We start from the raw sequence: 144179 nt of genomic DNA on the forward strand, positions 1-144179 counted from the left end.
CTGGGTATTAGTTACCTACCAACCAATAGGATATCCTAAGTGCCTGACCACCACATGCGGATCAAGAATCTCACCAGGCCACAGAAGATGATGCCAGTCACAAACACCAAGAGGCAAGAGTTTGGATTTCCGAAAGTTAACCTTAAGGCCTGTTGCCAAGCCAAATGTATCCAATGCCTGCATAATCTCTCGCACATCATCTTGGTTATTCCCGGCATGAACAACGAATCATCAGCATAGGCCTGCCCTGTGAAGTCTTTCCCATTGGGTAGTTTCAACCCGTGAAGACGATCGAGCAAAGTCAAGTGATCCAAATACAATAACAAGGGGTGAGTGGCAATGGCATACAACAAGGCGCTGGGCGCGCAACCCTATCTGAAAGAGCATCCAAGAGGCCAAGGTTCTGTTAGCTCCAAATCAAGAAGGCTTGAAGACGTATTGTGAGCATACAAGAAGTATACGACATTGACCAACTTTGGACCAAATCCAAGGGCCCGCATTGTAGCGGCAATGAAATCCCATTGTAGCGTATAGAAAGCCTTTTCAATGTCTACCTGCATTATGAGAACACCCTGCTAGGTATACTTGGCATATTCCGTTCCAATCAATATATTAGCCAAATTATCCAAAATCTGGCGACGAGGAATGATGCCATACTGCGCGGAATGGATACCTAAGAGGTTCCTTGATACAGTTCACAATAATTTTGGCCAAGATATAATATATAACCGGCATAAGAGTAATCGGCCGCCAATACGAGAACTGCTCACAAAGTGCTTATTTAGGCAACAACTTTAACAAACCCTCTTTCCAAGACATCGGCAAATTTTGTTTCGTCCACGGAGCATTCATCATGTAAAGTAACGGTTCTTTCAAAGGCTCCCAAAAGGAGATAAAAAATTTCACAGTGAGCCCATCCCAACCCATTTTCCGAGAGAAAGCATTGAAGCAATGTTAAGTGCAATTCATTTTCTATAAAACCGCCTCTTTGGCCAAAGCATCTTGAGGCAAGACAATTGAATGCACTGTAGATAACAAAAGCTGGCGTGCCTGAACAACTTCAACAGATGTCGCAGGGGGAGCAAAAACATTACTAAAATGGAACACTATGGCATCCGCAAGATCACGTTTTGAGGTTGTACAGGCTCCTGGTCATAGCATAACCCGCTTAATAGTTTGAGAAGCCCTTGAATGATGGAAGTGCTTAAAAAACTGTTTTGAGGCACATCCCTTGTCCACAAACGCTCGATGGCCATAGGACCCAACAAAGGGCTATTGATTCACTTTCAGACGAACAAATGTGTGCCAACTAAGAGTTGGATCTGTTGATATACATGCTTGGCATCCTCAACATCACCACGTAATTGAAACATGCAATGCTTGCCATAATCCTGAATTACACTCTACACACGTCAACAAAGCGAACCCGGGCAATATCAGGATCAAGATACATTTGGGCAACCAGAGGAAGAATAACATCATAAATCATCTCACGGAATGCTTCATGCGAAAGATATGCATTGTTGATGTGAAACAGACGTTTCTTAGAAAGAGACTGATCATAGTGTAGTTGCCCAAAGCGCAACAGCATCACAATGAGCATGGTCAGATAAAAGCAAAGAATGGTCTATGCTCATTTCGCATACAAACTCATCAAATTGTTGCATGTCGAGGACATACCACCGATCTAAACTTGCACAATATGCAAAGTGAGCATTATGTTGAAATGTGTACCCTGAAACATTGGGATGCAATAGGGTCTACAAGTCCAACATCCGTGTGCATGTAATGAGATCTGTCCAGGCCTGCAATCCTATACTCAATATGTGCGAATATCCTATGGTGTTATCTGATAAAGAGGGTGCATTCTTAAAATCACCACAAAGCAACGCATTGGAAAGCCATGGATAAGAAGATATCTCACGCCACAAAACAGCTCGTTGCCCCGAGGCCATATGCGCAGACACCACCAAATTCATAAATCTGGTTATTGATCGTACATTGGACTACCATCCCAATGACCCGTTGGATCATTATACGCCAAACTGGCTACAACTCATGCCTAACCATAATCAAAACACTTGAAAAACCTGACAAACCAACATATGCTATCCAATATCCCGCAAAATACGAGCATTGCCGAGCATATCCATGTTGATTATGCTCTGGCAAAACCACAATGTCTACCTTACATGTATGTACATATTGCCAAGTTAACCTCCACTTATCAGGGTTACATAACCCACGCACATTATATGAAATGCATTTTAACACAACTATGCATTCAAGAAATATGTACAGAGGCAAAGGACGGAAGGGACTAAGTTGACGTGCCCATAAGCACATCAACATCAGCAGCCCACGACTCAACTACAGTATTCTACATGCCTATCTCAGAGGAAGCAAAGCCTGCACCAGGTGATTGAGAAGTCCCATGAACCACTGCATCTCTGTAAGAGTGCACCACCGTATTCCATGCATCCGCAATAGTTACAAGGAAGAGGTTTCTCTTCAAGAGGTACATAATTGCGAGAAGAGAGCTGCGAACGCATTTTAGCAGTCTTCTTGGGGGTCACCCAAGGAGATCCTTCCACCGAATTCACATTTTTTCCCTTGTTTTTGGTTTCATGAGCAAATACAGACTTTCCTTTAACCGGAAGATTTGGGGAAGCAAGAGGTTTGACCTTGCCTTTATCCAAAGGTAGAGCATCATGCAACACAGCGGACAGATCTAGGATTGGGAACTTCTTTCTCATTAGAAACCGCAAGTTGAGGGACAGCTGAACGAGGAGGTTGCAAAATAGGTTCAAAACATTTAGATTGCATACGTCCAAATTTCCCACAACGAAAACACTAATTTGAAAATTTTCCCAATCTGAGCTTGAAAGGGCGTTTCCCAATGAGTGGGTCCCCCGAATTGACAGTAATACCTTCAGGGGTGGGAACATCTGTATCCCAAAGCACACAAAAGCAATTTGTATTGGCATCAAGTTTGGGAGGACAAATCACTTTTCCCAAATGAGAGACAAGCATAGGAAGAAAGTGGCGCCAAGTGCGTAGAAAATCAAGGATTTCCATGCACTTATGAGGGATTAGGCTTTGATAGTTCTTGGTAAGGGCCCATGGCAATACATGTGTCATCTGAGTATTAAAAAACAAGGGAGACAACTCAAGCAACACATTATAAGCATCAGTGTCTCCCAACAAAACTTCATAGAATCCTCTGGTGCCAAAGTAAACGCCTCGAACTACTTGGCGTTTAAGAAGGAAGTATATCCACTGACCCACGTCTTGCGCAATAGGCATCTTGCCCGAGAAGAACAGAATACCTGCATTTAGAGCATATTGCGCCACTGGGTCCATCATAGCTTGAACAGGAATGAGCACTTCAGTAGTGGATTCATGTCCCTCCCAAGCGTTCCATGAAATTTCAAAATCCTCTAATAAACAGGCTCGGATTTCACCCATTTTCGAAGACTCGGGTGCCATCTGTTTTTTGCATTTGTATGAGCTGATAAAAGGCACACCGAAATCTGACATACACTGAGAACTTGGCGTTTATGTACTGCTCACTATTGTAAACCAATTCACCCTAGGAATTCAAAGAAACGAAGCTATGTAGACTGCCCACAATACTGTATCAACAAAGATCCTTTTGTACAATAGCCAGCACGCTGAGAACAAACTGTGACTAAACTGGAGACTTTAGCAAACGCTCCCTCACACACACACACCAAACCTAAACTGAAGACTTGAAGAGCTGTACAGAACCTGCGCAAGAGGCTGACTGTCGAGGCAGGGGCCAAACACGGTTTGTGCAGATTGCAAGGGAGTCAAGACACGGCGTTGGAGCAGAATCGCACGCAGCAGGTGGGACAGAGTAGACCAGAGGTGGCACGCTGAACAAAAGAGGCAACACAGCACTACAGAGCACGCGCAGGGCTGCAGGGTATTCTCTAGAGAGATCGTGCAGGTCACGTCGCACAGGGCAGAACGCGCAGGGCTGTCCTCTCTCTCACACCACACACACCTCTCTCTCACACACACACACACACACACACACACACACACACATATACACACCCCACACACACACACGCACAAAGTTCAATACAAGATGAAGCTAACTAGTCTTTTGCATATCATGGTCATACTTCCCTGCACATATAGGTTCATAACTAGTCTTTTACCCCACACACACACACACACATAGTTCAATACTAGATGAAGCTAGCTAGTCTTTTGCATATCATGGCCATACTTCCCTGCACATATAGGTTCCTAACTAGTTTTTTACTCCACTCACACACACACACACAATTTAATACTAGATGAAGCTAACTAGTCTTTTGCATATCATTCCCTGCACATATAGGTTCACATCCATTAAGAGTTAATGCTCCATCCTTGCATCCCTCATATGTGTATCCACCCTTGTCTTGGGCTATTTTATTTTGTAGCATGTTTATTTTCAGCACTTTTGTCCATGACATGTACACCATTCTGTCTCATAGACAAACTTTAGCCTCTACAAGACATTAATGAACTTTCTTCTCTTGTGCATGCAGGTTCTTTTAGTGCTTTGCCACCTAGATGCATTTTCCAATTTCTTTTCACTTTGAATCATTTCAAAGCTAAATCCCATCGCTGCTTCTTTTCCTCTTTTCCACATTGATAATTTCGGCCTAAACCAAGGTATATAAGAGTAAATAGAAGTTCTGAGATAAATCCAATCCTTTCTTATACACAATAATACAAAAAGAGCACTTGTAATCACGACTGTGTGTTGAAACAATCATTGTTTCCACAAATTTTAGGGGCATTTTGCTAGTGTTGCCTGATATATAATTAGATGCAAAAGAAGGAAAGATTCAGCCAATACTAAAGACTTGGTTATGTATCTGACCCTCTTCCTATGTAAATTTTCTGCATCATTCTCCACTTTGATGCCTTGACTCATTATTGATGCTTCCTAAAGTCTCCTCTACTACCAGCTTCTTTTGTTGCAGTTCTCTTTGCTCTCTCGTATCCGCGCCTGTAGGAAGAGGTTGCTACTATTTCAAGGTACTCTAGAGAAATATGAGAAGAACCAATGTAAGCGCACTTACTCTGTGAAAATATCCGCGCAGGTTTCACAAGCACGACATTTGCAGATATATGGCATCCGTACCTCGGAGCTTGCCAGCGATAGTGATTCTCTGGAGTCCAGAGATCCATTACCCCAAGTTTGCTTGCTTGATTGGCCTGACGATTTGTTTCAGAGGTACCTATAAACTACTAACAAGAAAAGGCATAAGCTCCATAGCAAACACCAAAGGTTGTCAATGTGAATAACCAAAAATTGAAGCAGTGATTAATAACTTACTGAATGATCCAGCATAGCCACTGTTCTCAAAATTTTCTTAACAGTAGGTGGTGCAGTGAACACATCAATCAGTCTGGCTTGTATACCTAGGCCTTGCATCTATCAAGATCATACTCATTAACATAAGTCTGTGAGCAATTGTTGATCAAACAGCCTAAAAAAAATCAGCATAAAATCTAAACCTGAGTTGTCAAAGAAGGAGAGGGGTCATCTGGAGATGGTACAAAATTCAATACAGGTACTCTGAATTTCTTCAAGTTCATATTCAAAAGATTTTGATCATGCGGACTGTCAGTCACAAAGGCCTAACAAATAAACACCAGCTCAATGTTTGATCTTCAAACAGGAAGGTAAGCACTTCAGCACAAGAAGCCTACCTTCCAGAGATAGTCAGGGACCTGACCTTCCAAGTAGGCTGCATAGTCTTGGTTTAAAAGATTAACCTGTAAATCAACTTAAAGTTCACATTATACTCCTTGCATAGTGCCTGTTTATGAACCCCCTTTTAGTCTTTCCCTGGCTTTACTTAGAAGGTGAGGCATTTGAAGCTTAGAAGTGGCATACCAGCTCTTTGTAAAGGGGGAAAGAATTACCTCCAAAAGAATAGCTCCATGAACATCCCTTTGAAACTCATGTTGGTGATCTTGCACCCACTGATAAGCTTCAAATATGCGCCGTGCTCCCAAGTCCTTCAATGCTTGGAGACGACATGTGCCAAATCTTTCAATATGTTCCAGCCTAACGCAAAAGAAACGTGTAATATCTGTTAAGGACTGAAGCCAATCTATCTGTTAATACAATTGGGACCTTTCCAGAGGAGGCCAGAGAACTCTCAAATCCGAAAATCAATCCATTTGGGCTTTTGACGTGCAAGCTAAGAATTAATATGATTTGGTCTAAAAAGGCAGAGGGAAATAAATGTTCTCCCTATATTCACTGCTATACCACTAATACACAACATTGAGGTCAGTCATAGAGTCCATTGTGTGCTCTCTTATCCTGCAATGCCTTGCTATTTACTCAGTGTTCTGCTTGTAAACTCTAAAATCCAGGAGTGCAATTTCTCCAAGGTAAAGAAAATATTACAAGAGTAGCTTGAAATTATCCACGGTTCTAGGGCAAAATATAGGGATAATGACAAATAAGTAAGACTCCAGAGAGATTGTTTTAGGCATGCCAATGTGTTTCGACCTCTAGGGTCTGTCTCATCAGGGCTTGATTATGTTTATAGGTTGAGGATGAGTTTTCAAAGTAGACCATGCTTGTGGTTTTAAAGACTTAGAAAATTCTGCATTTAAGCATATGGAGAGGTACAACAAGGATGAAAGGAGGTAAATGTGAAAGAGATGAATATGAAAGAGGGAAGTTGAGTGTAACGGGAGGGTACCACGTGCCAACTAAAACGAACAGACTTTTAGCACTTCAAACAACTAGAACAGAAAAAGAGAGAATCCACGCGAGCGGCGGAGTTCCACTGTCACAAAGTGATGAGGTGGCATGCCCAACTAGAAGAGAAATGGCCGAGTGGACAAGAGAAACAAAATCCGGAAGTTTTGAACCGCGAAAGCATCGGCCGAGAGGCCTAAAACCCTAATATGAAGTCAAAAGCTTGAACTCTAGACAAGTTTCCGTAAAACGTGCTAATTGATGACTGGCACGTTGTACGAAAATGTTGACGTGGAAGGTTGTACGGACTTCCGTAAAACGCGTTGACAATGCCACATGGTAGCTTGTACGGATTTCCGGGTTTTGCGCAGGCTAATTAGCTAGCAGTTTTTCATGGGCTTTTGCGTAAAGTGCTTTTGAGTACTGTGCTTTTGAACCTGAATGCTTTTGGGGCTCTACTTTTGGGCATCCCTTGTAAGTTTATAAGTGCCCTAGGGAAAGGGCCAACAGGCCAGTTTTAGGAGGGGTTTCTCCACTCTTGATCATATTCTGACACTCAGAGCCATCATTGAGGAGGGAAGGTCACATGGGAGACGGATTTATTGTAGCTTTGTGGATTTCCGCAAAGCATTTGACATGGTACCGAGAGCTCGATTGATGCACAGACTGCAAGAGATGGAGGTGCCCATAGTGTTGATTTGGGGGATTATGGCTCTATACAGATCACTAATGGGACATGTATGCACCCTAGAGGGGATATCTGATGTGGTTCTCTCCACCATTGGGGTGAAACAGGGTTGCCCATTGTCTCCTACTCTATTTGGTATGTATGTTGATGAGGTGTCTGATTACATTGAGAGAGAGGGTGATAGAGGTGCCCAGCTGGCAGGGATGTGGATCCCATTGCTGTTATATGCTGATGATATTGTGTTGATCTCTGACTCACCAAAGGGTATGCACAGACAATTGGATGCATTACACAGTTTTGCAAAGGATAGTGGATTGTTTGTAAACCTTGGTAAAACCAAGGTTATGGTGTTTAACACCACACCACAGTGGATCAGGAGATCAGCACCGACTTTCACATATGGTCAGGAGATTGTAGAGTATACAGATGCATACACTTACCTTGGAGTTGTCTTCACTGAGCGGAGGTTTTCTTTGGGGAGAGCAGCAGAGACTAGACTGACTAGAGCTTATGCGGCCTTGGGAGGCTTGGAGAGGATGTGTTCGCAGGTTCAGTTCCAAGAACCTCGGACAATGTTATGGCTCTTTGATACTTTAGTAGCCTCAGCTATGTTGTATGCGATGCAGATATGGGGACCTTCTATAGGCCAAGATGGTTGGAGACGTATGGAGAGGCCCTTGGTATCTATGATCTCTCGATTGATCAAAGTCAAGGCCTCCGTACCCCACGCTATCATTCGAGCAGAGCTAGATGTCTCTCCTATGGAGATTGAAGCGCTTATCAGATCAGTCTCCTTTGTGCACAGCTTGTGGGATACTACTAGAGACAGATATGCTAGACTGGCCCTTGAGTCTTCCAGACAATTAGCTCTTCAGGGGAACACTTCATGCTGGTATGCACAGATGACATCATGGTTTCAGATGCATGGCTTCACCATGGACAGGCTGCCCCCTTTTTAGTACTCTCTTCAGACATCCTCGATGTCTCATACACGAGCTGGATACCAAGAGGACATGGATAGAGCCGCCACAGGAGTTGGGCACGAAGATGGCTTTCTATAGAGAGCATCTTCTCCACCTCACAGGAGATGGGTTTGTGATTCGACCCAGCTACATGGATACACATATGTCTCATGGTTTGCAGTGTACCATTAGTCAGATACACACATCCTCACGTCAGCTGGAGATTGAGTCTGGTAGATTCAGAGGGATACCAGCAGACAGCAGGATATGCCGCTTATGCCAGCTAGAGCCAGAGACAGAGCTACATTACATGTCATTGCACAGTGTACTATGAGATTCGGGGTCATTTCCACTGCTTATTCAGAGAGGGTTTCGGTCCTTTCTCTAGGGTCATGACTTATGAGGATCAGAGATGTCTTGGGCTATATCTACTTGAGTTACACAGATATAGACACTTTATTGGGGAGAGCTAGAGAGAGACAGTCCCAGAGACGGATTACATATTCTTTCCACTAGATATGAGACAGCCAGAGGAGCAGCCATCATTGCAGAGCTTGGCCCACACTCATTCGACCACTACCGGCACTCTCATCGACCGAGCACTGGAGCTACGGATATCCAGACGGCCACGATTGAGGAGAGGGGCTACATAGCATCGACAAAGACTACAGCAGAGAAATTGAGCCATACTCTCTCGACATCCAGAGTGCAAATGAGGATGGATTCTAGTAGTAGTAGTATTTTTGTTCTAGTCTTTTTGTACCCAGATATGGTATCAAATTCACAATTTTGTAACAGTTTGGTCTCGTAGTCATTTTGGCCTTTAATATAACATTTCATTTCATTTCATCTCTCTCTCTCTCTCTCTCTCTCTCTCTCTCTCTCTCTCTCTCTCTCTCTCTCTCTCTCTCTCTCTCTCTCTCTCTCTCTCTCTCTCTCTCTCTCTTCGCTGCACATTTGATTTTTGATGGACGTAATGACTGCTTCGCCAGTATGTAAGCCCCATCCGAAGGCAACTTTTGTGCTTACAAACAAGCGGATTACACAAATGGAGAGGGAGATGAAAGACTGGAAAGCAGATATGGAGGGATGGTGGAAAGAGAAGGCAAACCTTCTTCAAATGTTTCTCAACGAAGGCGCGCAGTGGAAGAAAGAGAAAGAGGACCTGCACGCAAAGCTACAAGCACTTAAGGCGGACTCCAAAGCACTTAAAGAAGAGGTCTCAGCTCTCAAACGAGAACTTGCCGATAGAGCGAGCAGTGGACTAGAGGAGGGGGAATTCCAGCCATCGGTAGTAGAGGAAATCAAGGTCATCAAAGAGCAGGTACGGATGATCAAAGAGGAGGAGAAACAAAAGATGGTAAAGACGTCTTTGTGGATGGATGTGATCACGAAGACGCAAAAGAAGGCGGATGAGGCCGAGAAGTGGATAGAAGTCGCTAAGAAAGGCAAAGGGAAAGAAACCACATCTGTCCCCACTCCTACAATCATCAACATGACTCTAGAAGAAGAACAACGGAGGAAAACTAGAGCTTTGCATATAAGAGTAACCGGTCTAAAAGACCGAGATGATGTGGAAGAGAAAGTTGAAGAACTTCTCCGCATGATGGGTAGTGAGGCTACTCATACAAAGGCATGGAGGGTGGGGAAGAAGACACAAGGCAATGGGGAGACTTCAAAAGGGAGAGCTCTAATCATCCGTTTCCCATCCATGGAGGCAAAGAAGGACTTCTTGAAGAAGCGTCCTACACTAAAGAAAACGGGCATATTCCTTGGAGATGACCTCTCTCACACAGCTTGCGCATATGAGAGAGGTAATGCCAGAGATTCAAGCGGCAAGGGAGAAGGGAAAGACGGCCTTCTACAGAGATGGCCGGGTTGTGATTGTAGAGCGGCGCTCCACATGACGGTGCGAGACCCGTGGGACCACCCTCAAAGTTGCCACGTGGAATTGTAATGGATCTATGCGACTTGATGTGGGCGCCTTTGAGGATAGTTTCAGGGGAAGAGACATCGTCTTCTACTCTGAGACACATCAGGCCCATGGGCAGTCTATGCCTCACATCAATGGATATAGATGGGAGACTGCCTATAGACAGGAGACACGATCAGAGCGCAGAGGGCGGGGATCAGGAGGAGTCGCAGCATTATTCAGGGAGGAGTTGCAGCCATTGATACATATAGCCCGCAGAGATGAGCAAGCTAGGTACATGTGGGTGAGACTAAGAGCAGAGACAGACAGATATCTTAGCATTGCTATTTGCTACTTTCCCCCGAGCACGTCAGTGTATGCACCACCCAGAGGACAGTCCCCTTTCTCTATTTTGGATGATGACATATAGGAGTTCTCTAGAGATGGTGACATCATCATTCTAGGGGATTTCAATGCTAGGACTGCCCATCATCAGACAGTATTTTATGATACTTCATAGGAGATGCTGAGAGAGCTGGATGCTGCAGAGACAGGCCTATCCAGACTATCACAAGATGGAGAACACACTGAGTATGGACGACACTTGATAGACATGGGGACTGCACATGGATTGGCCATCTTGAATGGCCTACAGAGATTTCCCGCCTCAGGGGGTTTTACATGCTTTCCACACAGACATGGAGCCAGCACAGTGGACTATGTCATGGCACAGCCCAGCCTCATCTCTAGTATCCAGGATCTCACGATTGGACCCAAACCTGTTGGTGTGGCAGTGGATCATGCTCTTGTGTCAATGACCATCTCTTTTCAGTTTAGTGTAGCACACAGGCTACGGACAGCAGCCCCTACTCGCTACACCTTCACACGGGAGACAGACTCTATATACATAGATGGGATCTACAGACGCCTATGCACAGAGGAGCCAGGGCGACCTCTGGAGGAGCTTACTACTATATTGACACAGACACTACATGATGCAGCAGCAGAGGCATACCCACATACCCAGCTTGAGGAGAGACGCTCTGAGCAGAGACGCCGTTCGAGGAGCATGCCCCAGAACAATTGGTATGATGAGGAATTCTGGGACACTAGAGCTAGACTTCAGAGGGAGGTGCTTTTGGGGGACATCACTCACAGACAGTCACAGATTGACTTCCGACGCCTAGTGCGACGGAAGAAGAGGGCATTTTTGGCTCGGCTAGAGCAGGATCTATATTAGTTGTTCTTGAGTCATGACTCACGTGAGGCATGGCGGCTCTTTCAGGAGCACTCTCCCCCCCCCCCCCCCGCCATCACTTCTACAGAGGACTGGGGCCAGTACGCATCATCTCTGTACACAGTTCCTGAGCAGCCCCCCCTTCCCGACCCTCCCGATCCATGCCCACACACATGTGCTTTTTTCACCGCGGAGATGGTGAGGAAGGCCATTGACAGGATGAGGACTGGGAGAGCTTACAATCATGATGGTTTAGTGGCCGAGCATTTCACACATGCCAGAGATCTACTAGCAGAGCTTCTAGCAGTGATGTTTAACCGTGCCATGTGTGAGGGCTTGCCTGATACTTGGACCTATCTACTATTGTACCTATCTTCAAGTCGGGAGACCCTATGGAGCCTGGGAATTATCGCACTATCATGATTGGACACACATTGGCACGGTTGTACGCATCTATTCTTGAGCAGCAGCTGAGTAGATGGGCAGAGAGGGAGGGGATACGCGCAACCGGGCAGGCAGGGTTCAGGAGGGGTTTTTCTACTCTTGACCATATCTTGACACTCAGAGCCATCATTGAGGAGGGTAGATCGCGTGGGAGACGGATCTATTGTAGCTTTGTGGATTTCCGCAAAGCATTTGACACAGTGCCTAGAGCTAGATTGATGCGCAGATTACAGCAGATGGGAGTACCCACAGAGCTCATTTGGGGGGTCATGGCATTATACAGGTTAGTAGTGGGGCAGATACGCACCTCAGAGGGTCTATCCACACCAATTCACTCCACTATTGGGGTGAAGCAGGGCTGCCCGCTCTCTCCTAATCTATTTGGTATGTATGTGGATGAGGTTTCTGACTACATTGAGAGAGATGGTGATAGAGGTGCACAGCTGGCAGGGACATGGATTCCATTATTGTTATATGCTGATGATATTGTGTTGATCTCCGACTCTCCGGAGGGGATGCAACGTCACTTGGATGCTTTGAATAGGTTTGCTCAAGAAAGTGGTTTGTCCGTCAACCTTGGTAAAACCAAGGTCATGGTATTTAATACCACCCCACAGTGGATCAGGAGGTCAGCACCAGCATTCACATACGGCCAGGAGACTGTGGAGTATACAGATGCGTACACTTACCTCGGAGTGGTTTTTAGTGGGCCAGTATTTTCATTGAGGAGGACAGTAGAGACTAGACTGACCAGAGCCCATGCAGCATTGGGTAGATTGGAAAGGATGTGTTCACAGGTTCAGTTTCAGGAGCCTAGGACGAAGCTCTGGCTCTTTGACACTATGGTGGCTTCTGCATTACTTTATGGAGCTGAGATCTGGGGACCTTCATTAGATCATCACGGGAGGACAGGCCGTAGTGATGGATGGGGGGACATGGTGAAGCCTCTGGTCTCTATGATCTCGCGGCTCATTAGAGCCAAGGCCTCAGTACCACGTGCTATTGTTCGAGCAGAGCTAGGTGCCCCCCCACTAGTGGTTGAGGCGCTCACCAGATCAGTCTCCTTCATACACCGCATGTGGGAACTTCCCAGAGACAGATATGCCCGCCTTGCACTTGAGTCCTCTCGACAGTTAGCTATGCAGGGAGATACAGCATGCTGGTATGGGGAGATGACATCATGGTTTCAGGCGCATGGGTTTAGCATAGACAGATTGCCTCCCTTCCAGTACTCACTGGATGCACCCTCTCTGACTCTTACACAGTCCGAGATCACCAAGCTCATCTGCCAGGACTTGACTCAGCTAGACACCAGGAGGACATGGATACAGCCAGCACAGGAGCTGGGCACGAAGATATCTTTCTACAGAGAGCATCTCCTCCAGCTTACGGTTGATGGCTTTGTGACGAGGCCGAGATACATGGACACCCACTTGTCTCATGGGATACGATGTGCTATCGGCCAGATACGTACATCTTCACACCAGCTCTGTGGATCGAGACTGGGAGATACAGCGGAGTACCAGCAGAGGCCAAGACATGCCCCCTGTGTGACATCGAGCCTGAGACAGAGTTGCACTACACATGCCACTGTCCCGTCTACTACGAGATACGAGGCCGCTTCCATTGCTTGTTCAGAGAGGGTTTTGGACCATTCTCCAGAGTCATGCAGTACGAGGATCAGAGATGCTTGGGTTTGTTTTTGCTTGAGCTACGCAGACACAGAGAGAGCCTGATGAGAGGAGAGGCTAGCCAGTCCCAGAGACAGATCACAGATTTCTTTAGAGCTGCCACTGGACACCCGGAGGAGTTACTACCATAGTAGAGCTCGTCGTCTCACACCAGAGGCACACTGATCGACTGAGCGACTGAGCTTGGAAGATCCAGATGCCCACGACTGCGGAGGACTACACAGCATCGGCGGAGGCTGCATAAGAGGATTCGGATCACTTTGGCTCGACATGCACGACGCCCGGTCAAACTACTGACCATGGAGGAGATTGATGAGATCCGCCAGCGACCGATGCTGGATCTCTTGTGATCTAGCTATCCCAGCTAACTGCTGTTCACACCTAGTAGTTTAGGATTCCATAGTATTTTATTGTGACATTTGTCATTTCATTTTTGTCATTGTTGTCATCTTGTTACTCTGACTCTGACTTTGTATCAGATCCACCACATTGTAACTTTCTGGTCTCATAGGTCACTTTGGCCTTTTGAAGACGTTAATATAACATTTCATTTCATTTCTCCGACGGAGATTGCGGCAGAGGATCCACAGATCAAGATAGGCTTCATGCTATTGCTATATTGTATCATGCTGACACTTATCCCCACTTTGTACCTTTGTGGCATTATACCATTGCTCAGCTTACAAGCCACCCATAGGAGTCGGTAGCACTCCTATCTCAGTTTCTAGTTTGTAGTTTTCTTTGTTTGTACCCAGACTTGGTACTAGACTCACCATTGTAATCAGTTTGGTCTCATAGGTCATTTTGGCCTTTTGTAGACGTTAATATATCATTTCATTTCATTCTCTCTCTCTCTCTCTCTCTCTCTCTCTCTCTCTCTCTCTCTCTCTCTCTCTCTCTCTCGGTCATGGTACCCCTGAGAGTTCACCCACCATAGCCGCCATCTCCAACAATTGGTATCAGAGCGTTGGTTCAACCTCGAGGGCCTATGCTCAACCGCGGGAACCGTCGCTTGCAGAGGAGACCCGGCCTTCATCGACCTGCATGATTTCAATCATAACCACCATCAAACAGGTCGCCTTGGCATGCTGATGAAACTTCAACACATGCTCGTCTGCTAAATCTCCCTCCACAGCTCGCTGTTAGCAACTCTTGCCATCGGCGTTGTTGCCTCAGATACAGAATTCGTCATTTTTCCCTTTGCACACTATTTATATAAAGCAGCCATCTTCTTTGAGCCTTGGCTAGAGAGCCTTCACACCCAATCGATCAAGATTGCGAATCCAGCAAGGTTCACCGAGCATACAACATATCAAAAAACTCTAAGTTGCAGCTATTGGTGGTGCCGCTAGGCAATTTCAACACTCTCTGCAGACAACATCTCAAAACTCCTACTACAAAGGCATATCGTAACGTGCTACCTTCGGTAATTTTTTGCAAGGCGTTTTAACACGCTGTCTGAGAATTTGCTGGCAATAGTACAAGAAGGAATTGGCAATTTTTCTTGCATGCTATTGCTAGTATTTCAAAATGCAGAGCTTGGTACTATGCACACTTAGCATCTAAAAGGCTGCAGTAGCAAGTGAGGCATCTTCAAATTTTACATGTGCTGCATGCAAATCAACTAAAAGCTTCTCAAAGCTTTGACGTGTCAGTGGTGGACAAGGGATGCTAGCAAGGCTACCCGTACGGAAATCCCGCTTTTTGCGTTGACTTGCTGACGTGGCAAAGCATACGGATTTTTGGAAATTATGTTGGCTGAATTGGTAGCTTTTGGGGATTATTGCTCTATTTTCAAGAAGCTTTTCACTTACTGCTTTTGGGGGTCTGCTTTTGAGCATCCCTTGTACCAATAAATAAGTGGGCAGGGCCTCACTTCTCAAAGCATCTGGACGCAGAGTCTGAGAGTGAGCACCTACCCACTCTCTTGTACTTTGAACACAGATTAATACAAAAAGAAATACCGAAAGGGACGCCAATCTTTGGGGTCAATATCTCTAGGCACGGAACTACGACGTGCGGTGTTGACTTAATTGTGAATTGTGAATTGTTTTTGAAGTGAACCTCTATTGTGTCGCGGTAGGATCTTGAGTTGGGGTGTCCAAGTTTGTTACAGTGGTATCAAAGCACGGCCGATTTCTCTTCTACCGGGAAATCCAATCCTTTTCTCGCAATTATGGATTCCAACAGAGATCAGTCGACTTCTTCTGCATCTAGGAATGCGGGAGGAGATCACGATGAAGATTCTTATGAAGAGTACAACCCACCTCGGCCTACTCAGGCTGAGATTGAAGAGATGGAACGTCTGGTTGACAACGCAACAAAGATGATGATCAACATTGCAAAGGATCCAAAATTTGCAAAATTTTTTACTCAACAATCCTTTGAAGAAGTGCTCACCTAGTGGCAGAAGGCCACAGAGCCACCCATCAAATCGGCACTCAAGAAACCTCTTTCTCGGACGATGTTTACAAAGCAAGAATTAGAAGAGGTGGTTCAAACACAGATTAGCAGGCTTTTGGACACGAACAATAAAGCCAAAAAGCACGACAAAAAGCAAAAGAAAGGATCTGACTTCCCAGGTTATTTGGGTTGTCAATCTACATTTGCATCGGCAAGAAAGCAGAAGAAGCGTGTACAATTTGAAGGACTACCGAGTTCTTCTTCTTCTTCTTCTGACAGTTCTTCTGACTCGAACGAAGAAGACAGGATAGGGAAAAAGAAAAGCTTTGGAAAGGGCAAGAAAAAGGCAAAGAAGCCTAAGTTTCGCCCAGTTTTTGGCAGTTCTACAGAGGACTCATCCTTAGATAGTTTGGAGTCCGACGATCACATGATTTACGCAAAGAAGAAGCATTTCTATAAAGCCAACCAGTATGACTTCCTCGAAGATAAAAGCAAGAAAGTTAGAGAATTTAAAGAAGGTGGACAGTCAATTAAGTTTGACACTTTTTTTGGATTCCGAGATGCTTCGAAGGCGTTGGCCTTCATACAGCACTTTGACATAGCTTTCTCTGGAGGGCATTAGTCAAGGCACTCCATCTTTCTTCAAGAGAAATGCTCGAACATGGTGGTCCACCCTTCTACTGAGAAAGGAAGCTCCGGTTAAATGGTTGAAATTCAAAAGGCTTTTTATGTCTTCTTGGCTGACTCGGGAGTACGAACGAGAGATCCGAACTGCTTGGAATCATCTTCAGATGACCAAGGGAGATTCTCTGGACGCATATTGCGAGAGATTTTGAAGCTCTTTTCCACCAGCTTCTTCATTTAAGGTCTTGTTTAAAGAACAGATTGAGCAGTTTTGTTGCAGACTTCCTATAGAGATCCGAGATTACTGCTTAGAACAAAAGACAAATTCTATTCAAGAATTGATGGGTCATGCGAAACGGGGTTTTGCCATACATTCAGGCAATCTGACTTACCCCACTGATGAGATCTTGACTCAGAGAACCCAACAGACTTCTAATAATGAAAGTTGAAAGAAAAAGAGCCCCGAAGAAAAGAAAGACAAGGATTCGCAACCCTGTCTCACTCTTCGAACTACATCAAAGAGGGGAAGAGTTTTGGATGCGGGGAACATGGGCACGTGTCCGCGAAGTGCCCTAAAAAGGCAATGAAAGAACAAAACGACAAGGATGAAGACAGGTGTCACAAAGTGATGACGTGGCTACCTATCTGCAGAAACCCTAAATCCTGCAAACCCTAATTCTGGATACCCTAACCCTAAAACATGCAAACCCTTATTCTGTCTGCAAAAACCCTAAACCGCCGAAACCCTAACTGACACGTGGCAGCAATACGGACGCTCGAAAATCGCGCCGAAAATTGCGGCGGTTTTTGCGGCAGCCTGAGCTTTTGGGTGACGTGATTTTTCCTACGCAAAGGATGAGAGAGAGAATCTTTTGCTTTAATTGGATAAGCTCAAGAAAGCTTGTGAGAGAAAGAGCCTTTGCTTTTTAGGCTTTTGACTTTAAGCTTTTGGGGCTCTGCTTTTGGCAACCCTTGTAAATAAATAAGTAGCTTGGGCTCCCACTCTACAGAGCATCTGGACGCAGAGTCTGAGAGTGAGACCCAACCACTCTTGTACTTTGAACTCAGATTAATACTAAAAGAAATATCGAAAGGGGCGCCAGTCTTTGGGGCCAACATCTCTAGGCACGGAACTCCGCCGAACCAATGTAAATCAACTGTGCACTGTGAACTGTTTTGAAGTGGTTATTTGGTGCTGTCGCGGTAGATTCTTGACTTGGAGTGTCCAAGTCTGTTACAGTGGTATAAGAGCACGGCCAATTTCTCTTCTACGGGAAACCCAATCCCAAAAAAAATTTCTGCGGCACCTATGGCTTCAGGCAAGGATCAGTCGACTCCCTCTGCATCCGGAGATGCAGGAAGGGATCACAACGAAGATTCACGCGAGGAGTATGGCCCGCCTCGGCCTACTCAGGCGGAGCGTCGAGAGATGGAGCACCGACAGTTGATCGACGATGCAACAAAGATGATGCTTAATTTTGCCAAGGACCCGCAGATGGGAAAATATATAAGCAAGACCTCTTTGGAGGAGGTGCATACGGAGTGGCAGAAAACCACAACACCACCCCCGAAACCCGCTCTCAAGAAACCCTCTGCTCACAAGGAATATTCAAAGAAGGAATTAGAAGAGGTGGTTGATGCACGGATTGCTCAGCTTTTTGACGCGCAAAACAAAGCTAAAAAGCACGGCAAAAAGCAGAAGAAAGACACTGACTTCCCACGATATTTGGGTCGTTAGTCGACATTTGATAAGCCAAAGAAACAGAAGAAGCATGTTCGATTTGAAGGAGTGCCCAGTTCTTCTTCTTCTTCTGATAGTTCTTCTAGCTCTTCTGACTCGAGCGAAGAAGACATAAAAGCCAAAAGCAAAGCAAGAAACAACGCTTCGGAAAGGCAAGAAAAAGGCAAAGAAGTCTAAATCTCGCCCAATGAGTGACAGTTCTACAGAAGACTCGTCTACAGACAGTTCAGACTCTGACGACGGCAACTTCTATGCGAGCAAGAAGAATTTTTATAAAGCCAACCAGTATGACTTTCTCGAAGACAAAAGCAAGACAGTCCGCGAGTTTAAGGAAGGTGGGCAGTCAATTAAATTTGACACGTTTTCGGGATATAAAGATGCTTCGAAGGCTTTGTCTTTTATACAGCAATTGGACATCACTTTCGCGGGAGGACGCTACTCAGAGCACTCCAAGATTCGGAGAGCTGCCTCTTATTTTAAGGGGAACGAACTTGGTGGTCCACGCTTCTTTTAAACAAGACTGCACCAGTTAAATGGCTGAGGTTTAAGAAGCTTTTTATTTCTTCTTGGCTAACTCAAGAGTATGAACGCGATATACGACCTGCTTGGAACCATCTTCGAATGACCAAGAGAGATACAGTGGACGCTTATTGCGAGAGATTCTAGAACTCTTTTCTACCCGCCTCTTCATTCAAGAAGATTTCGTTCAGAGAACAGATTGAGCGGTTTACCTTGGGTCTACCTACAGAGATCCGAGATCACTGCTTGGAACAGAAGTCTGCTTCTATTCAGGAGTTGATGAGTCATGCGAAACGGGGTTTTGCCATTCACTCTGGCAGTTTGGCCTACCCCACCGATGAGGTCATGACACAACGAGCCGAACAGACTTCAGCGAATGAAAGTAGAAAGAGAAAGAGCAACCCAGAGAAGAAGGATGCACGACCCAAGCTTACTCCTCAGGAGAGAGCTCACTTTATCAGGGAAGGGAAGTGCTTTGGATGCGGGGAATTTGGACATATCTCCGTGAAGTGCCCTAAAAAGGCCCTGAAAGAACGGAACGACAAGGACGACGAAAGGCCTGAGAGTTCAAGAGCAGCTGAGGAACATGTAAGAAAAGGCAAGATGAAAACAAGACTGGTTCCAGATTGTGTGGGTACCAATCCCAACACAATGGACAAGAGTACAGAACTTTGCCGGGCTTGGGGCAAAGTGAAAGACCAAGAGGCCCTGATCTTCTTTGATGGAGGAGCCATGGCCAAACTTCATTTCACCAAAATTGGCGGCACGGCTCGAGATCACTCCCGATCGGATGGGAACACTTGCGGAGGCTGTTCTAGCGGCACCCGGCAAGGACGTAGCCATTATACAGGTCATTGGCAAACTTCGGTTGCATTATCAGGGTATTTGGGGCATGAGGACTTTTACATAATTCCTTTGGAAGGTTGTGATGTTCTCTTGGGAATTACCTGGTACCACAAGAACAACGCCGTGCTCGATTATCGGGCGAGGAAATCGACATTGACTACAGAGAAGGGTAGAACCATTGTAGTTGACATTAAACTGAAGGGCGAGTCTGGCCCTATTGTATCGGCTTCGGCCATTTCTAAATTAATGAGATCCAGTCTGTTTGTTTAGTGGATCTTTATGAAAGAGTTGAGTGATGAGAATAGGAAAAATATGTCTAAACTTGATAAAGAACGCCAAGATTTTCTACACTCTCATGCCGATTGCTTCTCAGAGGGCTTGCCAGGCGAGTTACCACCTGCTCGTCCTGAAGATCATACCATTGATCTGATACCTAGAAGCACGCCACCGAACCAGCCACCTTATCGTGTGAGCCGAGTATAGAATGAAGAGATAATGAGCCAAGTGAAAGACCTCTTGGAAAAGGGTCTTGTCCAACCTAGTACTTCACCGTATTGCTCTCCAGTGTTGTTGGTTTTGAAGAAAGACGGATCTTGGAGAATGTGCATCGATTATAGAGCTCTCAACAAAATCACCATCAAGAACAGATTTCCGATTCCTAGGATCGATGATATACTCGACAGATTACAGGGATCCTCGTGCTTTAGCAGGATTGATTTGAAGAGTGGATATCATCATATCAGAATCGCACCGGGAGACGTCTACAAGACAGGTTTTCGAACGACTTTTGGGTTATTTGAGTTTTTGGTGATGCCTTTTCGCCTAACCAATGCTCCTGCGACATTTAACCGGATGATGGACAGGATTTTTCGAGAGTATAGGCTAATTGTTGGCACTTTCTTTGACGATATCATTGTTTTCTCCAATAATGAGGCAGAGCATAGAGATCATTTGCTTCAGGTCTTTCAGGCATTACGAGATCACAAGCTAGTGATTAATGCAAACAAAAGTGAATTTTTCCTACCAGAGATACACTTTTTGGGACACATTGTCTCAGCAAACAGGAGTGCAGATGGATCCAGCCAAGATAGAGACTATCCGTGATTGGACCGATCTGAAGAATGTCCATGAAGTTAGAAGCTTCTTGGACAGTGTTCGTACTACAGGCGGTTCATTCGAAACTTTGCAGAGGTTGCTTCTCCTTTGCATATCTTGACACAGAAAGGAGTCCCTTTCTCATGGGGACCCACAGAGGTGACTACCTTTCAGACATTGAAAGAGAAACTGACTACGGGACCAGTTTTGACTTTGCCGGACTTGCAAAAGTCATTTCAAGTATATTGTGACGCTTGTGGTCGTAGTCTGGGTGCGGTCTTAATGCAAGAAGGCCATGTCATTGCTTACGAGAGCTGATTGTTCTCCAGGCAAGGCATGACAGCACAGATTTATGAGAAAGAGCTTTTGGCGGTTATCCATGCTCTTACTCAGTGGCGGCATTACCTACTCGGAGTGAATTTTACTGTCTTTACAGACCATCAGAGTCTGCGCTACTTCTTGTCACAGAAGCAGCTTTCCAAAAAGCAGATGCGGTGGGCGAACATCTTGTCAGAGTTTCACTTCCAAATTGTCCATGTTCAGGGACAGAAGAATGTGGTGGCAGATGCTTTGTCTCGGAAGCCGTTGGTTCTGGCTATTTCCGCGATGCATCATAGGAGCTTCGAGGATATGGTCGACCAGTATGCCACAGATACAGATTTTGCAGACGTCACACGGATACGGGATGGGGAGACAGTAGCGGGATACTCCATGGCTACTTGATGAGAAAAACCATGTTGTGCGTTACACAACCGTTGAGGGAAAAGGTTATGACTGAATGCCACTGTCCACCTTTTATGGGTCACCGCGGCATTGCTACCACCATGAAAGGGTGAGAGATACTTCTTTTGGCCGAGACTCAAGAAGAGGAGATACTTCTTTTGGCCGAGACTCAAGAAGAGTTTGTGCGCAGTTGCTTGGTATGCCAGAAGGTCAAGTTTGACAGGCATAAAGCACCGGGATTGTTACAGCCTTTACCCATACCCACCCGTCCCTGGGAAAGTATTGCAATGGATTTCATTTTTCAACCCCCGAGAACACAAAGTGGTCACGATGGTATCTGGACTGTTTTTGACAGATTTAGCAAGCAGGCTCATTTCACTCCAGTGAAGAAAACAGACAAGCCGCATCACTTAGCGAGACTGTTTGTGGCCTAGATCTTCAGATTACATGGCATGCCTGAGACGATTGTCTCCGACAAGGACCCTAGATTTACGAGTTTGTTTTGGAAGGCAATTTGGGAGAACATTGGCACACGGTTGCAGTTCTCGTCATCGTTCCACCCGCAGACTGACGCGCAATCTGAGATTGCCAATTCAGTGATTCTAGACTTATTGAAGTCTTATATCTCGGATCAGAAGACTCAATTAGAAAAGTATCTAGCTTTGGTGGAATTTGCCTACAATAACACGATACACTCTTCGACGGGGAAGGCGCCATTTGAGATTATTGAAGGTGCTGCGAAGGTTCCATCCTTTCTAAGCACGAAAGATAAGATTTTTGAAGCGGATAAGTATACGCGCGACTTAGACACGGCTTTTGCCAAGGTTTGTGAGGCTTTGCAAAAATCTCAAGAACGACACAAAAAGGCAGTGGATCGCCATCGTCGCGATTTGACACTGAAGGAGGATAATTGGGTGCTCTTAGGTTTCGAGAAGGCACGCCTGAGAAAGAAAAAGGGAAAGGAGAGGCTTTTTCCAAAGCTTAGTATGCGATACTATGGACCTTTCCACATCTTTGAAAAGATTAATGATGTCTCCTTTTGACTGAAACTACCTGACACTTGGAGGATTCACAATGCATTTCATGTAAGTCTCTTGAAACCTTTTAAAGGTGATGTGCCTGATGATGGGGAGCCTGATGAGCAACCCGAAGTGGAAGAAAACGAGGAGATCCTTGTTCCTGAACAGATTTTGGCACATAAGGATACGAAGAATAAAGGTAAAGTCCGAAGGCGGTTCTTGGTTAAGTTCAAGAAACTATCCTGCATTGGATGTGAAGTGGATGGAGGAGGAGGACCTAGCAGATACTCCTCAGATTGTTAAACTTTACCTCGAAGCTTTTGGTTTAGCATAGTCTACTCCAAATGGAACCCAAAATTCAGCTTGGCCGAATCTGGTGCAGTGGGATGCACAAGAGGGGAGTTACTCCGCTCCTTTGACAACAGATGCCTAGATTTTGATACTAGAGTCACTAATGTCTCTTTGAGCTTCAAAGATACTGAGAGCTGGCAGTATTCTGCTGTATGACTTTATGAAATGGAATCCCTGAATATGATACTGATTTGTTATTGACTTCTTTTTAAGTGCAGGAACTGATAGACGAAATGACTGCATCATTTTGGTCTAATTGATCTCGAAGAGACATGGTTGCAATAGGGGTTAGTCAATCGGGCATCGATAAGGTCCCGACTGGATCTAGATGCGATTGCTAGCTACATTGCCGATAAATCATGGTCTAAGATCCGAATGAATGTTGAATGTCATGTGATGTCGAGTGATGTCATGTGATGTGAATGTTGATTGGTACATGTGCTAGATGTGGATTCCTAGTACGTAGGTGCTAACAGTTAGTGTCTGCTAAGACGGTTTATGGCCTCTGTCTGTTTTGCAGGCGTAATCAAGGGCGATTACAATGCTTTCAAGAGGGGGATATGTGACAAAGTGACGACGTGGCTACCTGTCTGCAAAAACCCTAAATCCTACGAACCCTAATTCTGGAAACCCTAACCCTAAAACTTGCAAACCCTAATTCTATCTGCAAAAACCCTAAACTGCCGAAACCTTAACTGGCACGTGGCAGCAATACGGACGCCCGAAAATCGCGCCGGAAATTGCGGCGGTTTTTGCGCCAACCTAAGCTTTTAGGCGACGTGATTTTTCCTACGCAAAGGATGAGAGAGAGAATCTTTTGCTTTAATTGGATAAGCTCAAGAGAGCTTGTGAGAGAAAGAGCCTTTGCTTTTATTTTTAGGCTTTTGACTTTAAGCTTTATGGGCTCTGCTTTTGGCAACCCTTGTAAATAAATAAGTGGCGTGGGCTCCCACTCTATAGAGCATCTAGACGCAGAGTCTGAGAGTGGTACCCTGTACTTTAAACTCAGATTAATACAAAAAGAAATACCGAAAGAGGCGCCGGTCTTTGGAGCCAATATCTCTAGGCACGGAACTTCGTCGGGCCAATGTAAATCAATTGTGAACTGTGAACTATTTTGAAGTGATTATTTGGTGCTGTCGCGGTAGATTTTTGACTTGGAGTGTCCAAGTCTGTTACAACAGGCCAGAGGGTTCAAAAGCAACTGAGGAACGTGGACAAAAAGGCAAGATGAAAGCAAGACTGGTTCCAGATTTCAAGGGTACTGACCCAAGCACGATTGATGAAAGTACAGAACTTTGTCGAGCTAGGGGCAAAGTGAAAGATCAAGAAGCCCTGATTTTCTTTGGAGGAGGAGCCAAGGCCAACTTCATTTCACGTGAATTGGGGGCGCGGCTCGAGATTACACCTGATCGCATGGGACCACAAGCAGAGGCAATTCTAGTGGCACCTAGACGGGACGTGGCCATTACACCTGTCATTGGCAAACTTCCGTTGCATTATCAGGGGTATTTGGGGCACAAGGACTTCTACATAATGCCCTTGGAAGGTTGTGATGTTCTCCTGGGAGTCCCTTGGTACCATAAGAACAATGCCCTGATCTATTATCAGGCAGAGAAAGCGACATTGACTAATGAAAAGGGCCGAAAAATTGTACTTGATGTGAAATTGAAGGGCAAGTCTGTCTCTTTTGTGCCAACTTCAGCCCTTTCGAAATTAATGAAATCCAGTCTGTTTGTTTACTCGATCTTTTTGAAAGAGTTGAATGATGAACATAGGACAAATATGTCTAAGCTTGATAAAGAACGCCAAGATTTTCTCCACACTCATGCCGATTGCTTTTCAAAGGGCCTACCACGCGAGTTGCCACCAACTCGTCCTGGATCATACCATTGATCTGATACCTAGAAGCACACCACCGAACCAACCACCTTATCTTGTGAGTTGAGCCCAAAATGAAGAAATTATGAACCAACTGAAAGACCTCTTGGAAAAAGGTCTTATCCAGCCGAGTACTTCACCTTACTGCTCTCCGGTGTTGGTTTTGAAGAAAGACGGATCTTAGAGAATGTGTATTGATTATTGAGCTCTCATAAAATCACCATCAAGAACAGATTTCCGATTCCGAGGATCGATGAAATTCTTGACCGATTACAGGGATCCTCTTGTTTCAGTACGATCGATTTGAAGAGCGGATATCATCAGATCCGAATCGCGTCGGGAGATGTCTACAAGACAGCTTTTCGGATGAGCTTCGGTTTATATGAATATTTGGTGATGCCTTTTGGCCTTACCAATGCTCCAGCGACCTTTCACCGAATGATGGACAGGATTTTCGGGGAGTACAGATCTTTTGTGGCATTGTGAGATCACAAGTTGGTAATCAATGAAAAGAAGAGAGAATTTTTCTTATCCGAGATACACTTTTTGGGACACATCGTCTCAGCAAGCAGGAGTGCAGATGGACTTGGCCAAGATTGCTACTATACGTGATTGGCCCGATTTGAAGAATGTCCATGAAGTTAGAAGCTTCTTGGGCTTATGTTCTTACTACCGGCGGTTCATTAGAAAAGTTGCAGAGGTTGCTTCCCCTTTGCATATCTTGACACAGAAAGGAGTCCCTTTCTCGTGGGGACCACAGAGGTGACTGCCTTTCAGACTTTGAAAGAGAAATTGGCTACAGGACTAGTTTTGACTTTGCCGGATTTGCAAAAGTCATTTAAAGTATATTGTGATGCTTGTGGTCGTAGTCTGGGTGCGGTATTAATGCAAGAAGGCCATGTCATTCCCTATGAGAGCCGATTGTTTTCAAGGCCTAAAGGCTAAATTGACAGCACAGATATATGAGAAAGAGCTATTGGCGGTTATCGTGGACGATTTTGTACGTAGTTGCTTGGTATGCCAGAAGGTCAAGTTTTGTTAGAGTTACACCACCGTTGCTTCACCATTTTGTACGGCTAGTGATTGTCCCGGGTTGGCCACCCATTGCACATCATGTAGATTGCATGGGCGGACACTTTTCGCACGTGTCCGGCCGGTCATTTTTTGGGCCTGGCAAGGTGCACACATTTTTAGCCATTTTGGGCTTTTATGCTTTTTGCACCAATTACACATTTTTGCCCTACCTCAACCTAAGATTCTATAAATAGAATGCTTAGGGTCTTATAGTCATACAGATTGTGTATTCAGAGCACTTGTGTTTTCTCTCTCTCTCTCTCTCTCTCTCTCTCTCTCTCTCTCTCTCTCTCTCTCTCTCTCTCTCTCTCTCTCTCTCTCTCGCATTTTCGGCACTCGTGGCTCACACTCTTTCCACTGCTCACTCTCACATGGTATCAGTTGCCAAACCAGAAGAATCTGCATCAATTTCTCCTCCTGACGCTAGCGCTAGCACTTCTGCCGGTTTCCATCGCGGCGGATCTCAAAAACGCTGATCAGCGTTTTTCAGCCCTAGCGTTTTCTGCAAGAACAGCAGCGTTTTTGCACTTGCGGTTCTAATTTGCATTGATCTTCCTAGCACTTCCCTCCCGCAACAGAATTGCACCAAAACCGGCACCAACATTTGCTTGCGTTTTTGCAAACCCTAGCGTTTTCTGACAAATGTGCATTTTGCAGATCTTGCTACGTTTTTCCGTGTTTTGCTGGCGTTTTTGGTGATTTGCGGCGTTTTTCACAAAACGCTGATCTTGTACACCTGCGGGAGGGGGCCAAGGAACACCCAAAAGTCATCTACACTGCCTGGAACTTGCAGATCTACACCGTGGACAAGTATCTACACCCAATCGGCACCATTTTCAGTACTTATTACTTGCTGTTTTTTCTCTGTTTTCAGTCCCTCGACGGTTGAAAAGTGCGAGAACCCTCTCCTCTGACACTTTGTGACGCTCCTGCACCGACTAGTGGCGTACAGGCACGCTGAAATCTCTTATACAGAAGCATTTTGAGCACCCTTTGCAGCATTTTCTGGGCAAACAGCACGCTGGATTTTTACCTCTTGTGCGGTTGAACTATCCCTTGCTCGTCGGGACACCATCCGGTGGTTGTCCGTGCGGTTATCTTGGACTGCTACAGCCTTAGGAACGGTACCTTCATCGACGACTTGCGATCTTATCAATCTACCTTTGGGACTTCTCTCTAAGCACGCGACATGTCGACTCCGAAGCAGAAGGGACAACAACAACAGTCGCAGAAGGGGGCCACTACGTCTTCTGCGACTACAGCCACTTCCACTTCTGCGACTACGTCGGCATCTGCCAACGCTACATCCAACAATTATGCCCTCACCTAGTTTGCTGAGGAGAAGAAGTTGGATTTACACAACTATTCTGTGTGGAGGATGTCTGGTGAAGTGGCCCACTGTCCACACACACTTACCCCTAGGCATGGACAGTCCTGCGGAAAACGCTACTGAAATGATGACGTGGCACTACCATACGGACTGGCCGCAAAACACGATGCTATTTGTGGAAAAGCAGCCACGTGGCAGATGGTACGGACGGCAACTTTTGGGCCTGCTTTTCTCTACCAGGGGCTGGCGGAAAAATCCTACGCATCTTTTTGGACTTGCTTTATCTCACGCAATTTAGAGAGAGAGAGAGAGAGAGAGAGAGAGAGAGAGAGAGAGAGAGAGAGAGAGAGAGAGAACTTTATTTTTAAAGTGCTTTTGATGTACAACTTTTGGGGCTCTGCTTTTCGCATCCCTTGTAACTCTTTATAAGTGAAGCTGGTCTCTCACTTCTGAGAGCGTCTGGACGCAGAGTCTGAGAGTAAGATCCAACCACTCTATTGTACTTTGGCAACAAATTAATACAAAAAGAAATACCGAAAGGGGCACCAGTCTTTGGGGCCAATATCTCTAGGCACAGAACTCAGCCGGGCCGTGTCGAATCAATTGTAAACTGTGAACTGTTTTGAAGTAAATTCTTGTCGTGTCGTGGTAGAATCTTGACTTGGAGTGTCCAAGTCCGTTACAGTGGTATCAAAGCGCGGTCGATTTCTCTCCTAGTGGGAAATCCGATCCTTTTTACGCGGCACTTATGGCGTCAGACAGAGATCAGTCGACTTCCTCTGCATCCAAAGATGCACGAAGAGATCACGAAGAGGATTCACGCGAGGAGTATGGCCCGCCTCGGCCTACTCAAGCGGAGCTTGAAGAGATAGAGCATCAACGATTGATCGACGATGCAACAAAGATGATGCTAAATTTTGCGAAGGACCCGAAATTTGCAAAATTTATGAGCCAGACCTCCTTCGACGAGGTGCATTCACAGTGGCGGCATACCACAAAACCACCCCTCAAACCGGCACTCAAGAAACCTCCTATTCCAAGGATGTATGCAGAGCAAGAATTAGAAGAGGTGGTTGATGCACGGATTTCTCAGCTTTTTGACGCACAGAACAAAGTAGAAAAGCACGACAAAAAGCAGAAGAAAGGAACTGACTTCCTGGGTTATTTGAGTCGTCAGTCTACATTTGCATCGGCAAGAAAGCAAAAGAAGCGTGTTCGATTTGAAGGAGTACCCAGTTCTTCTTCTTCTTCTTCTTCTTCTTCTTCTTCTTCGAGTTCTTCTAGCTCCTTTGACTCGAGCGAAGAAGACAAAAAAAGACAAAAATCGAAGCAAAAAGCAAAGCTTCAGAAAGGGCAAGAAAAAGGCACAAAAGTCTAAATCTCGCCCAGTTGTTGACAGTTCTATAGAGGACTCATCTTCGGATGGTTCAGACTCTGACGATAGCAGCAGCTTTTTACGCTAAGAAGAAGAATTTCTATAAAGCCAACTAGTATGACTTTATGGAATTGACTTGGCTATTTGACGAGAACAGAGAGAACGCTCGCTGCTGCTGTATCCCCTGCGCTACGCCCCCCCCTTCCCCCCCCCGTCGCTGCCCACCTGCCCTCTCTCTGCCTCCCCTCGCCAGCCCTCGCTGCCCCCTTGCTGCCCTATGTGTCCACGCGCTGCCCCTCCCCAGCTGTGACAGTTCACGGCACTGCCGCTGCTGCAGCCCCACCCGCCCCTGCCGCCGCTTCCATCCACTGCCGACCCCCCCCTGTTGCGCTGCTCCCGCCATTGCCCCCGCCCGTTGCTGCTCGCGCTCTCGCAGTAGCCGTCTCCACCCGCTGCCCCCCCCCCCCCCCCCCCTCGACCCGCCTGCTTTTTTCTCCTCACTGTTACATCTTGCACATCGGTACCCTCAGCATTGACTCCGTTTTTGGGGCAGTGCCTGGCGTGTCAAGTTGCAGATTCCGCCCGCCATCCTCTTCTTACGCCACAGTAGTAGACACAGATGGAGGCTCCAGCTTCGCCACAGAGGGACTCGCCTGAAGCCCCCTCGCCCGACCCCGCTGAGTCCACCATTCGACTTGCTCTTTCGCCGACAGAGCAAGCGAGCCTTGCCGCAGAGGTAGAGCGCTTGCAGGCGACTTCGGTCATCTGCAAGGTTCTCGGCACCCGACCTAGCAAAGGAGAGCTGCGAGACCTTCTCCAGGCCCGCCTTCTCGCAGAGGTGGGCAAGATCCTGAATGTCCAGATTCTCGGACGGGGGTAATACCAGATCGAGTTCGAGACTTCCGAGATGGCCTCCAAGGTCATAGTTATGAGTCCACTGGCCATCCGAGCATCACGCACCCACTTTCGACAGTGGCGACATGGTTTTGACCCGACTTCGGATGTGCTAGTAGAGGAGGCACACATCCCCATCTCAGTCTGCTTTCCAGGTTTACGGAGGGAGTACCTTCCACTTCTCTCCAGGATTGGTTCCGCCATCGGGACAGTCCTGGAGTCACCTCGTACGGCAGCATCAGTAGCTGCCAAGGCGGCTGGCATCCCTTCAGTTCGAGTTTTGGTCAGAGATACCCACACGCTCCCGAAGCTCATCCTTCTGCCTCGGGTGAGTGGGGGTTGGTTTAGACAGAGTGTGGAGTACTCGGATCTCCCGAACCAGTGCTTCATTTGCAGACAGATGGGCCACCTAGCGAAGGCCTGTCCACGGAGGAGGCCATGACCTGCACCTCAGCCTCAGCCCCAGCCTGCCAAGGCTAGGCCGCAGCCACAGCCAGCGGCACAGCGCACAGATTCAGAGCCACCCTCCGAGCCTGGGGCTCCAGCGGAGGAGGGGTGGCAGCAGGCCCGTGGCCGTCAACGCCAGGGGCCACAACGACAGCCTGGCACTCAGAGTGGCCCTCAGGTGCCTACTCAACAGCAGTGGGTTCCCACGGGGAACCGCTTTGGTCCCCTTGAGCAGGAGGAGCCCCCTACACCAGCATCCACCTCCGCTTCACCCTCGCCAACCGCCCCCCCTTCAGAGTTCCCCTCCTCCTCCTCATCCCCCCCCCCCCCGCCTTCTGCTCCGGTCCACTCCCCACCTCGCCCCCCTGCCTCTGTCGCCCCATCCCGCTTCTCTTCTCCTCCGCCCCCCCCAACTCCTTCTCCCCCTCCTCCTGCTTCAGTACCACAGTCGACTTAGGAGACTGGTCCCTCGCCGGCGGCTAGGAGATCTCTTGGCAGCGCTTTTGCCACGAGTCGCCTAGCGAGAGAGGGTCAGCCTTTCTTGCGGCCCCCTCTGCAGATTCAGACATCTTCCCTTGCAGCTATCCCTCGGGGTCTGACGAGCATTGACCTCCGACGCCGCTGGGATTTCTTCGAGTACGGATTCACTCTCTTTCTCGGTGATTCTGCAGCAGACCACGAGGCAGCCTGCTTCAGGGTCCATGCTTTCTTCCTCGCCGCTAGGGGGACAGAGGCCTTGGACTCAGCAATTGGTTTCTCTTTCCCCCTCTGTGGTAGGACCGAGACAGAGTGGTCCCTCGACTCAGTGGTGGGATGGTTGCATACACAGGTTCTAGAGTTCTCTCACCACATGGGAGAACTTGGAGTTACAGATTTGCTGCAGACTTTGTGGCCACTTGCCAAGTTTGCGGTGACACCCCCAGATTCAGCAGGATGTAGGCACATTGTGGTGTACTTTTTTGCTGATACGCAGTGTTTGCCTTGCTATGTATACATTCATGAGGACTCCTGGACAGAGGAGGTTGCTTTACGCACGGCTCGCTCTGCTTGGGCTTGGGCCAAGCACTCACTGCAGTCTCGCCTATCTAGAGGACGCTCGGATGCGGATTACTCCCCATCCAAGCCACCCTCGAAGATAGCCCGTCTTGCTGCTGCGGCAGCATCTGTTCTCTCTCGTTCCCCATGAGGATCGTCTCGTGGAACGTGCAGGGACTAGGTGGGCCCCAGTTTCAGCGTCAAGAGCTTCAGCGTTGCCTTGTGGGAGGAGAGATTGATCTCCTTATGCTTCAGGAGCACCATTTGTCTGAGAGCCGCATTCGGCGATGTGGTCAGATTTTGCGTGGACGTTATGATACCTTTTGGTCAGCTGCTTTTGGACATGGAGGCATCCAGGGAGGGGTATGTATGACTATCGCGGACTCATTGCAGCAGGCCATTGTGGGCAGAGGGATTATTGTGCCAAGCAGGGCTCAGTGGATCACTATGCAGGTTCAGGGTGGCCTTGTGGGCTTCCTCAACATCTATGCGTCCAATGTGGCGAGTGCTCGTGCAGAGTTTTGGTCACAGATTGTTGAGTCCTTACCACAGGTTGACCATTGGTGTGTAGGAGGGGACTTCAAGATGTTGGAGGACCCTTCTGACAGGATCGAAGGCAACCATGCTACTGTGCATGGAGTCGAGTTAGCAGCTTGGGAGAGGTTGTGTATGACTTTGAGGGTCTCGGATACATGGCAGCATTTTGGCTTTGTGAGGCCTCCAGAGAGTCTTGCCTTCTCTAGATCGGACCGCAGAGTGGAAGGAGTGAATCTATCGCGGATAGATCGCTTCTACACTAGTGACCACTTCAGTGACCTTGGGGGATCCGTGGGCATCCTGGCAGGGACTTCCTTCTCGGACCATGCACCAGTGATCCTCACAGTGGCAGACAGGCAAAGGAGTGGGAGCACGATGCTTCGCATCCCAGAGCGGGTCTTGTTGGACTCAGCACTCAGAGAGAGGGTAGAGGCTCTCTAGACAGAGGGCATGGACAGCCAAGCTCTACCTGCAGACAGAGTGGCGTTAGGCCTAGCTCAGCTTAGCCACTTTTTTCTCTAGGAGTCTCTGGCTCGACGGGCTGCAACGAGAGAGGAGGAGCAGCGTCTCAGACGAGGCATTGCTTCACTACAGAGGATGCAGGAGCAGTATCCAGACAGTCCATGATTGGAGGAGCAGTTACAGCAGGCTCGACAGGAGCTTGCTTGCACAGAGGAGAGGCGTCATGAGTTTGCCTTTCACCGACAAGCATCTCAGTGGACTCAGGTGGGTGACAGAGTTACAGGTGCCTTTTTTAAGACAGTGGGACCTCGGCACTCACATGCCAAGGTCAATCAGTTGAGGAGACCCGATGGGTCAGTTGCTTGTGAGCCCGAGGATATGCGTACAGTTGATACTGACTTTTACCGTGAGTTACTGTCGGCTGAGCCCCAGTCAGAGCGACAGGATGTATGCAGGGAGCAGGTTTGGGCACAGATGCCTTGTCTGGTTACTGAGGAGATGCGCCAGAGGCTAGAGATGCCTCTTCAGCTTGAGGAGCTGCACACGGCTCTTAGGGCCCTCCCTTGTGGTAGCTGTCCCGGTGAGGATGGGCTGACTCCCAACTTCTTCTTAGAGTATTGGGACCTGCTTGGCCCAGATGTTTGTAGTGCCTTTCAGTACATTCTGCACACAGGAGTGATGCCGGATAGCATGAGTGAGGGCCTGATTTACCTTATTCCAAAGGAGGGTGGCTCCTTGGATGAGATTCGACAGTGGCGCCCCATCACCATCCTCAACTCAGCCTACAAAATTCTTGCCAAGGCTCTGAGTTTGAGGATTCAGCCACTTTTGGAGAGCCTTATACATGGGACTCAGACAGGTTTTGTCAAGGAACGCAGTATCCTTGACAACATCTTCACTTTTTGGGAGGCTTCTGCCCTTGCACGGCTCTGTGGAGAGGACCTTGTGAGTCTTCTTCTCGATTTTGAGAAGGCATACGACAGAGTTTACTGGGACTTTCTAGAGGGCACACTACGCAGGATGGGCTTCTCAGATGCTTGGATCAGAGGGGTGTCAGCTTTGTACAAACAGGCTCACAGTCAGGTGCTTTTGGCAGGAGGTAGAGGTGAGCGCTTCATGCTCACACGATCGGTCAGACAGGGTTGTCCTCTTGCCCCTTTTCTCTTTCTGTTCTATGCGGAGGCGATGAGCAGATTTTTGGTGTCACAGCAGGTTGGTCTGAGAGGCTTAGCACTCCCTACACGGGGAGATGAGCTTCTGGACGCTGAGTTTGCCGACGACTCAGCCTTGTACTTAGAGGGCCAATCTACACAGATGTGAGCAGGCTTTGGAGACCTTCTGCTGTGCATCGGGCGCATTGATCAACTGGAGAAAGACAGTGGCTTTCTCGGTTGGCAGTGCTCCTGTGCCAGATTGGATGCCAAGAGAGGGTTTCAGGTGGATTCCTCAAGGGACTGCAGTTCGGTACTTGGGTTGTCAGGTTGGTTTGGACTTGTCCCCCGAGCAGCAGATTGCCTGTCCATCAGGAGAAAGCTGTTACATTGGAGCTCAGCACGACTTTCGCTGGCTGGTAGAGTAGTAGTTGCCAACCAGGTGTTGTTGGCAACTATGTGGTACATCACTTCTTGCTGGATCTTCTCGAGTTCTTGTATCAGCCAGGTAGAGAGGCTGATCAGGAACTTCCTTTGGTCAGGTCGCGATACTCAGATTGCCCGAGCCAAGGTGGCTTGGTCGGTCATCACACTTCCTTGTTCTCAGGGAGGGCTTGGGATCATTGATCCTGTACAGTAGAGCAGAGCCCTTCTTGGGAAGTTTGTCGTCAGAGGACTTCTTCCAGGCGAGGAGCCCTGGAAGGAATTCTTGTTGCAGAGGCTTCGTACCAGGGTGCCTCAATCAGGAGGCCCTTGGCAACCTTCGACCAGATGGATCTTTACAGAGTTGCGCCGAGTTGGTTTGAGCAGGAGACTGGAGGACAGATTCGCTATGAGTTTGCTTCGATCTTGGGAGCTCTTACGGCGTGGCCTAGAGCAGAGACAGCCGACGTGCACGGAGGAGTGCCTACGGCAGCCCCTCGTCTGGAACCCCATGGTTAGCACTCAGAGAGGCCACTTGGTTGGGAGTTGGCCTCATGTTTCTTGGGGTCCCATGGCGGCAGGTCCAGCGTGTTCTCTAGGTGACTGGCTAGAGTTCACAGGTTTGTCAGAGGAGGTGCAAGCTGTCCAGCTACAGGGCATGAGAGGGGTGCAGAGCATGTGTCAGGACATCTCAAAGTCAGTTCCAGCTGAGTGGCTCACGCCTCTCGAGCCAGTAGCACCCCAGTGGATGGGAGCCTTCACACGACTGGAGGTTCTCATTTCAGTCAGGGCTTGCTCAGAGACTGTCCCAGCCCTGTTCTTCGAGCTTCAGGGTGGGGGACGATTACAGCGAGTTGCAGTAGAGGCCCCGCAGGTAGCAGAGTGCTGCTTCCAGAGGATCCAAGTTGTGGGCATCTGTGGGAGGACTTGCGTCATAGACCCTGACCCAGCAGCTCTTGAGACTGGACACTGGAGGCTATGGGCTTGGGAGTGTTGTCCACTGGCACGAGTACAATGGGATCCTGGTGAGTGGCTATGGAGGGACCCCTTCTCTTCTGCAGACCGCCCAGGAGTCCCCTTCTTTCAGTACACTGTTCGGCTTGAACGTCATATACTTGCAGCACAGAGAGAGGCCCACCCCGCTGCAGCACGTCATTGGCAGGAGGAGGGCCTCACAGTCGAGTTCTTGGCAGCTTTTTGGCAGAAGCTGTGGGACTCCAGACAGCCGAGGCGCGTCACTTTGTTCCAGTGGCTGGTTGCACACAGAGCCACAGCAGTAGAGAGCTGGCTTGTGCATAGTGGTCTCTCGGCCGCATGTGCAGCCTGTGACCAGTTGGTGGAGAGTCAGCATCACTGTCTGTGGGATTGTCCCTAGGCCCAGCAGGTGTGGCTACGTGTTCTTCGGCTGATGCCTGCCCTCTCCACGGCTCGACAGTACACTTGGGGGGCAGCGGCTTGGTCCACCCTCACGGGCCCAGCACTTCAGTTTGACCTATCTTCCACCAGTAGGATGATAGTGATACAGGGGGGCCGACCTACACTCCAGCCTGCTACAGAGCTTACTCCATAGGAGTGGTGCAGTGAGAGAGAGGAGTGTTGGGAGCTCATCAGCGGCCTAGCTCTCCGGTTCATCTGGCGGGCCCGCTGTTTCCGCATCTTTGAGGCTCGTCCCGTGCCACCAGCAGAGACTGTTCGTGACTTTTGGCTAGAGCTGATCCATACTCTCAGAGGACAGCTTGAGGGACTACAGGGCAGCTCCGACCGCATGCAGGAGCGCCGCGAGGCTTTTCTTCGACTCTGGCGCCCTGGGCCTTTCTACACCATAGTCCAGGGGGTGCTCAGATGGCACTACTGTCCACCTGTGTGGCTCTTCCCTCCTCCCATCTCTTGATTTAGCCTCATTGTATATATGTTGTTTTTTCATTGGGAGAGTCTCCCCATCATGCTTGTTGTAGCCCTCTCTCGCAGAGGTGGATGTAGCCCTATGGGCAGTTTTCATTAACTAATAGAAGGATCTATTTCTCGGAAAAAAAAAAAAAGTATGACTTTATGGAAGATAAAGCAAGAAAGTCCAAGAATTCAGAGAAGGTGGACAGTCAATTAAATTTGACACGTTTTCTGGTTATAGAGATGCTTCGAAGGCTTTTGCCTTCATACAGCAGTTTGACATAGCTTTCTCTGGAGGGCGTTACTCAGACTACTCCAAAATTCGGAGGGCTACCTCTTACTTCAAAGGAAATGCTCAAACTTCGTGGTCCACGCTTTTATTGAACAAGACAGCGCAAGTTGAATGGCTGAAATTTACAAGGCTTTTTATTTCTTCTTGGCTGACTCGAGAGTACGAACGCGACAGACGAACTGATTGGAACCATCTTCGGATGACAAAGAAGGATACATTGGACGCATATTGCGAGAGATTCTGGAGCTCTTTCCTACCAGCCTCTTCATTTAAGAAGATCTCGTTCAAAGAACATGACTGTTTACCTTGGGACTTCCTACGGAGATCCAAAATCACTGCTTAGAGAAAAAGTCAGATTCCATTGATGAGTCATGTGAAACGGGGTTTTGCCATTCATTCAGGCAGTTTGACCTACCCCACGGATGAAATCATGACGCAAAGGACCGAACAGACTTCGAACAATGAAAGTAGAAAGAGGAAGAGCAATCCAAAAAAGAAAGAAAATGATGCACAACCCAAACTCACTCCTCGAGAGAGAGCTCTCTACATCAAGGAGGGGAAGTGCTTTGGATGCAAGGAAACTGGGCATATCTCCGCGAAGTGCCCTAAAAAGGCATCGGAAGAACAGAACGACAAGGATGAAGACAGGCCAAAGGGTTCGAACTTCGAAACCAGCTGAGGAACGTGGACGAAAAGGCAAGATGAAAGCGAGACTGGTTCTAGATTGCATGGGTACTGACCCAAGCACGATTGACGAGAGTACAGAACTTTGCCGAGCTTGGGGCAAAGTGAAAGACCAAGCAGCCCAGATCTTCTTTGATGGAGGAGCCAAGGCCAACTTCATTTCACCTGAATTGGCGGCGCAGCTCAAGATCACACTCGATCGGATGGGACATCTAGCAAAGGCAGTTCTAGGGGCACCCGACAGGGACATAGCCATTACACCTGTCATTGGAAAACTTCGGTTGCATTGTCAGGGGTATTTGGGGCATGAGGACTTCTACATAATGCCCTTGGAAGGTTGTGATGTCCTCTTGGGAATTCCCTGGTACCATAATGTAGCGTGGATAGTGTGTCGTGCTCTCTACAATGGGTGCTCCTCAGTGCAATGTGCGTGACATCTCACTCAAAACAGAATGAAAACAAAGGAAACAATAGATAACAGCTGATCAACACAAAGACACAGTAGTAGACAAGAACATATGGACTCGACTCTCTCAAAGAACCAATACAGACTCTGGCGTGGCAGTACACTCAGCTCCAGCTTAGAACTCATGGGTACAATGGGGTGTCGAGGCTCAGATGTGCAAGGAGGGTGCAGACATGCTGTGTGTATAGACTCGCTACTCTAGACGACGATGCTGGACCATATATGAAGAAGACGATCCGATGACCCAACAGCTACTACTCATATGTACCACCATAAAATGCCACCAACGGCTCATAAATGTCAACCATCTAAGTCTATCTCCAAACTGAGTGGTGGTGGTGACCTGGCCACGATGTCCACTAGACCACCGTCCATATCCATCCCACGTGTTACTGCCCAGCCCAGAGAGTCTGTCTAGTGTGAACTCAAGCCCAACTGCAACTCACTACTTGTCCCACACCAGTGACACTGTAGCCCTGCTACAGTATTGCCCACCACAAAACCAATCACCGTCCCGATGAGATATAACAGTGAAACTAGAGAGAATAGTGAAACTAGAGAGGACAGTGAAACTAGAGAGAACAGTGAAAACACAGGGAAAACACAGTACTCTGTTACCACTGAACCAATGCCGATATTTGCAAGGTATGCTGAAGAAGTAACGTCTCCGGCTCAATGAGGTAAGCTGACCAGAAAGTAGAAACGGAAGGCTGAACAATTCGTGCTTCTCGCAGAAAATTCAATCTCCTCTGCTCTGTATGCACGGAGTTCACTCTGTAGGGGACGGGTGAGGGGATTGAGCTAGATAGGGTTGAGAGGAGAGGGGAAGGGGTTTAGAGGGGTTTAGAGAGGGGCAGGGAGGGGGTGTTTAGGGCGAGGGGGTTCGGCTAGATAGGGGAGAGGGCTTCTATAATCAGTGAGAGGAGCAGCGGGATTGGATAGCCTATAGGACTCTGATGGTCGCACTGGGAGGTGCCCGCCACTAGGACTTGCTCCAGGGTAAAGTGACTGAATAACAGCAAGGGTGTCACTTATAAAACTCGCATCTAGTCGCAGCATGTCATAGAGGGACACTTGTTGGAAGGTGTTCTTCAAGATTGTCTCTGTTGTAAGCTCCTCTTGTTATACCAGTTGTTTCTCTGGTACCTTGATCTTCTGTAGATTGGAAACTGCTTCCAAGAAAGCTTCATCAAGATCGGAGAGCGAAGATTTGGATTCTTGCTTGCCACTGGGTGATGCTTGTCAGCAGCTGAAGGCAGGGTATCCACTGTTGGGAGAATGTGTGGCAGAGTTGAACGTTTGGGAATACTAAGACTAAGAGGGGCTCTCTGGGCCCGAGTGAGGACACCCGATGGCTCCTCTAACAACTGCAGCTTATTTTGAGGAGTAACCACTTGGGTAGAAGGGGGCGGTTGAGGAACGGTGCTAACTGCTATCAGATTGAGCTTGGGAAAGGTAAACTCATTCTGGCTTTGACTTGGGTTCCAAGCCGTGGATGCACGAAGTTTAGGGCAATCCTTACTATAGTGATCCTTCGTTTCAGGGCAATGACGACAGGGAGGGGACCCTTCGGGCAGAGGGCATTTGCTTTGGTAATGACCATATTCCCCGCATCTGTAGCACAAAATGGGCCGATTCGATGGGCGAGTCGAAGGGCGAGGGGGTCCTTGCTCCTAGTGCATGGAGTTGGAGGTGGAGGCATAGAAGCTTTGAGGTGATGAGGAAGCATGGGTATGATAAAAGCTCTGAAAGGGAAAAGTACTTTGCATACCTTGCATAGGAGGGGCTGTCAATAAAGGTGGCATGTGGTGTGGATGGCCACAGGAAGAAACCATATTGGATGCTGGTGATGGCCCTTGTTGAAGAGTATGACCAAGGCTTTGTTGTATTTGCCGCAATCCCTTGAGGTAGTAGCAATCCTTGTCCTCATGACCAGACTTTTCACAGAAGTGGCAGTAAACCCGAAGGGGACAGTCCTGTGGAGGGTGTCCTAGAGAGTGGCATGAGCTGCACCATACCATAGCCTTAGTCTCCTGCTGAGACCTAAGCTCTTCTAGCTCTCTCTTGATTTGATCCAAGGCCTTGTGATGTGGGGGCTTTTCCTGTCTAACTTCTAAGAGAGATTGATTTCTCCTCTTGAAGAGCGCGTTGTAGTTTTAGGGCTTGGAGTTCCCTACGTAGAGAAGTCAAAGGGTCAGATGGACTCTCCAAGAGTATAGAGGCAGTCTCTACCTGAGAAGAGTTGGTAAACAGCTTCCTTGCCCCCTCTATCCTAGTAGCGGCCGCAACAAACTCCTCCAAGGTGGCATCAGGATGGAGATTCTCTCTTAGTTTTTGCTGGGAAGTCTTTGGAAGAGCCTTCTCTACCCATTTCTTGACCATGAACTCACCTGGTGGTTGAGGAAGCTTGGCGACCAGAGACTTTGTTTGGGTCATGAGTTCTGCAAAAGTCTCTTTGGGCTGAAGCATCAGGTTGGCCAACTCATCCAAAACCCTTTCTTGGAAGTCCCCTCGTCTGAAAGCTTCACAAAACTGTTGTCTTAAAGCTGCCCAAGTTGAAAAGTGATTCTCTACAAACTGACTCTACCACTTGTCTGCTAAACCATCCAATGTTGATGGAAACAGCACCAAATAAGCATCTTCTCTATTTAGACCACGACCTCTACAGAGAGATACAAACCTCCTTGCATGGTCGTCTACATCTTCTGAGGAGGGTCCCTTGAAAGTAGGAAACTTGATGTTTACCTTGGCCAAAACACTAGTCAATGCCTCATGGCCGCTTGCTCAGGAGCTCGTTGCTCAATAGCTTGATGTAACAAAATGGGAGAGAGTTTTACTGGGGAAGGTGACCTGGAAGATGTAAAACCGGATGGAGGAATGGATGATGTTGTATGTGGAGGTATGGGTGATGACGTTGGTGGACTTCTACTAGGTACCAAGGGTTGACGTCTTCTATTGTAGTGCTTCAGAGGACTCAGTAGTGCGCTTTGACGCTCAAATGACCGCAAAACGCGGAAATCTGTACAGCCTGCCACGTCATCATGCCAACGCAATTTTCGGAAATCTCCCTACTGCCCTTAGGGTTAGGGTTAGGGTTTTTGCAGTTTTCGGGTTTTTGGTAGAAAAATTAGGGTTTGCAAGTTTAGGGTTAGGGTTTCTAAAATTAGGGTTTCAACAGTTAGGGTTTTTGGCAAAAATTAGGGTTAAGGTTTCTGCTCTTGAGCAGCCACGTCATCACTTTGTGACAGTTTAGGCCCCTCGGCTACATTTGTATATTGGCTCCATTCTTTAGGCTTTGACACGTAGCAGTTTATTACAGAAGGGTAGAACCATTGTACTTGATGTAAAACTTAAGGGCGAGTCTGTCCCTATTGTATCGGCTTCGGCCGTTTCAAAATTAATGAAATCGAGTCTGTTTGTTTACTCGATCTTTTTGAGAGAGATGAATGATGAGAATAGGACAAATATGTCTAAACTTGATAAAGAATGCCAAGATTTTCTCCACACTGATGGAATCTTATGATCATGCTGTGTGCAACCAGAGGATATGCATCTATTCTAAGTGTCTGGATATGCACGGTCTGCGAACAGACTCACAAAAGTGCCAGATCACTTCCTATTCTAGACTGACTGAACTGAACTGAACCCTTGTCATGAAGTAGCTTGTCCACGTACACATAGGATTGGATGTGTCACATGACACTTTGGGAGTGGCACAGTCACCATTTCTAATTCTATGACAGGTACTATCCTTGCACGCGGTGAGCGCGATGGTTCCCTATACCGCCTCACTGCTCTTTTGTCTAGGACCACGGAGTCTTCTTCTCTATGGCATGCACGATTTGGACATCTATGTTATCAGCAGCTTCAACAGGTTGCTAGGACCTCTATGGTGGAGAGTTTACCAGCAATACGCTCCTCATCAAGCGTATGCAAGGCTTGCCATATGGGCAAGCAACACAGGGTTGCCTTTCTGAAGCAAGCATCCAACAGAGCTTCGGCACCAGTTGCACTAGGTTCATATTGATCTATGATTTCAACAAATACACTTGGGCTTGGTTCCTAAAGCTCAAGTTGGAGGCTTTCAATTCCGTTCGAAATTGGAAGACGATGGTTGAAAAAGGAGGACTTGCACGTCAAATGTATTCGCTCAAAGAGAGGGGGTGAGTTCACCTCGAAGAACTTTGCACAGTGGTGCAAGTCAGAGGGAATCCAACGCCACCTGACTACTCCTTACACTCCTTCCCAGAACGGATTTGTTGAGCGGAAGAATCGGACTATCATGGAGATGGCTCGTGCGATGCTTGCGCATGCTTCTTTGCCCCGGGTTTACTGGGCAGAGGCGTGCAACACGGTGGTTTACATTTAGAACCGTTTTCCTACCCATGCTTTGCAAGACATGACTCCTTATTAGGCTTACTACGGGCGCAAGCCCTCGGTCTCACACTTTCGAGTTTTTGGGTGTCCGGCCTTTGTCCATGTGCCAAAGGAGAAGAGACAGAAGTTGGACTTCAAGGCGAAGAAGCACATCTTCTTGGGCTATTCACGAGAGTCTGACGGATACCAGCTTTATGATCCTGACGCCAAAACCGTCACAGTTAGCCGTGATGTGACTTTCATGGAGCTCTTCAGCACACGTGCAGAGGGGGCAGCATCCAAGCAGATCCCTTCCCTACCTCCTCCTCGTCCACCTCCTACACCTGATCCCATCCCTATTCCTGTTCCTGAACCTGTACCCTCTACACCACACCCAGTTACTTCACCCAATCATGCCATGGCAGATTCCGATTCTGATGTGGATGATGGTTCTCCTTTGGTGGAGGCGGTCCCACCTCACAAGGAGAAGTTAGTTCCTGGTTGGCTTTACTCTCCGGTTTCTTCCTCTGGCGTCACGAAGTTACTAGACTCGCCAGACCCTGGACAACCTCGGCGTTCTGCACGCCTCAAGGACAGGCAAGTTTATGATGGCGCAGAGTTCGTGAACTTTGCACTCATGTCTCAGATTCAGGCTTCACCGGTTGAGCCTTCCTCGGTGGAGGAAGCACTCCAGCATGATTGTTGGAAGCTTGCCATGCAGACAGAGATGGACGCTATCAAGCGGAATAAAACCTGGACTTTGGTTCCCAGGCCCAACAAGCAGAAGGTGGTTTCTACAAAATGGATTTTCAAGACAAAGTACAAGGCCAATGGTTCCCTCGACAAACACAAGGCGAGACTTGTCGCTTGGGGTTTCACACAACGACCAGGCGTGGACTTTGACGAGACCTTTGCTCCCACCGCTCGCATGACTACCATGCGCACATTGTTTGCTCTCGCAGCCAACTTTGAATGGTCTATCCACCAGATGGATGTCAAAAGTGTGTTTCTGAATGGAGATTTGGATAAAGAAGTTCATGTGGAGCAACCTCCTGGGTTTCGTATACTAGGCAAGGAGGATTGGGTCTATCACTTGTGGAAAGCATTGTATGGACTGAAGCAGGCTGGACGACAGTGGTACCTCACACTTGACCAGTTTCTCGTGAAGTTGGGGTTACGACGTTACGAGGTACCTCATCAGATTCCAAATGTTATGTTGTCTCTGATGGCTCTTTGGTTGCGATAGTGATTGTCTATGTGGACGATCTCATTTTCACAGGCTCTTGGACCAACAGGATCAAGTTGATCATCACGAAAGCTATGGAAACGCGTTTTGAGATGACTGATCTTGGGCTTCTTCACTATTTTCTTGGATTCCAAATTTTTTAGACACCATACAGCATCTTCTTTTCTCAACAGAAGTATACGAATGCTATCCTAGAGAGATTCCAAATGACACGCTGCAGACCGATTGGCACTCCTCTTAAGCCCGGAGAGAACGTATCACTTCACTATCCTTCCCCACAGATTGACTTGGAGCAGTACACGAATGTTGTTGGCTGCCTTTTATGGCTTACATATTCCCAACCAGACATTTGTTACACAGTTTCTATCATTAGTTCCTTCAACACCCGACCTCATCAGCGACATTGGCAGTGTGCCCAGCGTACTTAGCGGTACATTTGCGGCACCTTGGACCATCGTGTGTTCTATGGCCGCTCCAGGGTTGCACCTTACTTGGTTGGTGCGATTGAGATTGGGCACGAAATCCAAATACTCGGCGCTCTACTACAGGAGTAGTTTTCACACTCGGCTCAGGACCCATTTCATGGAGCAGTAAGCGGCAACCCACCGTTGCGCTATCTTCTACAGAGGCGGAGTACAGAGCAGCTTGCTATGTTGCTTGTGAGGCCATATGGCTACAAAGATTACTGGGAGAGTGTTGCTAAATTGGCTTTATCTAACAGAAAAATAATTCTAAATGAATTATTGGATTTATAAGTGAGAGGGTTTTCTTGCTTGGAACAAAAGGAAAAATAATTCTAAATGAATTATTGGAATTTTAAGTGAGAGGGTTTTTCTCACTAGAGACATCCGAGTACAGAGTATTCCTGGTGCGTCATTCAAAGTAATGACGGGAGCACTGTGAACGGGAATATCTGTAAGGCCACCAAGAACGGGCACTTCTGATGCGTCACATCGGATGGGTGACAGGGAGCATCGGAAAGAAGTATCCGACCATCCGGGAACGGACATCTCTGATGCGTCATAGGATGGGTGACATAGAGCATCATGAAGGAGATTGTACCGTAAGTTTGGTAGGAAAGGACTAGGTGATGGGTATTCCTGATGCGTCACAAGGTGTGTGACAGGTGCATCGGAAAGGGAATATCCATAGTCGGGAGGAAATTCCGAACTGTGTTAGAATTGTGCACAAGGAAAAAGCAAGCACTTGAATGAAGATGGGTTCAGAGGAAACTTTGAGGAAAAACAGATGCTTTTTGAGAAAGCGGGATTGCCTTTCGGGAAAGCAGATGCTTTCTCGCGAGGAAGTCTATGTCTGCATTGCAACTGTGCATGTGATTGCATCCAAGGACGCCTGGGAAGTGCTGTGAAAGCATTGTTTTTAACTTATAAGGTTTTATTGAGTTTTTGGGCAGGTTCAGATTATTTTTAAAATACGCCGGCCGCCCACTTAATAAGTGGGCAGCCATCTGATAAATAAGGCAACAGACCAGCCAACATTTTGTCTCTCTTTTTCTGGCAGAACAGAAAAAAAAAATTGAAAAAAATTAAAAAAATTATTATACAAAAAAAAAAAACGGCCGCGATCTCTACGCGAGCAGCTATTCGTGCCCGTGGCTAGGAGCTATAAAAGCATCACATGCCCTCACTTAGAGGTGAGGACCAATCTTTGCAAGGAGGAGATGCTACTGCAGATTTCAGCCGTAAAGAAGACGTTGCCAGTGATGCCCATGGCTGCCCCAAGTGTACCAGATGTCGCCAAGACCCAGTGCGCGAGTTCCCTCGCGAAGAAGTGCCTACGAAGCTTGTTTCCATCGCGACAAGTTGCTGTTTTTCTCTCTTTTCAGCCCATAAACGTCGTAGACAGGGCTGATTTACGAGAAGGAACCAGAGAACACACCTCTTTTGTGTGTAGGATTGGAAGAGAGGATTTTCTATGGAGAGATCTCTTCCGAGGAATTGCTTTTCGAGAATCGAGTTGCGTTTCGAGCGTCGAGACTTTGAAGGTAACGATTTTCATGTTCTGATCTTTGAGTATTTGATTGCAGGTGTACTTCCTCTTCGTGAGGGAGTAGGAGCAGAGGAAGGCATGAGCCTCTACAGGAGAAAAGCGCTCTGAGGAACTAGAGCCAGATCAGCCCAAGGGTTCCGTACCCGAGTTTGGGAAGTAGATCCATGGATCGGAGAGAGGTAGTCTCTCAAGTTGTGATCCGGAAGTTGGGATTCCCAAGTAAGGACTTCGTGTCCGAGAAAGCAGAGTTGTTCTGCGGGAAGAGGACTCTGGAAAGAGAGTTGGAAAAGAGTTGCAGGGATGCCATGCCTTGAGTCTCGAAGGTGAGATCCAGAGGCGAGAACCTTGATTCTCGAGGAATTGGAATAAGGAACGCAAGTTCCTTGGAATAGGGTTTTGCCCTAGGAATCGGAAGCTAAGGCTTCCAGGAACCATCAAGTCTTATTCTAGAACAAACGTGGTAATACGTTCGGTTCAAGTGCTTGTATAGACTTCTCCTCAGTAATAAAGATACTATTACGGGGGGGGGACCAGCCCATCTTCTAGTCCCCAGTACTGTGTCGATCTTCTCACTCTCTACTCTCTCTCTCTATTTATTTCTCTCTATATCCTCTGGCTTCAGTAATAAGTGATAAATCCTATTTATCCGAATGTATTTTATATTGTTATGCGCTCCCGTTTGTGACAGTGGTATCAGAGCATGGTCTCCTCTCTTTCTCTGTAAAGGAGGACGACTCTGGGAAGATACGGGAAGAAGCCATGACAAGCCAAGAGAGAAGTAAGCAGGCGGAACCCTAAGTCCTGCAAGGAAAAGCTCGCAGAGTTGGAAATTTTTTTCTCTCTGCAAGAAGTCGACACAAGGCTTGGGATTCTCTGAGAACGCGACAAGAGCATGATGCGCAAGAACCTAGAGAATCCAAGGAGCGGAATGCTCGAGATTCTTCAGAATCCAGAAAATATCCATGAACGTCAATCCAGAACTATAGCCATGAAATCCCGTCATTCCGGGAAGGATATGAAGAAGGTCTCTAGACCTAGGAACACTTCCAGTCAAGTTTGATACTTTTGACGGAAGGGAAGATGCCCCGGAAGCTACCGCTTTGATTCGACAAGTTTGAAGTTGCCTTTGGAAACGGCAATTTCTGGAAAAAAAGCGTCGAAGATGAGGCATGTGATTAAACACCTCAAGGGGATTGCAAGTACTTGGTGGCATACCAAAGCTCTGCAAGGAACTTACAACAAGACTTGGATTCAATTCAAGGCTGAATTTTTCAACAAATTTTTTTCCTCTACACTTTGAGGAAGGCATCCAAGAAGATTGGGATGGGTTTGCCCAATAGGAACACGAGTGAGTCAAAGCAAGTAGTGGTTCACTCTTGCCAAGGTAGCTCCACTCTCGATCCTCTCTGAGGAAGGAAAGATGAAGAAATTCAACAAAGGACTTTTGCCCGAATTTTGTAGACGCATCTGCAAAATACTTTGCAACAGATGGTAGAGTCAACAATAAAAGCTGAAAGTGTACACCTTAGTGTACGTAGAATCCAATCCCCGTAGTGGGACAGCATTCATTGAACACAGAAAGTTTGGAGTAAGGAAATTAAATCTAACTCCTGAGTTCTTGAATAGCAGACCCTTGAACTTTAAGTGAGAGGGCAGGTTTTTAATCAAAGTTACATCTTTGAGGAAATCATAAAGTGCATTATGCTTGTTTGCTCTTTTGCACGAGGTATGGTTGTGTCTAACCAGGACAATCACTCTCGAGTATTTATGAGAGTAAGGTTGAGTCAGAACATTGTTTAAACAATGAACTGCTTTGCTTAACCATCCGGAAGGTCCATGATTGATCTAGTATCCGGTAGTTCTCCAACAAATTACCTGCTATTGCGGGTAGGAAATTATGAAGGAACCATTCTGAGTTTTCAAGCAAAGAAAAGCTTTCATGAAGCTTGAGTACTCTTTAAGCCCACACCCCCTACCCGGTAAGGGAAGATATGGTAGTGCTTTTTGCACAAGTGAATGAACACTCTCTTTACGAGGGAAGGAACAAGCGACGACTACGGCCTGTGCTTGAGGAATCCAAGGATTAAAATCCTAGATTATTTGATGAGCGGGTTTTGCTCTAAGATCGAGCCAAGTGATCGTCAAGTTGAGCGTCTTCGCTCTAAGGATTTTATGAAGGGAAGGTAATTTCCCAGGTTCACCGAAACTCTAACACAGCTTAAGAATTATGTACACTTTTGAGTACATGGATAACACACGAAGATGCAGACCTATGCCAAGGAACTGGACGAGAGTTTGTTATACTCTCTTAAGCGCCTTTTTGCGCGTAAGAATATTCCGACACGAGAATCTCTATTTGAGATGTGTTTGGTAGAAGGAATTTGAGTTTCTCTACGGAGAAGAGGTTTTCCGATGGTCGTTGATCATTGAGTACGCTATGTGCCTTTACCATTACAGTAGCAACTTTTGGTTGCGGTATATGTTTCTCCATGAGAAGGCCAAGTAGCATTTACACGCTGCTGGAATAAATTCGAACTATTATGTTCGTAAGAATATAGCTCGCCAACCGTTTCAAAATGGTAAGAATTACATATGGGAGAACATCCCTGAGAATCAAAGAAGGTTCGCTCTATTGTGCACCGGGTTTGAACGTACGTTCAGAAAATGTTATGGCTAGAATCCTATCTGCCTTAGATTTTGCAAATCGTCATTGATGCTCGCAAGGTGAATCATTTTTTATGATTTTGTAAGGAAGAGACGCTAATGGGCGTCGGGAAATCACTGCTGGTGGTAATAACTCGCAGGAGGAAAAGATTGGAAGGAAGTGCCGCGGTGCACAAAGAATATTCGGATTGGAACCGTCCGCCTACGTTGAGCGACGGCCCGAACAAAGAACCTTGGGAGGACACAAGAGGTTTAATACCCTCTAGACTAACAGCGCAGGATTATGCGCAAGGACGGATACCTAGATTGATTTCTAGGAGAATTATTCTTCTCGGATTGAGAAGGTGGAATTGAGTTAACAGACTCTCGAATGAGGAAATGTTCGATCTGTTGGAAAGACGCGAATGACGAGTTCTTCCACGACTCGTAAGTTTGATGATTGGTGAAGGATATCCTCGAGGTACTAGAGGAAGGACATGAACCGGTAAGGTAAGTATTAAATTATGATCTTTATTTTTATTCTCTTTAATTTACTTTTAAGTTCTCTACTGAGAAAGGACCAGCTCAACTCACCATTGAGCAAGATTTGGAATCTTTCCGGTTTCTCTCTGGCAGTTCAGTTGGACCTCTACAGTTGAAGACAACTCTTTATAAGTGAGAGGGATGTTGCTAAAGTGGCTTTATCTAACAGAAAAATAATTCTAAATGAATTATTGGATTTATAAGTGAGAGGGTTTTCTCGCTTGGAACAAAAGGAAAAATAATTCTAAATGAATTATTGGAATTTTAAGTGAGAGGGTTTTTCTCACTAGAGACATCCGAGTACAGAGTATTGCTGGTGCGTCATTCAAAGTAATGACGGGAGCACTGTGAACAGGAATATCTGTAAGGCCACCAAGAACGGGCACTTCTGATGCGTCACATCGGATGGGTGACAGGGAGCATCGGAAAGAAGTATCCGACCATCTTGGAACGGACATCTCTGATGCGTCATAGGATGGGTGACATAGAGCATCATGAAGGAGATTGTACCGTAAGTTCGGTAGGAAAGGACTAGGTGATGGGTATTCCTGATGCGTCACAAGGTGGGTGACAGGTGCATCGGAAAGGGAATATCCATAGTCGGGAGGAAATTCCGAACTGTGTTAGAATTGTGCACAAGGAAAAAGCAAGCACTTGAATGAAGATGGGTTCAGAGGAAACTTTGAGGAAAAACAGATGCTTTTTGAGAAAGCGGGATTGCCTTTCGGGAAAGCAGATGCTTTCTCGCGAGGAAGTCTATGTCTGCATTGCAACTTTGCATGTGATTGCATCCAGGGACGCCTGGGAAGTGCTGTGAAAGCATTGTTTTAACTTATAAGGTTTTATTGAGTTTTTGGGCAGGTTCAGATTATTTTTAAAATACGCCGGCCGCCCACTTAATAAGTGGGCAGCCATCTGATAAATAAGGCAACAGACCAGCCAGCATTTTGTCTCTCTTTTTCTGGCAGAACAGAAAAAAAAAATTGAAAAAAATTAAAAAAATTATTATACAAAAAAAAAAACGGCCGCGATCTCTACGCGAGCAGCTATTCGTGCACGTGGCTAGGAGCTATAAAAGCATCACATACTTAGAGGGGAGGACCAATCTTTGCAAGGAGGAGATGCTACTGCAGATTTCAGCCGTAAAGAAGACGTTGCCAGTGATGCCCATGGCTGCCCCAAGTGTACCAAATGTCGCCAAGACCCAGTGCGCGAGTTCCCTCGCGAAGAAGTGCCTACGAAGCATGTTTCCATCGCGACAAGTTGCTGCTTTTCTCTGTTTTCAGCCCTAAACGTCGTAGACAGGGCTGATTTACGAGAAGGAACCCGAGAACACACCTCTTTTGTGTGTAGGATTGGAAGAGAGGATTTTCTATGGAGAGATCTCTTCCGAGGAATTGCTTTTCGAGAATCGAGTTGTGTTTCGAGCGTCGAGACTTTGAAGGTAACGATTTTCATGTTCTGATCTTTGAGTATTTGATTGCAGGTGTACTTCCTCTTCGTGAGGGAGTAGGAGCAGAGGAAGGCATGAGCCTCTACAGGAGAAAAGCGCTCTGAGGAACTAGAGCCAGATCAGCCCAAGGGTTTCGTACCCGAGTTTGGGAAGTAGATCCACGGATCGGAGAGAGGTAGTCTCTCAAGTTGTGATCCGGAAGTTGGGATTCCCAAGTAAGGACTTCGTGTCCGGGAAAGCAGAGTTGTTCTGCGGGAAGAGGACTCTGGAAAGAGAGTTAGAAAAGAGTTGCAGGGATGCCATGCCCTGAGTCTGGAAGGTGAGATCCAGAGGCGAGAACCTTGATTCTCGAGGAATTGGAATAAGGAACGCAAGTTCCTTGGAATAGGGTTTTGCCCTAGGAATCGGAAGTTGAGGCTTCCACGAACCATCAAGTCTTATTCTAGAACAAACGTGGTAATACGTTCGGTTCAAGTGCTTGTATAAACTTCTCCTCAATAATAAAGATACTATTACGGGGGGGGACCATCCCATCTTCTGGTCCCCAGTACTGTGTCGATCTTCTCACTCTCTATCTCTCTCTCTCTATTTATTTCTCTCTATATCCTCTGGCTTCAGTAATAAGTGATAAATCCTATTTATCCGAATGTATTTTATATTGTTATGCGCTCCCGTTTGTGACAGAGAGTTGTGTTTTCCCCAGACTGCTACTACTCGTCTTTTGTGTGACAATCAGAGTTACATTGCTATTGCCAAGAACCCTATTTTTCACGCTCGAACTAAGCACATTGAGGTGCAGTACCACTATGTTCGGGAGCGGGTTTTGGTTGGAGATCTTCACTTGGAGTATGTTCCTACAACAGACAATGCAACAGACATCTTCACGACGGCTGTACCTCAGCGGACTTTGGCTTCTCACCTTCGACTCCTCTTTGTTGTCTCAGCATCCGGTGTTGAGAGGGGGTGTTAAAGTTACACCACCGTTGCTTCGCCATTTTGTACGGCTAGTGATTGTCCCGGGTTGGCCACCCACCGCACATCATGTAGATTCCATGGGCGGACACTTTTAGCACGTGTTCGGCCGGGTCATTTTCTGAGCCTGGTTGGGTGCACACATTTTTAGCCATCTTTGGGCTTTTATATTTTTCGCACCAGTTACACATTTTTGCCCTACCTCAACCTAAGATTGTATAAATAAAATGCTTAGGGTCTTGTAGTCATACAGATTGTGTATTCAGAGCGCTTGTGTTTGCTCTCTTTCTCTCTCTTCCCCTCCAACGTTTGCGTCGCGCATGGCTCACTCTCTTTTTCCGCTGCTCACTCTCACAAGTTTGACAGACATAAAGTACAGGGATTGATACAGCCTTTACCCCTTCCCACCTGCCCTTGGGAAAGTATTACTATGGATTCATTTTTTATCTCCCGAAGACACAGAGTGGACACGATGGTATCTGGACTGTTATTGACAGATTTAGCAAGCAAGCTCATTTCATTCCAGTGAAGAAAACAATAAAGCCGGATCATTTAGCGAGACTGTTCGTTGCCTAGATATTCAGATTACATGGCATGCCTGAGACAATTGTCTCTGACAGAGATCCCCGATTCACGAATTTGTTTTGGAAGGCTATTTGGAAGAACATTGGCACACGGTTGCAGTTCTCGTCATCTTTCCACCCGCAGACAGATGGGCAATCTGAGATTGCAAATTCAATCGTACTAGGTTTATTGAAGTCTTACATTTCGGATAAGAAGACTCAATGGGAAAAAATTTTGCCTTTGGTGGAATTTGCCTACAATAACACGATTCACTCTTCCACGGGGAAGGCGCCATTTGAGATTATTGAAAGTGCTCCGAAGGTTCCACCCTTCCTAAGCACGAAAGGTAAGATTTTTGAAGCCAACCAATACACGAGGGACTTGGACACTACTTTTGCCAAGGTCCGGGAGGCTTTAGAGAAATCTCACGAAAGACACAAGAAGGCAGCAGATTGACACCTTCGCGATTTGAAATTAAAGGAGGACGATTGGGTACTCTTACGTTTTGAGAAGGCATGCCTAAGAAAGAAAAAGGGAAAGGAGTCTTTTTCCAAAGCTTAGCATGAGATACTATGGACCTTTCCAGATAAAAGAAAAGATAAATGATGTCTCCTTTAGACTGAAGCTGCCCGATACTTGGAGAATTCACAATGCTTTTCATGTGAGTCTCTTGAAGCCCTTTAAAGGCGATGTGCCCGATGATGGGGAGCCAGATGAGCAACCCAAAGTGGAGGAAAGCGAGGAGATACTCGTTCCAGAACAGATACTGGCACATAAAGATAGAAAGATTAAGGTAAAGTGATTAAGTGGTTCTTGGTTAAAGTCAAGAACTATCCTGCACTCGATGCAAAGTGGTGGATGGTGGAGGAGAACCTAAAAGATACTCTCAGATTGTGGAACTTTACTTTGAAGCATTCGGTTTAGCATAGTGTACTCCAATAGAACCCCAATTTCAGCATGGGCGAATCTAGTGCAGCGGGTTTGCACAAGAGGGGAGTCACTCCGCTTCTTTGTCAACAGATTGCCCCGATTTTTGATATAGAGTCACTGATATCCCTTTGGGTTTCAGGGATACTGTTGAGCTAATAGTATTCTGCTGTATGATTTTATGAGCTCGAATTCCCGATAATGAATATGATATTGATTGATTTGTATTGGACTTGTTTAAGTGCAAGAACTGATAGATGAAATGAATGCAACATTTCGGTCTCATAAATCTCTATAGACATGATTGCAATATGGATTAGTTAATCGGGCATTTGTGAGGTCCCAACTGGATCTAGATGCGATTGCTAAATACGTTGTCAATTAGTCATGGTCTGAGATTTGAAATGATTTTGAATGTGATTGTCCAGTGATGTCAAGTGATGTCCTGTGATGTCGTATGATGTAACTATCGATTGGTACATGTGCTAGATGTGTTGTTCCTAGTGCATCGATACTAACAGTCAGTGTCTGCTAAGACAGTTTATGGCCTCTCTTTGTTTTGCAAGCGTAATCGAGGGCGATTACAATGCTTTCAAGAGGGGGGTATGTCACAAACTGGTACATGGCAGCAGGCCTCCCGGACACACTCATACAGGCTGGCAACAGGGTACACGCCCGCAAAACGCGGCGACAGGCTGACGTGGCAGTATCGTATGGACGCTCCGTAAAATCCGCTGACAGGCCGTACGAAAATCCCGCTTTTTGCGCTGACTTGCTGACGTGGGAGAGCGTACGGATTTTCGAAAATTACGCTAGCTGAATTGGCAGGTTTTGGGGATTATGCTTTTATTTTAAAGAAGTTTTTCACTTACTGCTTTTGGGCTCGTGTGTCGTGTCCGATTCTCGTCTTGGGGGTGACCAAGATTGTTACACGCCCCTCGATCGGGATCTGCAAGTGGCTCCTATCACGTCACATCTAACCCTATGTGTACGTGGACAAGTTGTTCCTACTTCTAGGGTTCAGGTTAGCCTAGAAAGTGTTTTGGCACCCTTGTGAGTCTATGCGCAGGCCGTGCATGTCCAGGCACTTAGAATAGTTGCATACCCTCTAATTGCACACAGCATGATCATTAGCATGACATTTTTGCCAAAGTACACATTTTTCACTTATTTATTAATAAGTAATTTTTATTGGAAAAGTAAGTAGGGCAAATTGCTAAGGAATTATAAAAAAAACCCAGTGGACACTCAGTAGAAGCAAAAGAAGCAGGGACACAGAAAGGGCAGGCACCGCAGCAGACCGGCAAGCACCCGCAGGCTCCCCACCGTTTTCTCAGCATTTCAGACGAGCGTTTTCAGCCATCAGCCACCAACCCTTAGCTTCGCGGATCCTCCCCATGCCATTGCAAATCCTCGTTGCATCGGCCAAGCAGAACCCAAATCAGCCTAGAATTTTCAGTTCCAATCAGATCAGCCTAGCGTTTTGCATTTCAGCCAAGACAGACTGACGTTTTTTGCATTTCCGCATTAGTGCGACTCAATGGCTGCAGATCCAAGCCGCAGTACCGCAGCAGCAGCAGATCTCCAGCAGAAAGTCAGCGTTCTACAGATTTCAACATTTCAGCCCTAGGGTTTTCAGTTTTCAGCCCATCATCATTGTCGTCGACATCGTCGGCAAGTCCATTGCATCTAGACCATTGTACCAGATTTATGCAATCTATAGCATAGACCTCTCTCGCCATAGAGAGGGGGGCCCTTGGAGGAGGGTTTGAGAACTGCCTGGTGTCGTATTCTTCTCTCTCTCTTTCTCTAAGTCTCAGCACTTTCATTCACAGTAGCATTCACTTTGTTTGTGATCATTGCACTCTCTCTCTAAAGGAACGAAAGGCTCTCCCTTCCGTAAGTAAAAGGAACCCTTGAGCACAGTTCGGAGCACTCATCTTGAGCAATATCAACTTTCACTTCAATTGCACCTTACATTGATATTAGAGATTTTGGCAGTGATATATCACTCAAGGAAAGAACCACAGAAAAGTTTTTGCTTGTTGCGGTCGCACGTAACCCAAGTCCACTTGGGCGTATCGATTCCTACTGGTGTTTTTGAAGAGTGACAGGTAACCCATGAAAGAAGGGCTTGTCCAACCTCCCCTTGTTCCTCTTTTCACTCATTGAGAGCGGACCGTGCACTTAGCGGCCAGCCAATCGACGTGAGGTGGGAAAAAGCAACTTTGGTGTGAGCGCTAGGCCGCCAAGGGGTGCGCCTGCAGGGAAGAGTCAAGCTCGGGTAAGAGAAAAGCCTTCTCAAACACCGATTGCAAGCTAAAGAACTCAAGAACCTCAAACCCAAGAACCTCAAGAACCCAAGAACCCAAGTTCCTCAAGAACTTAAGTACCCAAGATCTCAGTGTATGGTCATCACCCAAAGCGAAATGGATACTTTGCGTGAAGGTGATGAGAGTAGAGTTGGTGAAGAAGAAGTTTCTACACCAGGAGGAATGTTTCTTGATCCTCCCCCATCCCCATCTACGCCACGGATTGCACCAAATCCTATAGAGGCTTTGGTCCAGACGATGATGGAGATGATGCTACAGCAAGAGACTCATCGAGCCGCCATGGATCGCTATCGCAAAGAAAGAAGGGCAGATATGGAGCTTGAGCGTACGCAAGCACGCGAAGCTCAACGCATAGCGGCCGAAGAGAAGCGCACGGCTATGGAGTTAGAGCGTGAGATGCAGAGAGACCAACGCATGCAACAGTGGTCCTACATGTACTCACCTCGAAATCCGAGACAGTCAAGGATGTGGGCGGTTCATCAGGTAGTAGCTGATGAAAAATATGCTCAAGGAATTTTAGGAGGTTCGTTAACTCTTGAAGAACGAGCCAAATATGCAGGAGACAAAAGAGTTTTAAATGTCACACTAAAGGTCATATGAAAAGAGATTGTCCTAAGAAAGCATCCACGAACCTAAAGAACCCACACAACCCACATCCTCTATAAATGCCAAAAATGAGAACACTAGTGCCCCAAATTTCTAGTGATCATCCAGCTGATGAGTCTCTCATGAAGTGTTATGGTCATGTGAATGGTCAATGCATGGTGATCTTGTTTGATTCAAGCAGTACGCATGATGTAATTGGTGACTCTCTTGTCAAAAGAGCCCGCTTGGAGGTTAGCCAGACAACTCCTCTCGAGGTGTCGGGCTGCGCTCCCGGTATGGACTCTCTCATTACACGAGTGCCTTGATGTGTTATTCACTGTTCAGCAAGCTTCTTTCCGTAGAAGATTTTTTGTGTCTCCTCTCTCAGACTATGAAATAATTTTTGGGCATTCGATGGTTTCGTGAACATAACCCTCTTATTGATTGGGCAGACAATACGCTCGCTCTAAATGCCAAAAGTAACTCTCCCATTATCATTCGTGGTGAGGAGGTTATTGATTCTTTACCTCTCATTTCTCATGTGCAGGCGAAGCTTGAAAAGAAATATAAGAAGAAGACTCTCTCAATCCTTTCTTCTCCGAAGCATGACACAAGTCTTCTGTGCCAAAGCTCCTTGTGAGAGTAAACTTCAACCATAGCCAAGAACTTGCCAGGTAATGCCTTGCAATGTAAATAATAAAGAGTTCCCTTCTTGCTGCCCTGTACAATTAGCATTGAGCCTTTAAACACTTTCCAAGAGCCACCACCAAACATAGTGCAATAACCCTTGACATCTAGTTGCCCCAACAGAAAGTAGACTTTTCTTGATGCTAGGCATATACCTAATATCATGCAAAATCAGCTCTTGGACATTTTCAAGTGCCAAGTGTATAGTGCCAACACCCTCAATCTCACATGCATGGTTGTTGCCCAAAGTAAACTTTACCCAAACTACCTGCAGTGTATGAAGCAAAGAACTCCAAAGATGGAGTAACATGAAATGAGACACCACTGTCTACAATCCATGATTGTGACAAAACATCATGTGCTGAAAGTAAAGCATCAATAACCTCTGGTTTGTGATGTACATATCACTTGCCATTGTCACACTATCATCATAAAAGCATGAATCAATAACAAGTGCATCACCCACATCCACAATTTCTTCAATGACCACACTAGAAGCAACATTTGCCTTAGCAGCATCTTTGGAATAAGAGTCATGATCGTCGCTCTTAGCATCATTTGTATCCTTCTTTTTCCTACCCTGTTGTTTCTTCCTTTCAAGTTCCTGCTTGTAGTACCTACAATCAGGCTTTTTTATGCCCTTTGCGTCCACATTGATAGCATGTAACATCTTGTGACTTACCCCTGTTCTTGCCTCTATTATTTGCATTATTCTTCTTTCCAGACATGCCTCTTACATTATATGCTGACCCACTGCTTTCACCACTGGCCTTTCTTCTAATCTCCTCATTGAGAATAGAACCACGTACACCATCCAAAGTCAAAGCAACATTGTTACTCAAAGAAACAACTAAGGCTTCCCAGCTGTCAGGCAAAGTCATCAATAGGAAAATAGCCTTTAGCTAATCACTAAAAGGTTGCAAACCCGAGTCTTGCAACTGACTCAAAATACCTGTGAAAGCACTCAAGTGTTCAGATGCAGGCTTACACTCATCCAACTCCATGTTCACAAGCTTACACATAAGATGCACTTGATTCACAAGAGTCATATTCTCATACGTATCTGTCAGTTTCTTCCATATAGCATAAGCAGTGTCGAGACGCTTAAGCACATCATCAGACACAGCCATCTTGATCTAAGCAATAGCTTTCTTATTGAGCCTAGCCCAATCATCATCTGACAAAGCTGCACGTTTCACTTCCAAAAGTGCATCATCACAATCTTTTAGAAATAAGATTCCTTGCATCCTATCCTTCCACAAGTCAAAGCCAGAGCCATCAAATCTCTTGATTTCAAGAAGAGACTTCGATATGCAGTAAAAACCTGAAATTTCAGTAACTTGTCGATTTCCCCTTTCTTTGTAGTCGAAATCACCTGCTAATTCCTCTTTGTTGAAACCGGAAGACTCAACAACTCTCACAGCTATAGTGAGAGAAGAGAGAATAACTCTCTTGCTAAGAATTCGTAGAGAGAGAAAGAGTAGGCTGAAATCGAAAGAGAGAAGGTGGAAGCCACCGCGCGTAGGAATAAGCCCACAGTGGCTCTGATACCAGTTTGTACGAAGGAGAGGAGTCTCCTGTGTGCAAGCAATGGAAGTTCTTCTCTAAACGTGAACGAGAGAGAGAGAGAGAGAGAGAGAGAGAGAGAGAGAGAGAGAGAGAGAGAGAGAGAGAAAGAGATAAGCAGGTGTTGGTCCGTGTGCTGTTTTCCAGTATCACACGCTATTCGATATTCACCTCTTATGTTTTATATGAATAGGGTACAAAGTACAGGGTCACTTGAGTGACCCTAGGGGTGGTTCACACCCCAAAGTATAAAAAAATGTATAAAGAATATACAAGGAGGCCAGAAGGGCCTTTAGACCCAACACAAGTATCGTACGACTCATGCATCAGAGTGGGCCGGCGAAGAGTCCTTCACAGGATTCCAAGAGTTGTTGGTGCACTCCCTCGACGCCATGCAACTCGGTACAAATACCTCACTTTAAAAATGAGGGGATGTCACGCACACATCTAACCCTATGTGTACGTGGACAAGTTGTTCCTACTTCTAGGGTTCAGGTTAGCCTAGGAAGTGTTATGGCACCCTTGTGAGCCTATGCACAGGACATGCATGTTCACGCACTTAGAATAGTTGCATGCCCTTTGATTCCACACAGCATGATCATTAGCATGACATTCAGTACCCATCATGAGCATTTTCCAGAGCATAGAACCCTTTTTGCCAAAGTACACATTTTTCACTTATTTATGAATAAGTGAGTTTTGTTGGATAAGTAAGTGGGGCAAATTGCTAAGGAATTATAAAAGAAACCTAATGGCCACTCACTAGAAGAAAAAGAAGCAGGGACAAAGAAAAGGCAGGCACCGTAGCAGACCGGTAGGCACCCTCAAGCTCCCTATCGTTTTCTCAGCAGATGAAACCAGCATCAGTAAATCAGCGTTTTCAGTTCATCCCTTAGCTTCGCGGATCTTCCCCATGCCGTTGCAAATCCTCGCCACGTCGGACCAAGCGTAACCCAAATGAGCCTAGCATTTTCAGTTCCAACCAGATCAGCCTAGCGATTTGCATTTTCAGCCAAGACACACTGGTGTTGCTGGAGTTGAGCATTAGTGCGACTCGGCGGTTGCAAATCCAAGCCGCAGTACCGCAGTAGTAGCAAATCCCCAGCAGAAAGTCAGTGTTTTGCAGATTTCAACATTTCAGCCCTAGCCTTTTAAGTTTTCAGCCCGTCCTCGTCCTCGTCCTCGTCATCATTGTCGTGGATATCGTCGGCAAGTCCATTGCATCTAGACCATTGTACCACATTTGTGCAATCTATAGCTATCACAAATGGGAGCGCATAGCAATATAGAATACATTCAAATGAATAGGATTGATCACTTATTACTGAAGCCAAAGGATATAGAGAGAAATAGATAGAGAGAGAGATAGAGAGTGAGAAGATCGAGTACTGGGGACCAGAAGATGGGCTGGTCCCCCCCCTCGTAATAGTATCTTTATTACTAAGGAGAAGTCTATACAAGCACTTGAACCGAACGTATTCCCACGTTCATTCTAAAATAAGACTTGATGATGGTTCCCGGAAGCCTCAGTTCCGATTCATAGGACAAAACTCTATTCCAAGGAACTTCTGTTCCTTATTCCAAATCCTTGAGAACCAAGGTTCTCGCCTCTCGATCTCACCTTCCAGACTCAGGGCATGACATCCTTGCAACTCTCTTTTCCAGCTCTCTTTCCAGAGTCCTTTTCCCGTAGAACAACTCTGCTTTCCCAGACAAGAAGTCCTTACTTGGGAATCCCAACTTCCGGATCACAACTTGAGAGACTACCTCTCTCCGATCCGTGGATCTACTTCCTAAACTCGGGTACGAAACCCTTGGGCTGATCTAGCTCTAGTTCCTCAGAGCGCTTTTCTCCTGCAGAGGCTCATGCCTTCCTCTACTCCTACTCTCTCACTAAGAGGAAGTACACCTGCAAACAAATACTTAGAGATCATAACATGAAAATCGTTACCTTCAAAGTCTCGACGCTCGTAACGCAACGCGATTCTCGAAAAGCAATTCCCCGGAAGAGATCTCTATATAGAAAATCCTCTCTTCCAATCCTACACACAAAAGAGGTGTGTTCTTGGGTTCCTTCTTGTAAATCAGCCCCGTCTATGACGTTTATGGGCTGAAAACAGAGAAAAACAGCAACTTGTCGCGATGGAAACACGCTTCGTAGGCACTTCTTCGCGAGGGAACTCGCACACTGGGTCTTGGCAACATCGGGTACACTTGGGCAAGTCATGAGCATCACCGGCAAACGTCTTCTTTGCGGGTGAGCTCTACAGCAACATCTCCTTCTTGCAAAAACTGATGCTCCTCTCAGAGTGAGGGCATGTGATGCTTTTATAGCTCCTGGCTCGCGTAGAGATCGCCGCCGGGTTTTATATATATATATATATATATATATATATACTGCACTGTTCTGCCAAAAAGAGAGAGAGAGAGAAAACGTTGGCTGATCTGTTGCCTTATTTATCAAATGGCTACCCACTTATTAAGTGGGCGGCCAGCGTATTTTAAAAATGGTCTGAATCTACCCAAAAACTCAATAAAACCTTATAAGTTAAAAACAATGCTTTCACGTCACTTCCCAAGCGTCCTTGGATGCAATCACATGCACAGTTGCAATAATGCAGACAAAATGTCTTCCTCGCGGGAAAGCAGATGCTTTCCCGAAAAGCAATCCCGCTTTCTCAGAAAGCATCTGTTTTTTCCTCAAAGTTTCCTTTGAACCCATCTTCATTCAAGTGCTTGCTTTTCCTTGTGCACAATTCTAACACAGTTCTGAATTTCCTCCTATGGATATTCCCTTTCCGATGCACTTGTCACCCACCTTGTGATGCATCAAGAATACCCATTACCTAGTCTTTTCACGGTACAATCTCCTTCACGATGCTCTGTCACCCATCCTATGACGCATCAGAGATGTCCGTTCCCGGATGGTCGGATACTTCTTCCCGATGCTCCCTGTCATCCATCTGATGTGACGCATCAGAAGTACCCGTTCCTGGGGGCCTTACAGATATTCCCGTTCTTAGTGCTCCCGTCATTACTTTGAATGACGCACTAGGAATACTCCATACTCGGATGTCTCCAGTGAGAAAAACCTTCTCACTTAAAATTCCATAATTCATTTAGAATTATTTTTCTTGGTGCTTCAAGCGAGAAAACCCTCTCACTTATAAATCCAATAATTCACGTAGAATTATTTTCTTGTCAGATAAAGCCAATTTAGGAATATCCCTCTCACTTATAGACAGTTGTCCTCAATTGTAGAGATCCAACTGAACTACCGGGGAGAAACTGGAAAGATTCCAAATCTTGCTCAATGGTGAGTTGAGCTAGTCCTTTCTCAAAAGAGAACTTAAAAATTAAATTACTTAAAAATTCAATAATTCAATACTTACCTTACCGGTTCATGACCTTCCTCTAGTACCTCAAGGATATCCTTCACCAATCATCAAGCTTACGAGCCACGTAAGAACTCGTCATTCGCGTCTTTACAATAAATCGGAAGTTTCCTTATCCGAAAATCTGTTAAGTCAATTCCGAGAAACATGTACCGCAACCAAAAGTTGCTACTGCAATGGTAAAAGCACATAGCGTACTCAATGATCAACGACCATCAGAAAACCTCTTCTAAACTCAAATTTTTTCTACCGAGCACATCTAAAATAGAGATTCTTGTGTCGGAATATCCTTGTGCGCAAAAAGGCCCTCAAGAGAGTATAACAAACTCCCGTCCAATTCCTTGGCATAGGTCTGTATCTTCGTGTGTTATCCATGTACCCAAAGGTGTACATAATTCTTAAGTTGTGTTAGAGTTTCGGTGAACCTAGGAAATTACCTTCCCTTCGTAAGATCCTTAGAGCGATGACAATCCCTTGGCTCGATCTTAGAGCAAAACCCGCTCATCAAATAATCTAGGATTTCAATCCTTGGATTCCTCAAGCACAAGCCATCTTTGTTGCTTGTTCCTTTTCTCGTAAAGAGAGTGTTCATTCACTTGTGCAAAAAGCACTACCATGTCTTCCCCTACTGGGTAGGGGGTGTTGGTTCATGAGGTACTCAAGCTTAGTGAAAGCTTTTTCTTTGCTTGAAAGCTCAGAATGGTTCCTTCATAATTTCCTACCCGCAGTGGCAGGTAATCTATTCAAGAATTACCGGATACCAGATCAATCATGGACCTTTTGGATGGTTAAGCAAAGCAGTTCATCGGATAAAACAATGTTCTGACTCAACCCTACTCTCATAAACACTCGAGAGTGATTGTCCTGGTTAGACACGTGCATATCTCGTGCATAGAAGTAATATGCAGTTTTCAAATCCCTCAAAGATTTAGCTTTGATCAAATTCCTGCCCTCTCACTTAAAGTTCAAGGGTCTTTTGTTCAAAATCTAGGAGTTAGATTGAAGTTCTTTACTCCAAACTTTCTCCGGATAGCAACGTATCCTTCGAGGAGAGGTAACAAAAATTCATTGTTTCTGTGTTCAATGGTTGCCGTCCCACTGCGGAGATAAGACTCTATGTACACTGAGGTGTACACTTTCACCTTTTATTGCTGACTCCACCATCTGCTAAAAAGTATCTTGCAGATGCGTCTATTACATAATTCGGGCAAAAGTCCTTCGTTGAATTTCTTCATCTTTCCTTCCTCAGAAGAGTGGAGCTACCTTGGCAAGAGTAAACCACTACTTGCTCATGTACTCGTTTTGACTCGCTTGTGTTCCTATTGGGCAAACCGATCCCAATCTTCTTGGATGCCTTCCTCAAAGCGTAGAGGAAAAAAATTTGTCGGAAAATTCAGCCTTGAATTGAATCCAAGTCTTGTTGTAAATTCCTTATAGAGCTTTGGTATACCACCAAGTACTTGCAATTCCCCTTCAGGTGTTTGGTCACATGCCTCACCTTCGATGCTTCTGAGAAATTGCCGTTTGCAAAGGCATCTTCAAACTTTCAAATGAAAGCGGTAGCTTTTGGGACAGCTTCCCTTCCGTCAAAAGTATCAAACTTCACCGGAGGGTGCTGAGGTCTAAAGACCTTCATATCCTTCCCGAAAAGACGAGTTTTCTTGGCTATGGTTTTGAATTCATATTCATGGATATTTTCTAGGTTCTGAAGTATCTTGAGCGTTCCGCTCTTTAGATTCTCTAGGTTCTTGAGCATCATGCTCTTGTTGTCTTCTCAGAGAATCCCAAGTCTTGTGTCGACTTCTTGCAGCAAGAAAAAAAATTTCCCAACTCTGCAAGCTTTTCCTTGCAGGACTTGGGGTTCCACCTGCTTACTTCTCTCTTGGCAAGCTTGTCATGGCTTCTTCCTGTATCTTCCCAGAGTCGTCCTCCTTTACAGAGAAAGAGAGGAGACCATGCTCTGATTCCACTGTCACAAACGGGAGCGCATAGCAATATAGAATACATTCAGATAAATAGGATTTATCATTTATTACTAAAGCCAAAGGATATAGAGAGAAATAGATAGAGAGAGAGAGATAGAGAGTGAGAAGATCGAGTATTGGGGACCAAAAGATGGGCTGGTCCCCCTCCCCCCCCCCGTAATAGTATCTTTATTACTGAGGAGAAGTCTATACAAGCACTTGAACCAAACGTATTACCACGTTCGTTCTAGAATAAGACTTGATGTTTCCCGGAAGCCTCAGCTTCCGATTCCTAGGGCAAAACCCTATTCCAAGGAACTTCCGTTCCTTATTCCAAATCCTTGAGAACCAAGGTTCTCACCTCTGGATCTCACCTCCAGACTCAGGGCATGACATCCCTGCAACTCTCTTTTCCAGCTCTCTTTCCAGAGTCCTCTTCCTGCAGAACAACTCTGCTTTCCCGGACACGAAGTCCTTACTTGGGAATCCCAACTTCCGGATCACAACTTAAGAGACTACCTCTCTCCAATCCGTGGATCTACTTCCCAAACTCGGGTACGAAACCCTTGGGCTGATCTGGCTCTAGTTCCTCAGAGCGCTTTTCTCCTGCAGAGTCTCACGGCTTCCTCTGCTCCTACTCCCTCACTAGGAGGAAGTACACCTGCGAACAAATACTTAGAAATCATAACATGAAAATCGTTACATTCAAAGTCTCGACACTCGTAATGCAACTCGATTCTCGAAAAGCAATTACCCGGAAGAGATCTCTACATAGAAAATCCTCTCTTCCAATCCTACACATATAAGAAGGTGTGTTCTCGGGTTCCTTCTCGTAAATCAGCCCCATCTACGATGAAAATGGGCTGAAAACATAGAAAAACAGCAACTTGTCGCGATGGAAACACGCTCCGTAGGCACTTCTTCGCGAGGGAACTCGTGCACTGGGTCTTGGCGACATCGGGTACACTTGGGACAGTCATTGGCATCACCGGCAAACGTCTTCTTTGCGGGTGAACTCTACAGCAACATCTCCTTCTTGCAAAAACTGATGCTCCTCTCAGAGTGAGGGCATGTGATGCTTTTATAGCTCCTGGCTCGCGTAGAGATCGCGGCCGGTTTTTTTTTTTTTAATATATATATATACACTGTTTTGCCAAAAAAAGAGAGAGAAAACGTTGGCTGATCTGTTGCCTTATTTATCAGATGGCTGCCCACTTATTAAGTGGGCGGCCAGCGTATTTTAAAAATAGTCTGAATCTGCCCAAAAACTCAATAAAACCTTATAAGTTAAAAACAATGCTTTCACGTCACTTCCCATGCATCCCTGGATGCAATCACATGCACAGTTGCAATAATGCAGACAAAATGTCTTCCTCGCGGGAAAGCATCTGCTTTCCCGAAAAGCAATCCCGCTTTCTCAGAAAGCATCTGTTTTTTCCTCAAAGTTTCCTCTGAACCCATCTTCATTCAAGTGCTTGCTTTTCCTTGTGCACAATTCTAACACAATTCGGAATTTCCTCTTGACTATGGATATTCCCTTTCCGATGCATTTGTCACCCACCTTGTGACGCATCAGGAATACCCATCACCTAGTCTTTTTCTACCGAACTTACGGTACAATCTCCTTCGCGATGCTCTATGTCACCCATCCTATGACGCATCAGAGATGTCCGTTCCCGGATGGTCGGATACTTCTTCCCGATGCTCCCTGTCACCCATCCGATGTGACGCATCAGAAGTACCCGTTCCTGGTGGCCTTACAAATATTCCCATTCTTAGTGCTCCCGTCATTACTTTGAATGACGCACTAGGAATACTCCGTACTCGGATATCCCCGGTGAGAAAAACCTTCTCACTTAAAATTCCAATAATTCATTTAGAATTATTTTTCTTGGTGCTCCAAGCGAGAAAACCCTCTCACTTATAAATCCAATAATTCATTTAGAATTATTTTCCCGTTAGATAAAGCCAATTTAGCAACAATAGCATAGATCTCTGTCGCCATAGAGAGGGGGGCCCTTGGAAGAGAGTTTGAGAACCGTCTGGTGTCGTATTCTTCTCTCTCTTTCTCTCAATCTCAGCACTTTCATTCACAATAGCATTCACTTTGTTTGTGATCATTGCACTCTCTCTAAAGGAACGGAAGGCTCTCCCTTCCGTAAGAAAAGGAACCCTTGAGCACAGTTCGGAGCACTCATCTTGACCAATATCAACTTTCACTTTTGCTGCGCCTTACAGCTCCATTCTACGATGGCTTGACACGTCAGTAGTTTGTGACTACAGCACAAAAAGTAAAGGTTGCAGGTTATACCATCCGCAAACTAAATGTATCTTGGTTTCACAATATGTTGAGTTTGTGGAAGATTTTGTTCAACCTTTGTTGTCATGTACTAAAGACAGTAATGTAAGCTCACAAGACACTTATGATAGTTTGCTCCCTCTTTTTAATACTGGAAACTTGAATGTAAATTCCAATGTGACACTGGCGACATGGCATGCCCGGACGCACAGGCAGCAAGGGACAGTTTCCACATATCGCCCTGACATACTGACGTGGCGGTTGTACGGATTTCCACAAATTGCGCTGATGCTTTTTGTTGGGCAGATTTTTGGGATCAGTTGCTTTTGGACAAATTGCTTTAAGGGATTATTTGCTTTTGAGTTTAATTGCTTTTGGGGGCTCTGTTTTTGGCATCCCTTGTAAGAATAAAAGAGCCCTTAGGGCCTCTCTCTTCAGAGCATCTGGATGTAGAGTCTGAGAGCAGAGGTTCCTGCAGGAGTTGTACTTTTCTCAAAGATTAATATAAAAGAAATACCGAAAGGTGCGCCAATCTTTGGGGCCAAACTCTCTTGGCACAGAACTACGTCGGGCCGTGTCGACCAAATTGTATTGTGATTTGAAAGTTGTGAAGTATTTTGAGTGATTCTCTCTCATTCACCGTAGAATCTTGACTTGGAGTGTCCAAGTCTGTTACAGTGGTATCAGAGCAACGCGACCAATTTCTCTTCTACCGGGAAATCCGATCCTTTTCTCGCGACACTTATGGATTCTAACGGAGACAAATCGACTTAAGGCTAAGTTCTTTTGCATATGGGAATGCGGGAGGAGATCGTGGAGAAGATTCTCATGAGCAATCAGAGGAAGAGTATGGCCCACCTTGGCGTACTCAAGCAGAGATTGAAGAGATGGAACGTCGACAATCGGTTGACGACGCGACAAAAATGATGGTTAACATTGCAAAGGATCCGAAATTTGTAAAATTTTTAACTCAGCAGTCTTTCGACGAAGTGCACACCTCAGTGGCAGAAAGCCACAGACCCACCCATCAAACCGGCACTCTACTTGATCTCGAATAGACATGGTTGCAATAGGGGTTAGTCAATCGGACATCGATGAGGTCCCGAATGGATCTAGATGTGATTGCTAGCTACATTGCCCATAAATCATGGTCTAAGATCCGAATGAATGTTGAATGTCATGTGATGTCCTCTGATGTCTAGTGATGTCCTGTGATGTCGTGTGATGTGACTGTCAATTGGTACATGTGCTAGATGTGTGTTCCTAGTACGTAGGTACTAATAGTCAGTGTCTACTAAGACGATTTATGGCCTCTGTCTGTTTTGCAGGCGTAATCGAGGGCGATTACAATGCTTTCAAGAGGGGGGTATGTCACAAAGTGATGACGTGGCTGCCGGAGAGGAAACCCTGATTGCTGCTGAAAACCCTAAATCTGCAAACCCTAACCCTAAAACCTGCAAACCCTAAAAACAGCAAAAACCCTAACCCTAACCCTAACCCTAAAAGGTCAATAGGCTGAAATCATGGAATTTGCAGAGGCATGCTAACGTGGCATCGTACAGCAAGGCCCGGAATTTGCGCTGGCTAAATTTGCGGCAGATTTTCAGCTTTTTGGGCACTTGCTTTTTCTCTACGCAAGTATGAGAAAGAGAGAGAGACTTTGCTTTATTTGTACAACTCAAGACAGAGCTTGAGAGAGAGAAAAGCCTTTGCTTTTATTTAGGCTTTTGATTTGAAGCTTTTGGGGCTCTGCTTTTGGCAACCCTTGTAAACAATAAATAAGTGGTGAGGGCTCACACTCTGCAGAGCATCTAGACGCAGAGTCTGAGAGTGAAGCCCGAACCACTCTCTTGTACTTTAAATTGATTAATACAAAAAGAAATACCGAAAGGGGCATCAGTCTTTGGGGCCAACATCTCTAGGCACGGAACTCCGTCGGGCTAGTGCAAATCTATTGTGAACTGTGAACTATTTTGAAGTGGTTATTTGTTGCTGTCGTGATTGATTCTTGACTTGGAGTGTCCAAGTCTGTTACAGTGATATCAGAGCACGGCCGATTTCTCTTCTACGGGAAATCCGATCCCAAATTTTTTTCCGCAGCACCTATGGCTTCACGCAAGGATCAGTCGACTCCCTCTGCATCCAGAGATGCGGGCAAGGATCACAACGAAGATTCCGGCAGAGAGTATGGCCCACCTCGGCCTACTCACGCGGAGCAACAAGAGATGAAGCGTCGTCAATTGATCAGCGATGCAACAAAGATGATGCTCAGTTTTGCGAAGGATCCGAAATTGGCAAAATATATGAGCGAGACTTCTTTTTAGGAAATGCACGAGCAGCGGCAGAAAACCACAACACCACCCCCGAAACCTGCTCTCTATTCAGAGAAGGAATTAGAAGAGGTGGTTGATGCACGGATTGCTCAGCTTTTTGACGCGCAAAGCAAAGCTAAAAAGCACGGCAAAAAGCAGAAGAAAGGCACTGACTTCACGGGTTAATTGGGTCGTCAGTTGACATTTGATAAGGCAAAGAAACAGAAGAAGCGTGTTCGATTTGAAGGAGTACCCAGTTCTTCTTCTTCTTCTTCTTCTGACAGTTCTTCTAGCTCTTCAGATTAGAGCGAAGAAGACAGAAAAGGCAAAAAGCGAAGCAAGAAACAACGCTTCGGAAAGGGCAAGAAAAAGGCAAAGAAGTCTAAATCTCGCCCAGTGAGTGACAGTTCTACAGAGGACTCGTCTACAGACAGTTCAGACTCTGATGACGGCAACTTTTATGCGAACAAGAAGAATTTTTATAAAGCCAACCAGTATGACTTTCTGGAACATAAAAGCAAGAAAGTTCGCGAGTTTAAGGAAGGTGGACATTCGATCACATTTGACACTTTTTCAAGATATAAAGATGCTTCGAAGGCTTTGTCTTTTATACAACAGTTTGACATTGCTTTCAAGGACCCCTGTGCTTGGATGGTCACACCCGTTCGCCCAAGAGACATGCCTCTTCGCCAAAAGCCACACTCCTTCGACGATTGGTCACACCCCTTCGCTCTACGGGTGCAACTCTTCGCCCAATGGTTGCAACTCTTCGCCGAAAGGATGTGTCTTTACATCTAAAGTCATGTCTCTTCACCAAGAGATGTGTCGTTTCATTTATGTCGCTTCGTCTCCTATATAAGGAGCCCTTGTATCACACTTTCAATCAATCAATCAAACACAGAGTCTTCTGAGTCTTTCTTTGAGTTCAGTTCAATTTCTTAAGTCTTAATCATGAGTTTAAGTACTTAATAAAGGATTAGTACCTAGAATCCTCACAGTGGTATCAGAGCAAAATTTTTCCCGAGACCCTACGTTTGTGAGCCTCTCACCCTTGACGCTACACTCTACCCCTTTCCCGGCGTTGTACGGAATCTGAAGAACAGTGGCCTACGCACACATCTCGACATGAGGTAACATAAATTACTTCTGTTCTCGTATAAAAACATAATACAATCAATCAGAGGCAGCAGCATGGCTGTGTGCATACGTGATTCTGGTGCTGCTGCATGGATAAGAGCGGAAGTGTGTGCCTTTTCAAGTTACAAGGTGTACCTGTGAGTACCCCTTCGTGTAAGCACCCTTTGGCGGACTTCCTGCTCCGACGGGCTGAATTACATGCGGGCTACTTTGCACCCCTTCGCCGGTGTCTCTTCGTTGGTGCCCCTCCGCATGGTACAACCAACCCAAGCGGCACCCTTCTCAAGCGGCATCATTAGCGCTGCAAGCCCACGATGGCAACCTTTCGGCAATTATTTTCTACGCCAGGCAATAAGACAGTGTAGTGTTTTTTCACTGTCCAGCCAGCGTTCTTTTTATGCCCAGTGCTGAAGTTTATTAAGTGGCCACCCATTAATGAATTAAAGCCAACTTTGGCCGGCCGCCCAATAAGTGAAAGTGGGCACCCTTCTGGTTCCCTCAACATTTTAAAAAAAAAAAAAACCAAAAAGGCCAGCATCGTAAGAAACAGATGGCGCAAGTAACGAATCCAGCCTCTCCTCTCTCTCCCGCGTGGTGGAATTCCCATAGTAACAGGGGACGCCCTTTTTCGGGCTTCCCGTCCCCACTTTTCCGTCCCCACTTGCCGTCCCGCTCTCTTTTTTACACTAAAAATCCATTTCAGCCCCGTCCCCCGTTCCCCCGTCCCGGAATGCGTCCCTTGTGAATATGGGAATTCCTCTTCCAGCACCGGCAATTTGCTCGCATCGGCTTCACGCACACGATGGATGGCGATCAATTCTGGATTCCCATGCCTTATCTCTCGTACATAGACGAGATTCCGACGCAATTTTGCCGGCGCACCCGCTCCTGGCACCCGAGGTAATTCTTATTTCCAATACTCCAGAGCCCAAACAATTGGCCGTACCCGCACCAGAGGTCATTATTATTCCGGATTCTCCAGAACCCGTTCCAAAACCCGTTCCAAAACCCGTCCCTGCACCTGTTCCCACGCCACACGCCGTGCCGATCCAACAGGAATATTTACCTTACATCACCCACCGCCACGAGACACAGTTCCAGACTTGGGTGGAGTGGCATGCGACTCTCAGCACCTTCAACATTTCAAGTTTATCCTTGGGCGCTACCCCCATCTTACCTACTCACTGGCAGAGTGCAGAGTGGACGTTGTCAACAATATTATATCCCTCCAACCCCTGGTACGTGTTCAGAACGAGTTACGCATTCCGGAGTACACACCTCTGTCGCCCGCTCCAGCAGAGACACCTCCAGTGGAAGAGATCGAGAATCTCGAGGATTCAAACTTCGATTCCGACTTTCTAGCAGAGCTTGGCAAATCGTTAGAACCAACTTCTTCTGTCTACATGCCTCATACTTCTCCAGCGTCTCCTCGATACTCTCTCTGAGGCAGAACCATGTCCCAAGCAGAAGAAGATTGCCAGCAGACACAGATGCTTGCTCTCCTCAAGGAACAAATGGAAGCTTTACAACAGACTTTTACAACAAGTCTTGCTTCCCTCAGCACTCGTTTGGAGCAGATGCAGCAGACACACACTTCTTCTCTCGAGCAAACCCTTCTGCTGCTACACCCTCTTCTTCAGAAGCTTAAGTGGGCGCACACGAAGACGAACCAAATCCTACAGCAGAGGTAGACAATACTGAATTACAGCTTCTTTATAAAAATATTAATTCCGCACAGAAAAAGAAGCTCGATGTTAAGCTGCCAGAACCATACAATGGTCGTCGCGACAAGCACGTGCTAGACCAATGGATATTTAAGATGGAGGTCTACCTGTCCAATATGGACTTGGTGGAAAGTAAGAAGGTTGCATTAGCCAGTTCATTATTGAAAGACACAGCATTCCTGTGGTGGCAACGTAGAGTTGCTGACGGTAAACGCACCCCTTCATGGGACAAATTCCGGCACTCCATTCGTAAAGCGTTTGAACCTGCGAATGCGGACTTTCATGCCCGGTCTGCTCTCCGCCACCTAAACCAAACAGGTTCCTTGGCCGCGTACATCACAGAGTTCGAAAGGCTAACTCTGGAGATAGAGACCCTCAGTTCCTCGGATAAAATACACAGTTTTATCGACGGACTAGAACCCAACCTGAAGGATGATGTGCAAAATTTTAACCCAACTACACTCGATGCTGCCATTGCTTATGTCGAATGGCTTGGAGACAATTGCCGTCCAACACGGACCTCATTTATGAACAATCAGTCTTCAACCAGTGGCCGCTTTTCTCAACGTGGTCACCCAAGAAACTTTAATCCTAATTGGCGCTCACTAAAGCAGCCTCGGTCTTCTGGACAACAATTTTCTAGACAGCAGTCTTTTCGGCCTCTGTTCTCTGGACAAGCAGCAACTTCATATAACGGTTCCTCTTCTAGCAACAACAATCGGAATCAAGGACAATTTCGGTCCGACCGTCGACGTAACGGCCGTCGTAATCGTTCAGTAGAGCAACAAGCCTCTTCATCGGCTCCCTCCACCTCTCAGTCCAGCAGCACAGGATTGTGCACAATTTGTGGTGGATCACACAGGTGGTATGCATGCCCAAAGCGTCTAAACCCTTCAAATATACGGCAAAATTCAAATATGGACTCATGTACAGATTCAGAACATTGTCCACCTTCTATAAAGGACAAAGAAAAACAAGCAGTTCGTGCGATTAAAGTATCCAAAGTGGTTAGCGCCGTAATGCTAAATGCCCACAATCGCACCTCAGTTCCTATTGATCTTTCTAACTAGGAGCTCACTCTTCTTGGTTTCATTGGTCAACATCCAATCAATGTGCTCATAGATAGTGGATGTTCCACAAATTTGGTCAGCACTTCTTTAGTCAGCAAGCTTCACCTACCAACCAAACAAAGTTTGGAAGCTTTTCAAGTGGAACTTGCAGATGGTTCATTTTTGAACTGCAACAGGAAACTTCAGCAGTTACAATTTCAAATTCAGGATTACCAGGATCAGTAAGCTTTGCAGTAATGCCCTTATCGCACTACGACATGATTCTTGGTCAATCTTGGCTGTATCAGTATGATCCTGTCATCAGTTTCAGAGATCATTCCATTCGGCTTTATCATGATCATCGAGAAGTAGAACTTCGTGGTCTTTTTAATGCAAAGCCTATCACCTTGGTCTCAGCTTTACAAGTTAAGCGTTTGGTGTGCAAGCGTGATTGTGCAACAGCCTTGATTATGTTGCGAGAAAAATAAGCAGAAACGGAAGAAACCTCAAAATCCTCAACATCACCCACTGCTTACTAGCAACAGCCCTTCTTTAAACCATTCGTGGACTTATTTACTGATGAGCTCCCAACTACATTACCTCCTCGTCTTCCTGTGGATCATACAATCGATTTGATTCCCAGACAACCTCCTCCAGTTCGAGCTCCTTATCGCGTTTCATATTCAGAATCTCAAGAAATTCGGTGACAATTGAAGGATTTATTGGATAAAGGTCATATCCATCCCAACAAAAGTCCTTTTGGCGCTCCAGTTGTCACAAACGGGAGCGCATAACAATATAAAATATACTCGGATAAATAGAATTTATCACTTAATACTGAAGCCAAAGGATATAGAGAGAAATAAACAGAGAGAGAGAGTGAGAAGATCGATACAATACTGGGGACCAGAAGATGGGCTGGTCCCCTCCCTTAAAGAGAATTCTTTATTAGGGAGAATCTTTTTACAAGCACAAGAACCGGAGAAAACCCCTCCGTTCTAAATCTCTGACTCGATGGTCGTTCCTTTTCGTATGGGAAATCCGAGAGACAATCTCTCAATCCTTTTTCCATCTGTACTCGGAGTCGAGACTCCACAGACAATTTCCTAATTCCGTTCCCGGAATTCCCAAGCCTAGGCCGAAGCCTTCTCGCTTCTCCTTCGCGATGAAGTATCTGGAAAGACACACACAAACACGTGTTCGTATAGCGAATCCACAATAGATACCTATCGCTCTTGCGCGAGAAAAGCGACTTTCGTGCTTTGTAGTCTCGCGATCTCTTGCGTTATCTGGCGGGAGAGTCTTCTCTTGCTGATGTTGGTAACTCCTTTTTCAGTGAGGGTATGTGGTGCTTTTATAGCTCCTTGGCCACGGCACGAATAGCTACTCGCGTAGAGATCGCGGCCTTTTTTTTTTTTTTTTTTTTTTTTGGTTCTACCTGAAATAGGGAGAAAGAATTCGCTGGCTGGTTTTGTTGCTTTATTTTCTAAGTAGCTGCCCACTTATTAAGTGGGCGGTCGGCATATTTTAAAATTGGTCTGAACCTGCCCAAAAACTCAATAAAACCTTATAAGTTTAAAACAATGCTTTTCACAACACTTCCCAGGCGTCCCTGGATGCAACCACATGCACAAATGCAATGCAGACATAGATTCCTCGCGGGAAAGCATTTGCTCTTCCCGGAAAACTCGTTAAAATATTCCGCTTTTTAAGAAAAGCTTCTCAGAACCCATCTTTATTCTTGTACTTGCATCTTTCCGCGTATTCCTCTTTCCAGTTTGGATTTCCTCTCGACTATGGATATTCCCTTTCCGATGCACCCGTCACCCACCTTGTGACGCATCAAGAATACCCATCACCTAGTCCTTTCCTACCGAACTTACGGTACAATCCCCTTCACGATGCTCTATGTCACCCATCCTATGACGCATCAGAGATATCCGTTCCCAGATGGTCGGATACTTCTTACTGATGCTCCCTGTCACCCATCCGTTGTGACGCATCAAAAGTACCCGTTCCTGGTGGCCTTACAGATATTCCCTTTTACAGTGCTCCTGTCGTTACTTTGAATGACGCACTAGGGATACTCTGTACTCGGATGTCTCCAGTGAGAAAAACCCTCTCACTTAAAATTCCAAATAAATCATTTAGAATTATTTTTCTGTTAAATAAAACCAATTTAGCAACACCAGTTTTATTGGTAAAAAAGAAGGATGGCTCCATGCGTCTTTGCATTGATTATCGTGCTCTCAATAAGCTAACGATAAAAAACAAATTTCCGTTACCACGCATCAATGAACTCTTTAATCAACTATTGGGTTCAAGGGTCTATTCCAAGATCGATCTGAAGTCAGGTTATCACCAGATTCGCATTAGAATTGGCGATGAATACAAAACAACTTTTCGAACAAAGTATGGTCATTATGAATTTCTGGCCATTCCTTTTGGGTTAACCAATGCCCCAGTAACCTTCATGACCTTGATGAATGAAATTTTTGGCCCTTATTTGGATAAATTTGTGATCATGTACCTCGACGACATCCTTGTCTTCAGTAAAACCATGGCAGATCACAAAGAACACTTGCAGATTGTCTTTGAGACATTACGTACAAATGTGTTGTACATCAACAAGAAGAAAAGCGAGTTTTTCAAGGATCACGTGGAATACCTTGGAATGTAATTTCTGCTACAGGGATTGTTGTGGATCCAAAGAAGATTAAGGCCATTGTTGACTGGCCTCTACCTCTCACTATTACAGATGTGCGATCTTTCTTGGGTCTTGCTAATTTTTATCACACCAAACTCCATAAGTTCTCAGATATTGCTTCTCCTCTAACGGAATTGACAAAGAAGGATAAGCTACATTGGACTCCAAAAGCAGAAAAGTCTTTCAATGAACTCAAGCATGCTTTGACGACAACACCTGTCTTAGCAATTGCAGATCCTACTCAACCATTTGACGTGATGACTGATGCTTCTGATCAAGCATCAGGTGGTGTTCTCATGCAAAATGATCGTATCATTGCTTTTGACAGTCGAAAATTTTCAACAATACAAATGCGATACCCAATATATGATAAGGAATTTTTGGCTATCATACATGCTTACCGCACTTGGAAACATTATCTTCTTGGCGCAGATTCAGTGGTTAAAACAGATCATCAGTCTTTAACGTATATTTTTTACTCAACCAGTGATGAATCCTCGTCAAAGAAGATGGGTTGAATTTTTGGCAAATTTTCACATGGTGATTCAGTATATGCCTCGTCTACAAAATGTGGTAGCAGATGCTTTGAGCCGCATGTCTCAAGCAACCAATGTTGCCATAACAAATGTGCAGATGGAAATTCCTGCGTGTTTCAAGAATGACTATTTGACAAACAAAGACTTTGGAGATGTTTTTCGAGCCCTCAAATCTCTAAGTCCCACTCCGTAAGAGATGAATATGTTTGCAGCATATACAATAGTGGATGAGTTACTCTACTACATGGATAGTATTTGTGTTCCACACAAAGGATTTTTGAGGAAGATTTTGATACAAGAACATCATGAAGTACCTTTTGTTGCACATCCTGGAATTAACAAAACATATTGGCTTTTGTCAGCAACATATTTTTGGCCGCAGATGCAAGCATGTGTTATTAAGTCTGTGAAAGCTTGTCACTCATGTCAGATCATGAAAGCTTCTCGACAATTACCTCAAGGTTTACTTCAACCTTTACCTGTGCCAAGCGAAAGATGGGAAAGTATCAGCATGAATTTTATTACCACTTTGCCTCGATCCCCTAAAGGCAATGCTCAAATTCTTGTGGTAGTTGATCGATTTTCCAAAATGACGCATTTTATACCTTGCAAGAAAACAGTTTCTGCTCCGAATGTTGCAACACTTCGTACAACATATTTTCAGATTGCATGGATTATCATCATAACCGATAGAGATCCAAAGTTTACAGGACATTTCTGGACATCACTATTCAAGTCTCTTGGCACCAATTTATTGTTCAGTTCAGCCTACCATCCTCAAATAGATGGTCAAACAAAAAGAGTGAACCAAATTTTAGAAGAGATTCTTCGACATTACATTCAGACTCGATTAGCATCTTGGGAGGATTATTTGCCACTTGTGGAGTTTGCTTATAATAACTCTCCTCATTCGGTAACTCGTATGACACCATTTCAAGCAGCATATGGACATACTCCTCTTGTGCCTACTAACTTTGTTTTTCAACACAAAGTAACGTTAGCAGATCAATTGGTTCAAGAAATGCAAGATGTCCTTCTACAGATTCGAGATAAATTACTACATGTTCAACATTATCAGAAGCAAGCAAATAAGCATCGTCGATATGCAGAATTTAAAGAAGGTGACTTGGTCTTATTGTATGTAGCACCTCATCGCTACAAAACAGTGAAGTCAGTCTTCCCAAAATTGCGACCTCGCTTCTATGGACCTTTCAAGATCATCAAGAAGAATTCAGTTCTCAGCTATAAGTTGGAACTTCCGCCTTCATGGAGAAAAATTCATCCAACTTTTCACATTTCCTGGTGCAAATAGTATATTCAAGGAGATTCAGACTTATCTTCTTATGTGTTAGAAAATGAAGATGAACACAATATTCTTGTCCCAGAAAAGATTCTCAATGTTCGTCAACAAGAAACCAAACAAAAGATCATAACTGAATTTCTTGTTAAGTGGATGGACTTAGATGAGTCAGATTCTACTTGGCAAACTGATGAAGAAATGCAACAATACCCTCACCTCCTTCAAGAATTCTTCAACCAACGACAAACTTTCATTTGACACATGGGTTTTATTTTAAGAGGGAGGGAATGTCACGTTTATGACTTAACTACATTACAATACTTACTCATTGATGCAGATACGCGAAGTGTCATGCTAAGGAGGACCCCTGCGCTTGGATGGTCACACCCCTTCGCCCAAGAGACATGCCTCTTCGCCAAAAGCCACACTCCTTCGACGACTAGTCGCACCCCTTCTCTCTACAGGTGCAACTCTTCGCCCAATGGTTGCAACTCTTCGCCGAAAGGATATGTCTTTACATCTAAAGTCATGTCTCTTCACCAAGAGATATGTCTTTTCATTTATGTCTCTTCGTCTCCTATATAAGGAGCCCTTGTATCACAACTTCAATCAATCAATCAAACACAGAGTCTTCTAAGTCTTTCTTTGAGTTCAGTTCAGTTTCTTAAGTCTTAATCATGAGTTTAAGTACTTAATAAAGGATTCGTACCTAGAATCCTCACACAGAGCACTCCAAGATTCGGAGAGCTGCCTCTTATTTTAAGAGGAATGCTCGAACTTGGTGGTCCACGCTTCTTTTAAACAAGACTGCGCCAGCTAAATGGCTGAAATTTAAAAAGCTTTTTATTTCTTCTTAGCTAACTCAAGAGTATGAACGCGATATACGAGCTGCTTGGAATAATCTTCGGATGACCAAGAGAGATATAGTGGAAGCTTATTGCGAGAGATTCTGAAGCTCTTTTCTACCCACCTCTTCATTCAAGAAGACCTCGTTCAGAGAACAGATTGAGCGGTTTACCTTGGGTCTACCTACAGAGATCCGAGATCATTGCTTGAAACAGAAGTCAGCTTCTATTCAGGAGTTGATGAGTCATGCGAAGCGGGGTTTTGCCATTCACTCTAGCAGTCTGACCTACCCACCGATGAGGCCATGACAAAACGAGCCGAACAGACTTCAGCGAATGAAAGTAGAAAGAGAAAGAGCAACCCAGAAAAGAAGGATGCACGACCTAAGCTTACTCCTCAAGAGAGAGCCCGCTTCATCAAGGAGGGGAAGTGCTTTGGATGCGGAGAACGTGGACATATCTCCGTGAAGTGCCCTAAAAAGGCACAGAAAGAACGGAACGACAAGGACGACGAAAGGCCTGAGAGTTCGAGAGCAGCTGAGGAACGTGGCAGAAAAGGCAGATAAAAAGCAAAACTGGTACCACATGGCGTGGGGCCAGAACCGAATCAAATGAATGAAAGTACTAACTTTGCCGCTCTTGGGACAAAGTGAAGGATCAGGAAGCTCTTTTGAAGGAGCCAAGGCCAACTTCTTTTCACTTGGAATTGGCGGCTCGATTTGGAACTACGCCCAACACGCTAAGGCCACAGGTGGCGGTAGTTCGAGTGGCACCCGGATGGGATATTGCCATTACACCGAGCATTGGCAAACTTTGTTTGCAATGAAAGGGGTGTTCAGGGCACGCGAGTGACGTTCCACTCGAAATCCCTTGGTACCACAAGAACTACGCCGTGGTTGACTACCGGGCCGAGAAAGCGACTTTGACAAATGAAGGACTCAAAGATTGTACTTGATGAACTTCAATTTCTTTACTCATTCTTTTGGGAGAGAACTGAACGATGGATAAAGGTCGAATATGTTTTGACCTGAACAAAAGAACGCCAAGATTTTTCTCCACACTCATGCCGATTGCCTTTTTTTTGGAGGGCCTGTAGATCATACCATTGATCTGATACGTGGAAGCACACCACCAAACCGGCCACCTTACCGTGTGAGCCGAGCACAGAATGAAGAGATTATGAACCAACTGAAAGACCTCTTGGAAAAGGGTCTTGTCCAACCTAGTACTTCACCGTATTGCTATAAATACTGTGCATGCAATGTAGATGAACATAGAGACGGAGTGACAACCCGTTCATCAAACACATGCAAACAATGCGCTCGAATCTTTTCTATTTGATCGAAATCAATCAACTGTGGCAAATCACAATGGAAATCCCCAAGCTTGGTGCTCATACAATCATGTGCTCGTTCAGAAACTGTGTCATGCCAAGGAAGAGACATGGAATGTGACTTCCTGACATACAAACTTTTCAACTTTTCATGAACAATCCGCATACATTCGTGCTCATCCATGAGAGAAACGTGCTCAGCATGCAATATGTCATGCCTAGAAAAAGGGATCACATAACGATGCTCACTAAAATACAGGAAACCTTCACGAATGAAACACTCGAACAATGTGTGCTATCAATCATGCGAACACATAATACTTCCTGTGATGGTTCTTTGGACCAAGGCTCGAGAGCTAAGATCGCTTCTTCGCGATCTATCGAATCTTCTTGTGGGGGATCTGTGGACCTCGACTCGAAAGCCAAGATCGATTCTTGGTGATTGATCGAATCTGCAACGAGGTTAGCTTCGCTAGGAAAAGCATTCACTAATACCTCATCTGTGCGAACAATCACATCTTCTTCATGCAACTCATCATGCTTGTCATTGTCATCCAAATCATCATGCAAATCATTATCCGTCAAATCATCATGCTTCTCATAATCATGCAAGTTTTGTGTGTCATGCTGTGGAGAAAAAGAGACTGAGAGAGTCTCCTTATCTCGAATCCTTTCAATCTTGTCCTGCATATTAGCAATGAGAGATGGAGAATGAGCAATGTCCTCTCCATGAATGACAATAGGAGAATCCTTTTAGCATTGAGAGTTATAGTGTTAGTCAGAAAATCCATGAGAGCGTCATTATCACGAAACCATCAAATACCCAAAATCATATCACATCTTGAGAGAGGAGAAACAACAAATCTTCTAGTGAAGGCAGTGTGTTGAATTGCAAACAACACATCAAGGCATTCCTCAGTGATGAGAGCGTCCATACCAGGACGAAAGCCAGAGACCTTGATAGGAGATCTCGGACTAACTTCGAGACGGGCTCTCTCAACAAGAGAGGGACTGATCACATCATGCATACTACCTGGGTCAAACAATATGACAAAACGGTGCCCCGACGTACGACCATAACATTTAATGAGAGAATCATCAATGAGAGGGTCCTGAGAAACTTTGGGCACAATCGTGTTATCATTCATTGCATTGACAGATGTAGTGGTTGCTGTGGGTTCTTTAGATTCATTCGATTCAAGCTTAGGACATGCTCTTTTTATGTGACCCTTATTGTGATAATGAAAACAACGACCTTCTTTAGAATAAGTACTTTGTTCTTCCGACGTGATATATCCTCCTACAATTCCTTGTGCTACCTTTTCATCTGGAGTAAGCTTAGGTTTAGCAGTTGTGTTAGCCTTACCCTTAGATTCATTGGAAGAATTCTTTGATGAGAGACTGTTGGAAGATTGGTTAGAAGAGTTATCATTCTTACCGTTTTGAGGGTTCTGAGAAGTCTGTGAGGTACTTGTGGAAGTCTTGTTCTCCTTAGGCTTTCCCTTGTTGTGCCTAAGGAGAAGTCTCAAAACGGTAAGAACGCTACCACCTTGTTGAGATCGATTGGATCGAATACCTCGACATCGTACTTGATATACTCGTCCAATCCAAACAGAAAAGCCTCTTTGTGCTCATCATCCGACATGCGTAATTGGGTACCTAGCTGTAAAACACGATTAGAAAAAGACATAACCGGCATACCATTTTGCTTGAGAGCGCGCCAATCGTCCTTCAATCGTGTGAGGTACTGAGGTGGCATAAACCGCGCCTTGAGCTTGTCTTAGAAATCAGCCCAACTAAAAGAGAGGGGCGTGAAATCGTCGGCTGCCTCAAGGTGTGCGGCTAGCTATGCCTCTTGCCATGCGTGGTACCAATTGATGGCATCACCGGCAAGGTACATAGCTGCCGTCAAAACTTTGTTATTTCCTGTCTTCTTAGTTGTCGCAAAATAAGCATTAAATTGATGCAACCAAGAATGAATAAGCGTAGCATCCATATTACCGTCATACTTACTGAAAGTCAACTTTTCTGTGAGTGGATGGTTGGAATCCGCGTCGTGGCTTGCGCCACTTCACGAACTTCCACGATCTTTGGGTGGTTCGATCTTCGAGGCTAGGATTTGGGCAATAAATTCTTGATTGCGAAGCTCCCTTTGAGCTTCACGCTCGGCGTCCTTTTCTGCTTTTCGTGCATTTCGTTCATCACGCTCGCGTTCGAGAGCAAGTCGAATTTCTTCTTGTTTTGCGGCAAGAGCAATGCGCTCACAATCCTGAGCAAGTCGATTTTCTTCTTGTTGTGCAGCAAGTGTTGCGTTTCTTTCATCGCACTCGCGGTCCTTGGCTTCTTGTGCACGGTCCTTTGCTGCTTGTTCTTCTGCTTTGCTTGCGATTTGTGCGAATGCAACTCCATTCGTTTCTTGTTGTTGTGCCATCATGTCCAACATCGACTTGACCATCATCTCCATAGGAGTGAGGACAACTCGTGGCATAGATGGCGAAGGGGGAGGGTTGGAAAAATCATCTCCGGGTGGGGACGAGTCTTCATCGCCTCTCTCATGCTCATCGCCTGTATGCGAAGTATCCATTCCGCTTTGGGTGACAACCATGCACTATGATCTTGGGGTCTTAAGCTCGCGAGGAATTTGGGTTCTTGAGGGTCTTGGTTCTTGAGGTCCTTGATTCGTGAGAATCTTGGGTTCTTGAGGTTCTTGAGGTTCTTGAAGTTCTTGAGTCTTGAGGGTCTTGGGTTCTTGAGGTTCTTGAGGTTTTCTTGTGCTTGCAAATCGCGTTGGAGAAGGATCTTCTCTTCACCCGAGTTCTACCCTTTTCTGCAAACGCACACTCTGCAGAGTGGTGAGGGCTCACATTCTGCAGAGCATTTGGACACAGACTCTGAGAGTGAAGCCCGAACCACTCTCTTGTACTTTGAATTGATTAATACAAAAAGAAATACCGAAAGGGACGCCAGTCTTTGGGGCCAACATCTCTAGGCACGGAACTCCGCCGGGCCAGTGCAAATCTATTGTGAACTGTGAACTGTTTTGAAGTGGTTATTTGGTGATGTCGTGATTGATTCTTGACTTGGAGTGTCCAAGTTTTGTTACAAAACCTCGTGTTCCGAGGATGTTTACAGAGCAAGAATTGGAAGAGGTGGTTGATACACGGATCAGTCAACTTTTGGACGCGAACAATAAAGCCAAAAAGCATGACAAAAAGCAGAAGAAAGGAATTGACTTCCCGGGTTATTTGGGTCATCAATCTACTTTTACATCAGCGAAAAAGTAGAAGAAGCGTGTACGATTTGAAGGACTACCCAGTTCTTCTTCTTCTTCTTCTTCTTCTTCTTCTAACAGTTCTGCTATCTCTTGGAGATCCGTTCTTCAAGATTGTACGTCGATTTCCACTTCAGAGGCTGAGTTCTAGCTCTTCTAATTCGAGCGAAGAAGACAGAAAAGGGAAAAAGCGAAGCAAAAAGCAAAGCTTTGAAAAGGGCAAGAAAAAGACCCAGTTTCTGACAGTTCTACGGAGGACTCGTCCTCCGACAGTTCGGACTCTGACGATCACAGGTTTTATGCCAAAAAAGAAAGCATTTTTACAGAGCCAATCAATATGATTTCGTCGACAACAAGGGCAAAAAGCCCAAAGAATTCAAGGAGGGAGGACACGCGTAAAGTTTGAGCACTTTTCAGGGTTTCGAGATGCTCCCAAGACTTTAGCCTTTATCCAACAGTTTGACATAGCATTCTCTGGAGGCCGCTATACAGAGCACTCCAAGATCAGACGGGCGACATCCTTTCTGAAAGGCAATGCACGGACTTGGTGGTCCACTCTATTGTTAAGGAAAAAAGCGCCGACAAAGTGGTTGAAATTTAAGAAACTCTTTATTTCTTCATGGCTCACACAAGAATACGAACGAGACGTGATTATTGACTGGAACCATGGTCGGATGGTCAAGACAAAATCATTGGATTCTTACTGTAAAAAATTTTGGGAAATTTTTCTACTCGTTTCATCCTTGTAAGAATATCAGTTTTAGGGAACAAATTGAACGATTTAGTTGTGGGCTTCTCAAAGAAATTCGAGACTACTATCTCGAACAGAAGTCCGAGTCTATACAACAGTTGATGGGACATGCGAAGTGGGGATTTGCTATACATTCGTGTTAGGTGCAGCGGAATGAATGTTGTATTTTCTCAAGATTAGTGATCTTTATTGCTCAAGGTTCCTTTTAGTTCTTAGGGAAAGAGAGAGCTTTCCGTCTTGTAGAGTGCTATGGTCACGAACAAAGTGAGTGGATATTGTGCGTGCAAGTGAATGAGACAGAGAAGGAGAGAGAAGAGATACGACACCGAGAGGTCGTAAAACCCTCCTCCGAAGGCCCCACTCTCGTCGGCGAGAGTGGTCTAACATGATTGCACAAAGGTGTACAATGCGAACGCAATGGACTGATGCAATGGGACTATGCCGATGACGACGACGGTGATGACGACGACGACTTGATGGCTGAAAGCTGAGATCTTCTAACTACTGAATTCTGGGACTGTTTCAGTGGCTGAAAATGACTGTTTTGGCTGTGTTTTTATGGCTGAAAACGGGGGAGCATCTACAACCTTCTTGGGGTGGTTCTGCTACTGTGTCATGGCGGAAAACCTGCGTTTTCTTCAAGGCTGAACTGCAGATTTCCTAGCGTTAGTGGTTGGGGCTGAAATCGCTTGACAAGCTGAGATTGGCTGGCGTTTTTGCTATGGAAAACGCTGATGAAGGGGTAGCGTTTTTGCAATGAAAAACGCTGGGCTGAGGGTGTTGTGGGTCGATCATGCAAGGGAACTGTCGCCAAAAGGGGGAAGCTTCAAGGCGAGGCTGATGCTGTGAAAAACGCCAAGGCTAGGAAAGGATGGCGATGGATCTTGATGCTGAGGGGGGGTACTGCTGAGAAGTTGCCTGTTGAGCGGGAAGCTCTTGCTGCCTCTTCTGCCAGAAAGTGCTAACTTGGGTTTGCTTATATATTAACTTAGCAAAATTGCCCTACTTACTTTTGTTGGAAAGTCACTTAAAAATAATAAGTGAAAATACCAATAAATAGGAAAATAGGCTAAATGCACTGGAAAATTCCCCTAACTGATGCTAATGGATTCTGATGGGAATTCCGATGATCATGCTGTGTGCAACCGGAGGATATGCATCTATGCTAAGTGATTGGGCATGCACGGTCTATGAATAGACTCACAAAAGTGCCAGATCACTGCTAATCTAAACTGACTAAACTAACGGGAACCCTGCTATGGTGTAGCTTGTCCACGGACACATAGGATTGGGATGTGTCATGTGACAATTCGGGTAAATTGACTTACCCATCAGATGAACCTTCAACAAGTCATAGCAAAAACAATCGACGAAGAGATAGACTACCTTCACTGACAGAAGATCAAAGAGATGAATATTTCAAAGCAGGGAAGTGTTTTGAATGTGGAGAACAAGGACATATCGCAACAAAGTGTCCCAAAAGGACACAAGAATCAGAATGATTGGCACATTGACAAAACAACAGAACGAGGTGATACTTGTTTCATAAGAGGTTTTTTTTTTTTGAATTAGCATTATTTGGCTTCATGGATTTATGAAACCAGACTTTTTGGAAGATGATTTTGAATTTTGAATAAAACTATAGTTTTTCGAAAGACTCTGGAAAAAAGAGCAGGATTAAGAATGAGATGGAGCAGTGACAACTCCTGAATGAACCTGATAACGAATCATGAATCACGATGATTCAATGGAATGAATGACTCGATCACTATGTTTAATGAACTTAGTGATAGATTGGGATCCCCAGAAAAGATTTATCGCACACGACAGTGCTTGAGGGAAAAGATGTCTCGCACACGACAGTGCTTGAGGCATAGTTACACGGAACGGGAACGAGGGGCTCTGGGACGTTTCCGGAATTGGGGACCCTCGGGGTGGCGGAACGGGAACGGAGGCCGGAACGGTAGCCTCGAGGGAAAGGGAGAGGGAGAGGGAGAGAGAGCCTTGCGGGAGAGGGTGAGGTAGAGAGCTTGAGAGAGAGAAGGTTTAAAGCCCTTCTTTATATAGGAGAGGATAGAAATAACACCCCCCCCCAAAAGTTCAAAAAACCTGTCCCAAACTCTCATTTTTTAGAACTTTGGTGTTCGGATTTGCCATTCCGCGTTCTGGATGCCGTTCCAGCCATTCCGGGCCCCGTTCCAGTTATGCCCGAGAAGGGAACGACGTTCCGGTCCCGTTCCCGTTTCCAGGAGACGCCGGGCTTGGGAACGCGTTCCGTCAACGGGAGGGCCCCATTCCGCCCGTTCCTTGTTACACTGGCTTGAGGTGAAAGATTTCTTGCACACGGCAGTGCTTGAGACGAATGACTACTTGCATACGACAGTGCTTGAGTCGAAAAATCTCTATAGACATGATTGCAATATGGGATTAGTTAACCCGACATCAATGAGGATGTGGTTATTAAATACATTGCTGGCAGTCATTGTCTGAGATTTGGAATGATTTTTAAATGTGATGTCATGTGCAGTAATGTGACTGGAGTCTTTGTACATGTGCTAGATGTGTCGTGTCTAGTGCGTCGATACTAACAGTCAGTGTCTACTAAGACAATTTATGGCCTGTTTGTCTGTGTTGCAGGTGTAATTGAAGGCGATTACAATTCTTTCAAGAGGGGGGTATATCACAAACTGGTGACGTGGCATGCTCGGACGCACAGGCAACAAGGAAACAGTTTCCGCATATCGCGCTGACATGCTGATGTGGCTGTTCTACGGATTTCCGCAAATTGCGCTGATGCTTTTTTGTTGGGCAGATTTTTGGGATCATTTGCTTTTGGACAAATTGCTTTAAGGGATTATTTTCTTTTGAGTTTAATTGCTTTTGGGGGCTCTGCTTTTGGCATCCCTTGTAAGAATAAAAAAGCCTTCAGGGCCTCTCTCTTCAGAGCATCTGGACGCAGAGTCTGAGAGCAAAGGTTCCAGCGGGAGGAGTTATCCTTTGCTCAAAGATTAATATAAAAGAAATCCGAAAGGGGCGCCAGTCTTTGGGGCCAATCTCTCTTGGTACGGAACTACGCCGGGCCGTGTCGACCAAATTGAATTGTGATTTTAAAGTTGTGAAGTATTTTAAGTGATTCTCTCTCGTGTCGCGGTAGAATCTTGACTTGGAGTGTCCAAGTCTGTTACAGGCTCTGATACCACTGTAACAAACTTGGACACCCCAAGTGTGGATTCTATCGCGACACGAGAGAGAATCATGTAAAATACTTCACAACTTTAAAATCACGGTTCAATTTGGTCGACACGGCCCGGCATAGTTCCAAGCCAAGAGAGATTGGCCCCAAAGACTGGCGCCCCTTTCAATATTTCTTTTATATTAATCTTTGAGCAAAGTATAACTCCCGCAGGAACCTCTGCTCTCAGAATCTGCGTCTAGATGCTCTGAAGAGAGAGGCCTTGAGGGCTCTTTTATTCTTACAAGGAATACCAAAAGCAGAGTCCCCAAAAGCAATTAAACTCAAAAGCAAATAATCTCTTAAAGCAATTTATCCAAAAGCAACTGATTACAAAAATCTGCCCAACAAAAAGCATAAACGTAATTACGAAAATCCGTACAATAGCCACGTCAGCATGTCAGCGGGATATGCGGAAACTGTCCCCTGTTGCCTATGCATCTGGGCATGCCACGTCACCAGTTTGTGACACAGCCTATGGGGGTTTCTGAAAATGCTACTCAACCTATTACTGATGCAGACGTACATGATGTACTTCATGTGGCAAGGGCTGAGAATGAGCAGGCTAGAGGTATGCCAAAATGGCTGGTGCATACTTTGCGTGACAGTAAATTGGATGTAGCTTTATCTAGTCATACGCGTTCAGGTTCTCGCCATGCATCTTATGTGTCAAATTGTTATGCTTTGGTTGTTTCTAGTTTATGTGATGTGGAGGAGCCTCTATCTTTTTATAAGCACAGAATTCAGAAAATTGGATGACTGCCATGCAATCAGAATATGATGCACTTATGGAAAATGACACATGCACTTTATGTGATTTGTCTCTTGGCAAAAAGGCCATTGGTACGAAGTGGGTTTACAAGTTGACACGTAAGCTAGATGGTGAAATTGATTGCTATAAGGCTCGACTTGTTGCAAAAGGTATGCACGGCAAAAAGATATAGATTATGAAGAGACTTTTTCTCCCCCTTGTCATATGACTACTGTTTGTTTTCAATGTGCATTGGCAGCTCACTTTATATGGGATGTACATCAATCAGACATTGTTACTTCTTTCTTAAATGGTGATATATTTTAGGAAGTTTATGTAACGTGGCCTTGCGGTTTTGTCAAGAAAGGACAAGAAGATAAAGTGTGCAAATGTAAAACAACTTTGTATGGGTTGAAGCAGTCTCCTCATGCTTGGTATGAGAAAGCTGACACTCATTTGGTTAAACGAGGCTTTCGTAACAATCCAACAGAAAGTACTTTGTATGTCAAGCGTGAGGGTAATGTATTTCTCATCGTGGTTCTATATGTGGATGATTTGTTGATTATTGGCCCAAATGAGACACATATTGTTAAATTTAAGGCTGATTTGAATGCTACTTTCAAGATGAAAGACTTAGGATTGTTGCATCATTACTTGGGCATACAGTTTAAGTAGTGTAATGGTGGTATTGCCTTGTGTCAAACAAACTATATAGAATCATTACTATGTAAGTTTGGACTTGAGGACTACAAACCTGTTGCTACTCCCATGAAAATATGTTTGAAATTGAATCTTCATGATGCTGGTGATCCCGCCGATGTTACTGTTTACCAAACTACTTTTGGATGTCTTATTTGTTTTTGTTTCGTGCTCGATAGTTCATGCATATCATGGTTGAGCAAGAAGCAACCTACTATGGCCACTTTCAGTTGTGAGGTTGAGTACAGGGCAGTATTCACAACTACGATTGAGTGTGCATGGCTCAAATGCCTTATGATTGGACTACCAACATCATCTACACTAACAGTCAGAGCGCATTGGCAGTTGCGAGGAACCCAGTTTTTCATGCTCGCACAAAGCACATTGAGGTGTATTACCACTATGTCAGAGAAAGACTCTCAGCAGGAGAGATCGGCCTCGCTTATGTATCGACACAGGACAACCTTGCAAATCTATTCACAAAGACATTGCTTCTTGAGAAGTTCAAAGCTTTCCGCAAAGCTTTGGGCTTACTCTCCTTTGTGAATTGATCATGTCCTCAAGGCATGACACAATGCACTTCCCTATACACTATGTGCCAACTCTCGTTCACCACATCACTTCTAGGGGGGATTATCATATATATGTGGTAGTGATGTGTGTGAACACACTTAGGACCATCGGAGAATCTTTTCTCTCATTAGGATGTTTTTTCCCGTGCATTGTATAAACGCCCTGTAACCCTATTTCCAACATATCTGACTTCTCGCTATCTCACCTACAGCTTTGCGGAACGAAGCACTCAAAGCTCAGAGTCTATATGATTGTTCTTCTCAGAGCAATCCGATCCAAAACTGCAACTATAAACTTTTTGAAAAAGCATCTTTTTTAGAAGTTGCTTTTTGAGAAAGTTGTTTTCTTTTTCTTTTCTTGGGAGAAAGTGCTTTGTGAAAGAAGGCACTTTTTGGAAGAAAGTGCTCTTTGAACGAACAAAAAACGGATGAGAATTTGGATATGTATCAAAAAGTCAAAGTTGATCCTCTCAACGAGGCCTCCACATCCGGAGGAATCATCCCGTGAATTGTCCCATGGGTCTTTGTTGTATGGCATCTATCTCTGTATTTCATTTTTTTAGTTTCTAGGGCATCTTTCATGTAGCTCTGTTCCCACAAGTGGTATACACGTATGTATTTCTTACGTTTTAGGTCGGTTGTAACTGTTATTCAGCTTTGTACCAAACAATGGTATACACGTATGATGGTTGTAACTTTTGAGTCATTTTGGAGACGTTTATAGTACTCTCTCGCTCTCTCTCTCTCTCTCTCTCTCTCTCTCTCATAACACCTGTTGGCAGAAGTGAGGCGAGGGGAAGGCTCCCCCACCAGGACTGGGATTCTCGAGCGCTTGCATGCAGTCGCCTCCACCATAGCTGGATTCTCAAATGGAAATTAATTTTTTCCCGCTTAGGACTAGTGTGTGCATGAATGTTTACACACGTAACCAGCGCCGCCCGCCATCGGAATTACTGATTTAAAAAAGAGAAAATTAACCAAAATTCATGGAAATTCCCAAAATATCCTTGCAATTTTCAAAATTCCCTGAAAGCCACTCTAATTTGGACAAATCTGCCCTCAAATTTTACCAAAATTATTGGTTTGTCCCTTAAATTTTGCCCAAATTCCCAAAATACCCCTCAAATTTTTGAAAACATCTCTCAATATATACATGTTAGAACTTTTGATAAAAACAATTATGCTCTTCTTATTTTTTGAGGGACTTTTGGACACACGAGATAAAGTAACTCGTGATTTTCACATCCAAATGCCATATTGCTTTGTCCAATGGTTTTAATTTTTCTAAGATAGGTTTATCTTATTATTGTAAGGAATCAAGTATGTGAAAATGGTAAAAAAGTACAAGGATATCATGGGAATTTTCAAAATTAGAGAGGTAGTTTGGAAATTTACACAAATTTCAAGGGTATTTTGGTAATTTTCTCTTTACGAAAAGATACGTCTTCACGATTGTGACGTATTGGTTGAACCATTGGCTATTGTCATCCATGCCCTAGGTTTGAAATTGGGCACTACCCATTATTATGGATGGGTCTAGGTACTGCCCAAGCTCCCTTTTTCACGGAGCCAACTGGCAAGAGGCACTTGTTATCCGCCTCATACTACACACTTGAGTGTCAAATATAGCGCTTAGAGTGTATTGACCTTACTATGGATTTTTTTGGCCCAAGGAAAGCAAGTAGACCCCATTTTGATTTAAATGAAGAGATCAATATAAGAACGAGAAACAAATGGCGGGTCTATGATGTGGCACTACCCTATGAAATAGCATGAGGATTTTTTTAAAAGTTCATTAACGCAAATATGATCAATTATTGTTTGTTTGTTTGTATGTCTCGCCTTGTGCTTGTGTACTTTATATTCCAATAAGTTTAGCTTAAAGTGGGAGGAGAGGGGAACAATTATTGAAACAAAGTTCTTTGAATCATACCAAATGGCTAAACAATATTACGACAAGATAATTGGGTTGCACAGGTCACGGCATAGACTTGGTGATAGGCATATACAGAGAATCATACTCCATTGGTACATTGAAACCATTTGTACAAAATAAATAATACTTCTACAATATCCTCATTTTCCCTTCTCAATCTATTCATAAACTATACAAAGCAATAGGAAAATGATTAGACTTGACCATAAATGAAGAGTTGCTCAGCTAGCATGCATCTCTTCCACACATAATGTGCTAGATTTCAATTTCTTTACAATAAAATTCCTTGCTTGAGTACATGAAAAAGTGCAAACTCAATTTATTGCTCAAACATTCAAAGTTCCTTCCTTCAATATGAGCGAATATGAAAGCATATAATAATACTTTTAATTCAAGTGAAATGCAACAAAGAGTGTATTGCTTGACGTGCTAATAGAAAGATAAGTTAGCCCTAGCATGATGGGCTTATATACAATGCACGGGGGAGGAAGCCTTCTAGAGAGGGAAAAGGTACCCCAACAGTCCTAATTGTGTTCACACACATCACTACCACATATATGGTAACAAGCCCCCCCTCGGAGTGATGTAGTGAACGAGAGCTAGCACATAGTGTATAAGGAAGTGCCATTCCCTAAGGATGCGATCAATCCACAAAGGGAAGCAAGCCCAAAGCTTTGAACTTCTCATGAGGCAATGCCTTTGTGAATGGATATGCAAGGTTGTCCTGTGTTGGCACATAAGTCGAGTTGATCTCTCCTACTGAGAGTCTCTCCCTAACATAGTGATAATGCACCTCAATGTGGTTTGTGCAAGCACGAAAAACTAGGTTTCTTGCAACTGCCAATACACTCCGACTATTAGGGTAGATGATGTTGGCAGTGTTCCACACCCAAATCAGCCATAAGGCATCTGAGCCATAAACACTCAACTGTAGCTTTGAAGATTGTCCCACTCAGTCTCACAAATAGAAGTGGGCACATTAGGTTGCTTCTTGCTCAACCATGATATGCATGAATTGTCGAGCATGAAAAAAAAACCACTTGTGGACACTTATATGTCATAACAAGCAGCCCAATCCTAGTCAAAAAAAGCATGCAAATCTGGTAGCAATGATCCCTACTTGGGATAAAACAACCGCAGATGTAAAGTGCCACTCAAGTAGTGAAAGATTCATTTAACATCTATCAATGCTTAGGCCCTGGGCTATGCATAAATTTACTAACCTTTGAGATTGCAAATTGAATATACATCCTCGTATTGCATACGTAAATAAGGAATTGAACAATAGTCTGATAAAAAGTGACATCTGCAAGATCTCCATCGTCATGAAGACTCAATTTCAAACCTATCTCCATTGGAGTAGCAATATGTTTGCAGTTCTTGAGTCCAATCTTACTCAGTAACGTCCCTATGTACATATCTTACTTGACACAAAGCAATACCTCCATCATAATGCTTAAATTGTAGCCCAAGTAATGATGCAAAAGCCCGAAGTCTTTCATCTTGAAAGTATTACTCAATTAAGCAATGTGTCTCATTTAGATTAGTAATTAGCAAATCGTATACATACAAAACGACGATGAAATATACATCACCATCACATTTGACATACAAAGTGCTTTCAATTGGACTGTTACAAGAGCCTTGTTTAACCAAGGAGTGCAAGATTTCTCATACTAAACATGAGAAGATTGCTTCAACCCATATAAAGTTCTCTTGCATTTGTACACTTTCGTTTTGTCCTTTCTTGACAAAATCATGAGGCTGCATTACATATAATTCCTCAAATATATCACCATTTGAGAAAGTAATTACAATGTTTGTTTGTTGATTCCATCCAAAGTGAGTTGCCAATGCGCATAGAAAATGAATAGTAGTCATATGAAAAGTGGAAGAAAAAGTCTCTTCATATTCAATGCCTTTCTGTTGTCATAATAACTAATATCTAATTCTCATAAATGATTTTCTCATGTTAAACTGATCATTTAATATGGGGAAGTACCAGGGGAGAAAAAGCTAGAATATTGGTTAAGTTGGTAGACCGGCCACAGTAGGGATCCAAAGGAGGGAAAACAGGGATCCAAAGGGGGGGCCATCTGCAAAAGAGAAATGTGCATCAATGGGCTTCAAAGACCCTAAGGTTCAGCCCATTAAGTCTTCCAAAATGCTAAGGTTCCAAAATTCAAAGGTAAGTCCAAATGGTCAAGCTTAGTGGAATTGGATGCTTTCTAGTGTGCCAAAAAGTCTTTGCAAGCTCCTACATAGGAGGGGGCGAGCCCGTTTAGTAGGGGATGAGAGAGAAACACACGCAAACACTCGTGCAAGCCCCTTTACACAAAGTGCATAGTGGACACGTGTCAGCTCCCTAGGCCAATTGCCCACAAGGTGCACTTAAATCCAATTGGATGGCCATAGAGGTGGACCAATGAGAATTAGGCTAGAGGAAATATACTTTAATTTATTTAAAAACACTTAACAAAAGAACCAATAAGAAATAAGCTCTCTAGAAGACTATTGGCCAGTCTCCCAAGGGGTTCAATGAGCATTCAGCAGCCCAATGGCTTGCCTGATTCCTATTGGCCAGAAGACAAAGGGGTCCAATGAGAGTTTAATTGCATTATTTAATTACCTAAAGCTATCACAAAAGGGGAAAGGGGGACACATGTCACAAGGCTATCACTTATGCTTCTCAATTTTCATTGGCTAAGCTTTGCAGGGTCCAATGGGGTGGCAGCATGAGTATTTTGCAAGAGGGGTCGACCAAGAGAGAGAGAGAGAGAGAGAGGGGGGGATGATTTTGGCAAGGCATTATCACACACACACTCACAGAATATCATGTGTAAAGCAAGAAGACTCTCTCTCTCTCTCCTTCTCAAGCTTTAATGGAAAGCTCATTATCTACTCCAAGCTTGTGAGAAGGGAGACCTACACCAACAACTCTTGGCTTTGTGATGCAAATCCAACCAAGAGAAAAGCTTCAATGCATGCTCATCTCCTCTACCATGCTAATTACTAAGCTATGCTAAGCTTTTATGAGTGATTATGTGAGGAGATATACTTCTTTCTCGTAAGACTACTCCTTCTTCCTCTGAATCTATTCTCATAACCCGCTAGCTCTCACATCTTCAAAGGTGTTTGACGTCTTAGGTCTGAGACCGTGAGGGAATTGATGTTATGTTTTATAAGTTTTTGCTTAGTGCTTGAAGTTTCCATCTTCATTGTACTAGCTAGTTATTGAAGGAACACAAAGAATTATGTTGTAAAATGTCTCCCTTGATGGGGGAAACCTATAGTATAAAGCCTTTTGCAGGGGGGACCGGCTCCATGTCAATAACTTAATTTCTCTCTCTTTTGAAGTATTGTTCATGCCTATCTAACTAGTTGTTATGCCTTTTGTTGCTCTTTCCATCCAAGCACTCTTGCTATGCTCATTAGGAATCTATTCTAATGAAATGCTCACTATGTCTATGCTACACACAAGTTTCTAGGCCATTAAATGTTACATTGGTATCAGAGCACAAGGTTTTTCTTTTGTTGCTCAACAAGGGAGGTCCTCAAGCTAGCTATAAATGGTTGGTATTATTAATTGCAATGGAATAAGTAGAATAGGGATTTTTCAGCCTTGCAGTGTGCCTGCCTTGGTGCAAATAACGGGGCATCACCATTGAGAGCTATGGTCTTAGTAGTGGAGTCCTACGGGGCTTGCCTATGGCTTAACCACTATTGAGCTATTAGAAGCTTGAGAGGAGCCGGTACTGTTTTGGTGTTGAAAGACCCTCTCTTCTATTCCTTGAATCAATGATATTCGAGCCATGAGTACAGTAGCTTGAGTGCTTTTCTAAAGGGGTAAAGAGGAGCAACAACTAGGGCTTGAAGTGCCAAAGTACACCTAAAAATATTACACCTAGAAAATTGTTAGAATGGCTGACAATAGTAAAGAGAGTGAAATTAATGTTGATAGCTTTGATTTTGCTAATGAGCAGGCTACTAATGATGCCTCTATGCTTGTTAATTACCTTGTTTCTAGGCTTTAACAAGCCATGGGCAATCCATCCCTCCAAAGTGAAGTGCAACGGCAGATTTGTGTTCAAGGATTCTCCAACCTCCCCACCATGACGAGAGAGTACCTAGGAACCCTCCTTGCGAGACTCCCAAAAGAGACCTCTCTCCGATTCGGGAAGAAGAAGAGGATACATACAAAGGGCTCAAAAATTTACTTCTTGATGACGCATCTCCTTCCCAAAGGAGAACTCAAGAGCCCCCACCAAAGGAACGAGAAAGCAGTGAGTCTCCTGCCACGTTGACGGAGATGGCTCCACGAAGACAGTGGACAAAACGCTCTCCATCACCTCCTAAATGGAGAAGAACATCGCACACCTCTCCACACCATAACTCAAAGAGAGATGATAAAAAACAAGAGAAGAAAAAGGCGAGAAAGAGGTCACCCTCTTCTCCATCTTCTTCATCCTCTTCTTCTTATGAAGAAAGTGATGGTGCGGACAAGAAGGACCAAGGCAAGAAAAGGGCAAGAAAGAGGTCACCCTCTTCTCCATCTTCCTCAAATTCTTCATCTTCTGAAGAAAGCGATAACGCAACTTTTGAACCTCAAAAAGAGGGGGCCATAGGAAATCCTATGCAACGCGGAAGAGGTCGTCCAAGCTCAAAAGTTCAAAGAGGGAGGAAAGAGCATCTCTTTCCTTACCTACGATCGAACCTTTGGTGCTACGGATAAAGTCTTGGCTTTCATCCAACAATTCAATGCGGTGTTTGGAGATGAGGGCTTCACGGAGTCCTCTAAGCTACGCCATGTAGCTATGCACTTTCAAAAGTCCGCCAGGCAATGGTGGTCTAGCCTATGGGCAAACGGTGAAGCTCCACGAACATGGAAAGCTTTAAGAGCTTCCATCATGAAGCACTTTTTGGCCACCGATGCCAAATACAAAGTACTCACCAAATGGAGAAGCTTGAAGCTCTCTCCCTACAAATCCATTCACAAATTTGTAGACAAGTTTTGGGACTTACATCTCAAAGCCACTGTCACTTCATAAAGATGGATTTTTGAGAGCAAAAACAACAATTTTGTGCAGGCTTAACTGAAGATATGGCGGAGTATGTCAACTCCCAAAGGCCATGCACTATATCTGCGGTCATATACAATACTATGGTGGCTTCTCGAATCAATTTCCAAATAGGGGCTAAGAGAAATCTTAAGCCCATGGAAAACAAGGGTTCCAATGAGCCTATGGGGAAGAAAAATGTCCAAAACTCTCCTAAGGGCAATTCCAATAACAACAAAGCTAAGGAGAAGGGAGTTTACAAAGGCAAAATCAAACTCTCTCTTGAAGAGCTTGAACGTTATCGCAAGGATAACCGTTGTTTCAAATGCGGCGAGCAAGGGCATGCGTACCACACTTGCCCCCAAAAGAACATCCGCCATGAGCCTCCTAGAGCTACCTTGGTTGAAATCCAAGAAGAGGAAGCTCACCACAAAGGATATCCTCTATGCCATGCTTGGGGAAAGGTAAGAGAACATGATGCAAGTTTATTCCCTTTGACCCTGGTTCTACTCACAATGTCATATCCACAGAGTTGGCTATCAAGCTAGGCATCCAACCCTATGAGATGGGAGATGTCCTACCCCCAGATGGTGCTTTCAAGGGGCAAGAAGCTTCAGTCACTCCCTTATTTGGGAAATTGAGGCTCCATGTCAAAAGCTATACGGACAAAGAGGACTTCTTTATCTCTCCTCTCAAGCACGAGGATGTAATCCTAGGGGCACCATGGTTTGATCGCATGGCTCCTATTGTTAAATTCCTTGAAAGGAAAATCTACTTTAGGTTCAAGAAAAAAGATATGTACATAGATGCTAAGGAGATGGGTAACACCATACCCATTGTATGTACGCAAGCTTTCAATAAGTCAATAAAGAGCTCTATTTCCGTGTACATGATTTTTATTAAAGATTCTCAAAATGAACCTAATGCTTTAACAAATGAAAATATAAAGAATCATAAGGAATTAGAGTTATCCAAATTTCTCAAGGGATTTCAAGATGTTTTTATTGACGACGTCCCTTGTGAATTACCTCCTAAACGACGCAATGATGACCATGCAATTGAACTTCTTCCAGGAAGTTCACTGCCTAGTAAACCTCCTTATAGAGTTTCTCATGCTCAACAAGAGGAGATTATGCGGCAAGTGCATGAGTTAGTTGAGAAGGGCATGGTTAGGCCTAGCTCATCTCCATTTTGCTCACCCGTGTTATTAGTGTAAAAGAAAGACGGCGCATATCGTATGTGTGTCGACTATAGAGCACTAAATAGGATCATTATCAAGAATAGGTTTCCCGTTCCACAGGTAGAAGACCTATTTGATAAGCTACAAGGGTCGCTTTAGTAGAATTGACCTAAAAAGTGGCTACCATCAAATAAGGATAGTTGATCACGACATTGTAAAGACCGCATATCGCACTGTGTTTGGTTTTTGCGAATACATTGTCATGCCTTTTGGCTTGACCAATGCACCAGCCACATTCAACCGCTTGATGGAGAAGCTTTTCAGGCCTCACCGAACCTTTACTGGAGTGTTCTTTAATGATATCATCATCTACTCTAATTCATTGGACGAACACAAGCAACACCTCTAGGTAATATTTCAAGTCTTAAGAGAGAATAAAATTTATATTAATCGAAAGAAAAGTGAGTTTTTCTTACAAGAGATTCAATATTCAGGTCACTATCTCTCAAGATGGCATCCAAATGGATCCATCAAAGCTAGAGGTAATAAAAGGATGGCCTAATCCAAGGAATCTTCATGCACTAAGAAGCTTTATAGGTATGTGTGCATACTGTAGATGCTTCATAGAAAAGTTCTCACAAATCGCGGGGCCATTACATGACCTAACAAAGAAAACCGTTAGGTATACATGGTCTGCCAAGGAGAACAATGCTTTTGAAAAGCTTAAAGGAAAGCTTATCTCTCAACCTGTGCTTACATTGCCAGATCTCTCAAAGCCATTTGAGGTCCAATGTGACGCTTGTGGTGATTGCCTTGGAGCTGTTTTGCTCCAAGAAGGGCAAGCCATAGCCTATGGAAGTTGAAGGCTCGACCCTGTTGAGCAAGCTCTAGGCATATTTGAAAAGGAACTCCTTGCAATTCTACATGCCTTAGACTCATGGAAGCGCTATTTACTGGGGACTCCTTTCATTCTGCGGACGGATCACCAAAGCCTTAAGTACTTCATGATGCAGACCAAGCTCTCCAACAAACAAATGAGGTGGGAAAATTTCCTTTCGCAATTTCATTTTCATATTGCTCACATTGTTGGTAAGCATAATCAAGTAGCCGATGCACTCTCAAGACGGCCTAGAGTGAATGCGGTTTCCATAGCAACTCACAATGATCTATCTTCTATGATAGATGAGTATGCTATTGATCCTAATTTTGGAGATGTGATTTCAATACTTGCACTAGGGAAGAAAGAGGAACCATTTACTTTGCAAGATGGTTATCTTCTCTATGGCAATAGACTATGCATTACTAACTCACTACGTGAGAAAGTTATGTATGAATCTCATGCTTCTCCTTATGCGGGGCATAGAGGGATTCAGTCTACCGTAAAAGGGATTGAAACATATTTCTATGGGCCTATCATGAAAGCAAACATACAAGAGTATATTTCTAAATGTGTGGTATGCCAAAAGACGAAGTTTGATAGAGGGAAGCAACCTGGATTTCTTCAATCTTTGCTAATCCTTAATTCACCATGGGAGAGCATATCCATGGATTTTATCTTTGGACTGCTTAAGTCTATCCATAGGAATACGGAAATATGGACAATAGTAGACACGTTTAGCAAACAAGCTCATTTTATACCTGTCAAAAAGACTATCAAAGCCCATCAAATGGCAACCCTCTCCATATCACAAATCTTCAAGTACCATGGCTTGCCAATGTCCATAGTGTCGGATAGAGATCCTAGAATGACCAGTAATTTCTGAAAGGGTCTCTTTGAGAATTTAGGGACAAGGCTAAACTTTTCTTCGGCCTATCACCCGCAAATGGATGGCCATAGTGAAATAGCTAACACAATTCTTGATCTACTAAAAGCCTATGTAACGGAATTAGATCAAAGGTCCCAATGGGAGAAGTACTTACCCTTAGTGGAGTATGCCTACAATAACATTGTACATACTTCCACAAGAAAAGCACCTTTTGAGGTAATTGAGGGAAGATCAAAAAGTCCCCTGCTACTTAAGGTACACAGGAAGATCTTCGATTCAGATGAGTATAGCCGAAACCTACAAGAATCTTTCCAAAAGATTAAGGATGCTATCTCTATCTCACAGCAAAGGCAAAAGGCTACTCTGCTGATAAGCACAGAAGAGCCCAAGCCTTTAAAGAAAATGATTGGGTCTTGCTTAAATTTCCCAAGGCTCGATTAAGGCACACCACGGGCAAGAATCCTACGGGACACCAAAAGTACTATGTTAAGTTAGCAAAAAGGTACTATGGTCCCTTCCTGATTCTTTGACCAATCAATGAGATTGTCTATAAACTCAAGTTGCCTAGCCATTGGCTCATACAAAATGCTTTCCATGTGAGCTTACTAAAGCCTTACAAAGGAGAGCCACCTCAAGAACCAACTATTGAAGACCCATCGGAGATCGAGGACCAAGAAGAGGTGCTGCAGCCCGAGTCCATTCTCTGACATGAAGACAAGGTATTAAGAGGCGGTAAGACTATCTGATGGTATCTTATTAAGTTTATGAATTATCCTTTTAAAGATGCTAGATGGATGCCAGTCATACAATTAAAGGATAACCTAAACCATGTCAATGCTTACAATGCTTCCCTAGCATAAGAAAATGTACAAATGTTTAAAATGAACAAATTTTTTGTCTTATAAGACTCTCTTTTTCTTTATTGTGCACAAATTTTAAGTAGTATGCATGCTTAAAATCAAGTTTGTGGAGACGACGTCTTCCAAACACCAAGTAGAGCTTGTCACCCTACTATGGAAGATTGATAGGACTAATGTGTAGACATGCTTGCAGCAGGTTAGGCTCTCAAGCACCAAATGGATTAGTCACCCATTCTAGAACAATGTCGTAGGGTAAGATAGGGATCCTTTACCCGCTAGAAAAAGGACTAATGAATAGGATTTATCTTCTCTACCCCATAGTCGAGGACGACTATGATTTCAAGAGAGAGGTAATTTCATAATAGCTAATATCTAATTCTCCTAAATGATTTTCTCATGTTAAACTAATCATTTAATATGAGAAGTACCAGGCGAGAAAAAGCTAGAATATTGGTTAAGCTAGTAGACCGGCCACATTAGGGATCCAAAGGAGGGAAAATAGGGATCCAAAGGGGGGGCCATCTGCAAAAGAGCAATGTGCATCAATGGACTTCAAAGACCCTAAGGTTCAGCCCATTAAGACTTCCAAAATGCTAAGGTTCCAAAAAATTCAAAGGTAAGTCCAAATGGTCAAGCTTACTGGAATTGGATGCTTTGCAGTGTGCCAGAAAGTCTTTGCATGCTCCTACATAGGAGGGGGCGAGCCCTTTTAGTAGGTGATGAGAGAGAAACACACACAAACACTCATGCAAGCCCCCTTTATACAAAGGGCATAGTGGACACATGTCAGCTCCCTAGGCCAATTGCCCACAAGGTGCACTTAAATCCTATTGGATGGCCATAGAGGTGGACCAATGAGAATTAGGCTAGAGTAAATATACTTTAATTTATTTAAAAACACTTAACAAAAGAACCAATAAGAGTTAAGCTCTCTAGAAGACTATTGGCCAGTCTCCCACGGAGTCCAATGAGCATTCAACAGCCCAATGACTTGCCTGATTCCTATTGGCAAGAAGACAAAGGGATCCAATGAGAGGTTAATTGCATTATTTAATTACCTAAAGCTCTCAAAAAGGGGAAAGGGGGACACATGTCACAAGGCTATTACTTATGCTTCTCAATTTTCATTGGCTAAGCTTTGCAGGGTCCAATGGGGTGGCAGCATGAGTATTTTGCAAGAGGGGTCGACCAAGAGAGAGAGAGAGGGGGCTGATTTTGGCAAGGCATTATCACACACACACTCACACAACCTCATGTGTAAAGCAAGAAGAATCTCTCTCTCATTCTCAAGCTTTACTGGAAAGCTCATCATCTACTCCAAGCTTGTGAGAAGGGAGCACTACACCAATAACTATTGGCTTTGTGATGCAAATCCAACCAAGAGCCAAGCTTCAATGCATGCTCATCTCCTCTACCATGCTAACTACTAAGCTATGCTAAGATTTTATAAGTGATTATGTGAGGAGATATACTTCTTTCTTGTAAGACTACCCCTTCTTCCTCTCAATCTAGTCTCATACCCCGCTAGCTCTCACCATCTTCGAAGGTGTGTGAGATCTTGGGTCTGAGACCGTGAGGGAATTGATGTTATGTTTTATAAGTTTTTGCTTAGTGCTTGAAGTTTCCATCTTCATTGCACTAGCTAGTTATTGAAGGAACACAAAGAATTGTATTGTAAATTGTCTCTCTTGATGGGGGAAACCTATAATACAAAGCCTTTTGGAGGGAGGACCGGATCCATGTAAATCCGATCCTCAAATGTTGTCAATATCTTAATTTCTCTCTCTTTTGAAGTATTGTTCATGCCTATTTAACTAGTTGTTATGCTTTTTGTTGCTCTCTCCATCCAAGCACTCTTGCTATGCTCATTAGGAATCTATTCTAAAGTGAATGCTCACTATGTATGTGCTATTTTCCGCTACACACAAGTTTCTAGGCCATTAAATGCTACAATGTTGTGCATAATCTTTTGCAACAAGTCTTATTTTATAGCAGTCAATATCACCATCCAAATTACGCTTCAACTTGTAAACCTCGTTCGGAAACTTTTGCCAGGAGGAAAATCATATAAAGTCCATGCTTCATTTTCTATAAGTGCATCATATTCTGATTGCATTGCATTCATTCAAATTTCCTGAATTGTGTGCTTCATATATCAAAATAAAGAAGGTCCTCTTCATCACAAAAAGTAGAAACTACCAAAGCATCACAATCTCATGCATATGATGTATGGCCAGTTCCTACATGAGTATGGCTAGACATAGATGCATCCAATTTACTGTCATAAAAGTATACACCAGCCATTTTAGCGTACCCCTAGCCTCTTCATTCTTAGCCCTTTCCACATCAAGTACATCATGTGCATCTGCATCAGTAATAGGATGATCTGTAACACTTTTTTAAACCCCCATAGGATGTACATTCGCCTCATTGGAACTTACATTCAAGTTTCCATCCTTAAAAAGATGCAACAAAGTGTCATAAATGTTATGTGAGCTTATATTACTATCTTTAGTACATGATAACAAAGGCTAACATAATCTTCCACAAGTACATCTTGTGAAACCAAGATACACTTTGTTTGCGGATGGTATAAATTGTAACCTTTGCTTTTAGGATGTAACCAACAAAAATGCATTTGATAGCCTTATCATCCAAATTTCTATGCAATGTTTGTGGCACCAAAGCATAAGCTAAACAACCAAAAATGCACACGTGATTAATAGATGGCTTCTTATCATGTCATGCTTCATAAGGTGTTTTAGACTGCAAAGCTTTAGTATGACACCTGTTAAGTACATAGGTAGCACACATGGTAGCCTCAAGCCAAAACGAATGTGGTAAAGCTTGACTCTTAACCATACATCATTCCATCTCTGTAAGCGATCTATTTCTCCTCTCAACAAAACAATTTTGCTAAAGGTGTATAGGATATTGTACATTGGTGTTTGTATCCCATGACTAGCCTCAAGCCAAAACAAATGTAGCAAAGCTTGACTTTTGACCATACATCGTGCCATCTCCATAAGCGACTTGTTTTTTCTTTTAGCAACACCATTTTGTTGACGTGTATACGACATTTTACATTGGTTTTTTATCCCACAATTAGCCAAAAATGCATTAAACTCATAAGACATATACTTCCCCCCCCCCTCAAACTGAACAGAGGGTGCCCATAGTAGATTTTGAGACATTTTGAGCCATAACCAAAAATTTCTTGAAGCACGTGAACACTTTGGACTCAGATTTAAGCAAATATACCCATGCATGCTTGGAGTAAGCATCAATGAAAGTCACCAAGTATAGGTAATTACCCAAGGATGGAGTTTGCATAGGTCCACAAACATCACCATGCACAAGTTGTAACTTGTATGTAGATCTTACTAAACCATCCTTTAGAAACTTTGAACATTTTATCTTACCCAATATACAACCTTCACAAACATGCTTAGAAGGTGCTTCAAGAGCTGACAAAGAAACAACCATATTAGGTTTCCAAAATGCAGCAAATTGGCAAAATTAGGATGTCCAAAATGTGCATGCCAAAGTTTTGCATTTGAAATACCTTTGAATCCACAACGGCATTTGCAAAATTCTAGCCACATTTGTCATACAAAATGATCTAATACAATCCATAGCACAAAACTTTAGATGCAACAATTTCATCATCAAAATTGAGATCATGAATTGTACATCTGACATCCATAAATTTGACAAAAAGACCAAGTCTTGCAAGTGTAAACATAGACAAGATATTGTTTTTGTTCCCTAGTACATAAAGTGCATCAACAAGTGTAAATAACTTCCATTCATATTAGTTAGCATAGTATTTCAAAATCCTTGACCGGATAAGAGGAATTGGTTGCACAAGCGATCGTACTATCATGAGGGACAACCTCATGAAAGAATTGCCATTCGCAACAATTATCACAATCTTTTCAACTCCCTTAACCGAATAAGAGCTATTGTTGGCACAAGTGATCGTATTTCCATGATGGATAGCTTCATGAATGAACTACCATTCGTAGTAGTTAGCACAATCTTTCCAACTCCCTTGATCGGATAAGAGGCATTGTTGGCACAAGTGACTGTATTTCCATGAGAGACAACCTCAAGAGGCATTGTTGGCACAATTGACCATATTTCCATGAGAGACACCCTTGAGAGAGGTAAACGATTCACTATGCAAAGTAATATGCTTTATGGTACCACTATCAAAGTATCAAGCATGTGACGCTACAACAATTGGCATACATGCACCATGAACAAAAGGATCATAAGTACACTTTGCACTCAACACTCTATACTACCTACCCATTCTACATCTACGTCAACATCACAATCTCCATTTACAAAAGATTCTACAGTAGTTGCACTAGTAGAAGATTTGGCCACATTCTTCTTGACTTCCTTGGCCTTCAACTTAGGACATAGCTTGATCAAGTGATCATTAGCATTGAAAAAATGGCAACATTTTTAAGCTTGTGAGACATCCTCACACCATACATATATTCACAAGATTTACCTAGCATCACCTATTGAAATGCAAACTTTGTCTTTGAGCTATCTACCCTACATATTGAACCTACTCTACACATGGCATCCACCTACACATGATGAACATGATTTTTCTTGATCATCAAGATTTTTTCATTGTCTTTTTTAATGATATTTTTATGCTTAGTAAGTTTGAACAAGATCATAAAGAACACTTAACACGTGTATTTGACTTGATTGCTCAAAACCATTTGTATTTAAACCCCAAGAAAAGTTCATTCTTTTAATATGAAATTGATATTTGGGACATATTGTTTTGGGAAAAGGAATTCATGTTGACCAAAGGAAGTTGAAGCTATCCAACCATAGCAGAGACCTAAAAACCTCCATGAGCTACATTCATTTATTGGTCTTTGTAGCTATTAAAGAAAGTTTGTTTGTAATTTTGCTCAAAAGTCTCATTATTTAACTCTCCTTCTGAGAAGAAAAACACTCCTTATGTATGGACTGATTTTGCAAGGAAAGAAAGTTTTAACCAATGCACTTGTTTTACGATTGTCTTATTTTACTAAACCATTCTTTGTTGTCATTCCTAACGCTAGTGAAAAGATATTGGTGTCATTCTTATTTAAGATAACCATCCACTCGCATTTGAGAGCCATAAATTTAAACCTTCTAAACCAAAATTCAGTACATATGACAAAGAATTAATTACTTTAGTGCATGCTTTAAATATTTGGAAGCATTATTTGATGGTGCTGATTTGATTATCAAATCTGATCAACAAAGTAATAAATGCTTATTATCTCAACCCTTAATATATGCTAGGCATATTAAGTGTTTTGTCTTCATCTAAAGTTTTCAGTCCAACATTAAATACCAACCTGGTAAGAAAAATGTTGTAGTTGATGCTTTGAGTCAAAGACCCTTTCTTAATAATGTATCAACCATTGAGAAACCATCACAAGTACCTCATTATGTTGCATAAACCACCTTATGTTGGACATAGAGGATTTATAGCTACATTTCAAAATTTATGTCATGATTTTAATTGGCCAACTATGAAAAGTGATGTTAAGTAGCATGTTTTATCTTGTTTGATTTAACAAAAGATTAAATTAGCAACAGGTAAAAAGCTGGGTTTTTTGCATCCTTTCTCCATTCTTGAAAAACCTTGAGAGCACATTTCCATGAATTTTGTTATTGGTTTTCTACATACTATGATTGACTGACATCGATTGTTTCTCTAAACATGCATAGTTCATACCCAACAAAAAAACTCTCACATCATATCAAGTTACTCTTCTCTTTCTTAAAGATGTTTTTTTTGCATAATGGTTTGCCTAAAACCCCTTTTCCCTCCATCTATAACGACCTCTTGTCATGGCATATGTCCATCTCCAAAACATATTGCTCATGACACTCATCTTTCAATAAACCACAATAAGAGAAATTCTTTATGTCAAACTCCCAAGTTTTGTAGCTAACAGCTTTTGCTTGAAACATTTCTGTACATTCATATTGTCATGCCATATGTCCATCTCCAAAAAATATTTCTCATGACACTCATCTTTCAATAAACCACAATAAGAGAAATTCTTCATGTCAAACTCCCAAGTTTTGTAGCTAGCAGCTTTTGATTGAAACATTTCCATGCATTGATATTGTCCCTTTGGAACATCTGCACATTTTGCACCTTGCGGTTCACAAAAACATTAAGTATTGAACTTTGACCATACACACATGAATAAATATGAGACAGGGCTTCTCTGCACAGTGCCCTCTTGGCCCTCATACCTCCACCTTGTGCCATATCTCTCATCCCTCTTCCTTCTTGACCTCCCTTCCCCTGTGACTTCAAAGTCTTAGTTGACTGGCATCCCCTCTTTTTGAAAAAAATACAAAGCAGGATATTCAACCAAGATACTCGCAAGGACTTGTTCTTCTCATCCATCTCCATTTGCATGCATTCCTTCTTCTCTTTATATAATCATCATCCGCTCTATCATGGACTTGATATGTGGATTTGATCGGGAAAGGCTAGCCAAAGCAAATAGTATAACAACCTCCATGCAAGATGATGAAGTTTGGAATGCCACAGTTACACCATACATATTGTTCATAAGTTCATATCGATGCTTTAGTAGAGGGTATAATGCTTTTGATTAGCATGCAAACCGGTGTGTATCATAGAGAAGCTCCCTTCTTGTAGCATTTTTCTGTAATGCTTTGAAAACTAAGAGTACTCGAGCTGGGAAAATGAGAAGCTCTTGAGTGTTTAGAGAAAATGCACCATGAGGATATTCTTTTTTGTCAACACGTTAAGTTTAAGGTGAGTGTCATCAATATTATGGACAATGTTAGTCTCCTTAAAGTTAAGCATGAATACGCAGATAAACTCTCTCTAATAATTCATTTTGATGTTTTGATTTGAGTGTTTTATGTACATGGTGACCACATGACTTGGGCGCGGCATTATGGTGGCTGTGTGGCTTGATTATGTGATTGGAGGTTTGCTATGTGTTATGACATGCATATCATATTGCTACTTGGATTCTAATTTGGTTATGTAGTTTCTTGAGTTGATTTTCTAGGTTACTATGAAACTATGGCAGGTATTTTTTTTGCTATCAATATGGTGTTGGATCAAAACTAATTAGACATGGTGCTTTTTTAAAAGTCACATTCCAAGCTAATAAGAGATGTGCATGAGCATACATTCCCACAGCAAAGACATGCATGCATGTTACATTTGACTGTTTGGTGATTGAAAGATTGCACAATCTAATGAATATTTTTCTCATGCCACACTAATATTTGAAGATTTTGTTAGTGTAATATGTTTCACTAACATATTACACTAAAAATTTCAAAAATAATGTTTCACTTCCAAAAGCTCAAAAACAAAAGCTCTCAAATATAAAATCCCCCATTCTTTTAAAATTGTTCATAGTTTGGATTTTCTAATATAGATTATACACAAACAAAGATTTTGTGAAACAACAGGCCTAGCGAGAGGCATCCATGACCGAATGATGGATCGAGCAAGAGACATTTGTTTATATTTTAGAGTATTTGACACAAATTGATTCTCCATGCCTCGCATGTGGTCAGATGAAGAGGACGAAAGGATGAATTCAGACTTGCCAAGTGGAAAGGAAAATTGTTTAATATGGATATGGTTCTACATTAACTGTTCAACAAATTTTGCATCCTCAATGTAAAGGTTATGACCAAGTTGGTGGACTTGTGGACAATGGCAAAGGGAAGGCGTTGGTAAGAGAGGAAAGCATGTAAGCAAACTCATGGAGTCAAGAGGGCACCCCCGGTTCTTTGACACCTTTCATGGTTCCCAGATCTCATTAGTGGGGAGTGAATCCATGAGAGAATGACCAAAGCAAAGGCACACAGAGAAAATATCACTAACAAAGAATGGGAGATGTATGCACGAGGTTGCGTGCCAAAGAATGGGAGTATGCACAAGGTTAAGTGTCAAAGGGACCGTACTCATATGCTTAAACCATATTGTATAGTTTTTTCCTTGATTTTATCTTTGTGATTGATTGTATAATTTTTTCTATTTATAATGTCTTTTCTTTAACTCTATGTGGTCAAAGGATCAAAAGTTTTGTACACACCACATTGAACCACCATGGATTGTGGAATCAAGGGAAAATTTGACACAAATAGTGATGAAGCCAGGTATTGTGGCACTATTAAAAGGATATTATAGGTTGATTTTAGAACCTTTCATACCTTCATCTTTGATTGCAAGTGGTTTGAAAATGTGTCTAGATGGCATGAGCATGGAATCTACATGGTGGACTCTAGTATGTATCACAGGAGGAGGTATGACAACTTAGATTTGCTACACAATTGTGAGTAAGTGAGTGATTACCTTCTTTAACTTTATTTGCTTGTAACATAATACCAATGTCACTCACTTTGAACTTCTCTTCTACATGTCATCTATATCTTATCAATCAAAACTTAAATCTTATCAATGGGGATTCAAGCCATATAATTGAACACTTCCCCTTCCTTTGCCTTTGTGAAAGATCCCTTTAGTGACCTCATATATTCTATTGGTGTGTGAATAGATGCAATGGAACCCTTCACTCAATCAAGCTCATATTTGGCTAGAATTAATGGGGATTTAGGAAGCACAACCTTCCCATTGGGGGCTTGATGTGGAGTGGCAAATGCGTGGAGATGTTTCAAGGCCTCCAAATCCTCCATCGCTCCCAAAGAGTCCCTTTTTCTCGTAATGTGATCCCATAGGGTGTGAGCTACATTCTTGAATATGTGCATGGGATCCAAGAGGTGTTGTATTTTTTAATTTCTTCTAATATGGAAGCTTTAAAAATATGGAGTAACTTGACATACCTTTTGGTGGAGTAGACGGGGGTGAATCACTATCATAGTGCTCTTCCCAAATGCTTGCCCGATCTACCATTGTGCACTTCAGAAGTGTCTTCCTATTCACTGTATTTGCTATGGATTTGGGATAGGAAACAATGGTTTTTTGGATAGATTACCTTGTGCAAGGCATCTCGTTGCTCCACCACCAATAATGGCCCACAAGTAAGACATGCATTGTGCCCGATGTGGAAAACCTTGCACTCATACTATTAGAGAAAGGCTTGAAACTTCAAATGGTAAAGAGTGAGAAGAATGAATACAACATACAAGAAATATCTCCAAGGCCAAGATAGTCATGCATAGTCTACATTGTTGATGAGTGTGCAACGTGGAAGGGATGCAAGGGCTGAGAGATTAGGATTTTGAGAGAGGAGAGAGAGAAAGAGTTTTCGTGGAGCTTCTTCTCACACTATATGTGAGCTCCTTGTTGTTCTATATTATCAATAAGAAAGAATGAGATTAGGGTTAGTGGAGCGGTTAGCCTGTGATGGTATTGGCCTAATGGCCTTTATCCCCACCAACCTCCCACTTAAAGGCCAATGTGCCAATAAGCGGAGAAAGGGGTAAGCAGAGTATGATGGCCCTACCCAATACCCATCAAAACCACGAAAATATACAAAATGCTCAGGGGGTAAACCCTTCTTGAGAAGGTCATCAGGGTTGTCATGTGTGTGTACCTTGATAAGCTCGATGCACTTGTCCTCAAGCATCTCTCGAATGAAGTGATACTTGATCTCAATGTGCTTTGCCTTTGCATGAAACACAAGATTTCGTGCTAGTTGAATAGCACTTTGACTGTCACAATGCAGCATCAAAATCTTAGCATTAACGCCCAAAACTGCCACTAGATGAGCAAGCCAAATAGCTTCTTTGCAAGCTGCAGAGGCGGCCACATATTCTGCTTGAGTGGCTAATTGAGCAATGCAATCTTGCAAACGAGATATCCATGATATTGCACTCCAAGCAAATGTGAAAACATAGCCACTTGTGGACCTTCTATTGTCCACATTCCCTGCATAATCAATATCCGTGTATCCTTTTACACATGCCTCCTTGCTCCCAAAGCATAAGCATTTGTCCTTTGTACCGCTCAAATATCTCATCACTCCTTTCACTACCTCCCAATGCTTCTTACCAAGATTAGACATGTATCTGCTAATTACTCCTACTACAAATGCAATGTCTGGACGTGTAGCAATCATGACATACATCAAGCTACCAAGAGCAGGTGCATAAGGAACTTTGGTCATTTCAGCCTTTTCTTCCTTTGATTTAGCACAATCAATTTGGCTAAGTTTTACATATGGAGGTAATGGGCTATTGGATACCTTCCCCCTCTCCATATTAAAATGTTGAAGTACCTTGGAAAAGTACTCAGTTTTAGATAAGTAAAGGACTTTCTTGCTCCTATCTCTGACAATTCGCATACCAAGAAAGTGATTGGCTTCTCCTAAATACTTCATATCAAAGTTCTTACGCAACTTTGATTTCAATGCATCTATCTCACTGGTACTCGACAATAAGCATGTTGTCTACATACAAGGTCAATATCAAAAGACTACCACCAATAGCCTTTTTAGTGTAGAGGCAATGATCTTCACCACTCCTTTTGAAATCTTGAGACCGCATGAAGCATCAAACTTATTGTGCCATTGACGGGAGCTTAGAGGTTTGGTATCTATCAAGTCGTATCCTTCTAGCTCTAACACTGGCGATCCCTCTTTCACGGCCATGTTTAGAATTAGAGTGTCAAAACCTTCAATCCCCATGGGCCTATAGTGTCAAGATTTTGTAGTTTGAGGTATTGCACCCCGTTTTGGTCCATGCAGAAGGTATCTTGCTTGTTCGCCCTAACCTCCTCTTCAGAATCAATAGCATGGTCATCTACCCTTACTACGTACTCCTCATTAGGATCCAGATAAATAGCCCCATGCTTGTTAGTCTTATAGAAAGGTCAAAATGTTCTTTAAATTGAGAGAGGTTCTAGTCCCTGATTGAGTCAAAAAAGAAGACATCTCTGCACTTGAGTCGGGGTAAGTGTTTGTCACTTCTTCCTCTATAATCTCTAAAGGCCTTCCTTGGTTTACACTTTCTTCTATAGATACTCTAGTTTCAGTCTCCCGATTATATCCTTAATTGGCAACAAAATGTCATGTATATAATGACTTGAAATCTTCAATAAAAATGAATACCTAGATTCTCGTACCAGTACCAACCCATTTTAGGTGTAGTCAATTCTACCTGTTAATTTTCCAAATCTATTTTCAATCTCCATATGGAATCAAAAGTACAAAAGTTAGTGTGATGATCACATAGATACACAAGAACTCTTGGGGCAAATTTTATTTAACCCTGTCAAAACAACAACAATGTCAATATGCAACCTTCAAGTATCTCAACTTCAAACAAGTAGCAAACCGACGACTTCAAACTTGCTAGGCTAGTTGCTTAAGGTGTCAGCCATTTATCTGGACCAAAAAATGTCAATTTTGACCTTTCTAGCTAGTAGGAGATAATAAGTGCACTTATTATCTACTAGGCTAAAGAGTGACGACTTTGCACTTTTTCTTGTCCACAATGGTCAAGTATGTTCGCAACAACCCAGAATGAGGTTATTTCATTTTTTTGCCAATGTGGTCTCAAAACTCCAATTTTTAGGGCAACAGATATTAAGCATGCTTATTATCTCTAGGGTCAAATTGAGGTGATTTTTCAACTTTTTTGGCTTGTTCAAATTTTTTGCACTCTAAGCAAGCCACAAAACAAGTTCCATGAAGTTTGGTTCAGTTTTGAGGTTTCTAGGCCAAATTTTGTGTCTACATTTGGTTTTAGAGATTTTTGAGCCAATCTAATAACTTACAAGTCCAAATTCTACCAAACTTGAATCAGAGCCTCTTTATACTATGTTAACACCTATGGAGTTGAAAAGAAAATTCAAAAATTTTGCTTCCTCTATCTCCTAGATGTTCAATGCTTATTACCTTGGAGATGATTTTTTGTATGTTTTTCAAAGTTTTCATCTCCCACAGTTGCAACAAGATGTTTAAAGACCTGTCAAAAGGTTTGGTCAAGTTCTCTTCGTCTTTGAGTGTTTTCACTCCCACTTGTCAATTTGTTCAGAGAATGGACTATTTTGACCTGATTTGGTATCCAAATGAAGTCATAACCACTTGTGCCTTCAAAAAAGTGTTCACTTATCATCTAAACAAGCTGTCCATGTGAAAAAAGTTCAGTTTTTCAAGCTTGAGAAAAAAGTGCTTATTATATACATGACATAATCTGCTCTTTTTTGGGAGTTTGATGGCATTCAAGTCTTAAACAAGATATTACACACACTTTTAGCCAATTGAACTCACTTTTGCATGCATCTATCAGTGGGGAGATAATAAGCTGAATTTTGGCCAAACTTCGAAAATTTTCTCGAAAGTTGATTGTTACTTACCCTTGGGTTGGGAGATTTTCCAAGATCAATGTTGACCAAAAATGCTATTTTGAAGCTTTGGACTCACCTTATGAGTGTTGAACCTAAAAAATCTAAAGTTTTTTGCAAGCACTTCAGTGATTTCATCCTAATCACATCAACCAAAAGATAGTGAAAAATGTCCACCAAAACTAGTTTTTTTTGTATTTTCTAATTGAAAAGTACATCAATTCTTAGGCTCTGACATAGTCCAAGCTCTCAACCACTAAAAAATGACCTATTCTAAGCCTAAAGTTCCTCAACGAGTACAACTACTCCCAAGACACCTGTGCACAGCTGAAGGAGACAAACCTCAATTATGCGATTTTAAAAAGATGGTTTTTGTCTAAGTGAACCTAGAGGAAGCTTTTGGACAATCCTATTGAGCACTGAGGTTTTTTCCTAGTTCAGGTCACCTTGTCCTTGGAAATGGCACCAAAATGTGGGGCTCTCCAAATACCAAGCCTCGCTATCTTATTGTAGTGACAGTGAGAACCACGAACATAAATGTCATACCGTAAAGTCAACTCAACTAGTGCATGGAGGCTACAAGAGTTTGCCAATATCTCAAAAAACACAGTCAATCCCTATCTAATTCAAAGCTACACTCAAATGCATGACAGACAACAAATACTATCTTCAACACTACAGACAAATCTCACTAGTTCACTAAACAAATAGAATCTAATGGAGAAAAAACTTATAGGATGGGTTAACAACATACAAAGACACATGCTTGTACTCTTAAATCCCCCTTTTGGCCACTTACCAAAGTTGTGCTTATTATCTATAGGGTAGAATTGACCTAACCATTTTCGACCCCGATTACACCCTAGAGCTTAGCAATGAAGCGACTACACCCTTCACATGCATAAACTATAGTTTGGTTATGTAAATCTAGAATTCTGAGTTGTTTAAGGAGTAGATGAGCAATAACAAAAACACGGTTTTACCACCACAAGAAAAGCACAATGTCATGAAGATCTTTCACTTGTGAATGCAATGAAGCAAACAACACTTCAAACAGACACTTCACGAGGGAGCTATGAGCTTGAGAAAGAAGAAGGAGAGTACACATTGCTTTGCAAGTTAGTCATAACGCTTACTATCCCAAAAGTCTTCTCTAGCTTTTCCAAAAAAATGGCTTTTTATACCTTAGCCAAAGGTTCACAGTTCAAGATTGAGTAAAAAGTTTCAACTATCAATAGCCTAGGATTGCTTGATACAAACTGGAAGCATATTGGTGGAGATGATGTGCAATGCAATCTCCAATAGTACTGTGAGCACATCATGGAATCTTGCCCATTTCGTTGTGTTGATGGGTATTCGAAGGACAACCGGTGCGGTGTACGCTTATGAACACTTTCATGCTTTTGGATCACGTATGAGTGGGCTATGGAGAAGATACAAAAATAAAATGCACATAGAAGAATGGAAATATGATTCCATCAAACCACTACCAGAGTCTCTAAATACAGGAAGGGATGACAAAGAGGATGATGACATATATTCAAATTCTCTGCCAATGAGCCAAGTTTCTATCCTGCCACTATATGAAGGATGCCCTAAAATGCTATGTGGAATGTTGTCGTGAATGCTTTTGCTATGGCTATGCCAAAAGAAAAGCTGATACATATAGTCTATTGGATCAAACATCTCCAATCGTGATCTACTCACATCTTGTAAGGGCCATACACTTCTCGCTTGGAAGGTTCACCTCTTAGACAAGTAAGTTACCATGTGAGTTCAAATGAATGGGTTTTTTTATTACCAAAATTTTAAGATCTTAACAAGATTATACAACCAAAAGGGGATTTTTAATTGATTCTAGAGAAAAACCCATAAGTTTTTGAAGAAAAATGGGTCATTTTATTACCTTCACCATGTAAGTAGAGGGTTCTTTTTAATACCCTTTGAATACACATTATATAAATAGTTTCTTATAGGTGCACCCCTTGAGGTTTCCCGATGGAGTTTATTGTAGGAGTTCTTAATAAATTCAAGTTATCTACTAAAGTATATGAGAACATATACAATATCATGCCATATGATGATGATGAGAAGTATGATGGTGCATGTATGTTACTTGAAACATAATTCCAGAACCCCAAAGTGGGCAAGTAAATGCTTTTTCTCCTAGATAGAATACATCTTTTTTTGCTCATGATTTACCGTTTTTCTTGCTATTCTTCACTTGCTATGTTCATTATTTGAGATTGTTGTACATTAATTGCCAAGCTCTTTACCAACTTGCCCCTAACTACTACCAAAATAATGCTAACCAATACCAAAAGTGAGCTAACCACCAGCACCAAATTGTTGACAAGCAGTACCAAAATTTTTTTTGGTACTGTAGAATTATTTGCATAAGCTCATGTACATCATTGTGAGCATTTGGTGCAAGACAATGGATCCAAGTTTCAATTTTCTATTTGCAACTTTAGGCTACCAAATACAAGTGATGCACACTAGGGTCTCCAAAACCTAATTTTCACAAAAACAACATGGCTCACTACTAGCATGGAGTGAATATTGCAAAATTCTTAAGAATATTCGGTACTGGATAGCACCAAGTTTGGTATTATTCTAGCACCAAATTTTGTACATTTTCACCATTGTATCAACAACAATGTTGGGGATTTAAAATATATTCTTTTAGACTACAAACTACTAGACAACACAAGGGAAGACACTAGAGATCAAGATCCCAAGACAACGTACGAAAAAAGTGGTTTTCCATTATATATTATGTGACATGATACAAAATTTCACCAAGTGCAATAGTTCAAGAATCTCCTAGGCCAAGGGGATTGAACTTGTAAGAGTGACTCTCCATTTGTATGAAGTAATCAACAACATACCTACAAATATCATCTTCTATGTCCAAGATTGGGTGCAATGGAATTGGCCTATTTAACTTGAGAGTAGCGGAAATTAATGAGAGTACTTTTGAGAAATGACTTTGTGAGCATAGCGGGTGAACATAATTGAAGATAGCAACATAATCATAGCAATTAGTTAACTTGGCATGAACAATACTTTTGCAAGAGAGAATTTAGAGAACATGACAACTGTTGAGGACTGGATTTATGTGGAACCGGTCCCCCCTCCAACAGGCATTTGTATTATGATTTCTCCCATTAAGAGAGACTTGTTACAATACAATCTTTGTGTTCCTTGTGACCTAGGTGATGCAATGAAGATGGAAAGCTTCATGCATCACAAGCATAACATAAAATTGAAGAAAGCTTTAATTATCCAAAGTCTCAGTCCCAAGACCTCAAACACCTTTGAAGGTGGAGAGGGCTAGCAAGGAATGAGGGTAGGGAAGAGGAAGAAGAAACATTTCATAGGAGAAAGAATTAGTTCCTCACTTAGCATACTCTTCTTGCTATCATACATAATATCATAGTAATGAAGATGGAGAAGATGGCAAGCTTAAGCATTGAAGCATGGCTCTTGGTTGGATTTGCACTCCATAGCCAAGAGTGTTGGTGTAGGCTCTCAACATCTACTTGCTTGGAGAAGGAGAGGGAGCTCTTGCACTTTGCACATTGCATAATGAGTGTGTGTGTCAGTGTGTGTGGGTGAGTATACCCCCTAAGCAACCCCCTAGCTTGCTTGGGTCGACCCCCCCCTTGTAGCTCATGCTTGAAGCTCATTGGACCCCTCCACGCCTAGCCAATCATAAGCAGGAGTCATACAAAGCAACAAGGGTAGCCTTGGGACAAGTCTCCCCCTTTCCCCTTTGAGAGAGAGGACTTGATAAATGCAAAATCATTTAATTAAATCTCCTAAATTATCATTGGACCCCTTGGGTAGCCAACCAATAGGCTTCAGGCACACCATGAGGAGGAACTTGCCAAGTGTCCCTTATGCTTTCTTTGTACCAAGTAGGCCTTGTGTGAGTGTGTGGGTGTTATCTCTCATCTCCCCTCTTGTAGGGCTCGCCCCCTCCTTGTAGGGATTGGATCTGACTTTTTGACACCTCAAAATCTTGGGCTGGGTTCTCACCTCAAGTACAACCGTAGCATCTCAAGCATGTCAAGCACCTCAAGAATCTCAATCATCAAGCACCTCAATCATCAAGCACCTTAGTCATCAAGCATGACAAGCAGGACAAGCACCTCGAGCTGGGTCGGGTTCCTCGGTCGGGTTCCTGTCTCAAGCTCAGCCCTAGCTTCCCTAAGGTCAAAGGACTTTTACACACAGAGGTCTTCAGTGAAGCTAACCCTAAGGTCTTATGCTCCATTGGTTAGCCTTGCTCTTTGATAGACCATCTCTCATTTGGGCCCCTTTACCATTGGCCCCGTGTTGAGATAGATCTATAAGCACATGTCTATATCTTAACCTTTGTTCCCGTTTATTCTCCCACATTAAGTGATCAGTTTAATATGAGAAAATCAGTTGGGTTGGTTAGATTTTATGACATTGGGTTCTCGCGAGTGTGCACTATTTGTACCGATCGCGTATCCATTCGAGCAACCACGACAAAATGAGGCCCACCAAGTAAAAATGGTAACCTTTTTCTACCACTATAGGGTCGTATGATATGATTGCAAGACAGTTCTCATAGTTATTTTTGACTGACTTCTATCTACAATCATCCACCAAAATTCTATTGCTAGTATCAAAGTACGGGTTTCTTTTCCACACTGTTCGTAGGTTCTTCAGGAAAACATGCTTGCCAGCACACATCTTCGGGCACATGCGGAACCCTTGCCATACTATACCACTATGTCTCACAATCTTCTTGGGAGAGTACATTTGCCATGCAAAAAACAAGGTTAGAAGTATGAGTAACTTAACATCTAAAACTCACATGAGTTACCTGCAAAAATACTTCTGCCTCACATGTTGGGGGTGTTAAAGTTATGGCATCTCAAGTGAACCACCCAATGTAAATTCCCAATATTTATTTTGGATTTTAGGTATTTATTTTATTAATTTGTTAAAGTTTGGGTAGGGAAATTTGCTAAGGTGACTATATAAGTACACCTTGCCTCCATTGTATAATCATCAATTCATTGCAAAGGTGGGTTGGTTCAATAGTATCTCTCTCTCTCTCTCTCTCTCTCTTTCTCTCTCTTGTGTATTCTTCCCATTGCTCTATGTTTTCGCATCGTTGAATTTGACATGCTATCAGAGAAACAGGCTCGTTGACCATGGGAGAAAGCGGCACCATGCAGAAGAGGAAGATCTAAGGCAAAAAGATCTCTTGCAAATTCCATTTTGAAAAGCTAGAGGGTCCGTAGATTTTTTCAAGATTGGTGATTTCCATGAAATTTTGATATGCTGCCAAAATATGCTTTGTGAAACATTGTCAACATTTGCCTTTTGAAATGTTGCCCAAAATTGCGTTTTGATATGCTATCAAAATCTACCAATGCGTAGTTTGATGAAGGGCGTTTTGAAATAGTGCATGCAAGGAGGCATTTTTGACATATTCACTGCAAGCATTCTGAAATGCTAGGCTTGTGTGGTTTGTTTTGGGAGAAGTATCTCAAGAATCTCAAGACGCTACTCGTCAAAGGGCTCGAAGCGGTTTGCTCCTATGAAGGCCAACATTTTGAAATGCAGTGGACGAGGTCTATTGGACAAGCTTTTGGATGGATTTTGTGGAGCTTCTTAGAATTTTTTTTTAATGCGTTTGGGAGTGCAAGGTAGAAGTCCAAGCTTGCCAAGAAATCTTGCGCCTGGTGAATGGCCCATGGCATAGCCACATCCATAAGCATATTCATCAACAATGAATCACATGCCTCCTTTAAAGGCTTTTCCATAGCCATAGCTTGTTCCTCTTTGATTTGCATAATTGGCATGACCTACTCTTCAAAGAACGGCTCTCCTCCTTGCACTAGCTCCTCATTGCACTCTACACTTGCAACAGCTTCGACCACTTCCTCTTCCAAGAAAGGAGGGCCATATGGCTCCACCAACTCCTCTAGCAAGCCATCTTCTTTAACCTATCCCTCTTCCATAACCACAGAAACTCTCTCTTTCTTGGCCAAGCTTCGTACCTATTGCACTACCATTGCATACTCCATTGCTACCTTCATGAGCACAACCATCAACATGGTTTTCCATAGTACCTTAACCTACTTATCCTCTTTTGCGAGCACCAAATTCTGCTCAACTTAGCCTCGTTAGAATTGGTTCTCACCATAAACTCTTCCTCTAGACATTCATCTTTGCTCATCCCCCAAAAACTTGAGCTTGCATCATCATCATCATAACCGGATGTTGACTCTATATCAACATCCTCATCCACTTGCTGCTGCCACAAAAAATTGACCACTACCCTGCCATTGCATATTGTCTTCATCTACCTTCGAATCTTGGGCTGCATCTTGGCTACACTCTACTATTTCTTCATGCACAACCTCTATGAAAACAGCTTTACCTCTTCAAGCTGCTCTTGGAACTCGACATTGGCTACCTCTTTCGCACATTGGTTCACTTCGACAAGGGGATTATCCTTGTTGACAAGCTCACGCACCATTGGCATAGACACATCACAAACTAGAAACCTCCAAGGAGCACAATCAATCACAGGCTTTACCTTAGCAGGTTCTGCACTTTGGACAATTAGCACTACCTTTGATTGAACCATAGGACACACTGCTACCACCACAACATGCACATAATCCACAGGCTTCAACAAGCCCCAACTCCAGCTTTCGATTGACCTTCTTGCTCTTCACTTTGGATAGATACACCCATGTCATCATATCTGTCCGCACCGCACTTGACCGTGTCCCTGATCTTCGGATGCAAGCACTCAAGAAATTTTGACAGCTTCAAGTACCGATTGTCTTTAACCCCTAGCAACAACTTCTAACTGCCTCCAACGGCTTCAAACTACTCAAAAAAAACTGAAAACTCTTTACTTATGTCTTGGTGTACCGCCTTCAACTTTGCACCAGCCTCCATCGGAGTAACCACCATTCAAAACCACTTCAAAAACTGACTATGTAGCTCCTACCATGATCCACGATCCATACTCTTTAAACCATTGAACCAAATCTTTTCACGTTGGTGCATCAGCAAAGGCACCATATGCAGCTTTTCTCATCACTCTGCATCTGCAACGAGAGCATAAACAGCTCAAAATCTGCCAACCATTCGTTCGCATCTTCATCACCATGGAAAATCAAACCCGAACTCTACCACATCTTTAATCATGAACATATCACCATGGAGCAATCAATGTGCTCCTCTGTGGGGGCACCAAAAGATAGAAATGGGGAAAGGGGAACACACCCGGAACACAAACAAGCGCCTTTGTATAGCCCAAGATATACACATCACCCCAATCCACTAGAGTTCACCTTCAAACTTGACACCATTCACAGGCAAACCGCATTTTTCACACATCCATACGGACACACTCGTTGCAACACTACCAACATGCACAATCATTCCATACAACCCAATTCACTGCCTTCACCACACACACACAGCCTCTCTCTATCTCCATTTGCACAATCAACCTCGGACTATGGGGAGCACACCTACCAACACACACCCAAAAATGCACACACACAAGTAGAGAAGAGAAGGGGAAAGGGGGAATTGACACCAATACATGACAATGATGGCTTCACTTCACAAAAAAACACAACCATATACAACATGCTCCAAGCCAGCACACTCCTCGACGAGCTCGAACATAACCTTGGTAGCCCTTCCAGCTCCGCATCAACTCCTCGGCTCAACAGCCTTCTCCTTGGCAACACACCCTTGCTCCAACCACACCACGCGGCAAAATGGAAAAAAGCCTTTACAAATTTGCAAAAACTCCTCTTATATGAGTCTACAAAGGCTTAAAAAAGAGCTCATTCTGGCATATTTTGCATGATGTCGACACATTGGCCACTTTCCCATCTCTCTGCATGTGAAATACCGCTTATTTTCTATTCTTGGACCATGATATACCACACCTTGCGGGAGACCCCCCCCTTGGGATGTCACAACGGCGTGACAAAGGGAGGAGCCCCCCCTTGTCCTTAATTAAAAAGAACGCCCCCAACTGGACTGCGGGACCCCGCCCTCAACAAGTGCCACATCATCACCTTGCAACATTCGTCATTCTGACGCTTGGTTTACAAATGGCGTCCGATCTGCAGTTTTGATCCTTCAGAAGTTGGTCCAAAATTCATTTTGTGTTGAATTTTTCCATATTTGCCATGTTTGTAGTCCTTGCTTTGAAGTTTCGGCATTTGCTTTTAAAAGTCGATTCTGACTTTCCTGGCTTGACTTATCAATTTTTTGTTGATCACCTGTTATTTTTTGCATTTTTGTAAAAGAAAACTATTTACAATGATTATTAGTCGGCCAAAAATTGGCCAAAATTAGTGTCACCTCCCTTATATGCATACTCTTATTCTGGTATTAGATCGTGATGGTATGGCTCATGATTATGCCAACTAAGAGTCTGTCAGGCTCCGAAAACTTGTGTTTTTTAAGGAAACGGGAAAGAAAGGAAAAGAAAAGAAAGGAAATAGGATGATAATAATGGTATATACAAGTGGTACTCCAACCTCTTTTCCCCCCTTCCTAAAGTGAGTCGTCCGCGACGAGCATGTGTTAGAGTGCATGGGAATAAAGCACGTGTCTATGCATAGCCGTATAGTGTGGCTCTATGATGCTCATGGAGGATATGCATGGAATTGTTGTGAAAGAGATAGGTGCTGAAGAATATGTTCAGTGGCTGTTGTTGGCGAGGTTCCTTGGAAGCTGCATGGCCCGAACAATAGTAATTGTAGAAGGCGTGCTCCGTGTTTGACTGTGAACTGCAAAAGTTTTGATGTTGCTGATGGTGTCAGTTGTTGGCATTTTTTGGGTTGCCATCAAAATTCCCAAGGTGTGGATCCACTAGAAGAGGCATCATGAAGGTTTTGGTTGCCATACCCATTTGAGTGTGGTTGGATGACGAAGAGAGTGGTCCATCTATTTAGGCTGTTTGACAATAGAGGTGAACAATTCGGGATGGTTTAATTTTTTTGTAGGCAATGTAGGTTTACGGGTATTGATTTAGCGTTTAGGTATCCACAATTGCCTGGGCTTCGTTTCCATGATTGATTTCTTGACCCATATTTTCGTAACCTTGGTGATGGATGATTGCTAGGCTGTCGCATGTGGCGAAGGTAGAGGTTTCCATTCATAGTCCGTTTGTACAAATGGTGTGGCTACAGATTGGCCTTCATGTTCGATGCGTAAAGTGTTGTGCTGCCAGTTTGGTGTTTCCTGATAAGTGCGTATCCACGGCACTCCCAGAATAACTGCTTCGTTTAGCTGATGATCTTCGACCACATGAAATTGATGTGGATACACTGTTCCATCAATGTTGATTGCCAAATTGATGTGGCCTAGACTGTCCATAGTACCTCTATTGGTGACCTTGAACCCCATAGTATTTGGCATTAGAGGTTCCTGTGTGATTTTTTTGAAAGTGGACTAGTTAACAACATTAGCTCTGGCCCCTGTATCCACTAACGCTCTTTCGGTGGTGCCGTCGGCAAGTTGTAACTGAATATGTAGATCCATTCCGCCTAACCATGTAGTCGCCGTTTGTATGGACGCTATCGGAGGATGCTGATTAGCCACTACCTGTTGTTCTTTCCTCTGGAAGTTTGATTTTTCCCTGCGTTTCAATATTCTGAGTTTGGCCTCCTGCTATGCTTGTTCTCGAATGTCCTGTGCTTGACATCTACTTTGAGCTGCTGCATGGAGTGTTGCGAGTTCGTCTGGTGTTAGCGAAAGAAGATATTTCTTTAACCTAAAACCACTCATGCAATTAGGCATCTCCGGTCCTGCCAATGTTGCAAGTTTATTGGCGCCACTTTGCGATATATCATGGATCACAAAAGGCCCCATTCCTCGCTTTTTGAGTTTTTTGGAGTGTTGTTTCAAGGTGTACATGAGAACGTAATCCCCTTTCTGGAACTCCTTACCAATCACGTGTTGATCATGAAAAGCTTTCATTTGCCTTTTGTTGGACGGGAAGCGACTCACACACCCATGAAGTGCATGCAAACACTACCTAGATCAACATAATGTCAATCGAGGACATAGATGACACGATAGGCACACGGAGGAAATCTCTTAAGCTTGTCAGGCTGAGACCATCCTACACATACAACACTAAGGAAGGCCAACTAAACCACAATCAAGAACCTCACTGCTCTCAACTACACCACCTAGCCACATACACACATGCGGAAGGTAACTCACCTAATCATGCCAGATTCGTACGAAACTTAAGGAACACCATCCCCTCACTAGGATACACCTGTCCCTAAGCTTCTACACTCAAAACCCTCACTCAAAACCCATCTGCGGAAAACGCATAGGATGACAGAGCCGAATTTTAAAAGTGCCCGAAACTGAAATTTATGAGTACCTATGTGTAGCTTATGTCGCCACAATTCTATAGACTACTAGCATGCAGAAAACAGACATCGTTTGATACACTTACGGCCACAAATAGCTCGTAGATGCGTCGACGTGTGCGCTTCGTCTCGCGGGGAATGCTTGGCGTTGTCGCGTAGCTCTCCTCGAGCCTACCGCAATGGTGCAGTCGGATCTCCAATGTGTTGAGCGAGCTGGGCGTAGCGAGAGGATGAAGCTCACGCTCACTCTCTTTCTCTCTCACACACAATAGACGACAGCGCTAAAACTTGATTATGATAAAAGTCTTCTTTACAAAATGACCTAGGTACCTTATATACTAAGGCTACCTTAGGTTTAACCAAAAATGGGGTTGAAAGGGTCAAATGGCTTTGTATTTACAATCTGGAAATGCCATTGCACCCCCGCTTCTGAAACTAGAATAACTACTCATTACAAATGACGTTTATAGCCATAATCCGTAGCATTTCATAACTCGCAAAAGATAAGACTTTGGTACGAAACTTGAGTTATGTTGTGTTGTTGACCCAGTGGTCAACATTCCCCCCTTCTGCGTTCATGTCGTCCCCGACATGACCTGATTGTCGATGGCGATGTGGTCTTTGTTGTCGTAAAGAAAGTATAGACTATATCCTTTGCAGTAGCTTGTCTTGTTTGTCCAATCCGATGTACATAGTCTTCACATGATTCAGGAAAATCATAATTGATGACGAACTTTATGTCTTTCACATCCACGCTCCGAACTGCAACATCTGTTTCTGTCATTATAGGTCTACTTCCAGATCTAAATTCAAAAGAACCCAATGTCGTTTAACTTGACTCTTATCATCATGGATAGAGAAAGCTCCATCCATCACTTGCTCCAGCAAATCTGTCAATTCGGAGTATTTGTGATTCTCAGAAACAACTTCTACAATCTGTAGAATTGAGTGATTGGCTTTCTGATCTTGTGAGCCAATGACAACTTTGTAAGGAGTTATGTTGTGTAGTTGACCCAGCAGTCAACACTTTGCTGTTGTGTTGGCTTCATCTGTTGCATTGCTTGTATCTTTGTTGAACCACGACAAGAACTATGATCCATTAGAGCGGACATCTATCATCATAACCATTCATCTTTTGAGATCCTCTGACTACTTTTATGTCTGCTCTTCTTCATTGGGGACTTCTTTGTTCTTGTGCAATCATGTTGTTAGTGTTGTCTGCAGCTTTGTCATTGTAGGCCATTCTTCGACTCGCCATCGAGGAGAAGTATGCTATGATCAGAAATTGGTGCTCCAATTCATTTGTCAATTGATTTGAGTAGCATTTCCTTATTGTTGATGTAGAAGGAATATGTACAAGAGGATGGTGATAGGTGTCTTTAGATTAGGGTCTAAAACCTGGATGACCAAAGGAAAAAAACCCGGTGGGAAAAAAAATGCCTTTGGTATACGCTCTTATTGGAGTCGATCAGTTGAACATGAAGTACATGTTCATGAAAGGTGAGTGCTTGGGTGAAACACGGAAAGAGTGCCTGATACAAGTGCCAATTACGGGACACTCTATATGCATATGAGAAATTTGTCAACAAAAGCATGCAATGTGAAAGAAGGAGATGATGGGTGTTTCGAGGAATAAATGTAGCACATGTGACATCAAAATATGTCTCAATAGCTTCCACCTTTCCAAGAAGGGTTTTCGATGTAGAAGTTTCTCCACTCGTATCTCACAGTGCTCAGTACGTGAGTGTCTTTTGGACCTTCTCCTTCACTTCACCAGACTTAAGTATAGTAGACTTCGACTCTTTTGCTCACCTATACCAGCATGAGCGACACAACTTAAATATGCTCAACTCTTCCAGCTTGAGCAGTACCTAGAATAGCTAAGACGCTTAGACCACAGAGAATATTACTTGAAACTTTAGGACTAACACCTCACTCACTTTGTGGCTTAGCTTGACTCTGACTTGTATGACTTGTCGGTTGCATGTTGACACTGCTTTGTGACAAGTTCTTTGGCTGTTGTAGTGGCTGTTGAGACATACTTCGTGAAGTTTCATCGTTTCTCTGTACCGTCTTCTCTTTGTAGTGCTCAGGTCTCTCATCAGTCTTTTCTTCATGTGGATTATGGATTTTTTTTTTCTTGATAATAAACAAAGAAAATCTTTAAAAAAACTCAACAAAAGAAAAATCATTCAAATAGAAATCTAAATGCTATGTACACTATACACATGTCCCTAGGGGCTCATATATGGATTTTGTCCCCATACTCCTCTGTAACACTACTATGAGGGCATATACTCTAAATTTTGTCAAAAAATTATCACAATAAAACGCAAAAATTCAATGCATCTCACAAAACATTGCCCTCTAATAGTCATAATGTTAGGTCCGCATTCAGAATGCCTCCCCCCTTCCTATTTGGAGTCATCCTTTACGACAGGGTATCGCAAAGGGTATGTGTTGTGCTTGGGTAAAAAGTTGTGCCTATGCAGGCCTTGTAATGTAGCCCTATTACGCATACACAGTCAATGCATGGAAAAGATTTATGTTGTGCAAGATGTGGGTATAAGCAATTTGCTTATTGGCATTTGTTGGCGAGGCTTCCTATTCTAAGCAATGTAATGGTCCTTGGAGATCATGTATCGTTGCTTGATTGAAGCGACTTGCTCTCTTCTAACTGTACTCTAATCGTAGGAAGAATTGTAAGAATTCAAGCGGCGATGCACTGACAGCAGTTTTGTTGATCTTCTTTGGGACCCATTTCTTTGCGATTATTGGCTGTTTTGTTGCTGACGCTCGTTTGGGAACCCATACTTGCGGATGCTTCGTTTGTGTTTGAAGAGACTTCTTTGGGATCCACCTTTTTGTTGTGTGAGTCGACAGTGGTCTTTGCTTCAGCCCTTGTACGCTTGGTTGGTGACGGGATTCAGGCTTTGAAAGTTGATACTGTGGTTGTTTTGGAATCCAAATGAATTCCTGACTTTTTTGTGCTTAAATCAACTTCTTTGGAGCCCAAACCTGAAATGTGAAAGCTTGCGACTTTGTGATATTCTTACCCGTTCGTGCACGCTTTTCTTGTTTTTGTTTTGGTGTTGGATCTTGTGATTTGTCATTAGAGATCTTTGTCTTCGTGATCCATATCTATTTCTGGCCGATCTGGCATTTTGGTATCCAGATTTGTCGAGCTTTTTGGCTTTGACTTGTTGTCCTGTTCTTTTGACCTGTCATGGTTGTTGCTGAAGGGGTTGGTGATAGTGATGGCTTGAGTTGATGATAGGGGATGTCATAAGATTCGTCACTATCGCTACTATCCTCAGCAAGGTTGACTTCTTGTACTTTCCCTTGATTTTTTGGCTGGTAGTGGAAAGTTACTGTCTGTTTGCTCGTGGGTGGTAGTTTCTTGGAGAACTTTTCCAGCCCATTGATTAGAGCATTGTTAGCTCGTTGCTCTGGTCATATTCCTCCTAGCTAAGTCTTTGCATCCTTATTAGGAGCCATGTATGAGGATGCTTGTGGTGGCTGTGTCTTTACGGAGGACTTTGGAATCCACTTTTGATGCACTTTATTCGTGTAGCGATGACATTGATTCCCGGGTCGTTGATCTTCTTGAAGCTCGAAGTGTTCTACAGAGTCATAGAACTCGTCGTCTTCTTCATCTTTTGATTCTCCACATTTCTTTGTTTGATCCTTATTTCGAGAGCTTGTTGATGTCTGGTTCTCTTCATTTTCCTGGATTACACTCACTGCAAATAAGGAACGACATCATAGCCATTTTCATCACAAAACTTTGTTGTGGGAGCATCCTCCACGGCGCACACGTCCAGAGTAGCCAAGATGTGTTCCCATCCAAAAGGCTCTAACTCTTCTTCAGGAAATGGTTCTGGGATATAGTACATATCCTCTATAACCCGTTCTAGGATACATTCCTCACGTTTCAAGCTACCACATTGTGAAGCTCCACACATCCACAATTCTTTAGGCTTACCTAACCAAGCTGGCAGTTCTGATCCTGCAACTGTGGCGGAATCAAACTCCTCAACCGGTGTTCTCGTCACATCCCTATAACTATGGTCCCTCAAGTTTATCTTTGTTATGGTTTCCATATGTCTCAGGTATATATGGTCATAACCCCAATTTTGGACCATTTTCAATTGTCGCATGAATGGTCTTCCCAGAATGATTTCATAGTTGTTCTTCTTGCCAAAGTCGACAACAGCAAAAGTGTGTTCATATTCAATGCCACAAGAAGTAACAAGTACTTTTTCTAGCAATCCTAGGGGCTTTTCCTTGTGTCCGTCTGCAAGCTGCAGGGTCATTCGTGTGGATATCAAGGCAGGTTGTCCCCATTTTTTCCTAACCTCTTTGGTTGCAATGGCCACACCAGCTCCACTGTCAAGGATTTCCATGGTTTTTACACTATTGAATTCCACAGGAAGGGTGGTGTTTCCATCTTCTCCCTCGTAATACTCGCCTACCTTGTTTAATGGAACTGGCCTAGTATTTAGTTGAGGCATTTCAAGCTCTTTGATGCCTTCCTTGATTTGAGTCATTGGGGTTTTTACACCAAATTTCTCTAGACATTTACCCACATTAGCCCACATGTTTGGTCTTATTCTGAGCAACTCGGCTAACATTATTGTACAGGTGACTGGGGTAGATAGAATATCTACTAGCCCCTTTGAATCGATGGCCTTGTTGGGAGACAGTCTCTGTGATGGGACTGCAACCACATCTGACTTGGTCTCATACTCTCCCATGTAGGACGGTAGTGTTCTTAGCGAATGGGGTTGACTATCCATAGATTGTACAGATCCTTTGTCGCCCCAACACGATCGCACGTCTAGATTCATTTGAGATCCAGTCTCAAATTCCTCTATTGGTGGTAGAAACACTCCTCGTTCATCACCAGTCTTGTCTACTCGTCTTCTTAGGTCATTGGCTTCATTGGCCTCTCTGACTTGTTGCCACAATTCATCGAAACCATCTATCTCTTTACAATCCTCGGGTATAGCTTGGTGAAGTCCCTCGGATGAGTTATCCGTGGTATTCAGTACTATCCTTGGTTCTAATGCTGGGTCTTTGAGGTTTGGTCTGTGCTCATGACTAGAATCTGGCTCTTTTAGTTCCTGGTTTGGTGGGATTACTTGTGTAGGCAGGACACGGATCACATCCTCAGGTTTTGTACCTGGTGGTTCTAGTAAAGCTTGGGCTGTTTGAATCATTTTATGGCACATTTCAAACCTTTGATTTTCTTGTTCCGTATAGGGATATGTCATCCACCTTTGTTCTTGGGTTTGGTTGTTTTTGAGCCTCGCATCATAGGCTTTCAAGAGGGCATCTAATGTCTCATTAACCTTATCTACCAACACCGATCCTCTTGAACTAGCACTTCTCGGTTTCTCATCTGTGGATGGTTCTTCTAGAGGTTTAACCATCTGTGTAAGAGAAGGTGCCTCCTTTTCCTCGTGTTGTTTTATCTTCTCCTCAGCTTTGGTAAGCTTCTCAGCTAGGGATTTTTGCTCTCGTTCCCTGCGTGCTTTCATCCTAGTCTTTCTAGCTTTCCAACTATTTTGTTTGCTCTTGGTTTTCTGACTAGGTGCGTCTGTCTTTGGTCCATCATCTGTCTTTGGACTCGTGTCACTTTCCGTGTTCTTTGTCTCTGGATTCTTATCAGCTTTCTTTTGAGCTTGTGCTCTCGTAACCACTTGAACTGGTACAACATTTTCATTTTCTGAGCTACTAGGGAGCTGAACAATCCCTCATACATTTGTCGTGATTTTCTTGATTTGGTTTGGTTTTTTCGGGCAATCGGGGATCAAGTGAGTGATGCCACACTCAAGACAATAGGCATTTACTTCAGTGATCTCCGTATGAGGACATTGTTTGACCAAGTGGTTGTCACGACTTTTGTGACAATCTGTCTCTGGTTGAGGAGATTCTTTTAGCATTTCCTCTTGGCTATAAGCAAGATTTGACCTAGATAAGCCGTTATTTGCAATGAATCGCAATGTCCTTTCGTCCATTTCATACCTTCTTTCTTTCGACTGAAACCCGGAAGGTGGAGGTTGTACCGGCCTCACCACTCCATGTGTTTCTCTCACATTTTGTTGCTCCGAAGGGTAGTACTCACTTTGGTTGCTATACCACATTGTAGCTGGTATTGGCATTGGTTTATTTGATGCTTCCATCATTGGCATGTATCTCATGTTTACTTGCATTCTAGCACCTGGCAGCGGAGGTTGTTGTCCTAAGACAAGCTGTGGCCTTAAAACTCCTACTGGTCCTGGCGCATTCTCCGTAATGTATCTAGGTGGAGTAGGTGCTTCTGGAACAGGTTGTACATACCTCTCCCTAGCATTTTCCATGCTATAATAGCACTCTTCCCCTGTATGGTTCGTCCATTTTCTCTCAATTTCACACCACTTTGGCTCTCCCGAATCAGACCTTACAAGAGGAATCAACCTCTTGACCAAGTCGTCGATAAGCTTTTCTTGATCAATAGGTGCCGTTGGCTTGGCAATGGACTCACTTATCTGTGAAACATTGTGTTGAGAGGATGTGTCATCTCCTTCACTCTTTAAGTCCTTTTCTTTGTATGCCTCACAATTATCCACTAGATAAAGAGCTTCTTTGATCAACTCGTTTAGCGTCATCCTCCTTATCATATGCAGATCCTTCTGAACGCCCGCATGTCTCATTCCCTGGATAAAGATCAACATCAGTCGTGCTTGTGTAGGTAACTCCGCTCTCGGACAGAGCCTAACATATCTCTTGAGTCGTAATGATGCTTTGCGTACTGATTCATTCTCTTTCTGTTTGAATCTATGGATTTGTGAGACCGTGTTGTGAGCAATGCCTTTTGGCGAGAATTCTTCAATAAACTCCTCAAACAGCTCATCTAGGGTCTCAAAATCCCATTTTCCACCGAGTCGAACCATGTAGCTGCATAGTCTTCTAGAGTCAATCCAAATCCCGCAAACTGTGTCGCAAAATCTGAAACTTCCTCTGCTCTAATCACTCTTCTCAAAGCCGCTACGTGATCTCTCGGATCTTTATCTCTGGAGTATTTTCTGTTTACCCATTTCTGGACTTGGGATGGTCTAACTCGTCGATTGTCTACAAGTCTAACCAGAGACTCTCCCAATCCTTCTCTCGTTATCGCTCTTGAAGAGAATCCTTGTGGCTCTCTTCTTGGAATTCCTATAGGAATTCTCGTGTTTGGTGGAGGCATTTGTGGTCCTTCATTGACCAAATATCCACCTCTTTCTAGTACAGTCTGTGGATTTGTGCTTTCTACAACTCTGTATTCTCGTCCATACTTGTCGACAACTATAGATCTCCATTGACAGTCGACTTCGTATGTGTAGACATATAAGAGCTTGTAATCCGTTATCTCTTTTAGGTATGGATCTGAGCACCTATAAAGATTGACCTCATTGTCGTCAATGTATCTATATAGTCCTTCACTCTCATGACCAATCATCCAAATTCTCTCAACAAGATGGGTCTTTATCAATTGCAAGTTTGGAAGATCCATTGTGGGAGGATATTCCTATATCGTCGGGATCTCCAAGCTTGTGTAAGCTGCATTTGAATCTAGGGTAGACATAATTTCTCGGCTTAAGAGCTTTTGCTTGGTTCAAGTAGACTTAGTCCACTGTGTTCAAGTTCTTTGGTTAGGGAAAAGTCGAAACTATGTCCAAAACCGCAACCGTTTCGTCACAATTCTCGCAAATTGTCGCTTCTAGACACCCCTGACTTCCGGATGAATTTTGAGGCCTTAAACGATGTTTTTTTCAAAGTTGAACTAAATGGTTGCCATTGTCATACATTTAGTTCAAGTTTTGCTCTAAGATCTGTAGGGCCGCTCTCAGGCTACGTTTTGATATAAAAACTTTTCCGATCCGATACCGTTTGTGAAAGTTATGGCCAAAACAGTGAATTGCAGTTTAGTATGGTCAAAATTACAGTTGGACCCTAAAGTTGGCCTAGAGACATCCTACGCGTAGTATGTCCATATGCTCAGAATTTAACAAAATTTGGTCCAGAGACTCCCCTTGAGTCCAGCAACACAATGGTATGCTCAGAATTTCAATTGGACCTAAAAATGGCGTTGAGACATCCTACGCGTAGGATGTCTTTTTGCTCAGAATGACTTGAAATTTTCACCCTAGCTTCTCCTGGATGTGCTGATCACAGTGGTGTGCTCATAAGTTGGTTTGGAGTCCTAAATCAAGCTGGAGACATCCTACGCGTAGGATGTCTTTTTGCTCTGTTTCAGCTCAAACTTGCACTGTAGCTTCCCCTTGATGTGCTAAACTCACAGCTATTTTTACTTTTTGATTCTGACACCTATAGGTTGGTCAAATGATCAAGAATCTGTTCCAAAAGCCTGATGTCTGTTCTGGTGAATTCCTAAGTCAAATCAATCAACTCCAAATTGGACCAAATTTGACTAGGAGGCTTGCCTAAGGCTATACAACACCCTGCTATGGTCACAGTAGAATTTTGGTTTCAGAATTATGCAGTAGACATCCTACGCGTAGGATGTCTAACTTCTCAGAATTTCCCCAAATTTGAACCACAGACTCTCCTTATGGTGCTGATCACAGTGGTATGCTCAAAATTAAGTTTGGAGTGCAAAATCACACATATGACACCCTACGCGTAGGATGTCTCTTTGACCTGTTTGACCCCAGACTTGTCCCACAGCTTCCCCTTGATGTCAGTAACCCAGTGGTATGCTTAGATTTTGATTTGGATGTCAAAAGACCCCAAAACTAGCTGTTCTTGCCTTTTTCAGTCAAAATGCTAAAGTCCGCTCAATCTTCCCTTTCACTGATCCAAATGAGATGAAATTTATCACATGCACTCAAAACATCATGTATAACATGCACATGAAGTCACCCTATGGTTTGGTCTCAAAAATAGGCTTTGGACACAATTTGGGTAGGATGTCTGGTAATTCTCGTCTTTTGTCTTTGATCTGTCAAAATTTGGTCAAATTTCCACTTTCCAGGTGAAAATAGGGTAAAACCTACCTTCTGAACACACTGGTCAACTCAGAATTTCAAAATTTCCACCAGATCACCTTGTAGACATCCTACGCGTAGGATGTCTACTGATGATTTTTTGATACTAAAGTGTCCCTGATGCTTCCTTATGCTCTCAGCAAGTGCAAGTATGCTTCACAATTGCAAAAACATGCAAAAAACACTCAATTTAAGCCTTTTTTCAAAATTTACGTTTTCTGACTCTGCCTTTTGGCTTTTGGTCAACAAAAATAGGGAAAAACACCCAAGTCAGTATGTTACTAGGGTAAAACCTACCCTCTGAACCCAGTGGTGCGGTCAAAATTTTCAAATTTGGTCTCCAGAACCCCCTTGAGACATCCTACGTGTAGGATGTCTATGTTTACAGAATTGCAGGTTTTCTTCACAGAACCCTTGCATATGCTGTTTTATATGCACAGCATCAGTCAGTCATACAAAAATGTCCACAAAAGCTTGTTCAATGCATTTTTACCCTCAAAAGCACACTTTTCCGTGATTTCAAATGCAATCAAGCACTTTAGCAAATAATTCAGTGTTGAATAGCTCTAGATCAGAATCAGATCACTTACCTAAAGCTACTCCTACAAATCATATGGGGTTTTGCATCTATGAGTAGAAAAACGCTTCACTGCCACACACGGACTAGTAAATGCTTTTATCACCTCACAAATCACTCGACCACCAACAACTACTCTAATCCACAGATCCTAACTAAACATATCTAGTCGCAGACCCTCGGCAAGACAAACGCTTCCTGGCTATCCACTTGATCGCGGAATATCCTCTTCTGGATCCACTTAAGAAAAATGCTTTCTTTAGCCGAAACTAAATCAAGCAACCATCACACGAGTGTTAGTAGGAACCCTACTTAGGTCCTTGTGTCCCTGGCAGCGGCGCCAATGTTGGACGGGAAGCGACTCACACACCCATGAAGTGCATGCAAACACTACCTAGATCAACATAATGTCAATCGAGGACACAGATGACACGATAGGCACACGGAGGAAATCTCTTAAGCTTGTCAGGATGAGACCATCCTACACATACAACACTCAGGAAGGCCAACTAAACCACAATCAAGAACCTCACTGCTCTCAACTACACCACCTAGCCACATACACACATGCGGAAGGTAACTCACCTAATCATGCCAGATTCGTACGAAACTTAAGAAACACCATCCCCTCACTAGGATACACCTGTCCCTAAGCTTCTACACTCAAAACCCTCACTCAAAACCCATCTGTGGAAAACGCGTAGGATGACAGAGCTTAATTTTGAAACTGCCCGAAACTGAAATTTATGAGTACCTATGCGTAGCTTATGTCGCCACAATTCTATAGACTACTAGCATGCAGAAAACAGACATCGTTTGATACACTTACGGCCACAAATAGCTCGTAGATGCGTCGGCATGTGCGCTTCGTCTCACGGGGAATGCTTGGCGTTGTCGCGTAGCTCTCCTCAAGCCTAGCGCAATGGTGCAGTCGGATCTCCAATGTGTTGAGCGAGCCGGGCATAGCAAGAGGATGAAGCTCACGCTCACTCTCTTTCTCTGTCACACACAGTAGACGGCAGCGCTAAAACTTGATTATGATAAAAGTCTTCTTTACAAAATGACCTAGGTACCTTATATACTAAGGCTACCTTAGGTTTAACCAAAAATGGGGTTGAAAGGGTCAAATGGCTTTGTATTTACAATCTGGAAGTGCCATTGCACCCCGGCTTCTGAAACTAGAATAACTACTCATTACAAATGACGTTTATAGCCATAATCCGCAGCATTTCATAACTCGCAAAAGATAAGACTTTGGTACGAAACTTGAGTTGTGTTGTGTTGTTGACCCAGTGGTCAACACCTTTTTTGAGCATGTATCCAGCTATCTCTTTGAGTCTACTTTCATCTAACTGTTCTAGGGTGTCTAGTCTCTCCGATAGCTCATGGCCCATCTATCCTAATTGTGTTGCCACCCTGAGGAATTTGACTAGGAATTCCAATGGTAGTATCACATTAATTCCCAAGACCAGGTTAAAGGGAGTCGTGCCAATGGAAGTTCTAAAAGCTACACAGTAAGCCCATAAAGCGGTGTGTAATTTTTGATCCCAATCATTTCTTGAGTCACTGACTATTTTGGTAAGCACGGTGCATAGGATTTTGTTGGTGCTCACTGCCTGTCTGTTGGCTTGCGGATGATAGGGTGCTGACTTTCAATGGACCACCATGAATTTGTCAAGGAGAGTCTCAATGACATCGTTCGCAAAGTGTGTTCCTCTATCACTTACTATTTTGATTGGTAGTCCATACCGCGTAAAGACGTTTTCAAAAAGGAACTGAGCTATAGTCCTTGCATCATTTTTTTGGGTTGCTTTGGCTTCCGCCTAGTTCGTCATGTAATATATCGCTACAATAATGTATTGTGTGTGTGTCCGGTATCCTAGAGGGTTGATGGGACCAATGAAGTCAATGCCCCATATGGCAAAAGCGCGAACTCCCATCATCGACCTCAGTGGCATGTCATCTCTCCGCCGGGTTGGTTTCATGTGTTGACATTCATCACATTGTTTGACGTATGTTGTTGCATCCATGAATAGGGTCGGCCACCATATACCTGAGTTTAGCACTAGCTTTGCCGTTTTATCGACGGAGAAGTGTCCTCTGGGTTGTCCCGCTTGTGCTTGATCTAGGATGACGTAATATTCGGTTTCTGTAGCACACAGCCGTAACAGTTCGTCTTTCCCTCGCTTATACATTTGGTTGGCAATGAGTAGATAGTGTTTGGACTTTTCCTCAACAGATTTCCTTCTTGATTTATCCCATTCCTCTGGAAAGCTTTTGTTTTTTAAGTACTCAATGATGTGAGCACTCTATTTCGGTGCTTGTACTACTCGAAACATTGTGGCATGTTCCACTGGTGGCAGTATTATACATTTATCGCAGGATTTTACATATTTATGGACATGTATTCCATGTTTGGCTAGTACACGCCCAGTCTTTGTAACCGTTGGCCTGTCTGTATTTCACCAGTGTGAAATCCCGTGTTTTGTATATGAGCTTGTTTGAGGTAGTAGGTGGTATCTTCAGGTTGTACACATAGTCTCAGTATTCCATCCTTACCATGTTTGTATAGTTGTCTTGCTAATAGGATGAGATTCCGTGTTTGATGGATCATTGATGGTTGTCTTTCTATTTGTAAAGAGCCGATTGTGAGTAGTGGCATGACCTCTTCGCTCCATCGCGGCACCATTTCTATGTTAAACAGATATGAATCAGGAAGTTCATCATCGACACCCGCAAATGCTTCCCCATGAAATAGTCGTGAAAGATGATTTTCTCTCTGGTGTGTGGTCCCCTTTTTTACAACCACCGTGAAGTCAAACTCAAGCAATAGTATAAACCAGCGAACAATTCTTCCAATGTTGCAAGGTTTGTTTACTAGATATAGCAGTGCTTGGTGATCCACGAAGAAGACAAAATTGTTTGCTATAGGGTAATGTCAAAATTTCTTGACAGCATAGATCATTCCCAGGCCCTCTCTTTCCGTAGTGGTATAATTTCTCTCTGCATTGTTTAGTTGTCGACTGGAGTAGCAAATGGGAAAATCCATTTTCTTCTCTCCTGGCTGGGCTAATATGCACCCAATGGCATAGGCTGACGCATCCACATGGACATGGAAGATTTTGCTCCAATCAGGGGCTTGCAAAATTGGAGCTGAAATCAAATGTCGCTTTAATTTTTGGAAAGCCTGCTCACATTCCTCCGTCCATTCGAACTTAGTTCTGAGGGCGTACAATGGCTTAGCTATTACAACATACATATATATGAATCGCCAGTAGTATCCGCAATGCCCCATTAATGCTTGCTCTTCTTTCATCTTCGTTGGTCTTGGTAGTGCAGCAATTGTCTTCACCTTTTCTTGATCAGTTGAAATGCCGTTTTTTGACACTATGTGGCCCAGAATTCTGCCTTGTCTCACCATGAAGGCACATTTTTTCGGGTTTAAGTAAATATGATACATCCTGCATTTTTCAAAGACTTTACTCAGATGAGTGATGTGGTCACTCGGTGGGAATGAACACAAAGATCATCCATGTAGATCTCCAGAAATTGTCTGAGATATTCTTTGAATGCGTGGGTCATTAGTCTTTGAAATGTGGCCGGGGAATTGGTCAAGCCGAAAGGCATTACCCTATATGCAAATATACCCCACTCTATCGCAAAAGCGGTCTTATGCTGATCTTCCGCCTTAATCGTCAACTGGTTGTAGCCTGAGAACCCATCCAAGAAACTATAGGCCTCTTTCCATGCTACCCTCTCAATAACATGATCAGTTATTGGCAGTGGATAGTTATCTCTAATGGTGGCTGCATTTGCTTGCTTAAGATTTACACAAATCCGCAGTTTGCCATTCTTTTTGGGTACCACCACAATTGGGGACACCCACTTTGTGTGCTCAATCTCGTAGATAAACTTGGCGTCCTTTAATTTGTCTATTTTCTCCTTGACTTTCTGTGCAAAAGTTTCATTGTACGTGTAAGGACGTTGTCTGCGTGGTTTGGCATCACTCTTAAGGGGAATCGTGTGCTGACATATCTCCGGATCTATCCCCTTTAGATCTTTGTAAGACCATGCGAAGACATCTTTATATTGTCTGAGTGTATCGACTAGAAGTTGCTCTTCCTCTTCAGTAAGGTCCATGGCAATATAGGCCGGTTGAGGCTCCTCTCCGGGTTCTGCTAAGTTGATGCGTTTCGTGTTTTCAGGCCCATCATATGAAGTTCCTGGTTCTTTGGGATCTCGTTTGGGTTTTTGCACCACTATCTTCCTATCCTGAATGGTATACTTCTTATAGTGGGATGGTGCATTGAATTTATCATCATTTGATTCCTCGTCAGTTTCCATGGTTGTCCGAACTTCTTTCTATGCCCGTTTTAAATCATTGTATTTGACTTTGCGTTCCATTTTGGACAACTTAGACTGTTTTTTGGTATTTTTCTCTTTTTTTGTTTTATGTTTTCATGTTGTTCTGGTTGAGTCATGTTTCGTATATTGCTTGGATATCCTATCCTTGAGGCAGTCAGTCCCTTCGACTAATCTCAAGTACTGTGTTTTGTCAGTTAGCAGAGGCACTGAGTCCTTGTGGTGCTTGTTGTGATTGTTTCTACGTTTATCTAGATACCTGCGTTGTCTTCGAGGGTTTTGGTTTGGGAAATCATAGTAGATCACTCGGAGATCCTTCCGTTTGATGCTCTGGCTCGAGCTACTGAACAACTCATCGTTCGCATTATCCTCTAGCGTCTTATCAGTAGAGTCTTGAAACTCTTCTTCATAATTCATTTGGACAAGGTCCCTTACAGAGATTTCATCCACTATGCATCGGCACTCGGCCACCCTTTCTTTGTCAGGTACGTCTTCCGCAGTCTTCGGAGTTAGGCAAACATTCATCATTTGGAATGGAATGATATCGTACGCTTCCTCGTCACAAAATTTGGTGAGGGTCACTTCGTTGACACAAACATCAAGAGGAGCTAGTATTTGTTGCCATCCAAACGGTTCGAACATCTCCTCTGGAAAAGGCTCTGGTATGTATGCTTCATCTTGTGCAGTCCTATCAAGAATGCAGTCTTCCTTTTTTAGACTTCTAGAATCTGAAGCTTCTCCTGTCCATTGGTAAGCTTTGTTCTGGAGCCAGGCCGGTATTCCTCCTTCCTGGTCAGTTGTGGAATGCAGGTCTTCTCCTGGGGCTCTGTCTACATCCTTATAGCTATGATCTGTGACACTAATTTTTGTAGTGACATCCTTGTTCCTAAGATAGATATAGTCGTAACCCCAATCTTGGACCATTTTGAGCTGACGCATGAATGGTCTTCCCAGAATGATGTCGAAATTGCTGCTCTCATCAAAATTCATAATAGCAAAGGTGTGTTCATATGCAATTCCACAAGAGGTTACTACAATCTACTCCAAGATTCCAATAGGTCTCTCCAGGTACCCATCTGCTAGTTGAAGTTTCATTCTCGTTTTTCTTAGAGCAAGTTTTCCCCATTTTTTCCACATTGCTTTGGTGGCTATGGAAATTCCGGCTCCACTATCCAATATCGCTATCGATTTTACATCCTTGTACTCTACCGGTAGGGTAGTATTTCCTTCTTCACCGTCACAATAGTCCCCTACCTTGTTTACTAGCATTGGCTCATGTTTAGTTTGCTTCGAGTGTTGTGTTTTTAACGTGTTTTGAGAAACCTCGGTTGAAGGAATTACAAGCACTATTTTTTCTAAATTTTTCGCGACCTCGTCCCAAAGATGCAGTCTAATGTTCAACAACTCTGACAAAGTCAGTGTACAATGGATAGGTGATGACATTAGCTCGTGAAGAGTTTTAGTGTCCATCATCTTTGGATTGGCTTTCCATTGAGATGGAACTTTCCTTACCTCTGATCAAGTTTCAGGGTTACCAATAAATAAAGGTAAAGTCTTCAACGACTGTGGTTTACTCTCTTCCGATATCGATGTGCCTGCATCTCCATACAATGATTGGATATCATTTGGGTAGAGCTCATGCTCCAGGTGGATTTCCGGGATAGGAGCTGACACAACTGTGGCACTTCCTTCCTTCCTATTCCTGATCTGTTCCCATAGCTCTTGAGGCCATTGTTCTTCTACCTCCGGAATTGGTAGTGGTACCTGAGAATGCGTTCCATCTGTTGTATTGGCTACCACCCTCATATCCAAAGGTGTTTCGTAGACCAAATTAGGTAGGTTATTCACTTCAATTCCCCTCTCATCTAACTCTCGAATCTTTCCTCGTATGAGTTCCTTGGTTTTTGGAGTCGTAGGAACTGATGGTTCCATAAGCGCGTGAGCGGCTTGAATGAGCTCTTTGCACATCTTTAGCCTCTCTTTCTCATAGCTTGGATGAGGGTACGTTAACCATCGATCCTCTTGGGTTTGGTTAGGCTTAAGCCTTGCTTCGTAAGCTTTCAGAATTGCGTCCAAGGGTTCAACCACCTTGTCTACTAGGATTGACCCCCCGGATGGCAGTTCTGATAGTTTCTTTGTCTCGTTGTTGCCCTTAAGGCCTCTTTCCCTTTGACGTTGTTCCTCCGTTTTCTGCAATTTGGTCTCCAATGCCGTTTTTTCCTTTTCTCTTGTGGCTTTCATCTTGTTTCATTTTGCCTTCCAGGATTTTCTAGGGGTTCGGACAGACAAGTTGTCTATCTCTGTTTGGCTGGCCGGGACACTCTTTGCTACCTCATGTGCTTGAGCTCTAGTGACTGCTTTTATTGGAACGTTCCTTTCTGTTTCTGATCCACTTGAGCTTGCCACAATCCCTATTTTGTTCGTGGTTGCTTTTCCTTAATTTTCAGGGTTTTTGGGTAGTGTGGAATAAGATGGTCCGCTGTGCATCCGTTACAGAATCCAAAACCCGCTCTCCTTTGTTTGGACACACTCTAGCCCAGTGATCCTCACCGCATTCATAGCATGATCCTACAGGTGGTGGAGAAGCTTGAGGAGCTCCCATTGGTTGTCATGTTTTAGGAGGGTAGCCTCTATGTTTGTAACCTTGATTTGCCATAAACATTAGCATATTCTCATCGACCAGGTAATGATTTTTGGTTGGTTGTGCTATGTATGAGGGCTCGGGCATTTCTTCTGGAATTATCCATGGATTATATCCCTCTGGAGCATATGCATTCCTATCAATTTCCCTTTCATAAGTACTGTCTGAATCTTCTCGGTGTGAGACTACCTGGATCAAACTCTGATCTGATGGTGGTTTTATGGGTTGAGAAATCCTTACCATAGCCCTACTTTCCTGGGGTAAAGGAGGTTGATGTCCCAACACCGGTTGAGCTTTTTCCTGACCCAAGATTGTGTTATTTGGCCCCACTTGGTACCTTGGAGGGGGTGGAAGTTGTTGTCCTCCAGGTGGTCCGTATTGTCTCTCTCTAACATAGTTCCGATTGTAGAAACATTCGTGAGTTTCACGGTTTGTCCATTTTTGTTATGTAGCACACCATTTCAATATCTGCTGTGCGTTAGCTCCTGGCCTTTGTTGAAGGTTGCACCACTGGATTGGATGGTCACCTCCACAAGTATCGCATTTTCGGGTGGGCGGTTGTCGTGTGTTTGGGTTCGTCCTGTTTCTTGGTTCATCCTCCTGATCACTTCCTCGATCACTCAATCAACATCCGGTACAGGTGGGTTTTGCCCTCCGGATTTTGTCGTGGACTCACTCGTAGTTGAAGAGGTGCTACTAGTCCCTTGAGCTGTGTCTTCAGTCACCTCCCCATATGCTTTGCAGTTATCTACAAGATACAATGCCTCTTTCGTGACTTGCTCAAAGGTGACACAGGCTTTCAGGTGCAAGTCCTTCTTGAGCGTGTCATTTCGCAGTCCCTCTATGAAGAGGACTGACAGTCTTTCATCCTGAGGTAGTTCTCAAGCAAGGCATATTTCAATGTACTGCCTGAAACGAAGCGATGCTTCTTTCACTTTTTCCTTTTCTTTTGCCTAAATGCATAAATCTGGGAGACAATGTTATGCTTGATCCCTCTTTTTGAGAATTCCTTAGCGAATTCTCGGAGAAGTTGCTCAATACTTGGGAATTCTATGTTGTCTAATGGTTGAAACCAATTCAGGGCATTACTTTCAAATGTCAACCCAAATCCTTCATACCGAGTGTGGAAATCAGTCACCTATTCCGCTCTCAATACTTGTTTGAAGGTTGAAACATGGGCATACGGAACGCCAGATCCATTTTACTTTTTGGGTAAGAATTTTGCCACTTGGGACGGTCGCATACGCCTGATCTCTGCAACCATTCTAACAACTCCTGGTCCCCTTGGGATGGCTTCTCTTGGTTCGTAATCTCCTCTTGGTACTAACAGTGGTATCCTATCCGCCCTACGTTCATCAATTCGATCTCTTGTGATAGTCGGAGGGATTACATGCGTAGGTGATTTCATATGGAGAGAGGCCCTCGCTTTGCATACATATCGACCAAGACAATGTCAAGCATGACATCTGTTTTCAAGAGCCTCTGACTAACAATATGTTTCTGAATTTTTGTGTCCATGTCAGCATCTTGCGTAGATCCACATGCCTTCAAGATGCATGCATAGGTGATTGCATGTGGAGAGAGGCCCTCACTTTGCATCTACTGAAATTAGAGTAGAGCTTCTAGGCCTGCGTCTATGCAAAAAATATTGCAATCAATGCATTCCAAGAGTCCACACTCCGGACAGGAAGCTCCTCAAGCATTGGTATAGAGCCACATGCTTGCGAGATGTAAGCATAGCCTTCAAAGTATAGCTCACTGAATTTGGAGAGATACACTTGATTTGGATCAGCTGGAAGCAACATAGATCTTTCTGGCCTTGCGCTTGTTGCGCACATCCCACAATCAGTGCATTCCAAGAAGCGAAATTCTGGACAAAGCACTTTTTGTGCTTTATCAAGCGCTCTACATTTGCTATACATATCAACCAAGGCAGTGCTAAGCATGACATCTTTTTTCAACAACCTCTGACTAACAATACATGTGTAGGTGATTGCATCTCGAGAGAGGCCCTCGTTTTTCATACATATCAACCAAGACAATGAAAAGCAAGACATCTTTTTTCAACAACCTCTGACTAAGAATATATTTGTGAATTTTTGTGCCATGTCAACATCTTGCGTAGATCTACATGCCTTCAAGCTGCATGCGTAGGTGATTGCATGTGTAGAGAGGCCCTTGCTTCACATCTATTGAAAATAGACTAGAGCTTTGTGGCCCTGTGCCTATGCGGAAAATCTTGCATTCAATGCAACACTCCGGATAGGAAGCTCCTCAAGCATTGGCGTAGATCCACATGCCTTCGAGATGTAAGCATAGCCTTCAAAGTATAGATCATTGAAAGTGGAGAGATGCCTTGCATCAATTGGAAGCAGCGTAGATCTTTCTAGCCCTGCTCTTGTTGCGCACATCCCACAATTAGTGCATTAAAAGAGGTGACATTGTGAACAAAGCATCTTCCAAATTTCCACATGCCTTCAAGATGCAAGCATAGGTGATTAAATATAGAGAGATGTTCTTGTTTCATATAGAGAGATGTGTCTACCAGAGCTTATTTGCCCTATCCCTGTCGGGTATATCCCACATTCAATGCACTTGAAGATGTAAGCATAGGTGATTACATATAGAGAGATGTGCTTGTTTCATATAGAGAGAGGTGTCTACCATAGCTTATTTGCCCTATCCATGTTGGGTATATCCCGCATTCAATGCACTTGAAGGGACGACATTTCCACTGACGAGATGTCCTTGTTTTGCATCTGTTGAAAATAGCCTAGGGTTTTTGCCCATCTCAACATCTTTCAACAACTTTGTGAAGAACTCTAACTTGCTTGATCATTGGCACCAACTCCTCCATGCAAAAAATGTAAGTCGGAATTTGAGCTTGGATCTGCATAAACATGTAATGAGGATGTGACGGGAATTGGAGGCCAAAAGTTGCAGAGAAAGTAAGGATTGGGTTCTGATATATACCATGAGAAAGACTGAGAGTGAAGTTGGAAATACGAATAGTAATTTCGTGGCAGTGAATGGCCAGATTTGGTTGAGTCTATGTTTAGGATCCTACGGAGCGTGAGAGTTGGAGGAAGGCAGGGCAAGTCTTAGATTGATCCAAGAAGAAACCCCTTACTAACAATATCAACGTGAACTTTGTTGCCCATATCAGTGTCTTGCATAGTACCACCTACCTTCAAGACAAAAGCGTAGGTGATTGTGTCATAAAATCTAATATCTAACTTTACCAAATGATTTTCTCATATTAAATTGATCATTTAATGTGGGAGAATAAATGGGAACAAGAGTTAGAATAGAGATATGTGCTTCTAGACCTATCTCAACACGGGACCAAAAGGAGAGATGGTTGCATCTCAATAGGGGTATAAAAGGAGATGGTCTATCAAAGCGCAAATGTGCAATAAGTGCTTCTAGACTTACCTCAACGGGGGACCAAGAGGAGAGATGGTTACATCTCAATAGGGGTCCAAAAGGAGGTAGTCTATCAAAGAGCAACGTGCATCTAATGGAGCTTAAAAGACCTTAGGGTTAGCTTCATAAAAGACCTCCAATGGCTAGTGTTAAAAGTCCTTTGACCTTAGACAAGCTAGGGCTGAGCTTGAGGTGGGAACCCAACCTAAGCTTGAGGTGCTTGTCGTGCTTGATGACTAATGTGATTGAGGTGTTTGTCGTGCTTGATGACTAAGCTGCTTGAGGTGCTTTCGTGCTTGATGACTAAGGTGTTTGAGGTGCTTGTCATGCTTGATGAGGAAGGTGATTGAGAAGCTTCCTATGCATGGGGGGTTTGTGCTTGAGTAAAAAAGAGATCCTAAAAACTTAATGAAGAAGGTGCTTGAGAAGCTTCCTATGCATGAGGGGTAAGGCGCTTGAGTCAAAAAGAGACCTTGCAAACTTAATGAGGAAGGTGCTTGAGAAGCTTCCTATGCATGAGGGTTAAGGTGATTGAGTCAAAAAGATACCCTACAAACTTAATGAGGAAGGTGCTTGAGAAGCTTCCCCATGCATAAAAGTCTCAAAGTTAGGGGAAGTTTTGACTTAACCTCCCACTCACCCAAAGGGCACCCATTTTCTCAAATGGCACATGGGACACATGTTAGACTCTCCCTATGCTTAATCACATGGTATGCATGAATGCTATCGGCTTGGCTAAAGAGGGGTCCAATGACCTTCTAGTTCCATCCAACAAATATCTAGGTATTTTCAAGCTCTCTCTCTCTAAGGGATAAGGAGGACACTTGTCCAAAGACTACCCATGTACTTGAATGCATACAGCATGTGATTGGCTAGGGAGGAGAGGGGTCCAATGAGCTTGAAGCATGTGGAAAAGCTACAACTCACCCCAAGCAAGCAAGGGGGGTGTCGGGGGGATATAGAACACACACACACACACACTCATTTTGTGGATCATTTTCACTTGGTGAAAGTTGAGGAACTCCACCTCCTTCTCCAAGCTTGTGAGAAGTGAGAGCCTACACCAACTCTTGGCTATGGAATGCAAATCCAACCAAGCGCCATGCTTCAATTCTTAAGCTTGCCATCTTCTCTATCTTCATTACTATGCTATTATGTATGCTAGCAAGAAGAGTGATGATAAGTGAGGAACTATTTCTTTCTCCTATGGAATGTTTCTTCTTCCTCTTCCCTACCCTCATTCCCCGCTAGCTCTCTCCACCTTGGAAGGTGTTTGAGGCCTTGGGACTGAGGCTTGGGATAGTTAATGCTTTCTACAAAGTTTATCTTATGTTTGTGATGCATGAAGCTTTCCATCTTCATTGAATCACCTAGGTCACAAGGAACACAAAGATTGTATTGTACCAAGTCTCTCTTGATGGAAGAAACTATAATACAAATGCCTATCGGAGGGGGGACCGGCTCCGTATGAATCTGGTCCTCAAATATTGTCATGTTCTCTAAACTCTCTCTCTCTTGCAAAAGTATAGTTCATTCCAAGTTAACTAAGTACCATGTTTATGTTGCTACCATCAAGTAAGTTCACCCATTATGCTCACAAAGTAATCTCACAAAAGTGCTTCATCTAATTTTCTAATTCTGCTACTCTCAAAGTTCATAGGCCATTTCCATTACAGTGGTATCAAAACATTTGGTTTCTCTTTTCTTGCTTAAGAAGAGAGGTCCTTAAGTAGCCTATTAATGGTTGATTTTGTTAATTATATTAGGGTAAGTGGGATTGGGATCTATCATCGGTTTTGTTGAGCCCACTATGTGGGATATGGTGCACACCTCGGGAGCTTTGGTCTTAATAATTGAGTCTTTTTAGACTTGCCTACGGCTTTACCATTATTGATCCATAAGAATTCCGAAAGGAGCTATCCCTCGGCAACTTCGCTATGTCAGACTCATTCCACTACTCTCTATAATTAACCAATTCAAGCCGTGGGTGTAGATACTTAAGTGCCTATTTTCACAGGCTAAGAGGAGTAGCAACCAAGGTTTTGATTTGCCAAAGCATACACTAAGAAGAGTACATGCTTAGGTGCATAAAAATCCTGAGCTCAAAGCGATCAATTAGTGATGACCATTTCTCTAATGAGCATGTATGGAAAATGTCGTAGCCTAGTTGATGCCCAATAATGCCTTGGGGTGAGATATCAAGAAGAGATGCCGTAGGATGGAATGCATGGGTTGCTGCATGTGCTCGCCAAGGTGACTGCAAGTGTGTCTTAACAACAAGCAGGAGAAAGGGATACAACCGGACCAGATCACATTCCTCCTTGGATTTTGTCAATATTTGGCAAACATCCTTCATATGGAATCATCATCATATTTTGCAATTAATTTTCATATCAACACCCCTACGTTATATTTTGTCAAACAAACACGCTCTTTGATATCCATGAGAGAGTGCTATGGTGTGTTTGAGGGCTATCATGGTATAGTATTACAGTGAGTGTGTATTTTTTGCTCTCATAGAGACTCCCTAGAGACTGGTTTTCCAAGCACACTACTTGGAGGTTGAGTTTTTTGCATTGACATAACTGGAGGTTTTAGCATTGAAGTTCTGATCGAGGACTCCATCATTAGGAAAAATATGAACCCTCTAGGGGCCTTTGGGATTAAGGTTAATTAGAGGCCAGCCAATGAGAAGAGAGTGGTGGACACACTCTTGCCCTCAAAAAAGTAGGGGGACAAAGTAGTCTTACACTTCTTAATGACCTTTTACCTAGTGAGAAGGGGGCAAGGGGGGGGTGTAACCTGGATCTTCCAAGTTTTCCTCCTTTTTTATCTGGTTTTGAAAAACCCCCAAAATTTCAAAATGTTTCAAAATTTTCAAAAATCAAATCTTATCTTCTTAAAACCCCCCTAAACCTATTTTATGGTCGAAAAAGTTTTTTGACCTCCAAAAGTCAAAACGTGCACCAAAGACCCTAAAATTCAAAATTTTTCAAAAACTTTTGAAACATCATTTTCTACTATCCAAAGCCCCCCCCCCCCCCCCCCCCCCAAACTATCCCTTAGTTAAAAAGTGATTTTCTCTCTCTACAACCCCTTTTCCAAGACATGGTTGCAACCATCACACTCACCCTCTACTCCAACACTCTATCTCTATACCATCTCCATTGCTATAGCAAGGAAGCTCCTCTCTCCTCCCCTCCCACCTCCCATTGCCACACCAAGCAAGGGTCATCCACCTTCTCCTATCTCCATTGCCACCATGCTCCTCCCCCCCTCTGCTACTACCACTTCCCATTGGCACACCAAGAAAACTTATTCACTTTCTTCCACCTACATTGTAGCAACAAGCAAGGTCCTCCTCCTCCTCCTCCTCCTAATTTTGTTTGCTCACCTATGGCCAACTCTACTCCGCAAAGGCGGTGAAAGGATGAGGTCACAACACTTGCATGCCACAACACAAGAGGTATAGATGGTGAGTGGGTGCCACAAGAGTTCACCATAGATGCTTGGTTATACATGCAACCATCTGCTATTGGCCCTCACGGTGTGCAAAATTGTGCAAACTTGGATCATCATTGGAAAGGAAAGTTCATTGGTTTCAAGAATCGCAAAGACAAGGGGACTGTAGTCATTCTATAACATGTTTTCTCAATGTCAAGCATGCAATTGCAACAACCAGCTCGATTTCCAACACATTATAAGTACATGTTTTGAGAATACAAAGCTGGGTGTGAAATCACAGTGGAATGTTTTATGATTGGCCATGATTTTATAGTCATACTTCCATCAACATTGGTGGAGGAGAAGCCACTACATAGCCTCTTCAGCACATTCAATGCTATACATTAGGATATTGGAGCAAC

At 43.7% G+C, this 144179-nt stretch overlaps 1 protein-coding gene and 1 long non-coding RNA gene across 6 annotated transcripts; one reads left to right on the forward strand and one right to left on the reverse strand.

Moving 5' to 3' along the window:
- Window positions 1–2213: 2213 nt before the first annotated feature.
- LOC147433906 (uncharacterized) lies at window positions 2214–75869 on the forward strand. Of its 4 annotated transcripts, none has more exons than XR_015185323.1 (5): window positions 2214–3973; window positions 4569–4695; window positions 4995–5047; window positions 5130–5263; window positions 75590–75869. It is a non-coding gene; the product is annotated as an uncharacterized LOC147433906 (long non-coding RNA). The 4 variants fall into 4 exon arrangements; XR_015185322.1 differs by having other exon boundaries at window positions 2214–3949; window positions 4995–5064; XR_015185321.1 differs by having other exon boundaries at window positions 2214–3949.
- LOC147433907 (structural maintenance of chromosomes protein 5-like) lies at window positions 4627–87614 on the reverse strand. 2 transcript variants are annotated; one of them, XM_086490521.1, is made up of 7 exons: window positions 87479–87614; window positions 5959–6103; window positions 5743–5808; window positions 5548–5670; window positions 5366–5464; window positions 5171–5274; window positions 4627–5069 (listed from the first exon to the last, which is right to left on the reverse strand). In XM_086490521.1, the coding sequence occupies exons 1-7, from the start codon at window positions 87559–87561 to the stop codon at window positions 5060–5062; spliced, it is 630 nt and encodes a 209-aa protein (XP_086346647.1). In that variant the 5' UTR covers window positions 87562–87614; the 3' UTR covers window positions 4627–5059. The 2 variants fall into 2 exon arrangements, with proteins under 2 accessions (XP_086346647.1, XP_086346646.1); XM_086490520.1 differs by having other exon boundaries at window positions 4627–5035; window positions 5109–5274.
- Window positions 87615–144179: the final 56565 nt, after the last annotated feature.

Source organism: Adiantum capillus-veneris, chromosome 19 (assembly GCF_014529385.1).
Source record: "Adiantum capillus-veneris isolate H3 chromosome 19, ASM1452938v2, whole genome shotgun sequence".
In the NCBI taxonomy this organism is placed as follows: Eukaryota; Viridiplantae; Streptophyta; class Polypodiopsida; order Polypodiales; family Pteridaceae; genus Adiantum; species Adiantum capillus-veneris.

Excerpts from the sequence above, each read along its gene's own strand:
- LOC147433907 (XM_086490520.1), bottom strand. The coding sequence starts at position 87,561 with ATGGTGGAGGCGACTGCATGCAAGCGCTCGAGAATCCCAGTCCTGGTG. Across the intron at positions 5,671-5,742 it reads TCCCTGACTATCTCTGGAAG|GCCTTTGTGACTGACAGTCC; the intron begins GTAGGCTTCTTG and ends TTTATTTGTTAG. Across the intron at positions 5,036-5,108 it reads TGCGCGGATATTTTCACAGA|GCGCGGATACGAGAGAGCAA; the intron begins GTAAGTGCGCTT and ends CTCTTCCTACAG.